Genomic DNA, 143,704 nt, shown 5'->3' with positions numbered 1-143,704 from the left:
AATGCATTTTCTAATAATAGCTTCCTTACCTCACACAACTCTCACACAGCCTTCTAATAAAAAGGCCAAAGGAAGCCAGGATGCTGCAGAAAGTAAAATAGAGCAGGGTGGTTTTTCTTGGTAGAGCTGAGCTGTGTCTCTGCCTGCTCTCGCTGACAGACAGAGCTCTGGCATGCAGAGGGTTGTTGTGGCACAGCAGGAGTATCTCTGAAGAGCTATCCATTACATGTTTTCAGAATCAGGTTGTGATATATACTGTGCACATGAATGACCCCTGACATGAACCAGTGCCAAAGAGTAGCCAACAACGTGCAAGACAAAAGTTATTAACTGAGGGCAGAGAGAGAGAGAGGATACAGCAATCACACCTATGTACACAGTCTCGATCAGGGGACTGAACAGCACTCTGCCATCATGATGCCTGGATGTTCTAATCATTATCAAATCAAGGCAGGATGATACTGCTTTTGCTGGGGACAAAGGCAGAGCCAGATGAAGGAAGGAAGGAAGGAAGGAAGGAAGGAAGGAAGGAAGGACAGTCAGTTCACGTACTAAAGCCAACTCCTCAACACCCTAATGCATGGGTAGAGAGAAGAATAAACAAGCATGGTTCAACTAGCAGGACGATCTCTCTAGCAATACAGGTGCTTCATAAGGATATGCAGGATCAGGGCAACGTGAGCCGTCATTGCTGGCCCTGGGTACTCCATCCCCCCGTCTGGATTTGGGCCTGAAAGACCAAGGAATATCGCAGTGTGTGGAGGTTAAGTTGTATGCCTGCACCATTTGTGACATGGCACATAATCATCTCTGATAATGGGGCACATCTCCTATGGCATCAGCCTCAGCGTCCCGTTTCCTCTTAAATCTGCTCTTGAATCAGCAGGTTTTGAAATAATTTAATATCCCTTTTTGTTTTGCTGGAACAGAAAGCCTGATTTATCCATTCAGCCTTTGGGATCAAACAACCCTTACTAGAGTTTTCGTTTTAGTTGACTTCAAAACATGAGGTTTTCATAGACTAATAATCAGAAAACAAGGTGAAAGGTGACAACGTAGGAAGCTGACGCATGCCGAGTCGGACCACTGGTCCATCTAACCCAGCACTGGCAGCACTGACTGGCAGCAGCTCTCCTGGGTTTGGGGCAGGGGGTTTTTCCAGCCCTGCCTGGGGGCACCAGGGATTGAACTTGGGAACGTCTGCATGCAAAACATGTGCTCTGCCATTGAACTACAGCCCCTCCCTAAGATTCCCTAAGAATAGGAAGGATATATTGATTGATTGATTGATTGATTGATTTGATTTGATTTCATAGAATCATAGAATAGTAGGGTTGGAAGGGGCCTACAAGGCCATCGAGTCCAACCCCCTGCTCAGTGCAGGAATCCAAGTCAGAGCATCCCTGACAGATGCCTGTCCAGCCTCGTCTTGAATACCTCCAGCGTGGGAGAGCCCACCACCTCCCTAGGTCACTGGTTCCATTGTCGTATTGCTCTGACAGTCAGGAAGTTTTTCCTGATGTTCAGCCGGAATCTGGCTTCCTGTCACTTGAGCCCATTATTCTGTGTCCTGCACTCCGGGATGATCAAGAAGAGATCCTGGCCTTCCTGTCTGTGACAACCTTTCAAGTACTTGAAGAGCGCTATCATATCTCCCCTCAGTCTTCTCTTCTCAAGGCCAAACATGCCCAGTTCTTTCAGTCTCTCTTCATAAGGCTTTGTTTCCAGTCCCCTGATCATCTTTCTTGGCCTCCTCTGAACCCTCTCCAGCTTCTCTGCATCCTTCTTAAACTGTGGTGCCCAGAACTGGACACAGTACTCCAGATGAGGCCTAACCAGTGCTGAGTAGAGGGGAACTAGTACTTCCCGGGATTTGGAAGCTATGCTTCTATGAATGCAGCCCAAAATAGCATTGGCCTTTTTTGCAGCCACATCACATTGTTGGCTCATATTCAGCTTGTGATCTACCACAATTCCAAGATCCTTCTCGCTTGTAGTGTTGTTGAGCCATATATCCCCCATCTTGTAACTGTGCCTTTGGTTTCTTTTTCCTAGATGCAGAACATGGCAGTTATCCCTATTAAATGTCATTCTGTGGTTTTCTGCCCAGTGCTCCAGTCTGTCAAGATCATTTTGAATTTTGTTTCTGTCTTCCAAAGTATTAGCTATCCCGCCCAATTTGGTGTCATCTGCAAATTTGATCAGCATTCCCTGCACCTCCTCCTCCAAGTCATTAATAAAAATGTTGAAGAGCAGTGGGCCCAGGACCGAGCCCTGCCGTACCCCACTCGTTACCTCTCCCCAGTTTGAGAAGATCCCATTGATAAGTACTCTTTGAGTCCGATTCTGTAGCCAACTGCAGATCCACCTGATCGTTGTTTCATCTAGCCCATTTTGAGCTAGTTTGCTCATCAGGATATCATGGGGCACTTCGTCGAAAGCTTTGCTGAAGTTGAGGTATATGATGTCTACAGCATTCCCACGGTCTACAAGGGAAGTTACTTGATCAAAAAATGAGATCAGATTTGTCTGGCAGGATTTGGTCTTGACAAATCCATGTTGGCTTCAAGTAGTCACTCCGTTGTTTTCAAGGTGCTTACAGATGGATTGCTTTATAACCTGCTCCAGAATTTTCCCAGGGATTGATGTCAGACTGACTGGTCTGTAGTTCCCAGGTTCCTCCTTTTTACCCTTTTTGAAGATAGGGACAACATTAGCCCTCCTCCAGTCATCTGGCACTTCCCCCGTCCGCCATGATTTCTCAAAGAGAATAGACAGTGGTTCTGAGAGTACTTCTGCCAGTTCCTTCATTCCTCTAGGATGCAGTTCATCTAGCCCTGGAGATCTGAACTCATTCAAAGTAATTAGGTTTTTCATTATCATATGCCTACCGATCTCAAGCTGCAATCCTGCTCCATCAGCCTGTACGTCGCCTTTGCCAGGGGGGTCATAGACCCTCTTTTGGGAGAAGACTGAGCCAAAGTAGGAATTGAACATTTCTGCCTTTTCTTTGTCATCTGTTATCATTTTGCCATCCTTATTTAATAGCTGAGCCACCATTTCTTTCCTCTGTCTTTTACTAAGCACGTAGTTGAAGAAAGCCTTTTTGTTGCTTTTAGCATCCCTTGCTAACCTCAGCTCGTTCTCAGCTTTAGCCTTCCTGACACCATCCCTGCAATTCTGTGCTACCTGCCTGTACTCTTCCTTTGTTGCTTGACCTTCCTTCCCCTTCCTATATGTGTACTTTTTTGTTTTTAAGTCATCTCTAAGGTTTTTGTGAAGCCACATTTGCTTCCTCTGTTGTCTTCCTCCTTTTTTTCTTGCTGGAATTGTTTGTAATTGTGCCCTGAGAATTTCCTTTTTTAAAAACTCCCACCCATCTTGGACTCCTTTTCTCGTTAGAGTCGCTTGCCATGGGACCTTACTGATCGTTGTTCTGAGTTTATTAAAATCAGCTTTCCTAAAATCCAGGGTATGGGTTTGGCTACACTCAGCTTTTGCTTCCCTTAAAACCAAGAACTCAAGTATAACGTGGTCACTTTCCCCCAGAGTTCCTGTAACTGCTACTTTACCCACTAAGTCATCTCTGTTGGACAGGATCAAGTCCAGGATAGCCGATCCTCTAGTTCCTTCCTCTGCTTTCTGTAGGAGGAAGTTATCAGCAACACAAGTCTGGAATTTCTTGGAGGGGCCATGTTTTGCTGAATTTGTCTTATTTGCAGATTTATTAGCTCAGATATAATTACATTGAGTGTTAATCCGCTGTATCTAGTTTCAGTTTCATGGCAGAATTGAGATCTGAGCTTTTCTGCTACATAACCTTTAGTTGGCACTGTGGTACAGTGGAATAGTGCAGATACACCAGAAAAAATTGCACTTTCTTTTGCTTTCACAGTTAAATGCCTCATTTTCCCTACTCTAAAAAACTCACCGAAAGTGCTGGTTGGACACAGAAACAAAACTGGAGGGTCATGATGTCTAAAGAACCCATAAACAACTGTGAGTAGGTAATGATGAACACACAATAAAAGCCTCGCGTAGAAAAGCCCTCTGTTACTGAAAATTGAAAATGGGTAACATATATCCTCCAGGGAACAGTAAGTACCTATTTGGGGTGGGGTTGCTTTCTCTTCAGAAAAGAGAAAGGGACTCTGCTGGCACCAGGAGTAGCAGCTCCTCCCCTGGCCTACTCAGCCCACAACAGGGAGAGTGGCCACTCTTCTCAGAAGGGTCTGAGTTCTGCCGCCCTGCGTCCCCACTGTTAAAGATGAACCCCCTGGTAGACATTGCACAGGGGAATCCCCGCCGTTATCTCCAATCTCAGGTCAGGGATAACAGTGGGGGTGCCCTCCAAGGGGTTTCCTCCAAGGGGTGGGGCTTGGAGAGCAAGCTCCACCCCTGGAGGAACCCTGGGAGGCTTTGCAGGCTGGATTGAGGTTTCCCACAGGCTGGATCTGGCCGGCAGCCCAGAGCTTCTCAACACCTGGCCTAATGGCTAGACTCTCACCCCAGGAAAATGCCCTGAGGCAGAAGGTGATTGTTGAATGAAAACCAAGTATTAAGGATACTATGAAACCTGGACTTTGTCTATCAATTTGTCTCTGGCCTGTAGATGGTGAAGTGCATTTAGCTTCAAACATACTGTGAAGCTGTATTCAATGCAAGTTTTCTTGGGTGTTGGTAGATGCAAATTACACGGTTTAAAAAGTTGACTTTTGTACAATCTTGGTATTAGCCCACCTGATCCAACACTGATATCCTGTCCTCCATAGAATGGATGGGAAGGCAGCATTGTGGTAGACTACGACCCCAACCAAAAGTGATGTTGAACACATATTTGGAAAAGAGTGCTTAATGCTGCCACTATTATTTGGAAGGAAAAGAAGCCAGTTGGGTGAGGAGAAACGACGACACAGAAAACAGCCAATATCCATCCCTCATTCTTTTGCCTGCCCCTTCAGCAAGGCTGCGCCTACCCCCTCTTGCTTGGTCGCCCTCTCTGGGCACCAGAGCCGGGAGGACTGGGCCACACAATCACTGCGCTCTTCCTTCCCTCGGCAGGAACGATTGGGCAGGTGATGGTAGCTGCCTCCCTCCGACTGCTCGCCTGCCCTCTCCCTGTGGAACGCTCTGATTGCGCATTTGACTACAATGGGAGGAACTGGGCTGAGCCGCCCCATGAGGGGGGATGAGCAAAAGGTGGCTGCTCCTTAGAGGAGTCACAGCCGCCACGTTTGCCTGCTTCGTTGCCCTGTCTCTTTGGGCGGTGTGGAGGACTGGGCGAGTTGGGCCCATGCCCCCAGCAGAGCACAGGTGAGGGAGGGAGGGGATGAAGTACTGCTCCGTAGGTGCTCAGCCCTCTCTGCTGCACTGCCCTGAGGGTGACAGCAGGCAAGCAAGCAGACAGAAGCATTGGCAGTGCTCACGCTTTCCCTTTCGGCAGCGCTGTAGGCCCAGCCCTCCCTGCTGTGATGCCGGAGAGGGTGAGAGAGGGGGAAGGAGAAACAGCCACTGCCTTCTCTGGTTTGCATACTTCCCTGCCCACCCGCAGAAATAGCCAAGCTCAGAGGAGGTTCTGTCTTGGGGGAGGGGGATTTCGGGCTGGGGAGATCCTCCCCGCTGAGCTTTTCAGCCTCTGCTGAGGGGGCAGGGAAAAGGGGGAGAGATTATTATTTGCTGCTTACTCGTGGGCTGGGAACCAAAACCAGTCCAGGAACTGGATTGGCCCTGCCCCCGGACCTCCTGCAGGCTGGGTGGGGTCTGCCCCCTGGCATCATCGAGGCCCTGGCTGAAGCACCAGCTGGAGAAGCAGCGTTGCTCCTATTCCGGAAAAGGAGGGCCAAAGTGCACTCAGCCGGCATTTCCAGGAACCAGTGGAGAGGAGACCTTGAGACTTAGCTGGCTCCTGGAAGTGCCAGCTGAGTGAGCAGCCCACATGGGGAAGGCGAAAGAGGAGCAAAGTGCACTCAGCCCGCGCTTTCAAGAGCCAGGGGTCCCAAGGCTGAGACACACCTGGCTCCTCGAAGCATCAGCTGGGTGCTGCCCCTCTCCCTTCTGAGGGGCTGGGGCTTCAGGGAGCGAGATCAGCCTCTCCCAAGGCCCTGTGGGCAGGATGGGCTGGACGTGCAGGCCAAATTGGGGCTCCCCATGCCTGGTCTACTGTGCGATTGCTTCTCCTCACCCCATTGGCTTCCCCTCCTTCAAAATAAAAGTGACACTGCTCACCACCTTTATTGAAATGCATGTTTAACGTCATAGTTAGGCCCTACTAGGGTTGCTGTGAGGGATAGCTAGACTTGTGGCCACCATATACTAATAATAATAATAATAGGGGAAATTGTGCTGCAGAGGAAGATCTGATACTCGACATTTCTGGTGTTGACTGCTGTGGATACATGAGAGCTGGGTTAGTGCTCTTTGATCTCTGCAAAAGTGCATCATTTCTAGAGCTGTGGGATGCTTTACAGGAATTAATGTATTTGTTTCAGTTACAAGGGTGGGAGTCCTCAGGAACTGCCTTCATTGACTATTGATGGGGCAATTTATCTATTTATAGCCCACCCCTTCCTGAGGACTTTGGCCAAGTAACAAAAGCAAACAAATAAACAAACAAAATAACTAAGGAAAGCAGAAGATTAAAATCACCAAGTTGAAGCTGCTTTGACATTTCCCCACTGACATAACTCTGAACCACAAATGCCAGGCCCTAAGCAGCTGAGTCTTAACTGATCCTAATTTTTTATTTTACCTTTGGTGTAAGTGTGTGGGGCACCAATCTGGATTGAGACTACTGTGCGTGGGTGAGTGGGGAGGTTAAACCTTCTCATCCTGCTGCTTTCCCCTCCTAAATTTCCCCCCCACATCATAAATTTGGGGGGCAGGGAGCAGCTGGGTATTTGTTCTCCAACAACTTGCATGCAGATTGTGCTATTAAATACTTTAAAACATTTAAAATTTATGTGTTCAAATTAAATAAGGCTTGAGTTAGAAAAAGCGGAAACTCCTGTAATTGCTGCTACCTTTCTTTTGGCGGAGGGGAATGTCACACTGCTGCCTGATCACTAAAATTCTGGATTTCTCCATTGTTTTGTTCAGAAAGTTATCATTTCTTCCCTGGGGAGAACAAAAACAAGAATCAAAGGTGAATTGAAAAGCTTCACAGCATCTGTGAGTCCAGCTATTACATATTTATGCATATTGCAGTGTGTACATCTTCTGAAAGATGCACAAATTATCTTGAATCCTAGCTAAGGGAAAACCAACAGGATCATGGCTAGCAGCTATTTAAAAAAACTGGTTTGAAGTCCTTGAGCTTTTCTACACAAGGCATTTGTTGCACACTTGTCATGCCCTACTCACAGGTCTTTATGGGGGTTTTAGATGATGCTGTGACCCTCCAGTTTCACTTCTGTTTGTAAATAGCACTTTCCACAATTTTTTTTAGAGCAGGGAAAGTGTGACATTTAATTGTGAAAGCAAAAGAAAGCATAATTTCCTCTTGTGCATTTGTGCTATTCCGGTATACCACACCACCACCTAGAGGTTATGTAGTGGAAAAGCAGGAAAGGAATTACTCCTCTTGCAGCATTTGGGATTAACAGTGTCTTGTAGAAAAGCCCCCTGAAGGAGAAGAATATGGCTAGTCAAAGATGGGATGTATGTTGTCCACTAATGACCATTGACCTCAAGCTCTGTTAGAGCTGTAAACAGAACGTAGGAGCATTAGCTCTGGACTGGTGAGACCTGTTTTGCTATGCAGATTGGGGGACATATATAGGTGAAAAGGTTAGATTTAGCTTCCTTTGATGGGTGTGTTTGGGTAGTGTGGTTTTATGCTAAGTATAATAAACGATCAGCCAAGCTGCCTGTGCGATTACAATAAAGTAGGGTTGGGCTAAAGTATTCAGCCCAGCTTTTTCAGCACATTCAAGAGGGTGGGAAGGCAAAATCCCTCCCTGAATATTTTCATCCTTTTTTTCTTATTACGTTTATATCCCACATTTTTTTCCTCTTGCAAGGAACCCAAGGAGGCTTACGTGGTTCTACTACGGCTAGAGCAGAGCCAAGCTGTCACTTCAAGTGGTGGCTTGGCTTTTTCTATTAAAGAGGGAGAAAGAAAGAGAGAGGACCACCTCATCAAAAGGAAGGACGTCTTCACACAGCGCAGAGTTAAACTACAGAATTTGCTACCACGGGATGTAGTGATGGCCACCAATTTAGATTGGACAAAAAGGGGGTTGGACAAATTCCTGGAAGAAAAAGGTATCAGTGGCTAGTAGTCCTGATGGCTATGTGCTGCCTCCAGTACCAGAGGCAGTGAGCCTATGTGCACCAGTTGATGGGGAACATGGATGGGAGGGTGCTGTTGCACTCATGTCCTGCTAGTAGGTTCCCTGTCGACAGCTTGTTGGACACTGTGTGAACAGAATGCTGGACCTTGGTCTGATCCAGCAAGGCTCTTCTTATGTTCTTAAGTAAACCCCTGAAAAGTGCACTGACTTTCACCTGCCCCCCCCCCCAAAGTATGTGACATTCTCCACACACACATACCCGCCACCTGTTCAGGGGACAAACAATCTCGTTTACATTTCTACATCATTCCTAAATCTTGGGAATCAGTTCTAACTGGTGACACTCGACTGCTCACTGCTGGGGAAATTCTAACACACAGGCTTCCTCCGAGGACATGCCTCCACTTTGTGAAGTGGCAGGGCGGCAGCTAGGTGCTCCACCCCACCTCAAGCCCTGCCTTGGCCCACCAAGGATTGTTTTTTTTAATTTGCCGCCTTGGGTTCCTTGCAAGAGGAAAAAAGGCGGGATATAAATGCAATCAATCAATCAATGGCTTTTAAATTCGTGACATGGCAGCCTCTGTTTAAATACTGCGAGCTTGGTTTAACAATTCTGGTTTAAAAAATAGTACATGGCAGCCATGCTCCATACGCCACCCCCCTGACTTGAACAACTACTGGATGGCTTTTTCAGGCTCATAATGAAGCTTATGCTTAAGTGATCCTAAACAAAAAAAATCCACTCTGTTAGCCATTATTATAGTGAGTAGGTCAGGTTTCTTAAAGGGATTGGGGGGAGGGGAATAACTTACATAGGGCTTCTCCACATGAGGCTAAAATCCTGCACCCTTACGAGGGACTTCTGATTCCGGATTCCTTGCAGGATCAAGATTGCCTCCTTTGCACATGTTTTTTTCTGGAGGTTTTCTTTCTGGGCAAGTTTGATATGTTTCATTATACTGCCACCAGATGGCCCTGTGGTCTAGCTGCAATGTAGTGAGATTCCGAACATTCATCGGAAATGTATCACGTGTTGAGAATTATGCCACTATAATGCTGCCAGAAAGCACAGGAGGGGCCCTGGAGGTTGACGACATCGTGTAAAGGACCCGCAAAAAAACATGAGTGACCAATCACGAGCGCACAATAAAAGCCTCATGTAGAAATGTCCATAGTGGATAAAAGTGGCCTGTGAAAAAAATCTTCAGTGTTTTATTTGTTTTCTTGCTGTCTTCTGTTTAAGAATGAGATGTGATCTGAAAAAAATCAGCGCACCACTAGCAGCAGAAGACTTCCTTCGTGGCATGAGTCCAATTGCTAGGGCGGAGGAGGAGGGCTGAAGCTGCCCAAGGCTTTAAAAAGCTTCAGGGTCCTTTTTTTAAAAATGTCAACATGGAATTCTTTTTTTTTTTCCTCCCTTCTTTTCTATTACTGACTGAGTTGGAGATATTTCAGAATTATGTGTGTGTGTATGCGTATTGTATGCATATGTACGTGTACATATATTCATATTGGGCATCGGGGATATGTGTATATGCATATTGTATGCATATGTACTTGTACATATATTCATATTGGGCATCGGGGATGCAAAATCATGCTTGGCATGATCTACAGTTGCTTGTTGGCAGGCGGGGGGGCGGGGCGGGGGGGGTGCTGGCAGGATATGCTGCCATCTGGCCTGGAAGCACCGGGGTGTTTTCTGTTTTTGTCCCCCCGCCATTGCTTTTTCTTTCCTTATGAGTTTTTCAGTTTAACATAAGGCTTATTAGTCAATGTATTTGTCTGGCTTGTTGTTATAAGCATCGTAAGTACAGTCCTGGATATTTTGAATATGCAATGGTGATATACAATGGTTTGTATATGGGTTGTTTTGTGGAGGTGGAATGCTTTAGAAATATTACCGAAGGAGCAGTGGGTTGCCTTCAAATTCATGTAGTATATGGATTCTATCTGTGCGAGACTTTTGTAAAGTCCTGCATATGCTGCAAATAGGATGGCAAAGATGAAATGGTGGGTGTAAATAAGGGCACAGTCTTATGCATTGGCTGGGGCATGTTGGGAGTTGTAGGCCTTTTCTCTGTCTAAACATGCATGGGATTGCTCCCTAAGTGTTTTAGATATATAATTGTTTTTGTTGAATTCTTCTTTTGGTTGTTTCTAATCTGTGTATTATTATGTCAGACATTATTACTTGGAATATTAGGGCCCTGGATGCTCCCAGCGAAATGGAGCAAGTGCTTTCCAATGTAAGAAGCCCAAAACGGATGTTGCTTTGTTACAGGAAACTCATTTTTTGGTGGAAGACAAGGACAGACTTTGGAAAGACTGGGTAGGAGAAGTCTATCCTAGTGACAAATCTAAGGAAACAAAAGGGGTAGTTATACATAAAAACGGCCAATATTGGTGTTACAAGCAATAACTGATCCAGACACTTTCTTATTTTGGTAGTTAAATATGGAAATATGGTAATCGCCACGGTGAATGTTTATGGTCCTAGTTTGGATTCACCTATTATGTTTCATGAGTGCCTTAGTCACCTGCCTACTACTATTTGATAATTGGTGGGGGTTTTAATGAGATTCTGGACCCAGTTTTGAAGAGGAGTAATCCCCCTCACAAGTTTCAGTCTGTATTCTGTTCAGTGTTGAAGGCTTATTATGTCTGAGATAGGTTTGGTTGATGCATGGCGTATTGCATCCTTCAGGGGCAGGATTATACTTCTTTTTTGTTTGTGCATCAAAATTGCTTTAGGGCGCAATCCTATCAGGATAGGTGGCCACCTCCAAACTTGGAAGCAACCGCCTAGCCAATGCAGGGCAGGAGAAGTGTGGAAGGGATCGTCCCCTCCGCGCTTCAGCCATCCTGAATTTGTGGCTAGACAGCCGATTTTGGCTGTCTAGCCATGGGAAGGCAGAGTGGGGGAAGCAGCTGCCGGACAACACATAGGATGTGTCGTGTCGGCATTTCCGCCTTCCCTGCCCTGGAACGCCCCACGGAACACCCCGTTTTCACTGCTCCGCGCTCTCTTCCAAGTGCAGAGCACGGGGCCATTCTGAGCTGCCTGTGAGGCAGCATGGGAGTGGGGGAAGGTCAGTTCTCAGAACCAACCTTGGAGCACGGGCTCCGAGGTCGGTTCTCGGAAAACCACGTATCCTATGGCTGTCTAGCTGCTGACTAGCAGCCATAGGATTGCTCCCTGAGAGTAGATTATTTTTTAGTTTCTTCTCCACTATTTCAATGTTTAACAGCATGTGATACTGATACAATTGCTATCTCGAACCGTGCTCCAGTTTATTTAGGAATTCAGTTGCCTAAGGGTGCAATCCTATGCATATTTAGACAGACAAAAGTCCTACAACTCCCAGCATGCCCCAGCTAGCCATGCTAGATGGAGCATGCTGAGAGTTGTATGACTTTTTAGCATAATTAAAATATTTAAATATGTTGAATATTTTGGCACTTGTTACATTCATGTTTAATGCTTAATGATGATAATTTTAAAACATGGCTTCTGAACTTAATATTTTGAAATTAGTGAAAGTTCAGCTATGAGGGGAAGGATTATTTCATTTCCATCTTACACACCCAAAAAAGCTTAAGGTCATTGAGGAGGAGAAACTGGATAAAACAGTAAAGTCCTTATTAAGTCAATAAGCTTGTTCCTCCCTAGACCTCTATGAAAGACTGCAACTCTGAACTGAATAGACTACATTAATCTAAAGCAGAATTTGCATTTGCTTGTCTGCATCGGAGGTATTGGGAAAGTGGAGAAAGGCCTGGTAAGATTCTACCATTTCAGTTAAAACAAAAACAAAAAAAGGGAATTATATTCCATTGATCAAAGGTAACAATAATAATATATATACAACCCCAAAATATATACATTTAAGAGTGTCAAAAATTTTATTCTGAACTGTATAGGAAGGTATGGACCCTACAAGTCAGGAATTTGAAAATTTCTTCTCGCATGTGGAGCTTCTGGATTTGCAGCAAAAGGAGCTCCTTGTGTTATAGAAATTTTGGTTGCAATATGTCTGTTATCCCATAATTTTATAAGCTAGGCTATGTCTATTCTACCTTTGTGTGAAATTGTCATGCCAGACAAAGACATAGTGCCTTATCAGAGACTCAGGAATGCCAGGAATGTATTTACGTTAGAGTACCTCTCTGCGCATGCCTAGATACTATAAAAGGCGCTGCCTGTTTTCTGTTTCCCTCTCAGCTAGACAAAAAGATTAGTACAGCGCAAGCGTAAGGCAGCCCCCAAAGGTCTTGCCTATATAAACTTTTGGATCACATCACTTGATTGTGACCTTTGTTGGAGTATTAGCCCCAAGGGTTGCCTTATTCTGCAGAATAAAATCGTGTTGGACCAGATCTCTGCCTCCTCTCGTTCTTGGTAAACAAATTGGAAAGTCTACCAGGGAAAAGAACACAATTTTTGTAACAATTCTGGCGACTTCTCCGAGACTCTCTGTGTGACCTGGGAGCTAGGCAAACGCTGGATCAACCCAAGCGGAGGGCGCCCTGGACCTTGTTTGGTTCACCTTGAGGTTTGAGGCTGCTGTTGCCTGGCAACCTGGCTAGCAAAGGACTCCTGAAGAGATGAGGCGAGTGGCGGTCTTTGGAGGGCAGGACGAAATGCTGTCTGACTCTGGGGTCGTTTAGAGGCTGAGCTACGAGGTAAGTCAGATCGCACTGTCTGGACCGTCTGGGGAGTGTAAATCTCCTAATCTTGTCCAACTGGGCCTTGCTAAGTAGCAGCAGTTGAATAAGAAAAAAAATAAAATAAAAAGGGCTGACAGGATGGGATCGAAACTTTCCATAGGAGAATATAGCCAAGACCCACTGGGATGCATGCTTAAGAATTTTAAGTTGTTTAAGTTAGATTATGGTGTCAAGATGACAAAAGACGAGCTCATAAAGTTTTGTAATGGGGAGTGGATGACATCTGGTGTTGGCTGGCCAACTGGAGGAAGCTGGAAAAAAAAACGTTGTGTCCAAGGTTATTTAAATAAAGTGATTGTTGATAACCATGGGGATCAGCTACCTTATATTGATGCTTGGCAAATGTGGATATTGAAAAATCCTGATTGGATAAGAAAATGTAAAGGTCAATATTGTAAAGTCATGATGGTATGCTCCGAGATGAAGCCCAAAGCCCCTGTTCTCCCTGACTCAAGCCCCACGGAATGAGCTTGGAGATTAAGAGATCCTGCCCAAGGCTCCCTGGCTTTCCCCTGCCCTATTCGGCCTGTTAGGTTGGGAGGAGAGGTTGCTGGGGGGAGGAGGGAGGGAAGCCCCCCCCCACAGAGAACCCATCTGTTCCATCCCCACGTCTCGCTCCTTCTATGTTGAAAAAATCTTCCACTGTATTCAAGTTTGTTAGAGGAAGCAAGAACAGCTAAAAAAGTTGTAAACTCTGAAGAGAGAGATTTGTTTGAAGTCTTAAAGACTGTGGCAAAATTAAAAGAACAAAGACAGGGCAATGTCTGGGTCTGTGTGAGCTTATCTCTGCCAGTCTACTGAGAGCAGAGCTAAGGGTTGCCTGGCCCCGCTAGAAGATGTCTGTGAGGACCTAATATAAACAGTAAAATTTGCAAAAGAATTGCCCAAGTTAAAGCATCACAGCTGGTAAGCTGCGCAGTCCTTGCTCTTATCTGTCGAAGAATCTAAAAGAGGTGTAAGGTTACACCTTCCCCTTTTGCACTAATGAAGAGACGGAGAGCCTTTGCTAAAAACATCCCATTTTTTATTGCCCAAAGCCTTCTTTGTTTGGATCCATTATTGTTTAGACTTTTGAGAGGCACTCTGCACATGGACTGGAACTTTAGACTGTTAGAGACTTGCCATGAACAGTACTGTGAGGCTTGTCATAGCCTTAAACTCCCGTTGTTGTAGACTGTGTGTTTGTTTGTGATCAGCTCAGTGCACAGTTTGATTTGTAACTTCAACATTCAGATAAAAAGCTATATTTCCAAGGCTTTGATTTCATTTACCCTAATGAAGCATACAGATGCAAATTGCTAGAGATTCACAGACTACAAAGGAAACAGCCTTCAAAAAGTTAAAAGAGAAACTACAAAAGTTAGTTTCTGTTTAGAAAAAAAGGGGGGCAGTAAATTCTCTTAAGAAGTGAGAGAGGAAAATCCCCCCCCCTTCTCCTGTGGCACTTCTAAGCCCAGCTGTGCTTCTAAAGCCTGAGAACATTCCTGCCCCACGTATTCCAGCTGTTTCTCAAAATCTGAACTGTCTGGACACTCTATATGCTCAGAGGCAAGCCTGACATTCTGTCAAAATTCATGAAGTGTGGAGTTGCCGATGTAAAAATGGTGACTTAGAACTTTTTGCATATATAAAAATGCCCTTCCCTTGATCTTGATGGGCCCTGACTATGCAGCTGGAGGAACAGTATGATTGCTAGATCTGCTCCACCATGCCCTATGATGAAAAAAAATGTTTTTCAGTCATGCTGTTAGATTTCAATGGTGTGAAGCAGAAAAGGCAGAAAAAAAAAGAAGCAAATTATATAAAGTCCAGCAGGGACTGACTGAAGACCCTAGTGCATATCTTCAGAGGTTGTTTGATGCATTCCATCCATATAGTGATATTAACCCTGACTCTCAAGAGAATTTAAGGATGGTTAACATGATGTTTATTGCTCAAGCAGCAACAGACATTAAAAAAGAAAAAAGTTGCAGAAGACTGATGGGGCAGCGGCGATGCCTCTGCCTCAGTTGATGGAGATTGCTTATAAGGTGTTTGTGAATCGTGAGAAAGTAGAGAAGAAGGAAGCAGATAAGAAGGTCAGACAGAATGCAGCTTTGATTGCAATGGCAGTCCCAGGGCAAGTCCCTGATTAGGCAGACAAAAGTTTAAAGAAAGATTTTGGGACTCGGAGAAAGCCGTGTTTGGAGAGAGATAAATGTGCTTACTATAAAGAGAGGGAACATTGGCAAAAAGACTGCCCGAAGCAAAAGGGAAAGAAGAGGGGGGCGATGGTGGCCATAAAAGGAAAGAGGACCGGCGGTGGGTGTCCTTGCTTCAATATCCAAATGACCTTCTTCTGGCCACCCAGACAGAGGACTCATGTGCTGAAGCTACTATCTCCCTCCTGCGAGAATTGAACTTGAAAGGCTGTAAAGTGTCAAGAGAAAAGGCTCAGATTTGCCAGACCCATATCACTTTCTTGGGCTACCTGATTTGGAAGGTAACCAGAGACCTGAGCACTGCTTGGTTGGACGTCATACAGAAGACCTCGAGAGGCCTAAAGACGCTCGAGAGTTGCGAGCCTTCCTTGGGCTCACCGGGTTTTGTACAATGTGGATACCTTGTAATACCTGATGGAGGGAAGGCGAAGCCCCCGTATGAAACTTTAACAAAGGAAAATATCATCCACTGAAAATGGACAAACGAAATAGAAAAGACTTTTCTTGAGCTGAAGCCAGCCTTGGTGTCACCACCTGCTCTGGCCTTACCAGATCCCAACAAACCGTACCGGCTTTATGTACATGAAAATAAAGGAGTGGCATTGGGGGTTTTAACCCAAAGGACAGGTCCTTCCTGGAGACCTGTAGGATACTACTACAAGACTCTGGATCCAACCGCAAAGGGATGGCCTGCTTGCTTGAGGGCTGTGGCAGCAACTGCGCTTTTAGTGAACGAATCCCAGAAAATTGCAATGAGAGCAGATATGGAGGTGCATACTCCTCATGGCGTACCTCAGATCCTGGGAAGCAATAAAAATAAGTTTTTGAATCCATCACGCCAGTCACGCTATGAGATCTCCTTGCTTTCAAGCCCAGGCCTCATCCTGCCACCTTGCTCCCTAAGCCAGATCTAAATTGTCATGATTGTTTAAAAAATTTGAGTCAGGTGACTCTGATCAGGCCTGACCTCACTGATTCCTTGTTACCAAAGCCAGACCTTGAGGTGTTTGTAGATGGCTCCAGCTGTGTGATAGAAAAAAGTGATACACAGGATGTGCAGTAGTTACTCTCGAAAAGGCGCATGAAAAGAGTGCCAATCCCGAAGAAAGAAGAGGCAATGCTTTGGCAGATAAGGCTGCAGAAGAAGCCGCACAAATGAGAGGTGAGGAAGTGCATTATGAAATAGCCCTAATCCCATATTTGAGTACAGACTTGGTTCCAATCTACACTCCAGCTGAGAATGAGAGAACTCTTGAACACAAGGCAAAGCAAACTAAAAATGAAAGGTGGATCGTCCCAGGAGGCAAAGTGTTCATATCCAAGCCTCTTTTGAGCTTTATAGTGAGAGACTTGCACCAGGCTACACATTTAAGAAAAATTGCAATAGAAGATCTACTTGTGAGGCACAGTGTAGCCCCAAAATTATAAAATCCAGAAAGCAGTGGCTAATTGCCCTTTGTGCCTCAAAAACAATCCAAAAATGTTTAAGCCCCCAGCTCAAATGAAAAGTCTTCCATGGGCTTACTATCCTTTTCAGAGACTTCAAATTGACTTTTCAGACTTGCCCCAGATTCATAGCTATCAGTACCTGCTAGTAATAGTAAACCAATTAACCAGATGGGTTGAGGCATACCCAACTCACACAGACAGTAGCCAAGATCTTGTTAAAAAAGTAGTCCCTAAATTCCTGTTACCTGAAGAGATTAAATCCAATCAGAGGCCCCATTTTGTTGGACAAGTAACTTAAGCAGTGGCCCAGGCATTACAAATAAACTGGAAGCTACACCCTCTTGGAAACCTCAATCTTCACATCAAGTTGAAAAGATGAATCGCACCGGCCTAAAGTCAACGCTTACTAAAAATTTGTTTAGAGACTAAGTTAAAATGGCCACAGGCCTTGCCAATCACCTTGACTCAAATACAGTGCACCCCCAGGGGAAGTATTAAATTGACACCCTTTAAAATGTTATATGGGCATGCACCTCAGATGTTACCTATGGCTGATAGCTTAAATATAAATTTCAAAGGAAGAGCTTTAGAAATCCAAGAATATGTTACTGCCTTGCAGTCTGTTTTGTCTTGTCTTCACAGGTTCGCAGCACCATACCAATCCTTGCCTTTAGATGCTCCAGTGCATAATTTCAGTCCTGGTGATTGGGTGCTGATCCGGTCCTGGAAAGATGAACCACTTACTGAGAAGTGAAAGGGTCCATTCCAGGTTCTACTCACCACTCACACGGCTATAGAAGTCGCTAGAGGAAAGAACTGGATCCATCACACCTGTATAAAAGCATCGCCTGCACCAGAGAGGGTCACACCAGAAGCTGACCCACCTAAAGGCCACCATTAGAGTAGCAAACCACTAAAAGGATGGGGCAACTTGTAATTTGTAAAAAAAAACAGTTGTCACATTCAGACCCAAACAGGGTAGGGGGTGGGCTAGCTACAGGATTGCTTACCCTGGGTTCACACCCAGGAATTATTGCACAAGAAAATAAAAAAAGCATCCTAAGCCTCCCTTGCCATTTAGAAAAGACCATCAATGCCACAGCCATAATAGTAAGGGCCATGCAATCTGAAATTGAAGATCTCAGCCATCTAGTGGCCCAATATCTGTTTGTTTTAGATTATCTCTTAGCACGCCAAGGTGGCTTCTGCGCCCTAGTGAAGCAAGGGTGTAGAGTAAAGTTCCATGATTCAAACAAAACCATAGAAGAGGAAAACGCCAAACTACAAGATATGAGTGAACAGAATTATTCAGGAGCAAGTGATTGGTTATGGTTGACTTCCTGGCTTCCTGATTTTGCATGGTTAAAACAACTTGTAATTGGCACAGTTCTGTTTGTTATGATACTATTGATGATGGTTTGGACCAGATCTCTGCCTCCTCTTGTTCTTGGTAAACAAACTGGAAAGTCTACCAGGGAACAGAACACAATTTTTGTAACACTTGCAGAGCTTCTGTGGCTGCCTCACTACTTGGAAGCCCCCAAACTCAGAGGCTTCCGAGATTCCTGTGCCCTGCTGGGCTGAAGCCAGCAGGGTGAGAGGAGCAGTGGACGTGCCACCTCGTCCTCCAATCTTTGCTGGACAGGCTTTTTAGCCCATCTAGTGAGGGCATTTTGGAGGGGAAGGGAAGGAAGTGGGAGGAGGCTCAGGATAAATCATATCCTGGCCTCTCCAGTCTCCTCCCCTCTCACTCACCAGAAGGCCCCCCTTTCACCCTCTCTGAAGTCAATTTTCCAACCTTGGAGAGGCAGCCAGCATGGTTCTCTCTGTGCTGGCTGCAACCGGGAAGGGATTGGATCTCCAACTCCCCTTTCCAAGGTTGGAGCGCTATCTCTGAGCCATCCTGTGGTCCCTGGGATGCTGGCTCAGGGACTGTAGGATTGCTCTCCCCATGCGTCATTGAGAATATGAGGAATGGGACAGCTCTGGGCCCAGACGGTTTTCCTATAGAATGGTATAAGGCGCACTTAGACTTTTTGACTCCTAAGCTTTCCTGTCTTTATCGTAGGGTGTTTGAATCGGGAATTTCACCAGACTCTTTATATGATGCTTATATATCAGTTATCCCTAAACTTGGCAAAGACCATATCGACTGTGCAAATTCTAAGCCAATTTCCTTAATCAATGTGGATCCTAAAATATTAGCGGCAATTCTGTCTAATAGACTTCAGCATGTGATATATAAATTAGTGCATCCTGATAAAGTGGGATTTATTCACCAGAGATGGGGAGCTGATAATTTAAGGTTTCCAGTAAATCTGATCGCTTTGAATTCTAAAAGAATGGACTCAGCAGCAATTGTTTCATCTGACACTGAGAAAGCATTTGATAAATTATTTTATGACTTGGAAAAAAATTTCCACAGGAATTTTAAAGATGGATTAGAATGTTTTCTCTCTCTCTCTCTCTCTCTCTCTCTCTCTCTCTCTCGTGTGTCACAAATGATGACAAATTACATTCTTTCAAGTTTTTTGGAGTCCTGTCCTCTGTCTCCTTTGATATTTGATTTGTGCTTAGAAACTTTGGCGTGTGCTCTTAGGCAGAGTAGAGTCATTTACAGTTTTCTGCATGAGCAGGTTGAGTATAAAACAGCTTCATACACCGATGATTTGCTGTTATTCATCAGTAGGTTAGAGTCTTCTATACCAAAATTAATAAGATTAATTGATACCTTTGGTACATTTTTGGTTATACTATTAATTGGTCAAAATCTGAATTAATGCCTGTAGGTAGTATCAAGACACCGAAAGTAGTTACTAAATGGCAGTTTTGTTGGTGTCCAGAAGTGATAAAGTATCTTGGTATATTGGTGCCTAAAGATATTCTGCAACTGGTTACGCTGAATATACAGTAAGTGTGTTACTAGCGGAAAGATCTCTTGACTTGGAAAGATGAGCATCACTTAATTTAACTACTTGGGGTAAGGTTAACATACTTAAGATGAATGTCTTTCCAAAGGTAATTTAGTACTATGTAATATTCCTTTATATATTCCCCAAACGTATTTTCAAAAACTTTATGCAGCATCTTGAAAGGGGTGTGTGTGTGTTTCAGACAGTTAGGCTCAGTGGCTTTTGTGCTAGCCACGGATAAAATTTGCTTCCCCCCCACCAAGAAAATCTGTCAAAGCAAAGAGCTATAATTTTTTTGTGTTTCCACATATGTGCATGGAATCTGGAGACCTGGCAGCCCCTATGGAGCTGACTGAACCTGCCAAATTTCAGAGAGTTAGGTCCAGTGGCTTTTGTGCTAGCTTTGCATAAAGTTTCCTTTTCTCAAAGATTAAAAGAAAAAGTAAAAACTGTCAAGCCACACAGGGGATTAGAGATCCTAATCAGAAGGTGTTTAAGGTGACCATCAGGAGGTCACTATCCCTAATCTCTAGTGTAGGTTTTTTTGAAGTGCTTTCACTTCCTTTCACTTTCACTTAGTACTTTCCTTTTGTATGTCCTAAATCTGCCACTATTCAGCTTCACTGGATGACCTGAGGCTCCTCATTAAGGGAAGAAAAAAGTTAAACATCTGTTTGGCTGCAATACACATTACCTGTAAAAAGTCACACTGAACTCAGCTTATTTATTGCACTGCTCCACTTTACTACCATGTATAATTTTATAAACTTCCCCCCTTTTATTTGCCTTTCTTCTAAATTAAATAGCCCAAACATTGAAGCCTTTCCTTATAGAGGAGTGATTGCACCCCACTCTCAATCACCCCACTGTGATTGGAGACTGCTGGGTTAAAAGTTCAGTACTATTGGCCACTAGATGTCACTTGCCAAGGCTCAGTCCCTCCCTCCCAACTCCTCCTCTCCCCCTCCCTAATCTTGAGAAAATTGTTACATTTCCCAGACAGGCTGTCTGGGCTTCAGAATCGTTGGAAGTAATCTGAATAGATGTGGACTGATCTGACCCACTTTGGACTGATCTGGACCCGCTTTGAATCCGGACCAATTTGGTCCAAAGCACCCTGCTTCAGTTTGGAATTCAGATCCTGATCCGAAGCAGTGCACAGCCCTACTTAATACAAGCCTGCGTCTTCCCTCTGAGTTCAGTAGCCTTGCTGTTACTAGGAGGCCTTAGGACTCGCTCCCTTGGCAGACCAATAGGGACTCTCCTGTGAATGCACCAGCCTTTTAAACTAGAGGGCAGACCGCCACCTTTTCTTCCACAGTCTGGTTATTGTTTTTTCTCTCTCCCCCTACTTTTCTTTTCTGCTCTTACATGCCCATTGTTGGGAGCATGCTTACAATGATTTTTTTAAGAGGGAGAAGGATGAGCAGAAAATGCTCCAGTGAAATACTGGTATTTCACACAGTATCTGATTTTACTGCTCTGAAATGGAACCTTTGGCTTCTGCAGAGATTTAGTAGCTTCAGTACAGCAACTGAGACAGTCAGCCTCCACAAATAACTTCTCCACAAATAACTTCTCCTAAATAGCTGTAGGACTCAAATTATTCCAAAAGGAGGGTTAGAACTATGTGGCGTCATGATTGAGGAACCGCTGGGGCTTTTAAATAGGTTCTACAGTTTTAAAAAAGTTAGAAAAAGCTCTCAGCCACCTCACCTCATAAAGTTAACTCAAGCACATGCAATCCTGTCAAACCCTCCACAGCCTCCTAAATTCCTCTGAAGTACTACCTCTCTGAAAGGAGCCACTTGGCTTAGGGAATTCTCTCTACTACCCCCCCCCCCCGCACATTTCCAATCGCCATTCTTCTTTTCTTCTTCCTTCCCCTATCCTGTTCTTTCTTTCTCTTCTTTATTCCAACCAGAGCATATCTTGGGGAATTCTTAAAGAGAATTATCTTCAGTGGGCAAGGGAAGTCCTGAACTGTATTTGACTTTATACAGACAAGAGAGTTTGTTTTTCTCCTTCTCCACACTCAAATCTTTGCGAAAAGTGAGTTCACATGGTTGCAGAGAAACAAATCTGGGGCTGTTTTGTTTGTCAGTTGCCATTATCCAGAAATAGGAAGGGCTGTAGCTCAGTGGCAGAGCCCCTGCTTGACATGCAGAAGGTCCCGGGTTCAATCTCCAGCATCTCCAGGTAGGGCTACGAAAGAATCCTGCCTGGAACCCTGAAGAGCCGCTGCTGCCAGTCACTGTCGACAATACTGGGCTAGATGGACCCAGGGTTTGAGTCAGTATAAGGCAGCTTCCTTTATTCCTGTGAAGAGAAATCTTTAATTAAAAAAAATAGGAGTTTTTGTTTTTTTAAGTGGAGGGGAGATCAATATTGCTAATGTATGCAATCCTATGTATGCCTACTGAGAAGTCCCATTATGTTTAATGAGGCTTACCCTCAGGAAAGTGTGCATAGGATTCCAGCACAAGTTACGTTTGCAGGGAGGTTTGCACCTTGATGTTCTGCATGTTTACTCAGAAATAAGTCCTGAGTTACGAGCATGGTACTACAAGCTTAATACAGTGCCTACCCAATTCCGTCTAATGAATTGGCTACCTTTCAGCTCAGTCCTATACGTGTTTTGTCATTGGTGGGGAGGGGTGGGGTGGGGGGTTGCATGAACTTTAGCTTCAATGGTGAAGGAAAGGCTCACATGCTCAGAGTTTCTCCATAACCTAGTTTTGAAAATGGACTCATTGACTGAATCCTGGTGAAGTCTTGGCACAAATGAAGTTATGGGGAGGAAGATACAATGAGAGCTTGTGCATAACAAGGAGGAGGTAAAGGAGAGTTGCACAAAACAAGACGTCTGTTTTTATGAAGAGTTGCTGGAGGATGGTAGGATGAGGAGGGATGGTTGCATGGAGGGGAATAGAATTGGTAGAGGGAGAATGTAAGTGCTTGGTGGTGAAAGAAAAACATTCTGCACATGCTCAGAGGCACTCTATACTTAAGAAAGTAAGAAGAACCGTGCTGCATCAGACCAAGGTCCATCTAGTCCAGCATTCTGTTCACACAGTGGCCAACCAGATGCCCACGGGAAACTCACAAGCAGGACATGAGTGCAATAGCACCTTCCCATGTTCCCCTGCTGATAACGTTGGTGAAATGTAAATAAATTCCAGTCATTCTAAATTTGCATGCATGTATATCCTTCAGAAACTTTGCAGGTTGCTTGCCTGGGGGACACCTCTAATGACCTGTGCATTTTCATACAAATTTACCCAAAAACTATGGGGGGGGGGGAAGGGAAGAGAGAGCAAATCACCCCCTATCCCAAATTGGAGAACTCCTCTTCCACATGAACTGCTCACCTATCTTTCTAAAACTTTCCTGGTTTCTTACTTAGGGACATCTCTAGGCTGTCTGTAATTTTCAGAACAATGGTCCACAAGGAATATAGAGAGATGTATGTCCTCTTTTGAAGACCTTAAAATGTCAAGGCTACCCTTGCACAAAACCTGCTGTGGCTATCATAGGGATGGTGGACAATTTCTCCACGAATCTCGGGGAGGCTGAATGCCAATGCATTCGGCCCCCCGAAATTGGCGGTGAAATTCTCCGCCCCCCCCGCCCCCCCCCCAGGATGGGACTTACCTCCCTCGAATGTCCCTCTCAGTGGTGGGTCCCGGCGGCGTTTTGGTGGCGTTTCGGCGGGGTCGGGGGTGGCGGCCGGTCTTCTGACCGGCTGCTGCCGCCGCCATTACAAAATAAAGTAAAAAAAAAAAAAACATGATAGGCTACGTAACGATTTACGTAGCCTATCATGGCTAGATTTCCAAAGTCAGCCGTGATAAGCTACGTAAATCATTACGTAGCCTATCATGGGTGACTTTGGGGGGGGGAAAAGCGCGTACGCAAATGGCGGCGCCCATGGGCGCCTCTATTTGCATTCCTTATTTGGTCCCGGGTAGTTTACGTAAAGATTTACGTAGACTATGGCGAAAATAAGGGCAACGCTATTTGCGTTACCCTTATTTTCGCCGTAGTCTACGTAAATCTTTACATAAACTACCCGGGACCAAATAAGGAATGCAAATGGAGGCGCCCATGGGCGCCGCCATTTGCGTACATGCTTTTTTTTTTCCCCCAAAGTCACCCGTGATAGGCTACGTAACGATTTACGTAGCCTATCACGGCTGACTTTGGAAATCTAGCCGTGATAGGCTATGTAAATCGTTACGTAGCCTATCACGGGTGTGTTTTGTTTGTTTGTTTTTCACTTTTGTATTTCACAGCCGGGGAGACAGGGCGCTTCTCCCTGGCCTGAATTTCGGCCGGGCGAGGCGGGGCGCCTCCCCCCCGGCCTGAATTTTGGCCGGGTAAGGCGGGGCACCTCCCCCCCAGCCTGAACTTCGGGGGGAGAACCGAAGCGCCTCCCCCCCACCACGAAGCAAGCTGGGGGACCAGGTAAGTGCCTTTCATACATCCCTAGACTATCATTCTGAAATGTGGCAGACATGATCTCCTCTGATGGGGCAATGAATCCTGAAATTTTTATCCAGTTCTTCCAAGGAATAAAAATGTTATTGGCAGTTCTCTTTAAAAGAAAATCAAAATATAAACCCTGCACCTATTTTTCTGACATTGGGCAGGTGTAATCCCCTTCTTGGGGGCAACTATGCCTGAAATTATCATCCAGTTTTGACAAGAGAAAAAAGTTACATTTTTTTTCTAATTTCCCATGGTAGTCAACAGGAAGCATAAAGACCCATTTTTCCAAACCTTGACTCAGGTTTGGTGCTGAGCTGAAGTGGTCTGACTACAAACTGGCCAGAGCCCAGAGCAGAAGCGAGATGTTTTCCAAAATGCTGAATTGGGGTCTGAGTTGAAGTGTGTGTGAGGGGGTCAGTGCACACTTCTTATGGATGTATGTATTGAATCTATAAGCACACCACATGCACACCACACACACACACACACATATTAGGGGTGTGCTTAGACTTGGACCATGCAAATTTGTGTTATAGGCCTGTGCCCCGGATCTTTTAAGAACCTAGCAACGCCCCTGTGGGGGTCTCCTCCCTGTTTTTCACCGAAGACGATGCAGTTGTCAATCAAAGAAGGCGGATTTAATTTTCCAGATCTTAGTTTATATCATAATTTGTTAACTCATGCCAATTATTGGAAAACAGCCTTTTCTTTACATACCCTTCCATGTGTTTTTTTTACAGTCAAATTATTTGGCACCTCTTTCTGGCTGGCGTTAGGATTTAGGTATATTAAAAAGAAAGGAATGGCTCCACTAACAATTTTAGCAGCGAGAGAGACTTGGCATGCAATGTCTTGTTAGCTACAGTTTGAGCTATATTCTCATGCTAAATTAACTTCATGGGAGAATCCAGTCTTGAAAGTAGAGAGACAGCCATTGATGTGGAGGAGTTGGGCCGATAGTGGAATTATATTTTAGATCAGTTAATAGGATCAGACAATGAGTTTTACCATTTTCAGTATTGTGGATTACATATAGTTTACCATCTAGTGCTAATTGGCAGTACTTTCAGCTACAACATTTGGTGGCATCCATATACAGGCCATCAGCGATGAGAGCTTCAGTGCTTCTCACACAGCTGGAGGAATTGTTTAAAAAGCTACACCTGCAATAACCGTTTCTAAAAGTCTTTTGAAATGTAATAAAGTAGATGTGCAAAATGTCAGAGAGAAATGCAGTAAGGAGTTTGAATGCTCTATACAGTCAAATCAATAGAAAGTTTCTCTCCCTTCCATATGCACTATTTCTGTTGATCTAAAATTGAGGTTGTTTCAACAAAGACTGATGTTTTTCATATATTGGAAACCACAGAGGCTTGTTAAGAAGAATCTGGTTAGCTCTGCCAGATGCTGGCAATGTAATGAGGACAATGCCTCATTGAGGCATGTGACGTGGGCCTGTCCTTCTTTTTGGTTGGAAGGCATTGCTGCTATACATTTTGTTCTTGAAAAATTGTGATAATAGCAATGTCCATGCACTTTTAAATTACATTTTAAATTTTGGACAGCCAAAGGGGATACTGACAGCCTTTACAGTTGCAAAGCGACTTATACTTCAAGTTTGGATGGATAAACACCCACCACTTTTCATTAAATGGAATGAAGATCTTGCTGCTGTTGCTACATTTGAACTTATCTCCTACAGCCATCAGTTTCGTATGGATGCTTATTTACATTTATGGACTGCTTATATTAATGTATATATTTGAAATGGAAGTGTGAAATCCTTCTTTTCCCCTCATTTTTCTTTAATATTAAGGGTGATGTAAAGGATTATTGTGTATGGATATGTTTTATGATATGTTCTTTCTTTTTCTATCTTCTTTTTCTCTTTTTTGTTCCCCACACACATTTTGTTATTGTTGTATTTGCAAATAATAGTTATAATAAAAAATTACGGTTCTTCTTGTTCAATCCATGTCCGCTTGAAAGAGCAAACCTCTTCTGTTAAGGGTTGTGGGTGGCTGACATCACATCCTTTCCACTAAGCAGGGCTACTTCAATAACCATAAAACTAACACTTGCTCACCTGTGCCTTCGCTGGAGGCAGCTTGCAAAAGCAGAAAATGGCTAGAATTTCTTTTTTCCTATGGCTCCTTGGTCTAATTCTTGGTGAGTATGGTACTACTACTTTAGATCTTTTCCCCCCTTAAAGTAAGTTATATTTGAAGAAATAATAATAATAATAATAATAATAATAATAATAATTTGAATGCAATTCAGGTCTCCAGTCTGTGCAGCAAGACTTTAGACTTTCTTTTCTTTGATTACTAGATTCCCCTGCTATAACACAAAATCTTTTGAAATTCCTCTAAGTTGCAATATCTGCTTGCCTTGTGGGATGAAGCAGGGAGGCTAGTGTGGAGAATCAAATTTAAAATCACACAGAGCTTGTTGTATGGTTTTTGAATTGACTATGTAACCCTAACAGAACTATCTGGCCAGAAGCTCAAACCAACCAACTAGCAAAAAAGGAGGAAATTAGTTAACAGCAATAAAAAAGAGAACCAAATACACTGAATAGATTAAAAATGAAAAGAGCAAAGAGATGTGTTTTTTGCTGCCACAGACTGGCTGCCCCTCTGGAAATTAAAAACCAAAGAAGCCTATTAGAAATAGACTTCCAACAGGAGCAGGCGTCCCATCTTAATGACAAACAGTAGCCCTCTTGCCATATGAACAGTATATTAAAGTGACGGAGAGTAGTTTTTAAGAGAATCGACTATTATGACATTGACACAAAACTTGATGGAGGAACATAATAAAATGTGCTCACAAGAGGTTTTCCAGATCAGCAAGAAGCTCTGTTTAAAAGGACTGAGAAATAATGCTCAGCCCCGATTGTGAGGATTTGTTGGCTGGCTGGTGTGTAAGCTGTTAAACAGTAGCCCCAATCTAGTGCAGAATTAGGCATGCTGAAGCCCATTCAAATCAGTGGATTTCAGCGCACTGAATTCTGTGGTGGATTGTGGCCAATATGTTTAAGATTATTGTTCCAAATAATAAATGGTATATCTGTGTAATTCAGTAGGGAGGAACTGTCATAATTAAAGATCCTTGCAATATGGCATGTGTTGGAAGTACTGTAATATGTATGTTTAATCAGTTAATGAATGTAAAGCAAGACTGTATCTCATAATACTAGAACTCGGGGTCATCCAGTTAAGCTGAATGCAGGGAGATTCAGGACAGACAAAAGAAAGTACTTCTTCACACAGCACATAACTAAACTATGGAATTCACATCTACAAGATGTGGTGATGGCCATCAGCATAGATGGCTTAAAATAGGATCAGGCAAATTCAGGGAAGCTACTAATGACCAGTGCTTACCAGTCCTGAAGGCAATATGCTACCTCCAGGGCCTGAGGATATGCCTCGGAATATCCTTTGCTGGGGAACATGAGCGAGAGGGAGCTCTTGCATTCCTGTCCTGGATCCCAGAGACATCTGGTTGACCAGTGTGGGAAATAGGAAGCTGCAGCAGATATGCCTTTGCTCTGATCTAAAATTCTTATGTTCTTAGAATTAATAACTGTTTAATAATAAACGTAGCTGAGGTTTTTATTTGTTTGATGGGCTTTTTGAAGCACTGTAAATGTGACTAGATTAGGACACCCCCCCCCCCCGTGATCCTCTGCACTTTGGAACGCAGGGCACAGCGTTGATACTATCACACAATTTCTGCCCCCCTGCTGCTGCTAGGACCCAGCTATGATGTGGTCAGGGTACAGCGGCAGCCACCTGTGCTGCAGGCACAGCAACTGTGCTTTCCCCAACCATGCTTGCTGAAGGGGCTTATGCCGCTCTCACAGAAAGAGGGTGAATTGCAGCCCCCGAAGGCACGAGCAAGCCCCATTTCGCACGTGCTAAGATTGTTGCGGACTTTTATTTTTATTTTTTTGTGACAAGTGAAAACTGGCATTTGGCCACAATGCTTGTTTCCTTTATTTGGATTTTATTCATGATATTCTTTTGTGGTCTTCATCACCTCAGCTATGTTTGAAGGAGAGGCATCATACATTAAATACATAAGGAATCATGCAAGCAATTTTTGATGTATTTTATTCTGTTTTTAACTTACAAAGTACTGTTTACGTCACAGCTGCTGGAGTGGTTTTACGCGTTCTGGCCAGAATCTTGTATCATTTATATCCCACACGTTCAACATAAATTCATGATTCCAAGTTGGCTAACAAACTAGTAAGGCACAGTAAAATACAATTAAAAAATCAGGCATACAAACTGTCAAACCAAACTAGGGCTGTTTAAGGCTGAGGCGTCCATTTCAGTGGAATGAAGGACTTCACCCTAAAACGTTAATCCGTCCGAGTATGTATCATGTTGCTCATATGCATGAGAGGGCAAGACCTTTGCCTTTGTACAACTTTACATTTCGGGATATCAGCAAAATGCCAGTCAGCAGAGAGATGCCTAAAAGTGATCAATGAGAATACGCTTCATAATCTTTGGCTGCAAGTGGGGAACAAACTAATGGGGTGTTTCGTCTCCCTTTAGGCTGTGTTGGGTCCCAAACAAACAGGGTGGCAATCAGCATAATTGGCCGGACCCCCAAAGCCTTTCAAACAAAAGTGGACCTGAAGTGTGAGAGCAGCTACGTGGATGCTGGGGTGTTCTGGGTCCTTCAGAAAACAGACCACACGACCCACTTCATCTTATATGTCTCTGCAAGGTCCAAGTTGACTCCAGAAAACATCAAAGGCTACACTGCAGAAAACATTGGGAACTATTACCAGCTAACTATTCCCAGCTTCGAGGAGGAGCATCAAGGCACCTATTACTGCATTCTCCATCGCAACCAATTCCTGTTCTTCAGCTCAGGCCTCCAAGTCCACCTGCCAAGTAAGCTCCGTCACAAGCGTGTAATGCCCGCTGCGAGTGGTGAGCCCCCTCTGCCAGACTGGTTGCTTTTCCTGCCCTTTTTCCTGATGTCTCCTCAGAGTGAAGTGGGGCGCCTCCCTTCTCTTACCTTCCTGCCCTTAGCTGTTGACTGCTCTTGGCCAGGATAGTCTTTTCCTGGAGTTTCCCTTTTCTTCTGCCCCCAGCCACTATCAACTCAGTCTCCTTTCTACACAGTACTACAGACCCAAACCATTCCAGTCTTTCAAATAAGAAAGGGGCTTGGTACGGGGGCGAGGACAGGTCTCCTTCTCTTTCTGCATCTGGTTCAAGAGCTGGTGCCCTGTGCAGGGAGTTTGAAGAGTCCCCGTCAGCTCTCTTGACCTTTCTCATCTCAGGTTTTAAAAGGTGAGGCAGGTGCTCCGACAGGTTGCTTTCCTGTTCTTCCCAGGCCACAACTGTGGAGTCCAGTGGGAAGAGGATGATTAGAGTCCATCCCTCAAGCCCTAAGCCTAGCTACGGCCCATCTTTATTTTGTTTACAGAGCCTTCTCCCACGCCTCCTGTGCCTCCCTCCGTCACACGCCAGGTTTCACCGGTAACAGCCATGAAATGTCCACCTCTCACGGCATCAGGTATGTTTCCTTAATACTCCTACAAATCTGGGACCATAACTGACCCCAAAGCGTACAAACATATGTAAAGCCATTTTTATAACCCATGCTGCTTCAAGCCCAGGTTCTGGTCTGAGAAAGTACAAGATGCAGCGGGTAGGTCAGAGTCTGGTTAATGCCCCTAGTTAAGGGGCTATCTAGGAACCCTTGTGTTCCATCCTGAAGGAAAGGTGGAAATAAATGCAATAAATAAAGAAATAGACAAATACATACAGAACGTACTGATACAATAAGGAGCACTTCTACTGTGTTGCTTCAGGTCCTCCTCCCATTGCTGTTTTTTGTTTTTAAATATGAGGCTTTAAAAAATTGGTTTAGTGACTCCCCTCCCCCCACAATTCAAGTGAATGGAAAGAAAACACTGCCTTCCAAGGTACTGGGATCATTTGAAACATGATAAACCTCTTATTTTATCACGCGGTCGCTATTTCATGAGGTCCAGCATCTTGCCCACGCCCCAGCAGGGGGTGCACTGCCCCCCCCAGCACCCTGACCCTACCACTACTGCTCTGTGCAGTTGAGCAGCAACAGGAGCAGGAGCCTCCACTTTCCTTGCCCCTCCCTCTGGGCAGTGGTGTGGATTGGGCCCAGAGGGACAGGGCAAGTAAATGGGTGGTGGGGACAGAAGCCAGGAGGAGGTGGGAATATTCAGTGACGGAAGCCCTCAAGGCATCTTACTCAAGGACACCCAAAACATGGAGCTGACACAATATTTTATGTTAGTGGCGCTTTTAAGATAAAGAGGTCTGAAATATTCAGTACTTTTAAAATTCATAGTTCCAGGAGGTTTTGAGTTCAATTAAAAAAACATATCAGTAAAATATTGGGGGTCTGCAGGACCCTGTAGCAATTAATGTAGTGGGTCATTACAGATCCCAGACACCATCGCTGCGTAGCTGTAGTGCTGTACCACTTCAGTCTAAGCCAGGCTTCCCCAACCTGGTGCCTTCCAGATATTTTGGACTTCAACTTCCATCAGCCCCAGCCAGCATGGCCAGTGAACAGGAATGCCAGAGGTTGTAGTCCAAAACACCTGGAGGGTACCAGGTTGGGGAAGGCTGATCTACACCATAGTAACATGTCATATTTTTAACATTAAATTGCAGTTATTGTTAAATACAAGTCCGGGAGAGAGGGGTTTAAACTGTGACTTAACCGGGGTCTGTTTCATTGCAGTGCCAGATTGGTAAAGTGTTTTTTTTAAAAAATATAGGAGGCTTCAAGTGAAACATAAGAGATTTGAAATATAGTGGGGTTCCAGCTAGTATGGAAGAAAGGGAGAGAGGGGTCCCATGGCCAGACAACGTATCTAAACATAGTATAATTGTCAGGGATTGGGTCTCTCACTGTTTTCTTCTCCTGTTTGTGGTTCTGTGATGGTTTCTTCAAGGTGACCTCTTTAGGAATGCTTTTGAGGCATGAATGAATTTTAACTGAATTGGTTTTACCTTTGGAAACTGTCCAATGAAGTTTGTTTTTAATAGGTGCTTGCATTTTCTATTTTTTTCCTGCTGTTTTATTGTTATAACGTTATAGCTTTAAATTTATTGTTAGCTCCTTGAGCTCTATTACGGAAAGGAAGGATATACATGTGTTAAATAAATGACCAGATTCTTGGCTATTTAGGGACATATTTGAGATGATGCTACAAATGCTGTTGAGACGAGAGCTCCCCGCTTCCAGCTTCTCTCACAATAGTAGAATTTGAGATGATCCAACCCACCCCTCCCCCCCAACTTCTTTGCAGTTTCACAACTAATAAATGGAACTTACTTCTCAGGGCCCGCCAAGAGATTTTGGTGACTGAGCCAGAAAGCAATGGTGCCCCACTCCTCAAGTCAAGGCTCATAGTACCTGGGGTTGGCCATATCATTTTGGCATCTGAGATATTTCCCCATAAGCACCTCTCCTTGGGAATAATACGAATAGTAACAAATTAAACTAACAATTTGCTGCCCATTCCTGACACCCAAACTCAGCTGCCTGAGGCCCCCGTCTCACTTTGCCTAATGCTCCCAGACACCTTCCTTGGAAGCTGCTAAGGTACCCAAACCCTCCCACTTATTTTTTAAAAAATATATTAACAAATGTTCTTGCTAGCAGGTGGGATTGTTTCAAAGCAAAGTGGGGCCCTCCAGCCACTGCCACCTTTATTTCCCATGAATGCCAACGAGGGCTCAGAGGTATTCTTAGGAAATGAAGGTGCTGGGTGGCTGTAGGCTAATGCTTTCCACTGCAGCATACCCAGCTACCAAGAAAACGTGAGAGATAAAAAGAGATACGGGGAATAAATTGGCTAGCAGAGAGGTGAGGCAGAGAAAAGAGTTTGCCTTCAGTGAAATCAGTTTCTATTGTCACGGAGAACTGTGGGTTCAAAGGGATTGTTTAGTGGGGCTCAGCCACCACCTCTGCCACTTATTCAGTCTCTGGGGCAGGTTACTTGCCCTGTGTGGCTAGCCACACCTCCTATGGTAGCCATTTTGTGGTGATGCTTAGGACAGTTTCTCTTTTTTTTAATCTATATTTAGTTTATTTCTATAAGTGAAATAAACAATGCCAACAACATTGTCAAAATCTTCCGTTTCCAACATTACAGTATTCTGGGGAAGAAAAAAAAAGGAGGAAAGCAAAAGAAGGAGAAAAAGAAAACAAATATATATCTAAGCTTCAATGAAAGCAAACCAAATATCTAAATATAAGTCTAATTGCAAATTATACCTATACAGCAGTCTTCCAGACATTGCAGGTATTATTAAATCTTCAATCCGCTGCTCCATAAATGGTGAGCCTTGTTTTTCAATGTTATAACTTCAGTCTTATAGCAAATAAATGGGAGCAAACAATCTATTTCCATTAACTATATATTACCATTCCATTGACACATATTAGTAAACATTAAAAGTTTAACCAACAAGAAATAATAATAATCATAATTCCATAATAATGATAGTAATACTAATATTAATGATAATTTAAAAAGAAGAAGAAGAAATTTAAGAGAAGGATAAAAAGTAAAAAGTAAAAACAAACCATATATTTATTTTAAAAAATATCATATCTAAAAATATATTTATATGTGTACACACACATACACACACCAATGAGAATTTATACAATATAACACACAAAGGAGAAAGAAAACAGAAATATGCAGACATTTAATCTGGCAAATTTCCTATCAGCTAAACCCCAAACAAGGCTTCAGAGGAGGAGTAGAAATGGCTAAATTCCAACTCTGGAGGCTGACAAAGCAGGCTCCCTTGTTTTAATATTAACAGCAATGAGAAATGATTCAACCGCATCAGGATTTAAAAACTTTTTCATCTGGCCTTCAAAAAGAATGCAAAATGTAGCAGGATATTTAATATGATATTGCAGGTTATTTTGCTTTGCCAAACTTCTCGCTTTGGTGAATTGCCTTCTTCTATCAGCAATTTCTTTAGTATAATCAGGAAAGAGCATAATCTTGTCATTTGCTGGTCCCTACCGCAGCTCACCTCGTTCTCTTGCCAGACACAGAAGATAATTTTTTGTAGAAACTCCTGAAAATTGAACAATAACTGTCCCAAAAGTTCCTTTAGTGCCATGTATTGAGCCAGGAACATGATATGCATGCTCAATAACCTGTAGAAAATCAGATGGCAAAACCAGTAACTCATGCAAAAGTTTATCCATAAATTCAGCCAAACATATATCAGTAGCCAAGTCTTTAATACCAAGAATACGAAGATTCGCTCTGTGTGTAAAAGCCTCCAATTGGGAAATTCGAGCAGACAAAGTATTGTGAGACGCTTGCATAGCAATTTCATTAGCAGTAACTCAATCTTTGAGTGCATTAACCTTCATTTCCATCTTTTGAAGAGAGAAATTAATTAAATCCACAGCCCCTTGGAGGGCAGTGATTGTGTCCTGGATTGTTTCAAGCTTCTCTGACTGCACCGATAGCTGAGAAGACATAGTTTTTATCAAAGCAAGCAACTCCTCTTCACCTCCGGCATTTCTAGAAACTTATGCCGGGGGAGCAATTTGGGGGGGGGGAGGTGGCGTTCCCAGACCTTTCTTTTTTCCCTTTGCTACTGCCATCCTCCACTTCCAGAAGCACAACAAGCAAGTATAATTGCAGAAACAGAAAAAAACAAACACTTAATTAGATTTAATTGCCAGTCCCCAGATATTGCTGGTAGTTTAAATTCACAAATACTTTTTGGTGCTCGCCAGTCCTGCAGTCTCCTAATTGCTTAGGAGTTTCAAACAGCATTCAGTAGATGATACTCCGGCCACTGACCCTAGATTGCAGCTCTTCTGCTGCGCCGCAAAAGCAGCTGTTCGTCCAAGATTTCAACCGGATGGTACTGTAAGATTCCCTTTTTAATTCCAGGGGAATTTTAAAAGGTTTCTCAACCTTTTCATAGCTGTTTGAGATAAGCAACCTGCGGAGCTCCGCAGGTCACTGCCAGGACAACATGGATCCAGCCAGAAGCGCTGGGTGGCCCCAAAGGGGAGGTCTTGTCCAGAGCATGGGGTTGAGCATGCCACGGCGTGCGCTGTTCGCATATCCCCCCCACTCCCCTGGGAGTGGCACCAGCATGCCCACCCCCAGGGACCCCCCTTCTGCAGGGGAGTGGCATGTGTACCCCCTTTCCCCTTGGCTTGGATCCAGCCCAATGCCAACCACAGTGAAGTTGTGACAGTGATGCTTAAGAATTGACCTTTCAACCAACTTACATTGCTATGAGGAAGGTGAAAACCCCGTGAAATGAGGCAATTGTTCCCCAGGTAAAATTCCTTCCCAGCCTAGTCAGCTGGCGGCTGACAGCAGTCCATAGCAATAGGCAACCTTACTTAGGGGTGGGTGCGTTGGGCAAGTCTGAGGTAGCAGAGTAAGGAGGAGGCCGTGGCCCCTCGAAGTAGCAGAGCAGGGGACTGGAGAGAAAACTCACACCTCCAGGTTGCTCCTGCAGCCCCGCCCCCTGCAAGCCCAGCCAGTGCCACCGATTGGGCTGTGGGAGGGGCAGCCATGAGCATCCAGTTGCCGCCTCGGACCCCCCCCATTCAGAGCCTTTCTGGCTCAGCACCCACACCGCAGCACAAACTGGGAGCCCTGGTGAGTAGGGGACCCGAGCTTGCTGCCAAGTCAAGGAGGGGTGGACTAGATGGGGAGTACCATCAAGGGTCAGGACAACACTTCAGACCTTGGGGATCACCGGGGTACATGATCTTAAGCACTTTTCCCCACCTGTCAAAGTGCTCAAGATCCCCCCACTTACCCAGGTGATCCCCAGGATTTAAAGGGTTGTCCCAATCCTTGGCGATCCCCTCCCTGAGTTGGCACCAAAGGTTTTTCATAGAAAAGTGCACCCCACTCCGGCCCCCCCCCCCATTTCAGCAACTGCCTCTAGTTTGGCAGCTGTCAGACTAGAAGCAGTCACTGTGTTTGGGAGCAAAAAACTGGGTGGCATGTCGGGCCACCCTGAAAAACAGTTGCTGTGGACTCAGACAAGTGGGGATTCTTAGCAGAGCACCATCCAGGTTCAGGGCAACCCTTTGAACCCTGGGGATGACCCCATTTCCCCACCTGTCAACTGTCAAAGGCTGTCAAACCAGCCTCTATACCGTCTAACCTTGCCTGTTACTTTGTAGGCTTAACAGCTCAAGCATGCAAGGGTCCAGGCAAGGCAAGCCTATACATTTCTGACAGTCAGAGTTGCACGCTTGAGACTGTGAATTAATTTTTTTTAAGGGAGCATTTGCACACATTCCACAGGGCTGGGAAAATGTGAAATAAAATTCCCCAGCCCCGTTTTTGTATGAAAACAGAATTTAAATGGGCTCCAACCACGGTTGGGATCATGATGGGAGTGAGGACACGGAGATCGGTTGGATGAAGGGCCAGTGGCCAAAGTGACATTTGGGCACAGCTGGAGGGGCTGTCACTGGCAAGGGAAGGGGGCACTGCAAGCAGCTTGGCCATGATCAGTTGGGAACAGCGGCAGGGGTTTCTGCCACTCTTGCTAAGCTGCTTGTTGACTGGTGCCCTTTTTACCCACACTGGGCTGGCATGCCCAGGTTCGAATGACACACCAACCCATCATGGGTAAAAACAACTTCTACAACAGCCGATGGGTAATGGGGCTTCCCCCCAAAAAAAATAACCCACCCTGCAGAAAGCTGTCTGGATTCGGACAACATGCTAACCCACCGTGGGCTGTTCCAGAAGACAACCCATGATGGGTTGGCGTGTGGTGCAATCCCAGTCAAAGTTTCTTGTGTACACAATGCTACTGCTGACTGGAATTACCCCCAGCAAACACAGATCCTAAGAGTGAGGGAAAGCGCACTATGTCCTGTAGTCTGGCATTCAAGAATGATCGTGGCCCAACTCCTGCTCCAAATGGTGCAAGCCAAGGTTAAGTCCCATGAGAACAGTGGAGCTTAGAAACAAGCTAGGGAATGAAGGAAAGGATCAAAAACTGAAAGGCTACCAATTGTAAAAAAAAAGCTTGTTATTGACTATTGTGGAGTCATTTTTAGTATGCGTCATTTCTGCAGAGACAGATCCATGTAATCTGAAGTTACCCTGTGAGCTGTACATCTTGGTTCCCTTAGCTGGTGCTTGTGTCGTTCTGCTGATAACTGTGGTGATCACCATATCGGTGTGCTGTGGTAAGAGAATTTCCTTTCAGCTCTGTCTGATGGTTGGGAGTGGGAGGTGGGGCAGGGCAGAGGGGCTAGCATAAAACTAGATATACTGTATATGGACTAATCTAAAGGCCGTGTTCACAAGGGCATCTCTTTATAATCCTCAGCTTTTTGTTCATAGTGACCAAGACCACCTGTCTATGGAACATGCCTGCTTCCTTCTCCCTTAATAACTACGCCTCTTCCATACATTGCTGTATTGACAGAAGAGTCCAGAAAACAAATCTTTCTACACACATGCACACAAAGACACTTCTGAAATTCTGGTTAATTGAAAACAGATCTCTGGTGAATTCACAAACATGTCCACAGCTTGACGAGAGAGCGGCAAGTGGGACCTGTGGCACAAGTCTGCAGTCCGGTATGCTTCTGTACAGCATTCCCAACACCCCGCTCCATTGTCTTCCCCCTTGGGTTGCCTCCCCGGCCTCCAACAGTCAGCCAGCATTCTGTGACCACTGAGCATGCTCAGTCCTCATGGGCCTATTTTAGGGATCTCCCCCCTCCTGAGGTTTTTTCCTAAATATATTTTATTTATTTGTATTTCTGCACACTTGGGGGGCCCCTCCCTCCTGTGTGTGGATGGTGCCATTTTGGCTACAAAGGAGAATTAAGATCACTGTATATGATTTTAAGTATTTTAAAGTCCTGCTAAAGATTTGGGCAAAGGAGCTTGGATGAAAGGGATTACAACACATTCATCCAAAAGCTCATTTCTAGACCTATTTTGCACAATACCAGGTTTTGGCTTTAAAGAGGCTGGATGTGAAACATGGAGAACACCATATAGTACAGTGTGCAGGCCACATGTCTGGCTACTGATAAACTAGGCAATGGATAAACTAGGCAAAAGTTGGCCAAATCAGACAGTTCTAGAGTACCAGCTGGACACGTCCATGTCAATGGTGATCTGGCTGAGAGGGCTCATTTTTTTAGCCACTGATTAATGAGCAGTTTTTCTGTGGACATTGCAATTCCTGTTAGAGATGACCACAAATGAAGAAGTGATATCCGATGGAGGGGGCTGGTACAGAAAATATGTGTGTGATCAACAGCGTGATCATATGCATGTAGACTCAGAAGTAAGTCCCTCTGTGCTCAGTGGGGCTTACTCCCAGGTAAGTGCACATAGGATTGTGGCCTAAGTGAAGGCTAAGGCATAGCTGCAGTCTTTAACAACCAACAAAAACAGAATCCCTGGAGCAGCTACATGAGGGAAAAACAAATGTCTTGGTTTTAAGAGTTACTTAAAAGAGTACTGCAAGCCTTGTAATTCAGTGGCTCAGTAGGGACCTGGTGGGATCAAGACAGATGTCTCTGCTTCTCTGAAACGTTGTTGTCTTGTTTTCTTGAATTGTTACGATAAGCCAGGGTGCGCTTCAACAGCCACCGCCAGTTTCCTGTTCAGATAAACTGGTGTGGCTCTTTCAGGGACTGTGACCAAACCTCAGCATTTGGGGCAGGGCCAGGCCTACCATTTGCTAGAGGGAGGCAGCTGGCCTTGGAGGTGGGTGCAGGGGAACGCGTGGGAGCAGAAGGGGCCTGGCTCTTCTTGCGTTCAACATCCATTTATTACATTTCTATGCCACCCAACAGCCAAAGCTCTCTGGGCAGTTTACAAAGATGAAAAACCTTAAAAATACAATATTGTACATAGTATAAAAAAAATGTACATACAAACATATAGTCAGGGAGCACACACACATATCTAAACAATTTCAACAATCGACAAAAAGAAATCCAAGACCCAAATTAAAAACCTTACCATATGCTGCCAGATGCCTGAGAGTAGGGGAAGGTACTAACCTGGCATCAAAAAGATAATGTTGGCGTCAAGCAGGCCTCGCTGGGGAGATCGTTCCATAATTGGGGAGCCACCACCAAGAAGGCCCCTCCCTTGTTGCACCTTCCAAGCCTCTCTCAGAGGAGGCACCTGGTAGAGGGCCTTAGATGACAAATGTAGTATACAGGTTGGAAGAGGCATGCTCTCAGGTATTGTGGTCCCGAGCTGTGTAAGGCTTTGTAGGTCAAAATCAGCACCGTGAATTGGGCTCGGAAACATACAGACGGCCAGTGCAAGTGGGCCAGAGTAAGTGTTATATGTTCAGACCTTCTTGTCCCTGTTACCAGTCTGGCCGCTGCATTTTTCACAAGCTGTAGCTTCTGTACCATCTTCAGAGGCAGCCCCACGTAAAGCGCATTGCAGTAATCTAACTTAGAAGTTGGATTCCTCTTGAGGTCCTGGCTAGAGTATCCTGGAAGGCTAAAATACCCGGGTGCATGATTATTGAGAGCAGGGAGGCCTATAGGTGCCACCCTGATTCCCAGTTTTCATTATTTTTTTAAAAAGCAAGTCTCTGGCCCTTGTAGAATCCAACATAGGAGGTGTTGTTACTCAGCTTCCTGGTGAGCTGGATCTTTTCAGGGAAATGCAGTGTGGAGAGCTGTGAAGGTAACTGTAGCAGCAGTGCAATTAATGACGGGTGGGGCGGCAGGGTGGGAGAGCCACCGGTTTCAGCCACAAATGGAAAGGCATTGTCCAGATCCCAGGACTGCCTACTGAGAGTAAACAGAAGAGTAGATCAGTCTTCTGTGGGGCCAATCTACCCATCTCAGTAGACTTATTGCCCAGGCCTCAGTCGCCATGTCTACCAGAATTGGTAGACCTGTTATCTGATGCCAGTTACATATGTATATACTTTGCTGCTCCAGCCCCCTGGAAAAACTTCCTGTAGATACCCATGGTTGAGATTACCTATTCTGTTTACTTCCATACTGCTTTCTGCCATCTTTAGCATCTGAAGAAGTAGGTTGAAACGTATGACATTCATGCTGTATTAACAATTATTTCATCTGAAAATGTTCTAGTAAATTCATAAAGAAAAAAAGTGATGGAGCTTGGAGAATAGAAACTAAATTTGCCCTAATTCCAAAACTTATAAAACCAGTAAGATCCAGGATATAAACAAATGTGGATACATTTTTAAGGAGATTGTAGAAAATCTCTTGCAGCCAGATTTGAAGACTTTGCCCATGAAATTTGTGTGAACAAACTTACCTGGAGGAAAGTACTCCTTCCTCAGCCTCACTCATTTGCTGCAAGTGCCCCCCCCAAAAAAATAATGGTATATACAAGATCATTATGAACTCAAATAGAGATGAAGGGGCTAATAAGAGCAAAACACTGCAACATCGCCTGTACTAATGAAGTAACTTACTCTTTTGTTTCCAAAACTTATAACTGAAGGTCTAAGAAGAAGAGGAAGAATATGCAGGTGTAAAAGGTGAGTCTTTCAGGCAGCCATCCTGTGTCCCATTAGAATGAAATCCCATGGGTAGAATGGGATTGAAGGTTACATTAGTTTTGCAATGTTGTATTTTGTTGGTCTTCAGCAGTTAATTTTAGAGCTAATGAGTGATTGATTGATTGATTGATTAATTGATTAATTGAGTGATTTGTACCCTGCCTTTCTACCAAGAAAAATGGCACTCAAGGTGGCTTACATTCACAAATTTGTTGTTGTTCAGTTGTTCAGTCGTGTCTGACTCTTTGTGACCCCATGGACCATAGCACACCAGGCCTTCCTGTCTTGCACTCTCTCCCGGAGCATGCTCAAGTCCATATTCATTGCATCAGTGATGCTATCTAGCCATCTCATCCTCTGCCGTCCCCTTCTCCTTTTGCCTTCAGTCTTTCCCAGCATCAGGGTCTTTTCCAGTGACTTTTCTCTTCGCATTAGGTAGCCAAAATATTTGAGCTTCAGCTTCAGTATCTGTCCTTCCAATGAGCACTCAGGGTTGAGTTCCTTTAGGATGGACTGATTTGACCTCCTTGCAGTCCAGGGGACTCCTAAGAGTCTTCTCTAGCACCACAGTTCGAAAGCATCAATTCTTCGGCGCTCAGCCTTCCGTATAGTCCAGCTCTCACAGCCATACATTACTACTGGGAAAACCATAGCTTTGATTAGATGGACCATTGTTGGCAAGGTGATGTCTCTGCTTCTTACTATGCTGTCTAGGTTTGCCATAGCTTTCCTCCCAAAGAACAAGCGTCTTTTAATTTCATGGCTACAGTCACCGTCTGTGGTGATCTTGGAGCCCAAGAAAATAAAATCTGTCACTGCTTCCATTTCTTCCCCTTCTATATGCCAGGAAGTGATGGGGCCAGATGCCATGATCTTCATTTTTTTTAATGTTGAGTTTCAAACCAGCTTTTGCACTCTCCTCTTTCACCCTCAACAAGAGGCTCTTTAGATCCTCTTCGCTTTCTTCCATTAGGGTGGTATCATCTGCATATCTGAGGTTGTTGATAATTCTCCCGGCAATCTTAATTCTGACCTGTGATTCATCCAACCCGGCGTTTCTCATGATGTACTCTGCATATAAGTTAAATAAGCAGGGCGACAATATGCAGCCTTGTCGTACTCCTTTCTCAATTTTGAACCAATCGGTTGTTCCATGTCTGGTTCTTAGTGTTGCTTCTTGGCCCTCGTACAGGTTTCTCAGGAGACAGGTAAGGTGGTCTGGTACTCCCATCTCTTTAAGAATTTGCCACAGTTCGTTGTGATCCACACAATCAAAGGCTTTAGCGTAGTCAATGAAGCAGAAATAGACGTTTTTCTGGAATTCTCTTGCTTTCTCCATGATGCAGCGAATGTTAGCAATTTCATCCTCTGCCTCTTCGAAACCCAGCTTGTACTTCCGGTAGTTCTCGGTTCACATAGTGCTGAAGCCTAGCTTGTAGGATTTTGAGCATCACCTTGCTGGCATGTGAAATGAGCGCAATTGTACAGTAGTTTGAACACTCTTTGGCGTTGCCCTTCTTTGGAACTGGAATGTAAACTGACCTTTTCCAGTCTTGTGGCCACTGTTGAGTGTTCCAGATTTGTTGGCATATTGAATGCAGCACTTTAACAGCATCATCTTTTAGGATTTTAAATAGCTCGGCTGGAATACTGTCATCTCCGCTAGCTTTGTTGTTACTAATGCTTCCTAAGGCCCACTTGACTTCACTCTCTAGGATGTCCGGCTCAAGTTCAGTGACCGCACTATCATGGCTATCAGGGACATTAAGATCTTTCCTGTATAGTTCTTCTGTGTATTCTTTCCACCTCTTCTTAATCTCATCTGCTTCTGTTAGGTCCCCGCTTTCTTTGTCCTTTATCATGCCCGTCTTTTGTACATTCACAAATAAAACTTGATAAAAACTATAACAGAACCAAATATATTAAAACACAATTAATTTTTTTAGACATTTTAATGACTTGGCAGATGTGTACAAGTTCTACAAGAGGAGTCAAATCTTCATGGCATCAATTTCAAGAGAACAGAAGTTCTCATGTTAACTGTAACACCTTTCATTTTGCTTTTATTTCTTAGACTTTAATTTACTGTTGCATCCTAGAAGCTTGATCCAGAAACTGTCTGCCACATATCCCCAATTCTCCCACCCAAAATCTTTGAGGTGTTTTCTTTTCACTCCCCCTCTCCCCACCAATGGAAAAAGGGGGGCTGGGCTGAAAATTTTGACCCAGCTTTAGTGTATTCACATAAGGTTTACATTACCTTTGAGACTCTTCCATGCTATTTTTGTTAAGAACTGATTGTCCTAAGCATGGAAGGCATTTGTAACACAAATTAGTATTTCGGGATTTACTTAGAAGTTTTACATCCTGTCTGTCATCTTCTAGAGAATTCAAGGCAACTAACGCCACAAAAATTAAAAACAACCAAAACCAACAGCAATAAACTAAGAACCAAACCAAAATAAAATCAAGAACTGAGGGTGGTGGGAGGGACCCTTCACAGAAGCACCCAAAGGACCTGATCAGCCATCAGCCTCCCCAAAGAGCCACATCTTTATGAGATGGTGGGGCATATGTAACAATGGGGCCAGGTGGGCTCCCCGGGGAAAGCATTCCAGGGCATTGGGGAAAGTATTCCAGGGCATTGGTGACATGACTGAAAAGGCCTTGTTCCTCATTCCCACCTGCTGCATCTCGTTCAGGTGAGAGCATGGAGCAGGACCTCTGCTGTTGATCAGAGTATACGGGAAGGAGGAAAGAGGAGAAGGCAGTCCTTTAGGTACCCAGGTCACAGGTCACTTAAGGCTTTAAAAATAAGAATCAGCACTTGAACTGGGCCCTGAAATGAATGGGCAATCAGCAGAGAGGGGACAGTACCGGAGTCATACGCTCTGTCCGTCCAGCCCCAGCCAACCATCTGACAGCAGCCTTGTGGACCAACTCAAGTTTCCCAATGCTTTTCAGCACCAGCCAAGCATAGAGCATGTTACAGTAGTCCAGTCTGGAAGAAGCTACTAAGTTACGGATGACCATGGCCAGATCTGTCTTCTCCAGAGCACAGCTGGTGTACCTGCCTGAACTGGTAAAATGTGTTCTTAGTCAGTGAACATCCAGAAGCAGTGCTGGATCACAAAGCATCCCCCAAACGTGATTTTGCATCTTATGGGGAACTTCTCCTCCATCAGTGGCAAGCTGTACACCTAGCCATAGGTTGGCTGGATCCCCAAGCAGTAGTACGTCTGGGTTTACAGTCCCACCCCCCTCCATGCCCTCGCTGCTAGACAAGGTGCCTCGCCTCCCTGGCATCCACTTTCCTACAGCATCATGACAAAATTGGGGAACTGTCTTTGAGAGAGGGGAGTTTAAAAAGTGTGTTACTAGAACGACTATATTGTAAGAGCCAGAAAAGGCATTACTTTTCTTAAGCCTAGCGCTACATATTTTAAAATGAGAATGAGTACCTAATTGAGATAAATCTTGCCATATTTATAAATGACAGGGATTGTGTCTCCTTGAATCTTTAAGTACTGGAGATGAACGGTGTTGCCTAGCCATGCCTCCTTGAAAACAGGGGGGTTTCTCCACCAGCAATTTACTTCTGCATTTGGAGGTCGTTACAGTCCAACCTACCTCACAGGGTTGTTGTTGTGAGGATAAAATGGAGAGGAGGAGGATAATGTAAGCCGCCTTGGGTTCCTTGCAAGAGGAAAAAAGGCGGGATATAAATGCAATAAAATAAATAAATAAATAAAATAAACCCAGCGGCCGCTCTGGAACTTATCAGGGAAAAAACGGATTTCCTGAGACTGCTTAAAATCAGATTCTTTTCTTCAAGTTGGGTTCTCCCTGGTATAGTTGCTGTGTGCCCAAACCCCCACATTGACCTCGGGTATGCTAGCCCTGCCCAGGGGTTTGCCTTTCACCATGACCCCAGTTTCCTCCCATTGTGTGGAATGAGGCTTGCCCTCTCAATGACCACAGAAATAACAGAGAAGCTCCCCAAATGACACGGCACATATCAAAGCCCAATTCCTTAAATGCGATTAAGCATGATCTTGAGGCTCCGATTCATTGCCTTAGGAGGTAACTACTTCACAGCTTCCTTATAGAGATCTTGTGTGTTAAAATGGGGGCTGGTCTTGGTCTCTTTCCCACAACAAACCCATTAGTGTCTCCTCGGAAGTAACTCTCATTGTGCTGAATGAGGCTTGCCTTTGAATGCCCACATCAGAACTTACAGAGATTCCCCCTCAATGGAAATGGCACATTTTAAAGTCCAGTTCCTTAAGTGTGATTAAGTGTGATCTCAAGGCTCTGAATAATTGCCTTAGGAAGAAAGTACTTCACAGCTTCCTTATAGATATCTTGCGGATTACAATGGGGGCTGGTTTCTGTCTTTGTGTTTACTGCTCTTTTCCACAACAAACCCATTACTGTATTCTCAGAAGTAACTCCCCTTGTGCTCAGTGAGGCTTGCTCCTGAAAGGTGCTTTTGGATTTTCAGGGGAAAGGAGAAAGCGGGAGGGGGGAGCCTCTCTTATAGGTTGGGCAGCCCCTGCCAGTCAAATGACATTCAATCCAACCCCTACCCCCACCGGGAAGCATGTTCTTGAAGCAATTTTTACTGCTGCAGAGAATCTGCTCATGGAACCCTGCTCACAGCAAAGCTGATTCCTCTTTAAACAATCTGATACTCCTCCATTAGCTTCTCCTTCTGTTGTTGTGGAAACATGGCCGAGGAAGAGGCTTGATCAGTGACTCTATGGAAACAAATTCTATCTTTTTACCAAACTCATTTATGAATTCATGTCAACAGTGTGGCATAAACTTAGACTTTTCCCTCTTTTCTCTTTAGGCCTATGAATGGAACCAATGGAAAATTTCCTTTACCACGCTAGAGCCTGGAGCATTACAACTGTCATTGTACCCTACCCTGGTGCAGGGAGACTCTTATGCTTGTAATAATCTTGTGCTCACGTACCAAAGACAAATGCCTTAGCCTCAACCCTCCAAATTACACACTGTGCAAAGCTCTTCTCCACCTGCTGAATGTTGTATTAATTTATTCTGCAATCGCCTGGCCTGCACTGCTGTGTTCGGAAAAAAACCATAGCAGTTTACAGCAGCAGCAACAACAACAACAACAACAGAATGTTTACTAGATAAAGCTGCAATTCAAACACATCCAGCATCAGTTGCTACCAGGATAGGCAGTTGGAGGGGAAGAGAAGTGAAGCAGTGCACTGGCATCTGGTCCATGTGCATTTATGTAAATCTGTATACTGGACTCCTTGCAGCCCCACCCACTTTCCCCACAGCCCAGCTGATCAGGCTTTTGTTTCCCCCTCCTCCAGCGACCCTAAAGTAGCCTGGATCACTAGGAGGGGTGGGGCGGTTGGTGGAACAGGCTTTAGCTCCCCACCCCACTTCCAGTGATGCCATCCTTGCGTGTGTGTGCGCATATATACGCAGCCCCCAACCCACCACCCAGCCCTGCATGCACCTCTCAGGGCTGAAAACGCTGCCCACACTTAAGAGTTTTTACCATTTGTATTATAAAGCCAGAAGTCACATATTATTTACTTAATACTTAACCATAATTATAAAGCTATAGTTAAGGCGAGTTACTTTTTCAGCATTCTGGTATTATAAAGCCTGAAAATTCTATTCATTATAAAATCAACTTAACTTTCCTATTACCTACTATGTGGCATGGAGAATCTGCCTTGCAAAAAATGGCTGAGTTATAGCAGTTTTAAAGTTTGAGCTGAAGGGCAAGCACCCCAGGTTGGCAGCTGTTCTTGTGCCCACCCAAAATGTATCTGAAATGGCTCTTTCTGGCAGTTTAGATTATGTGAAGATGCTTCGGGTTAGTAAGAGTATACCTTTAGCCTTTAGCTTTACATTTGTTATATATTTCTAAAGATATGAGATTTTAAGGTTTTAATTGCAAATTAGAGCTTTTCTGTATGGCACATTTATTGTGCGCTCGTGATTCCTTACTCATAGTTGTTTATGGGTTCTTGGGGCGATGTGATCCTCCAGTTTTGCTTCTGTTTTTTAAGAGCATTTTTCTGGGGAGTTTTAGAGCAGGGAAAATAGGGTATTATTTCTAAAAGCGAAGGCGCCAGTGTATTTGTGCTATTCTGCTATAGTACAGTGCCACCTAGAGATTATGTAGCAGAAAAGCAGGAAAGCAAAAGCTCTTTGTGTACAGCTTGGATCTCAATTCTGCAACAAAACTGAAAGAAGACACAGAGATTAACAGCCTTGGGCAGAAAAGTGATTAGTCATTTAACTTTTTATTTTCCTTTTTTATTCAATACTTTTCTATGAAAGTTTACATAGCAAAAACGATAAAATATGTGTGTGTGCGCACGTGTATATAATATATTGCCTATATATAACATTTTTAGAAGGCATACACTAAAAATTCCAAAGGAAGCTTTCGTGACATGTTCATCAGTACACAAGACTAGATACTGGATTTTCATTAAGTCTGCTACAAGAGGTCTATATGCTTTTTTATGATTGTCCACTGAAATAAAGCTGGTATGACAAGAATCAACTGTTCCTAGATTTTATATTCCATTCTGCTTTTAATAATTAACTGTTCCTGGTCTTTATTTACCATTCTGCTTTTATTGGGCTCGAATTTATTTTCCATGTTTTGCTAGCAACATTCTGGCAGCAAAGATGCATGAAAATGTTTGGGATGTAGAGGCTTAACGTCGTTGAGCAGACAGATTCCAGGTTCCACTAGTACAGACTGATGAAAAGTGTAAAAAAAATCATTAATTTTTTGCACTACTACTTTCTCAAAGCTTTGCACCTTGGTTCAGCCCCACTACATGAGGAATAAATCATGTCTGTTTGCCTGGCAATGCCCATGTGTTATAGATTTTATGAAACCTTTCAAGAGGTTATATGCCTCTGTGGCCATCTTAAAGCTATAGAAAATAAGGAACCTTCATTAAAAATAAATTTCTAGCTAACTGCAGTTATATATTTTGTTACTCTGCTCACGTGTATATGATTTCTCTCCATGTAATTCTGATTTCAATATAGTCAAATATGTTCCAGAAAGTCATTTCCCTCTTTGCATACACATCATGAATTCAAAACTTCACTTGGCCTGATTAATATTATAGTTCTGTTTTGAGTTATTAAAACTACCTTCTCTGTAACTATGGGGGGACAAAAGGTTCCCATTCATAAAATGTGAGACTTGATCATAAGACAGAAACACTGAATTATCAAACATGCTGTTCTATTTATCCAGGCCATATTTTTGTCATAACTTAAAATTCCCTAAAAGTCTCTCAATTTGAAGGGTTCAGCACACCATGGACCCATAATGTGTATGAAGGCACATTAGGCATCTACCTTCCTGAAGCTAAGCAGGTCTGGGTCTGGACAATGGTTGGAGGGAACCGAAGGTAACCATGATGGAAGAAGGTGGGATATAAATATAATGAACAAGATGATTGAAGACTTAGGTGGTTGCCAATTTCTTTCTATATCTATCCCTCACATGCAAAATTACATGCCACTGATTATATAATTATCATTACCATATTTGTTGTCTGGATTGAGACGTCCCTACAAGATCTTTGAGTACTATCTTAGATCTGACATCTTCCCCAAAGATAAGTTCATTCTGATTCTTTCAACCACAGCCTAAACCACACCAAGCAATAAGCAGCATAATACCACTTGATGTCACAGATTCTTAAACCATTTTCCCAAATGTCATAAACAATCCTGTTGCCAACCTTTGGTTTCTTCTTTGACCAGATGAGTTAACATATTTTGCCATTGCTGTAGCATTTGATCAAATAGTTGTACGGCAAATTTAAAATTAAAATAACCTCGGGATAATGTTCGTTTTTACTACATTCAACCTCCCTGATTTAGGGCACAATCCTATAGCCACTAGACAGTGTCTAGACAGCCATAGGATTTTTCAGCTTCTGGGAACTGAGCTCTGAGCCAGAGAAACCTCACTCCCCTCCCCCTCTGCCTCGTAGGCAGAGCGGTTTGTCCCCGGTTCTGCGCTCGTAACAGCAGTGTGGAGCAGGTGAAAAAGGAGCCTTCCCGAGGGTGGGGAGGGGGGAAGCCTGCGGAAGCATCATTACAATGCTTCCTATGCACCGTCCGGTCTCTCCCCCTTGCCACTCTGACACGCCCCACCCACCCTGCATTGAATAGTCAACCGCCTCCAAGTTTGGAGGCAGCCGACTATCCCCACAGGATTGCGTCCTTAGATATCTTACTAGGCTGCAACCCAATCCTGCGCACTTTTACTTGGCCATACTTACTAAAGCCTTTGATTGGCACTTAGCGTCGCACTTGGAGTCGCGTAGGATCTGAAGACCCACCCACCTGCCTCTCCAGAGACACCAGCAGCCACAGTACCAGCAGCAAATAGCAGCAGCGGAGGGCAGCAGCTTTAAAGACAAGGGGAAAGGGGCAAACGTGGACTATCTGCTCCTTCTTAGCTGCTGTTCTCTTTTATCTCTTTTATCTTTTATATTTTTGAAACTGTTGTGCATTTTATATCCTAACATTTTAATATGTGCCTGGGAGGACTATTGGGCAACTCAAGGGGTCAGGGAGGTGCCACCATAACTGTGGTCATGGGCAGGGGGAGGTATGGCGTTGGGGGATTAACAGGCCAGCTGAGGAGAAGAGGGGCTAGACACCTTACAGCTGTCCCCTCTTCTGGTTCTTCCCCCAACCTGATGGTTCCTGGCAGCCTTACCAGTCTGCCCTCGGGTCTGGTGGTGCTGCTGCTGAATGCCAGGTCGGCCCAAAATAAAATCTCCCTCATCCATGATTTGATTGTGGATGAGGGGGCTGACCTGGCATGTATTACTGAGACCTGGGTGGGGGAACTGGGAGGGGTCACTCTCTCCCAGCTGTGCCCTCCTGGGTACTCGGTGCAGCACCAACACCGACTTGAGGGACGGGGAGGGGGGGTTGCCGTGGTCTATAGGAATTCAATCTCCCTCTCCAGGCTTCCTGCTCATTTGAGTGCAGATCTTGAGTGTTTGTACCTTGTGTTGGGTACCCGGGACAGATTAGGGATTCTGTTGGTGTACCGCCCACCCCACTGCCCATCAGACTCCCTGCCTGAGCTGACGGAGGTGGTCTCGGACTTGGTGTTGAGGACCCCCAGGATGATGGTCTTGGGGGATCTCAACTTCCATGCCGAGGCTGCTGTATCCGGGGCAGCTCAGGACTTCATGACCGCCGTGACAACCATGGGGCTGTCCCAACATGTCATCGGCCCAACGCATATAAAAGGACACATGCTTGATCTGGTTTTCTCGACTGGGCAGGAGGATGGTGATCTGAAAGTGGAGGAATTAACATCTGTCCCTTTGTCATGGTCAGATCACTTCCTGCTGAGGTTTAGACTCCTGGCGGCCTTTCCCCTCTGCAAGGGTGGGGGACCTATTAAAATGGTCCACCCCCGGAGATTAATGGATTCCGATGGATTCCAGAGGGCTCTGGGGGATTTTCCTGCTGGTATGGCTGGTGCTCCTGTCGAAGCCCAGGTCGCTCTGTGGAATGCAGAGATGACTCGGGCGGTTGACACGATCGCGCCCAAGCGCCCTCTCCCTCTGAGCAGAGCCCGGCCAGCTCCTTGGCATACACCTGAGCTGAGGGCAATGAAGCAAGAGGGGAGACGGCTAGAACGCAGGTGGAGGAAAACTTGTGCTGAGTCTGACCGAACACTATCGAGCCTACTCTGTGGCGGTGAGGGTGGCAAAGAGGCAGTTCTTTTCTACCAGCATTGCATCTTCTCAGTGTCGTCCAGCGGAGCTTTTCCGAGTGGTTCGCGGCCTGTTACATTCTGGGCCAGGGAGAGAGACGGTGGAACCCTCGGTAGCACGCTGTGACAAGTTTGCATGGCACTTTGAGGATAAAGTCGCTCAGATTCATCATGAATTGGACACCACCATTAATGCAGTTCCATTGGTAGAGGCGTTCAGAGCACCGTCTGGTCCAGTTTTATTGGATGAGTTTCAGTTACTGAGGCCTAAGGATGCGGACAAGGTGCTTGGCCAAGTCCGATCGACCACTTGTGTGCTTGACCCTTGCCCTTCATGGCTTATTAAATCAAACAAGGAGGGGTTGTCCGGCTGGGTCCAGGAGGTTCTAAATTCCTCCTTGAGAGAGGGAGTGGTGCCTGCTGCTTTAAAAGAGGCAGTAATTAGACCACTCCTGAAAAAGCCTAACCTGGACCCAGAGGATGTTAACAATTATAGGCCAGTGGCCAAAACCCCATTCCTGGGCAAGGTGCTTGAGCGGGTGGTTGTAGGACAGCTCCAGGCACTCTTGAATGAAACGGATTATCTAGATCCATTTCAATCGGGCTTCAGGCCTGGTTTTGGAACGGAAACTGCCTTGGTCGCCCTGTGGGATGACCTCTGCCAGGAGAGGGACAGGGGGAGTGCAACCCTGTTGATTCTCCTGGACCTCTCAGCGGCTTTCGATACCATCGACCATGGTATCCTTCTGGATAGGTTGTCTGGGTTAGGAGTTGGAGGCACTGCACTACAGTGGTTCCACTCCTACTTGGATGGCAGATTCCAGAAGGTGGTGCTGGGGGATTATTGCTCTGTGCCATGGCAATTATGCCATGGGGTTCCACAGGGCTCTATTTTATCCCCCATGCTGTTTAACATCTACATGAAACCGCTGGGGGAGGTTATCCGGAGGTGTGGGCTGAGGTGCCATCAATATGCGGATGACACCCAGCTCTACCTCTCTTTCTCATCAAAACCAGGTGAGGCAGTGGCTGGTCTGAATCAGTGCCTGGGCACGGTAATGGACTGGATGAGGGCTAATAAACTGAAACTCAATCCAGACAAGACGGAGGTACTGTTAGTGGGTGGTTCGTCTGCCCGGCTAGGTGATATTCAACCTGTTCTGGAGGGGGTTGCACTCCCCCTAAAGGATCAGGTTTGTAGTTTGGGGGTGCTCTTGGATCCAGAACTGTCACTTGAGGCACAGGTGAACTCAGTGGCACGGAGCACTTTTTATCAGCTTAGGCTGGTATACCAACTACGCCCTTATCTGGACAGAGATAGCCTAGCTACAGTTATCCATGCTCTGATAACTTCTCGTCTGGATTACTGCAATGCGTTATACGTGGGGCTGCCTTTGAAAACGGTCCGGAAACTTCAGCTGGTCCAAAATAGGGCAGCAAGATTGTTAACAGGGACTGGACTGCGAGCTCATATTACGCCAGTACTTTTCCAGCTGCACTGGCTGCCAGTCCATTTCCAGGCCCGATTCAAAGTGCTGGTGTTAACATTCAAAGCCCTTAATGGCTTGGGGCCAGGTTACCTGAAGGATCGCCTCCTCCCATATGTGCCTGTCCGGACCTTAAGATCATCCTCAGCGGCCCTTCTCCGTGAGCCCCTGCCAAAGGAAGTGAGGCGGGTGGCTACTAGGAGGAGGGCTTTTTCTGCTGTGGCACCCCAGCTCTGGAATGAGCTCCCTAGTGAGGTTCGCCTGGCGCCTACATTGTATTCCTTTCGGCGCCAGGTGATGACCTTTTTATTTTCCCAGGCATTTTAGCATTTTAGCTTTCTAAATTTTTATCTTTGCTGTTTTAAATCTGTATTTTAAACTCTTGCACTGCTGCTAGGTTTTATTGTGGTTGTATTGTTATATTGTGGTTTTAATGTTCTATATATTTTAAATTGTTTTATTGTGTGTTGTTTGGTTTTAATTTTTGTGAACCGCCCAGAGAGCTTCGGCTATTGGGAGGTATAGAAATGAAATATAGATAGATAGATAGATAGATAGATAGATAGATAGAGTGGATCACAACAAACTGTGGCAAATTCTGAAAGTGATGGGAGTACCAGACCACCTTACCTGTCTCCTGAGAAACCTGTACGAGGGTCAAGAAGCAACAGTAAGAACCAGACATGGAACAACCGAGTGGTTCAAAATTGGGAAAGGAGTACGACAAGGCTTCATATTGTCACCCTGCTTATTTAACTTATATGCAGAGTACATCATGAGAAACGCCGGGTTGGATGAATCAGAGGTCGGAATTAAGGTTGCTGGGAGAATTATCAACAACCTCCGATATGCAGACGATACCACCCTAATGGCAGAAAGCGAAGAGGATCTAAAGAGCCTCTTGTTGAGGGTGAAAGAGGAGAGTGCAAAAGCTGGTTTGAAACTCAACATTAAAACAACGAAGATCATGGCATCTGGCCCTATCACTTCCTGGCATATAGAAGGGGAAGAAATGGAAGCAGTGACAGATTTTACTTTCTTGGGCTCCAAGATCACCGCAGACGGTGACTGTAGCCATGAAATTAAAAGACGCTTGCTCCTTGGGAGGAAAGCTATGGCCAACCTAGACAGCATAGTAAGAAGCAGAGACATCACCTTTCCGACAAAGGTCCGTCTAATCAAAGCTATGGTTTTCCCAGTAGTAATGTATGGCTGTGAGAGCTGGACTATACGGAAGGCTGAGCGCCGAAGAATTGATGCTTTCGAACTGTGGTGCTAGAGAAGACTCTTAGGAGTCCCCTGGACTGCAAGCAGGTCAAATCAGTCCATCCTAAAGGAAATCAACCCTGAGTGCTCATTGGAAGGACAGATACTGAAGCTGAAGCTCAAATATTTTGGCCACCTAATGTGAAGAGAAAACTCTTTGGAAAAGACCCTGATGCTGGGAAAGACTGAAGGCAAAAGGAGAAGGGGACGGCAGAGGATGAGATGGCTAGATAGCATCACCAATGCAATGAATATGGACTTGAGCACGCTCCGGGAGAGTGTGCAGGACAGGAAGGCCTGGCGTGCTATGGTCCATGGGGTCACGAAGAGTCAGACACGATTGAACGACTGAACAACAACAACAACTTACTTCTGAGTAAATATGTATAGAATTGTGCTGTGAAGAGGGGACCACAAATTTAAATCTTCCTGAACCCTTTTAAATAAAGAACTAAAATTGTAATATTGTATTTTATTCTTTTAGCTTTTGTAATCTGCCCTCAGAACATCAGTTATTGAGTGGATTAAAATAGAATAACTAAATGAATAAATAAATGAATAAACAAAATATAGATTGCCACTGTTACCATGTATCACAATGGCCTTTCCTGCCACTATATTTGTTGAAGCCAATTTTCTAAAGCAAAGTCTTCTTAAGAAAAGAAAAAAACCCATAAATGGCTAATGCCTGATTGTTTGCCAGTTGCGAGCTGCTTAATTAGCATAATTACCCTTGCTGAGCACGGGTTGTCATGACTTCCAAACCCAGAAAGGATGGGTGGCTGGGATGGTTTACAACCCACCTTCAAACCCCCATGGGGTTTCAGTGTGGTTTGTAAACCACTCCAGCCACCCACCCTTACCGGATTCAGATGCTAATTAGGCAGCTCATGACCAGCATGTGCGGGGAGGCGAAATAAGCCACTGTGGCTTATTTTCCCTCCGTGATCATGCGAACCTGCCCTCTGTCTAAACACACATAGGATTGTGTCCTTATCTATTTAAGTTATATATAACTCATACATATGCATTAGCACATAGCATATCAATACCTATTATTTATACACCTGTTATGTTTCACTTTAGCTGGATTGCAACAGATAGTGGCTCCAAGAAGATGGCAAACAATTATGACAAAATTCTCTGACTTAAAACAAACTTTTCAGAATTATTGCCATTAATTAAAAGCAAATCTTTAGAAAAATAATAAATTATGTCTATTCATTTAACAGAAAGCGTCACCAAGCAAAATGGCAGCATTGCCTATGAGTTCAGGAGCTCTGTCGTTAACCTCCAGTCAGGCATCAGAAAGCACTGGGCAGCGTCAAGTAAGGTTTGACAGCCCTTCCCCACCCCCACTTTCTATAGGCTTCTGTTTCACACACAGAGAGCACAAACAAACAAAAAACCTGAGTTGTTTTCAGACCAACTTTAGTTTCCACTCTAAATGACCCCCTTAACAACTGGAAGACACACACCACTCCTTCTGTTGCCCCACCTGAAGTGCTTACATGACTTGCTCACTCCGAACTGCGATCCTAGCTCAAATAAAAGCAGTGCAGGTTGATATAAAAATAGAGTCCAATCTTCCTCCTTTTGTTGCTCATTTGGACACAAACCCTATTCAGGTGTTTTATCAGGTGTTAACATGGATAAGAGGGATGGGGCCATGCATGTCTGCTGGACAGCCCTGTTAGTCCCTGACCTCCCCATTTTGAGGAGGGAGGTCTGCAGGCGGCTTGAGCATGAGTAGAATCCTTTTTGCAGCTGGGAACTCTGCGGGTTCCCCGTTGCATGGAGATGTCACCTTGTGTTCAAGGAAGTAAAAGCCCCCCGCAGACTTCTCCATTCAACATGGGGAGCCCGGGGATGTTGGGGTGGGGCAGCCCAAGGGGCTTTTAAACAGACTGCTCCTTGCATTTTCTCCTTAACAGATTTTCTATGGTAAGAAAAGGACAACAGATATGGTGGGAAAACATGGGAGGGTTGTGAGTGGAAGGCAGCGATGTCTGGATCCCCATAAAATTCTGTGAATGAGACAGGGCGATGGCACAACAGAAGCCTTGTCTGGAAACACCTCCAGCCCCTCTTCATGCATGATCATAGAATCATAGAACAGTAGGGTTGGAAGGGACCTACAAGGCCATCGAGTCCAACCCCCTGCTCAATGCGGGAATCCAAGTCAGAACATCCCTGACACATGGCTGTCCAGCCTCATCTTGAATGTCTGCAGTGTGGGAGAGCCCACCACCTCCCTAGGTCATTGGTTCCATTGTCATACTGCTCTGACAGTCAGGAAGTTTTTCCTGAGGGTCAGCCGGATCATGCACTACTATTGCGACTGCACAAGAAGACAATCTTACCAGATGGATATTTACAGTTTCATATTCATTTTGAATGCAATCGAAAGGAAAAGAAGACCTGGGACACCTAATTATTGTTTTTTTAAAATCTTGAAACATAAAAGGGAATATATGCATGCTATAACACTGGATGACTGCCATGAGTGAAGTGAGGCTGTCCTCACACCTGGCATTTTATCCTACTACAAGCTGATCCTTTTGATTCCGGATCCTTTCTGGAATGTAGACTAGCTCTGTATATAGGCATTTCTTGTAGCGCTTCCCTCCGCTCTATACCTTTTCATGGCTGCACAGAAAAATCAGGATTGAAGGCTGATGACTGGTTCCTGTAACATGATTGATGGCTCTGCCCATCCCTCCACTCCTCCCAGCAGGAGGGAAGTTGGAAGCCCCTCCAGTGACTTTAAAGGTGGAGGGAATCAAAGGAGTGCCTTCCCCCCCGCCCGGCATGTGTGCAAGGGAGAGGAGGGGGGGCAGCCTTGTTTTCATCTCTTAGCTTGTGCTGTTCTGTTTCCTCACAGCCCCCAGGAAAGCTATGACTTACTTCTGAGTAGACATAAGATAGTGCTGTATGCCTGTAACCCTCAGCACACTTACTTGGAAGTAAGCCCCACTGAACTTAACGGGGTGCTCTGAATCAACAGAGGACGTTGATTCTGAGCTTGGTGGGGTGGGGGATCAGATCTGTCTCCTTTTGTCGCCGAGAGGTGTTTTACCCTCTTCGCCCTCCTGTCAAGGAATACGCTCAAGCATTTATATGGTAGGCGCACAGAGAGCACAGCCCACAGCCAACCAGGCACAGTGGTTGCTTCCGCTATGGGAGAATTTCATAGGGAGGTCATGACGCTCCTCTTCTGTGGGCTGGAAAAAATACTGCATTTTTTGCATTTTGGGAAAACACAGGATAGGCTGGGGGAAATGGTAGGAGACACCGTGGAGGGTAATGGTGTCATCTAAAGAACCCGCAAACTTCTGTGGGAAAGCCATCTCAATAGCAGGATAAAAGCTCCGTGTGAAGAAATCCCTAAGTGTGTCTGAATGTCAAAGGGTTGGGGAACCCTACCAAGTGGAGAAAGCAGACCAAATAAAAAAGACTGATTTGTCATTTCTACAAGAATCTAGGCCTCACTTGGCCCTAATAGAACAAAAGGTTGCCAACTCAACAGTTACAGAGTGGGTGTGGGGGGTCAGTGGGAATCCAAAATCTCTTCATAATCAGAGGCATTGAGTTGTAAGAGACCCCTGGAAAGTAATTTACACTGACTTGAAACACAACAATAAGAATGCTAGATTACAACAGCAACAACAACACGCTCTTGTTTGTTTGTTGTAGGTTATTTATATCCTGCCCTCCAACAGAATTCCCTAGGGCAGCTAACATAATCAAGCACAACGTTTAAATTGCATATATATAAAATACCAAAATGGAAAATCCAGGAATACAAACACAAAAGTGTGAGCGACCTAAAATGCCATGGAAGATTAAAAATTAACAATAAAACTTATAAACAATAACATTAAAAGGCCTGAGAGGGAAAAATATTCTCCTGGTGCTGAAGGACATCAAAGAAGTTGCCAAGAAAGGCTCTCTAGGAAGGACAGACCCAGTTCTGAGCACCAGCACTAAAAAGGCCCCCTTCCCTATAGTATGGGCCACACCTCTCTTGAAACATGGAGGAAGGCCCATGATGAAAGTCTCCAAGTCCAGGCAAGCGTATGTGGAGAGAGGCGATCCTTAAGGTAACGTGATTCCGCTCAGTGAAGGGCTTGAAGAGTCAAAACTAACACTTTGAATTGGGTCTGGAAACAGACCAGGAACCAGTGCAGTTGGCAAAGCATTAGAGTTATATGTTCATAGCATCTAGTCCCAGTTAGTCATCTTGCAGATGTATTCAGAACTAACTCAAATTTCAGACAGTTTTCAAAGGTAGCCCAATCTGGAGGTTCCCTGAGCATGGCTAACTGAAGCCAGGCAATCTCTTGCCAAGAGAGGGTTACAGCTGGCATGCCAACTGAAGCCAGGCAATCTCTTGCCAAGAGAGGGTTACAGCTGGCATGCCAACTGAAGCCAGGCAATCTCTTGCCAAGAGAGGGTTACAGCTGGCATGCCAACTGACGTTGGTAAAAGGCACTCCCACAGGCTTCCTGGGCCTCTAGTGACCCAGGTGTATCCAAGAGCAACCCCAAATGGTGAACCTGTTCCTTCAAGAGCAGTGCAGTCCTATCCATGACAGGAGAAACACCAATTGTTTGGACAGATGAACTGCCCACAACCAGTGTCTGACTTATGGGCTTCAGTTATTTATTTATTTTTAAATTTCTCAGGCTCTTCAAAATCCAAAGGAATAGACATCATTCTCTCTTTTAAGTTGTAACGTTATCCGTGAGCTCCACCCGCTGTCCAAACGTGGTACCGCTAGCTTTTCTAGATGTAGTTCTTTCAAAGTGAGCCAAGTCTAGGGGGTGATCTCAGTCTCATACATGATCTTATGCTGGAAAGAAGCGGTAATTAAAAGGCAAGCTGAACTTTATTATTAAGTGGAGCTGCTGTCTTTAAGAAATGTGACCTGATAGATTCGTAGTGTCAGTGCAATCCAGGTGTTCAGGATTAGACCTTTTACTCCAGTAGGCACAAAAACTAGTCTAGGAATATGTCATCCTGGGATTGAAAAACCAGTCCCAGATGGCAGTCAGTGAAATTATAGGAGTCAAAAGTGTTATAGACCATATGCCAATATAGAGTTCACTCCAAATAATTGAGTCCCAATTCTCCTCTTCCTTATGGAGATTAAACCATATGCTTCTTGTAAAACAAATAATGGCAAAAAGAGTGTAAGAAGAAATAGATGTGTATTTCAAGGAAATTCTTTTCCAGCCTACAGTAGACGCAATGGGATGCAATGAAGGCTATCTTGAGGGGGGCTGCTGCTTATCAATGGGGGAAGTGCAAACAAACAGACAAAAAACATAATGAAGCAACCAGAGCAAAACCCTTTGTGGAAAGTGATATCTTGCAAAAGAATGACAAAGTTACATGGAGTACATTATTTATTTATGCATCTTATTTATTAAATGTATATCACTCCACAACAAAACAAATGACCACCCATAGTCAATCCAGTTTATAAACAAAGAGGTATAAAACACTAACTTCAGTCACAAATAAGAGTATGCTACAATACCACTTATAAACTGAGCCAGAACCAGTCAGGAACTGATCAAACCTCAGTGGGGGAAACCGAGATTAACAACCAGCACCTGTATTCAACAGACGATCAAGCCACAGTAATAAACATCATGGCTTGTTTCATCTCATCCTTCGCATTGGTTTCCAGTTTCAGCTGATCAATAAACACTGCCTCCTTAATCTTTCTCTTTTGGAGGCTTCATTCAATTGCTAAATGTATACCTTCCCTTTCCACTAAAATTAGTGCTCGAGTTAGCTAAGAAAATAACAAAGTTATAGTTACAATATTAAATCGCATCACAAGTATAAACACAAGCATAAAAAGGAAAAAAACAGTACCCACCAGAATAAAATCTACTTCAGCAGCACATCAGCTTAGATGACCATTAGGAAAAGCCTGACTGAATAAAAATGAATTTTACCTGCCAGCACAAGGGCTTTTTATTCAGGCCTGGATTCTAGCCTGGATTCTCTTGGCAGGGGGTTCCAGAGCCTGAGAGCAGCTACTGGGAAGGTTCTCTTCCACATTCCATCAAATGTGCCTCTGATGGTGGTGGGACTGAGTGAAGGGATCCTAAGACCCAGGCAGGCTCATATACAGAACCCTGCTGGGAAAAAGAACAGAGTTAGAAGTACAAGAAGTTAGAAAGATTCATAACCATATAGCATAGTAAGAGCCAGATTTTGATTATTTAGCAGTAAGAATTCCAAACAGCTAAGGAGGAAGGAAATGTGATAGAAAGCAAATCCAACAGGATAATGTACTTCTTCATAAAACTCAAGAAATTGGTATATCTTTAATTAGGGCTTCGTGGCCCCAATTGCGGGTGAGCCATGAACCCGGAGAGGGGGTCGTTTCTCTGACATGTTTAGGGAGAGCAAAAGTCTAGGGTGCTGCTCACCCCCTTTTTTCTCTTTCTCTGTCTTATTCCATCCAGTGCCAGGGATGGTTCCAAGAGAGGTGCTCTTTTTTCCAGCAGTCTGCATGCTACCATTTTCTTGATTTCAGAATGCCCCAGATACAGCTTTTTCCAGGGAAGTGTGGGGTGGGGGTAGTGGGGGTTCAATGGTTACCACTCCCACTAGTAGCAACCATCTTTTTTTGTGGTAGCAGCCATTTTCCCAGCAACACCCAGAAACAACACTGCATTTTTGTGAAAATGCACCATTAGACACTGGAAAGAGGATTATTTCATACACTACAACATATTGTAGAATTTTCTTGCTATGGAAATGATTTGACTCGGACCCCCAAAACTGTGCAAGTAGTTCCATGTGTCCAAGAAAGCTTTAGATTTTTATTCTTGGCTATTTAGGGCCATTTAGGGTTAAATGCTTCTACCATCCCCAGCACTGTTCCACTCAAAACTAGAGTTCCCCCCTCCAGCTGTTTTACAGTTAAAAATGCATCAGAAAAGCCAGTCATAGATCTCTCATGTCACATGTGATTTACTCCTCAAGAAAAGGGGAAATTTGTCTTCAAATGTCAGTTCAACGGACACCCACAAAAAGGAAACCCTTAGCAGTTTGCCGACTATGTTAACTATTGGAAAGGATTCTGCTCTTCCTATTGGAATGTACATAGGGTGTGGGGAGGGAAAATATCCATGATCATCATCATCAGCAACAACATCAACAACAGCCCAGAAAGCTTCAGCTATTGGGCAGTATAGAAATGTAATAAACAAATAAGATAAAATAAAAAAATGATAATAATGTTCCTATACTACCCAATGTCCAAAGCTCTCTGGGTGGTTTACAAAAGATTTATCAGAGTCTAAATGAAGTATATAGAAGGGCATATGTTATCACATGCACACAACAGCTCTCAGTGGCTAAGTCACAGGAAGGCAGAGCTATTTTGCCATTTATTATCCTGTTTTTTAAAGAAATCTGTTCATATGTGATTCAAAGATCTGTCCTAGAAGACAACCTTATAACTAATTTGCCTACCTGATGAGGTACGTATTTTTTCAGTGGTTAAAACAGATGGGCTTTAGGGACACCACAGAGCTCCCAAATCACCTTGGCCTATGTCATTACATGGTTTGAAGCCACTGCCAATTCGAACAGAAATTATATTTTACTTGCCAGGTAAAATATAAAACCTGACCTAATTTTAGTGGGGCATCCCCCACTCAAGCACCTTCAAATTACCTTCAGCTAATGTATATGGCTGAAACCATTGCTAATTTCGAAGGAAATGTGTCTCAGCCTCTAACATTTGACAATTTTAGAGGTGTTTCCCCCATTGAAGTACATTTGTCTCATAAAAGGCCCTTTTGCTCCCCTCATAAAGGTACATGAATGTAACCTCTGCCATTTTGTGTGGGAATGTTTTATATCTTAAATATAAGGAATGCCATGATTTTAGTGGACTTTATCCAGATCAAAACCCCTCCAAAAGCCACTTCAGTTTAGATTCATGGATGAAACTGATGCTACATAAAATATACCATCTGACATGATTTTAGGAGCCTCTCCCTCAGTCACACACACCTTTAACATAAAAGGCCTTTTAAGTGATGATGAAATCTACTAATAGGCTTTGGGGAGACTCCTAATACAATATTAAACGTCTATCATAAGTGGCCCTTCCTCTTAAATGATTTTTGTTTTCATACAAAATTTGTGAAGACAATGAAATCAAGCAAACAGATTTAGCAAACATTTTTACTCATTACAGTGACAGTGTAACATCATACATCATCTGGAAGTATAGGTAGCCCAGTAAAGTTCTACCTGTTGGCCATCCCCATGCATTTATACAAGTCTGCATCACATTTGTCTCATAAGCAGAGCGCTACCAAAATGGAGTCTCATGCTGAGCACAGGAATTTTATTTGCTATGTAGTGTCCAGCAAAGCACACAGCTCGCATGAACATGTTACATCAAACATGTTCATACGTACATTTTCATCATAACTCCCAAATTCAGCCATCGCTACACTGTTATCCTGACCATTCATTGTCAGCTCTAATGGATGTTCCAAGGCAATGATGGGTGTTGCTTCCTCTCAAAGTGATGGGGAAATATTTTCTAAATCGGACACATGTGTAAAGGCTGTTATGCTTGGGAATATGGGGACAAAATACCTACAGAAATAAATGTGGCTAGAAGTAGGGCTGTAATTTAAATACTAGGGCTTGGATCCAGGATCTGCCTCCTGCGAGAGGAAGGGCTCTGGGAAAGGTCCCTCCGCTCAATTTTTGGTGACCCCCCTCCCAAAACACACATCATAGCTTCACCCCATTCAGCAGGATCTCCTGACTCTGTGTAGCATCTTCAAGGAGGTGGAGGGGCTGGCATGGAAAGGAGAGGTACACTACTGACAGAGCAGCTGATCTAGCATAAATCTGGATCCAACTCTTGAAATATAATTTCCAAGTAGAACAAATTAGCTTACAAAATTAAAAAGTGTGGTAACTTACTTTGCAAAAAAGATAATGCAGGAGTATTTTTCTCCATACTCTGTTTTTCTGTTGGAGTGGAATCCGTCTGCTTTGGTGTATTCTTTATTAATAATATTTATATTCCACTTAATATAAAATCTCTAAGCAGTTGGTTAAACAATAAACCATTAAAACTTAATTTAAACACACATTCCAATACAGTGAAATTACAGCTCTCACAAAGCAGTTGGGTTTGTCATTGTGAAAAGGCATTTCTGTTTTTCTTACACTTACTAGATGTGATTATAGTACCCTATTTTCAAGAAAACCAAAAGTGAAGCTACTAATGCAAAGCCTTCTTCTCACTGGGTATAACAGAACAGGCAGAAAAGGGATTATGTCCGAGGATAGGGAACTTTGTTTTTCATGAATGATCACAAATGTCCACAAATTCTTGAAAGTGTACAATCACATGGCAGCAGTCTCATGGATCAATGGCAGCTCACATCCTGCATGCCATTCCATCATACAACTGGTGGCTAGGAACTAGTTTATCCCTCGCTGGTTGAGGGAGAGCAAACCCTTTCATCCCTTGGGATCCACTAAAATCATGTCAGTCCTTATATTTTGGTGTGAAGATGTTAGTCCTTATAGTCGCAGATATGTATTAGCAAACCAGCATGGGCTCTTGGGCCAAAAGGATGAAATAGGACTCACTGGCTGTAAACCCAAGCACTTAACTTAAGCACACCCAAGTCCCAGTGAAATCAAAGGACCATACACATGCAATTGTGTTTAGGTCTGCAGATATTCCTGCATTATAATGTTCACCTTGGTTAGAGATGCAAGTTACACCAATGTTTTTCAAAGTTTTCTTACATCATTTTGAGTATAAATATGGATTTGGTATGCTGAAGCTCACAAATAAGCATTTCCCTTTCTTGTTAAAAACGAGACCAGAAACGTCCATGGAAAATGTTCTCACTTCTTTATCGTTAGTTTTACCAGTTTTCTTCAGAAGTGCGGTATGGATATAACTTATTTTGCAAAGAAAGATAATTCAGGAGTATTTTTCTATATCCTCTGGTTTTCTGTTTGAGTAGAATGTCTGCCTTGGTGTATTCTTAATTAATTTATTAATACTTATATGCCACTTAATATAATAAAACCTCTAAGCAGTTGGTTAATGCTATTGACCATTTAATAGAGCCCAAGGCCAAAAGCACATAAAATCTTTATCAACCTTCTTCTGTGCAGTGCATTGTGCTAGTGCATTTAACTCATGTTTTAGTATCCAACCATACAAAGGTTAGTTCTTTGTTGTGGTTTTTAAGTTACACAATAAAGGGGATCTATTATTTCACGTATTATAATGGGTGGGCAACATGTGGTCCTCGCCGCTTCCTGGTATGGTGAAGTTTGTAGCAGCAGCAAAAACATTGCTGAAATAAGCTGCAAACTGCTAACACAGCCTAAAGCGGCCAAATCTTACTTGTTTTGAGTAAAACTCCATAGGAGTTTTACCTGGTGCCCTGTGGTTTTGCCTACCAAACTGCAGCCTGTCTGTATGGGTTGGGGGAAATAATGACCCCCAGAGCCCCCATAATTGCCCACTCCTGTATTAAAACATACCCATTGGCTTGTATGCCCTATTACAGGACAATGCAATTAATGCACACAAGAAATTTGCCATCATGTGCGTCAAATTTAGAAGCACATGTTCACTTCAGATATTAACTATGATACCCATATATAATCTATACTACTATCTATTGTATATAGCTTTCCCCACAGAATTCAGAGCATTGTAAATTGGCAAGAACATTCAAAATACTAGCGATCCCTCGTGCCTCCCCTTGTGGACTGTGATTCTTAGGGTTTGCTGGGAAAAGAGACTGACAGTCAAAGCTAGTTAAGTCTCTAGTCTAGATATACTAATTGAAGAAGAAATTGATATTCAGTGTGAGGGTACTAATGGTGACAAAGTCACAAAGACAATGCTCTTGTTTGAAGATATATTTCTAACAAAATGGAGACCTACTGCTGTGATGAATAAACAGACTACCAGATTTCTTAGATTACTAGAACATGTTTTTTCCCCCAACAATGAACATTATCAATAGTTTATTTGGTTCTGATAACTTTATAAATAATGTAACTATCATGTCTAGTAAACTGTACAGCAACATGACATTGATCTTGAATACAAAGCTTAGATTATGACTAAAAAAGCTGGAGAGCAAGTATTCATCAACAAAAGCTTCTTTCCAATCCAGAGCTCCACTTTATTGAATACTCTCAGCTACACAAAGAGCTCTCAGTCATGAAATCAACTGAACCAGATTCCCAATTCCAGGAGTCCTTATTCAATTGCTATCTTTCTAAATTAGAAATGATTTTGAACTCTTTTATATATTTATGTAGTTTATATATAAGCACATTCAATTGGAATTCTGTTTAAAAGCTGGAAAAATGTTTAACAGAAAAAACAAACCTCAGAATATCACAGCTTTGGGATGGGAAAAAAACAATAATAACAGAAATACAGGTATGTCTATAACCACTATTCAGTTTATCAAACTTTTTTTTCTCAAGTTCTCCCTTAATTATTTACACGCTAAGGAAATAAAAACTTTCCCCACACATTCTTTATGGTGACACTTATCAGGGTGATAAAAGCAGGACAAATATTAGACCTATATTGTGATTGGTTGGTGTCTGCTTTAAAAAGTAAAGTCACCATACAATTAAGTATAAAAACCTGCATTGAATGACAACTGCTGGTGTAGTATCTTGATCAGATATGGAGACCAAGGTTAGAGTAAAAGCCCTATAACAGATATTACTTCTGCAGCTTTTCCAATCAGTATGTCTGCACTAAATGTTGGCAAAAATTTCTGGAGCATTAGGCTTATACAAAACATAGGAGTCCTCCTCGGTCTGTACAGCATAAAATGGAACATTTGCCTGCTTCAGTCTTCCAAAACACACGAATAAACTACACAGTGAATTGTGTCCTCAGAAGAATATCTGTTTGGCATCTCCAGGACTCTGTTCCATGGGACAGTAGGGACATTTTAATCTGAAAACAAAGAAAAAGTTAGTTTGTTGTTGGCCTTAAAATGGAGTCCTCCAAACATGTTGAAATACCAACAATTTGGTACTTCTCACTTCAACAGCACCTAGTTTTTTAGTCAAGCTCATTTGATAGAGTGCAAACATCTCCAGTTAAAAGGTATCTTAAGTAAATCTCTCTCCAAGGTTGGAAACCCCCGTGCTTGACCTGGAACTGGACCTGAAGATAAACATAGGGTTGCTGCAGAAAATGGCAAACAAACGTAATCCAGACAAGATTCTATAATCTTCTATAAACTTCCTGACTGTTAGAGCAATAGGACAATGGAACCAATTACCTAGGGAGATGGTGGGCTCTCCCACACTGGAGGCGTTCAAGACGAGGCTGGACAGCCATCTGTCAGGGATGCTCTGACTTGGATTCCTGCATTGAGCAGGGGGTTGGACTCGATGGCCTTGTAGGCCCCTTCCAACCCTACTATTCTATGATTCTATGAAGACAGAGGTGCTTGGCAGTACCCCTAAATCCTGCTTTGTTCCTGGATGTCCTGGAAGGGGCAGCGGGCAGGAACATGTTTGCTCAGTGGAGGCTGGTATGCCAGTTATGTCACTTCCTAGTGACACCTGCCTTAAGCTTAGACTACTACAATGTGCTCTACATGGGGCTGCATTTGAAGAGTGTTCAGAAACATCAGCTGGTCTGAACTGATCAGAGCCAGCTATCAGAATCACATTATGTGGGAGAGGAGGGGGAACTCTACAAAGGGCTGCCCACAAAACCTTGATACCCTGTGATCATTGTCACATTTAGCTTACATATTTATTCAAGGCAACTTAAAATCATAGATAAGTAAAAACTTGATTAAAACAACAAAACAAATATATTAAAAGCACAATTAAAAACACAAGAATAACAGAATAAAAACAGCACCCAACCTAACAGACCCAGTGACATGCCAAAGGCCCACTTGAATAAAACTGTGTTTTCCTGCCAGCAGAAAGAGAGTCAACCTAGACTCCCTCGGCACAGAGTTCCACAGGCTGGGAGCAGTCACTGAGAAGGCCCCCTCTTGCGTCATTACCAAATGCACCTGTACTGAAAGCAGGGCCTCTCCCAAAGATCTTAAAGCCCAGGCAGGCTTGTATGGGAGAAGGTGGTCTCCCAGGCCGCCTGGTCCCAAGCCATAGAGGGCCTTATTGGCTTAATGGTGCTCTGAAGCCTGTCCAGGGCCAGATCAGACATCTCTGGGAACAGGCACAGTTGGTGCACTGGCCTTAGTTCTACCCTAATATGCTCGAGATTTACTGCCAGTCAGCGTAGATAGTGCGGGCTTAATGGACCAATGGTATGACTCCATATAAAGCAGCTTTCCAGTTCTTTAAGAGAGATATACAGAGAAATCTCAACTCTTGATGGAACAAAATGACCCAGTATTTCTCTTGCCCCAGCACCTGGATGATGGGCTGGAGGAAGGGCTGGAGTCTAAACAAGAAGTGAGCCCCTCTCTTTGCTTGCTCTTGCCTCTGCTCTGGTCGGTCTTGGGGTAGAAAAAAATGCAGCCTCCCTCACCACTCTAAATATCCAGCAAACGGCCTCTGGATGAAGGGCATCTCCCTGGAAACCAAAGTGGGAGGGAAGAGGGCCCATTCACCACCACCTTACAACCTGAGGGTTTGCTGCAGGCAGACTTGGAATCATAGAACAGTAGGGTTGGAAGGGGCCTACAAGACCACCGAGTCCAACCCCCTGCTCAATGCAGGAATCCAAGTCAGAGCATCCCCGACAGATGGCTGTCCAGCCTCGTCTTGAAGGCCTCCACTGTGGGAGAGCCCACCACCTCCCTAGGTCATTGGTTCCATCACTGTATTGCTCTAACAGTCAGGAAGTTTTTCCTGATATTCAGCCGGAATCTGGCTTCCTGTCACTTGAGCCCATTATTCCGTGTCATGCATTCTGGGATGTTCGAGAAGAGATCCTGGCCTTCCTGTCTGTGACAACTTTTCAAGTACTTGAAGAGCGCTATCATGTCTCCCCTCAGTCTTCTCTTCTCAAGGCTAAACATGCCCAGTTCTCTCAGTCTCTCTTCATAGAGCTTTGTTTCCAGTCCCCTGATCATCTTTGCTGCCCTCCCCTGAACCCTCTCCAGCTTGTCTGCATCCTCCTTAAACTGTGGTGCCCAAAACTGGACACAGTACTAACCAGTGCTGAGTAAAGGGGATCTAGTACTTCCCGGGATTTGGAAGCTATGCTTCTATTAATGCAGCCAAAGATAGCATTTGCCTTTTTTGCAGCCACATCACATTGTTGGCTCATATTCAGCTTGTGATCGACAACAATTCCAAGATCCTTCTCACTTGTAGCACTGTTGAGCCAAGTATCCCCCATCTTGTAACTGTGCCTTTGGTTTCTTTTTCCTAGGTGCAGAACTTGGCATTTATCCCTATTAAATGTCATTCTGTTGTTTTCAGCCCAGCACTCCAGCCTATCAAGATCACTTTGAATGTTGTTTCTGTCTTCCAGGGTATTAGCTATCCCATCCAATTTCGTGTCATCCGCAAATGTGATCAGCATTCCCTGCACCTCCTCCTCCAAGTCATTAATAAAAATGCTGAAGAGCACTGGGCCCAGGACTGAGCCCTGCGGTACCCCACTCGTTGCCTCTCCCCAGTCTGAGAAGATCCCATTGATAAGCACTCTTTGAGTCCGATTCTGTAGCCAACCGTGGATCCACCTGATAGTTATTTCATCTAGCCCACTTTGAGCTAGTTTGCTCATCAGGAGATCATGGGGCACTTTGTTGATAGCTTTGCGCAAGTTGAGGTATTGTCTACAGTATTCCCACAGTCCACAAGGGAGGTTCCCTGATCAAAAAATGAGATCAGATTAGCCTGGCAGGATTTGTTCTTGACAAATCCATGTTGGCTTTGAGTAAGCACCGTATTGTTTTCAAGGTGCTTATATATTGATTGTTTTATAATCTGCTCCAGAATTTTCCCAGGGATTGATGTTAGACTGACTGGTCTGTAGTTCCCAGGTTCCTCCTTTTTACCCTTTTTGAAGATAGGGACAACAATAGCCCTCCTCCAGTCATCTGGCACTTCCCCCGTCCTCCATGATTTCTCAAAGAGAATAGACAGCGGTTCTGAGAGTTCTTCTGCCAGCTCCTTTATTCCTCTAGGATGCAGTTCATCTGGCCCTGGAGATTTGTACTCATTCAAAGTAATTAGGTGTTCCTTGACCATATGCCTGTCGATCTCAAGCTGCAATCCTGCTCCTTCAGCCTGTATTTCGCCTTTGCCAGGGGGGTCATACAACCTCTTTTGGGAGGATACCGAGCCAAAGTAGGAATTGAGCGCTTCTGCCTTTTCTTTGTAACTGTTATCATTTTGCCATCCTTATTTAATAGCTGAACCACCATTGCTTTCCTCTTGTCTTTTACTATGCACGTATCTGAAGAAAGCCTTTTTGTTGTTTTTAGCATCCCTCGCTAACCTCAGCTCGTTCTCAGCTTTAGCCTTCCTGACACCATCCCTGCAATTCTGTGCTACCTGCCTGTACTCTTCCTCAGTTGCTTGGCCTTCCTTCCAATTCCTATGTGTGTCCTTTTTTGTTTTCAGGTCATCCCTAAGCTTTTTGTGAAGCCACATTGGCTTCTTCTGTTGTCTTCCACCTTTTCTTCTTGTTGGAATTGTTTGTAATTGTGCCTTGAGAATTTCCTTTTTCAAAAGCTCCCACCCATCTTGGACTCCTTTTCTCGCTAGAGTCGCTTGCCATGGGACCTTACTGATCATTGTTCTGAGTTTATTAAAATCAGTTTTCCTAAAATCCAGGTTACGTGTTTGGATACACTTGGCTTTTGCTTCTTTTAGAAACAAGAACTCAAGTATAACATGGTTATTTTCCCACAGAGTTCCCGTAACTGCTACTAAGTCATCTCTGTTGGTTAGGATCAAGTCAAGGATAGCCGATCCTCTAGTTCCTTCCTCTGCTTTCTGTAGGAGGAAGTTATCTGATACACAAGTCAGGAATTTCCTTGTGGGCCATGTTTTGCAGAATTTGTCTCCCAACAAACATCAGGGAAATTGAAGTCCCCCATTACTACTACATCATGCTTCCTTGAAACATTGGCAATTTGCTTTTCAAGTTTCATCCTCGTCTTCACCTTGATTAGGTGATCAGTAGTAGACTCCAACCACCTTTTATTTTTTGCTCCATTTATTTTAACCCAGATGCTCTCGATGGGGCTACGAAGCTCATCCTGTATTTCTGTGCAGAGATATGTATTTTTCACATACAGTGCAACCCCACCTCCCTTTCTGTTCCTCCTGTTCTTTTTGAACAAGTTATATCCTTCAATGGTTGTATTCCAGTCACGAGAGTCATCCCACCAAGTCTCAGTTATACCTATCAAGTCGTAATTCCCCTCCTGTATTAAGAGTTCAAGTTTGTTCTGCTTGTTTCCCATACTCTGGGCATTAGTATATAGACATCGAAGACCATGTGCTTCATGGTCTGGCTTTCTTCCTACATGTTTGTGAAGACTATTATTGGGTGCTATTAGAGCTGTTCTCTCCGTTGTGGTGCATGAGCCTTCGTCCATTGTTACCCCCAACTTTACATCTCCCTTCCCCGTATTATTCAGTTTAAAGCCCTCCTGATGAAGTTTTTCATGCTGTGGCCAAACACATTCTTCCCAGCCTTTGTGAGGTGCAACCTATCCCTTGCCAACAGCCCATCTTCCAGGAAGTATAGCCCATGGTCCCAGAATCCAAATCTCTCTCGTCGGCACCACCTTCATAGCCAGTCATTCACCCGGAGTATTTTTCATTCCCTTTCTATCCCTCTTCTAACTACTGGAAGGATGGATGAGAAAACTATCTGGGCCCCGAAGTTCTTGAGTTTCCTTCCCAAAGCTTCAAAGTCTGACAGGATTTCTTCGTAGCTCCGCTTGGCGGTATCATTTGTTCCCAAATGGATGAGAAGAAAAGGATACCTGTCAGTGGGCTTTGTGAGTGCAGGCAACCCTTCAGTCACATCTCTTATCTGTCCTCCCAGGAGACAGCGTATCTGGTGAGTCCATGGGTCTTCGCGACATACTTGGGTTTTGATCCCATGCAGCAAGGAGTCTCCCACTACTACTACTCTTCTCTTCTTCTTGTTGTAGGCCTTGGTTTCATCACCTCTGCTTGACTGACCTTCAGCCTCTTGCTCGCTCTCATGCAGGTTCCCCTGTAATTCTTCCTCTGCAGGCTGTCCTCCAGTCACATCCTGAAGTACCTGAAAACGCTTCCATAATTCCAATGCTTCCACTAGTGTAGAGTGGCTTCTAGTTCTTCTGCTCCTAGCTGTCACCCTTTTCCAAGGAGTATCCTCTACTGCATTTTTCCTCACCTCAGCATTTTCCTCTTCTGCCTCAGGTTTCTGTTGCTCTTCTAGCTTCTGTTCTTCACTTTGCTGCTGCAGTTCCACCGTTCTGTCCAAGAACTCTTTGTCTTCTCTTATTCCCTGGAGGGTCGACACTCGACGCTCCCGTCCTCATACTTTTTCTTCCAGCAGTGTGATCAACTTGCACTTGTTGCACATGTAGGCCATGTTGATCTCAGGCAAGAAAACAAACATTGCACACAGACTGCAGGTCACCACCACTGGAGAGTCTTTTCCTTCAATAGTCTCTATTCCCTTTATGTTTCTAGCTTTCTGATGGTACTGGGATAGCCTGTGCTTTGTCCTCTATTCACTGGAGGTTAAAACAGAGTCCTACTAGTATGGAAGTGTGTGTTACAAGAAAAGAAATTGAAAACAAAATTTGTTAGGGACCTCCCCCTTGACCTCCCCTGCCAAACTCCTGCTTGATCTCCCTGCTCGCTTGCTCTGATCACTCGCTCTCTGGGAGCTTGCTTGCTTGTATAGCCCCTAGACCAGCTGAAGCAGTTTCCTCTGCTCTGCTCAGCTAGGAGGCGGGAAACACTTGCTTTGTTTGGGAGCAGATGCCTGCCCCACACCAAAAATATACCTGGGAGAGGGGGTGGTTCTGAACTGTTGAAGGAACCTTCTCTAGGCACCATGCTGCCTCCCTGCTCCCTCTTTCCCAGGCAAAGGGCTAGTTGAAGCTTTGGGAGTGATGGCTTGGGGCCCTTTGCTGCCTTGGGGGAAGGTGGAGGTGAAGAGGAATGTTAAGTGGATGGCTGGGACTCCAGAACTCCACAACAAGCAACCCTCAGTGGTGTGGCTGGGTCCCAGTCAATTCTCTTTCCCTGCTATTGGGAGTACAGAGAATCATGAGAGAAAAGACAGGCAGAAGAGCAAAAAAGGAAAAAATGCTGACAATGCCAGAACTCAAAATGAATCTGGGAGTGGTCGCCTCCTTGGATTTACAGAAGGAAGGCCATGTTTGCTGGCCCTGCCTTTGACCAGACAATAGGTCTGGTCCCTTTGCTGCCTGCTGTCCTGCCCTCTGACCAACAATGTATGTTTGTATTCCTTTTTGCAGCTTCTGGATCTCAACTAAATTATTGAAGTGTTTCTACTGAGCAACGCGCAGAATATTGCAAGCACTGCTTGTCCTATAATGGAATTACTATTCAGCACTGGTGATTTTCGGCCCAATACATGCTTTTGTCATTACCCTCAAACATGTGAGGAAACTGGTCTCACTACAAGTTCATGAACGGTATGCATGTTTAAGATTGTCTTAATTTTCTCCATGGGGCTTAAGCTGCTTTTCACTTTAATCCACTTGACTAAACTATCACAAGGAAGGTAATATATAGAAAGCCCAAGCCTCAGTGATGCAATAATTAATTGGGACTTTTAAATCCCATACTATGAAAAGGCATTTGTTTAAAACAGCCTTCCTTCCCCATCCTGGTGCCCTCTAGATGTGTCAGATTGCAACTATGATCATGCTGGCTGGGGATAGTGACACTTGTAGCCATTATCTGGAGGACACCAGGCTGGGGAAGGCGGATTTAAAATATAGATCTATATAGAACTCTCAGCTGGGTTTCCACAAAACTAAGCATCATTGTGATCTTCTGAAATACTGCTGAAATTCAGTTGCCAGAGATTCATTTACCTTGCTTTAGTAGTAATATTTGTCATATACCACACATTTTCCAAATTAAATTAACTAAATAAGTAGGGGTTTTACTTACTTGCTGCCATTAAACATTTTATTTAGGGCATCTCTTGATATAATATGACCACAAACCAACTTCATCGGTGGGTTATTATCTGTTGTTTGCTGACGAAGGATGGGGCAGGCGAATATTGAATGATACCAGCACTTTTTGCCAAGGTCCACTTCAATCTGCACAAAAGCAAAACATCATCACCACCTATTTTAGATCAACAACGTCCACTAGATACCTATGGGAATCTTGGGTTGGATCCAGACTAAAATGTAACAGAGCTTTTGGTGATGGATGCCTGCCGGCAATACTACACACCTCTCCTTGCTACTTGTGATGCCATCTACCTGGGAATGCAGAGCAAGGGATATGTGGGTGAATGCTGGAAGAAGGCACTGTTTGTATTCAGACACAATTATATGCCATGGTGATGGAGGCGCCTGTCTTCTCATTCATGTGCAATGTGCTTGTGTGTGGTGCCTGATTGCTCCCACTGGAAGTGGAAACAGCTAAACAAACCACAAACCCTCCGTCCGTGGTTTGTTTATCATGGTGTCTGAATTAGGGGATGTCTCTCCTCAAACAAGCCAGAGCTATAAACCAACAACAAGCCACGGCTTGTCTGGGGAGGGGCAAACCTGATTGGACATCATGACAAACCACCCACAGATGGAGGTGCTGTGGCTTATCTTGCTGCTCCCACTTGCAGGAGGAGTGAAGCAGGAGTGGTCTGGCAGTGTGCACCAGCATGCTGCTAGATCCCAGTAAGCCAGAATGTTCCAGAACCTTGGGTTACCGTGACATGCGAACGAGGCCACTGACTGTATGGACAGGCTAATCTGGGCAGAGGAGGGCTTCAACACCCATGTGCCATCATTAAGGGCACCACATGAAAATTTATGCTAACACTTCAAAAGAACTAAAGCTAGGATGGAGTCCCAAAAGGAACAGAAACCATCAAATCCAACTCCAAATGGTCACTTTTTGACTCAGCACTTGCATAACAGGGATTCACGGCTGCACAGAAAAATTTAATCTGAACTTTCCAATGGTTGCCTCTGTGTTATTCTAATAAAGGAAGTTTTTGTATACAGTAACTATCCCCAACAGCCCAATTCATATATATCAGACCACTGTTTGCATTACCCAAAGTTTGGAACTCACATCATGGTCTGAACTGCCGAACAGTGTTCTATTACAAGGAAAAGTCAATTCTGCTGCTAGAACCTAAATGGAAACAACTTGGGGCTCTTCCAGATGGAGGGCTCCCAGCACCACCAATCACTGGACTTCCAAGGTAAAGTACAAGCAGAGTTTCAGTGTACTGCCCACACTGTTGGGGGAAATTGCTGCTACATGACGAAACCTTCTGTCCACACCAGTAAGCAGAGATATAGGTAAAGCTCATTCCTCTTTGCTGCTCCATCCCACCATATTCTTCATGCCAAGTTGTTTTTGTTTGTTTGTGTCTTCTCCAGAATTGGGAGAATGCAAAATTCTGAAAGTCCAAAGGATCATTGTTGCACTTTCACTCCCAATTAATTGCATGTTGCCCCGATTAGAATCCAGGAGTGGAGGGTTAAGCTTTCTCCCAAGACCAGTTTTTCCCCTGACATTCCACCCTTGCACGGGGAGAGGGCAGTTTAAAGAAAAAAGCATCCATTCCATCCTTTATTTTTTAACCTTGGGGGGAGGGCACAATTTCTGGGGGGAAACTGGTGGTGGTGGAGAAAGGCTCAACCCTCTCCCCCCAGAATGCCATGGACCCAAGCTGGGGCAGCATGCACTTACACAGAAGTAAAAGCACAGCAGTGAACCCTTGGACTTTCACAATTACACAATCCTGGAGAAAAACAAACAAACCCTCCGTACATTATATTACTAGTTGCCACACACAGACACCACTCTTTATTTTGTTGCTAAAACAAGAGCTCATTGTGTTGGGGGCGGGGGGAGAAAGAAAGAGCAGCAGCAGGGAGAGGTGCAATCGGCTTCCTGGGTGAAGGAGAATGCGGCTGTCTGGTCAGCCTGAAGCTATGAAAACACGCCCCCAGCAACATCACCTTACGTGTCACACAGCCACACCTCAAGCTACTGAAATCAGGCAGACACACCACTGCAGTTTTGTGGATTATGAGGCACCAGAAAATAATTAACTGATTTTCCCTGGTGTGAGAAAGTATCAGGAGAAGCAGGGGTGGGGGTGGGAACACAGGACAACTGCAGGAGACTTAGCATCGTCACGTGGGTTGTCCAAAAAATCCAGCTAACAAGGCAAGCCGATAACCCCTTAAAACCCACATGTGGAGACCCCTTAGAAAAACTTCTAATCACGAGGAATACTTTTGATTGTTTATTAATCTGCAAGCAACTCCTAAGAGCTTCAAATATTGCTTATCTGTATATTAATGTCACCGCACCGTGTAATGAAAACAAACGGTTACTCTGAAGTCTGTTTTATGGTCAAAAGAGCCAAGGCCCTTACATATCTTAGACATTCAAAGTGGGGAATAACTTGGACAACGTCACCATTCAAAATCAGACGACAAAGAGTTAAATGAACATTATCTTACGCAGAGATGGTGTCCCTTAAATACACTCCCCTCGCATTCGTCAGAAGAGTTGTTCAACAAAGTTACAGCGTCTCTGGCTGAAAAGCACCCTACTGCAGTATACTGGATAATTCAATCCATTCTTCATAGTGATATCACTACAAAGGAAATACTTAGCTTGCTTTAGTACATGGGAAATTGTTACAATAATTGCCTGTACGGACACATAAAGCTACTCACCGGTAATTCATCTTTCTGATTCCAAACACCAGTGCACTGTCTCTGTTCAATCACTGCTTTTATATTAATTAGAGCTGGCAATGCCACACAACCTGCTGAAAAGCTAGGGAATAGAGCAATATATTAAAATCAAATACTGCCATAAAGATTAATCTTTTTAGACTTCTATTTCAGTAGTAAGTATAGGGAAAAAATAGACTTTCCCTTTTCTTGTTGTAATTCTGCTCGGTCAGCAATGCCAAGTAATGCAGAACTACAAAGGCTGGTAGAATATTTGTTGTTATTTGTAAAATATCCAGGTATCGTGGAACTAAGATGCCACCATGCATTCTTCTTGGGGGCTTAATGTCTTTTGTATATGGTGTCATCTACAGCAGAGTGAGGGTCCCAAGTGAAGGTAAAACCCTGTCTACTTTTGCAAATTTACTGCACCCTACAGAAAGAAAATGCACAACTGGCCTACATCTACAAATTACAGTACAATTTCATTTTTTGTTACTACTTGCCAAAGTGAAGACACAACTAAAAGCAAAATTGCATGATATAATTTAGGATAGTAAAATGCATCCCACAGCACCCGAAGACACTGCAGATATATGGACAGCAACCCTCTCAGGGATGGGGAGAGAAGTTTTCACAAGATATTTAACAATGGTATCGGCTCTCCAACTACTTGGGCTTCGCAAAAACTCACACATCTCGGCAAAGAGTACTGGTGAAGCAGCCTTGCCAAGGCAGATCAACAGACTGCCAGCAGTCATCTCAAACCACCAACAGATCTTTGAAGCAGCCCAGAGAAATTACAAAAGGCAGCTAAAGGGAAGCACTGGTTAGAACTGATCAGAAAGGACATTACAACTTGTGTCACAATTTCCTTTTGTTTAGCCCAACAACCAACTCTCAGGATCCAATATAGTTTATAATTTCAAAATGATGGAATCAATTAGACCCCAATACTGTTCCGTTGATGAAGTTAATACTATTTGATGTGGTTAATACTATGGGGTTTTACTGACCCCGGTGGGGTTTTTTTTTTGCTGTTTTTTTCCTGAACAGACATAGGGAAATACTCAAAGGGTTGATTTTTGTCTTTGTTGCTGGTGCCACACTCAGTGACCCCCCCCCCCGGTATTTTTATTTTTATGATTTGGGGGTATATTTGATTCCAATACTGGATTCGTAAAGTACACTTTTTGTTCAGACTAAAGTTATGAACATGAGAAGACCCCTGCTGGATCACACCAAAGGCACATCTAGTCCAGCATCCTGTTTCCAACAGTGGCCAACCAGTGGTCCCTTGGAAGCCCTCTGCACGGAGGACCTGAAGGCAATAGCCCTCTGCAGTTGTTGCCTTCCAGCAACTGGTGCTCAGTGACATACTGTCTCACGTCCAACTAGAACAGATGGATAGCCCTATCCTCCATGAATTTGTCTACCCCCTTTTAAAGCCACCTTAGTTGGTGGCCCCACTGTATCTTGTAGTGGCAAATTATATAAATAAATTATGCATCATGCCAAGAATAAAAATGTGCAAAGCCTATGTTAATAAAGCTTATTCTTAAGAACTGTACCACCAGCACTCTCAAACAATTCAAGTGCTTTTGCATTATCAAATGCCTTGGATGTATATTTACAGTTGAAGCATACAAAGAAGTGAGGTAGATGGGATTCAGAGCTTCTGGCAGGAACCCCATCAGGATCTTTCCGGAAATGATATTAGATCTACATTTTTGTGCAAAGTAGGGCCTGTGAGCTAGTGGGGGGAGGGAGAAAATGAGGGGAAACACCATGGCTAGCTCAAGAAGGGATGCTGGCTGGGGATGCTGGGAATTGTCCATGGAGGGCACCCATGATGGGGAAGGCTGCAGGATATGACCCCTGTATCCTTAATAATGTATGTTTCAAGGAAAAAGAACTGTGACTGTCAGTATTGCTTAATTTATTTAATTTATTTTTATACCTTGCCCTTCAGTCAAATTATTGGGGCAGCTGAATTACTATAGCCAGGATCCAAAGAACCGCCTTATGTAGCATTTTTCTCCCAAATGCTTCACCTGTACCATATCAGCAATCCTATAATAATCCCATAAGGTACGTCAGTAATTATCCTGTTCCCGCACTTAAGATAGAAGGCTGAAAAAAATATTCACTAACCTAAGGCCACCTAGCAAATTTATGATGGGTAGAGCAATCCCAAGGCAGGGGGGTGGGGGTGGGGAGAGAAAGAGAGTGACATGGTGGCTTGTCTGCCACTTTCAAAGCCTGGCCAGCTCAAGAGCTGAATCCAGGGGCCTCTGGGGAAACAGAGGGGCTGTGGAGTCAGAAAACCCAAAGCTGCCCCCAGAAGACTCAGTTTGGGGGCTTACCACTGGTCTACATCCACAATATGTGGGCATACTGAAGGCTGTGGGGGTGGATGCCCCATCCTGCCCCCCACTGGCAGAGAGGTACCTTTGCCCTGTCCTAACACCCTCTCAGATGGCCATCCAACAGGGTTAGGATTGTCCTGTAAATCTGATTTAAGATCAGGGATGTACATGTTTATTCCATATTAAGGAGAGAGGAAGCAGCATAGAGGAAGTCTCTACAGGAAATCAAGTCTTTGCATCCAATGTTATAGTTTGCAAAAAAATGTCTACTAAACTCAAAATGAATCACTGTCAAAGCAAATCATTTCCAGGTACAACATTACGTTAAAGAATATTTACAGTGTTCTCCCCTTAGAAGGGCAAATCAGTAGTCCTAAAATGCCGCTGACTAGGGGAGGCTTAGGCAGCCAAACCTTACAAACCATCTAACATGACAGTAGCCATACCTAACGCTAAGAGGTGATTCAACTGAGAGTCCCAGCAGAGCACAAGCATCCCTCGTGAAGATGTCACAGATGTCTGCCCACTGGTTTGCATCCAATAAATGGACATACGGAGAATTTTCAATCCCCTGCCTCAGGTATACTAGGCTTCCCATTAAAACTTGAATATCTGTGAAAGACAACAGATCTGTAGCACATATTTCATTCTATATATGGAAAATAAATTAAAGCTTTGATTTTTTTAATGAAAGGACAACCTGAATATAAAGTCAGTAAGAACTGGCAATTCCAGTAAGAAAGTCACATTATTTACAAATATTACCCCTTGTACTTATACAGCAATTTGTTCAAAGTACTGCTTAAACTGCAGTGGTCTCCAACCTTTTTGGGACCAGGGACCGGTCCATGAAAGACAATTATTCCACGGACCGGGTGGGGGATGGGGCCGGGCCGCAGTAGGGGTGTAAGTAGCTCCCTTACCTTGGGAGCAACCCTATGTCCTCTAGACAGCGTCTGGGGGACACAGGATTTTCTGGCTTCCTGGCTCCAAGCCTGAAGACAGGGTTCTGAGTTCAGAGTCAAGAAACCACTCTGCCCACGCCCTCCCCCTCGTAGCCGGCGTGGAGAGAATCACACTGGCTGCTTCTTTGCACTTAGTAAACAGAGCACAGAGACAGGGGAAAGTGGGTGTTCCTGGGAACAGAGAGGAGGAGGAGGCCAGGGCAGCTAGCGGGCTGATGTTTTCCCCTTCCCTCCCCCAAGCCTCTGCTAGACGGGCAAAATCACCCATCAAAGAGAAACATGCACAAGCCTACGAGTTCAGGGGCTTACCAGTACCCAGGTCGCAACCCACAGGATGGTGCCCCAACTGAGATAAATGGGACTTTGAAATGCTCAACTTGTCTGGCTGTATTATCCCCTTAATTTATACAAATTTTCAAGATTCTTTTCATATTTTTAAGCATAAACAAAAAAAGGCCACAGGAAAATGAACCCCTGGATCAGGAGCCAAAGAACCACTTAACTAGTTCTGTGCACCCAAGGGTCCATTGCACTTGTGTTTTTTGAACAGCACCAGTTCACCAAACTGCATGGCAGAACACTTCCAAAACAGAAGGGAGGTCCCAAAAACAAATGCATGGTATGGCATGGGAGAGGATCTGCTGTTAAAAATAAGGGGGGACCAAAATCCCACTGGTTAGGCCCTTAGCATGCCTAAAATAGCATTTCTGATCCAGGTCCTTGAAACTACCTGTGGGGGGGGGGGGACTATAAAGAAAAAGACTTATAAGTTGTCAAGGGAGGGGGTTTTTTGTCTCTGATTTGTGCCTTTTAAAGAGATACTCAAGTGCCCCTATATTTGTAAAAAAAATGAGTGCATGAATGAAATAAAACTCTGAACTGGGTAATAAAACTGTATGGGGCAGGGAAATGTATGAGTTGGATTCAGTACAAATCACCACTTTTAACCTACAAATACAAACCTGGACTCTTGTGTGTAACATGTTTAATGTTGCTTACCTTTCTGGTGGTTAAGAGCAAACGGTTGAAAGTTTTTAGCATACTGCAATGCTTCTCTCTGGTTTGCAGTTCCACCCATTAATAAACTAATAAAATATAATCTGTGTAGCTTAAATTCTAAAGAGCTATTCTGCGCCATAAGCATTTCTCTGTTTGATACAGCCCACCTAAGAAACAATGGGAAAAAGAAGAAAGCAAAATCAGGTTCACCTTAACGGGGAGACTGGCTTATCAATTCAAGCTATGTCTGAGGTTGTTTTCACGTAAGCTCATAAAATTTGTCACATTTGCTGTAAGGCCTTCCACATACTATCAATAGATCCACTTTGGAGGTAGAATAACACTGCTGTTTCTAAATACAGCCAGCTCCTACTCCATTTCGTAACTAAAACAAACCAATCTTCACTATTCTCTCGTCTCTGTCAGCAGGTGTTCAAAGCAAGGTAACAAACGTTAATTTTGAAGTTTGCAGTTTAAATATCTACAGAATATTTCTTAGAAATTGTTGCCTACCAAGTCCTGGGAGGAACTAACACTGATAGTTCCACATGGACCTATGGTCAAACTGGAGTTCATCCGGAGAAGAGCCTTCAGTGTGGTGGCTCCCTTCCTATGGAACTCCCTGCCTCTGGAGATCAGGCAGGTACCAACACTGTGTGATTTTCAGCACCTCCTGAAAAAAGCCCTATTCCACGAAGCCTTCCTTGGTTGACAAGCCTCAGTTTTATTGGCACTCTGTTTTTTAAAAGAATAATTTTAATATCATGTTTCTTCTTTTTATCTTTTGTTCATTTTATCTCTTGTTGTTCATCGCTCCGGAATCTTTTAGATGTAATGTCATAACTAAATACATTAATAAATAGCCGCTGACTTTCATCACGCGTAGCCAAATCAGAGTTCCAGAGAAACACCTCTGGCTTGAGAACAGCCACTAACAACATTCCTGTGGCAAGTAAGAGTTGTGTCTAAGCAACCAGGCAGTTTTCTAAAAACTGGGAAAAGCTCATTTCCCCCACTTGGCTATATATGTGCCAAAATGACTTGCATGAGGACAGAAGGGATTAGTATAACATTTTCTGGGCTAGTAGCTTTTGTAGACTTACTTGCAAGGCTGTTATAGAAAAAAAAAATCCACACCAATTTTGTTAAGTAATGGATAATTATGGTTACATATAACCTGCAATTAGCCAATCTAAATATTCCATTCAGTTTATGCTATTCAATGAGTATTAGTGCTGTTCATCCCACATTCAGGAAGCCATTTCCTGTGCTCTGTTTATTTGGAGCAGTGGTTAAATGCCAGGGTGCCTTTGGACTAATGTTACTTCTAAGTATTATGTTCAAGATTTAGTGCAAGTTGTACCAATGTCAGTGGAACTTATTTCTATATATATGGACCACATCCTAGACATCAGTTCCAAAGTAACTCCAAAAAATGAAGAAAGGTGCTGATCAATAATGGAAAAGATAATTACAGTTAACATTTGCTTGCAAACAACTATTCCTACTCTTTTGCTTAACATTCAAGACTCAAGAGAACATTTTTTATTGCCTATGTTTCCACTTTATTACTTAAACATAAATTAACAGAATGTAAAAAAAATATCATTCCAGAATAATAGCCACACATGATTGGATTTGGGCAGTCTACTACCTTCAGCTATGTATATCCAGGCATTTCATTCACCTGGAAAATTTAGAGAATTGTAAACAGAAAACTCTAGGAACTGATAAATAACCAAGGTAATAAAAACTACTCTCTTCAAGGAGAAACGAAATCACACACAAATGAAAAAGCAGCTCACAATTTAGGCTGAAAATTGGTAAAACAGTGAAACCTGATGGAGGCAGGAAGTGTAAGGATGAATCCACATACCCAGTGCCCAAATGCAGATCTCTACAGCAATTTTTACCTCAAAACTCAATTCCTGAAACAGGGGAAAGGTGTATGTCCAAAGATTATTAGAACTGCCGTTCCAGCAGGTTCCTTAATGTGATGAGACTAGGCAGCCTAATCGCTAAATAGTTTCATTTACCAGACCATAAAAATTTTAAAAACAGCTATTTAATTAGAGTGAAAACCTGAAGTCAGTCTCCTCGTATTTTATCATTTTCCTAGTAGCTTGGTAATCATGTTTTAGAACAACGTTTGATACAAACAGATGTTCACGTCAAGCTGCATTTTGCTTAAAGGCAAACAGACTTAATGTAATCAAACTATCAAGCTACTTAAACTTAAGGAATACTAGCAGTTTGCAGATCAGTCCACAATACAATTGAACATATATAATTGTTATACCCAAATTTTCTAGGTAAGTAAATAAAATATTTTCTACAACATCAAAATACAGCAACACACACACAACGCCCCTCCTCCACTGAACAACACACAATTAAAACTTCTAGATGCGATTGCCTAAAATGAGTTCAAATGAGTTCAGATTCTTGAATATTCATAACGGTACATGCCAAAAGCAACTAAGATGAAAAAAATAATTCACTTCTGAGTTCAAAACTGAAAAGTGCAGAGAACCTCCAGTCCCCATTAATGTCAAGCCCTGTGGGATGGTTGGGCACTTGGGCCAGTTCAAGGTGACAGGAGCAGGGGGTCATAACACTGCCAGGGCAAACATTAGATCTGTGGGAAGAAGAGAAAATCCAAGATCTGAGCAAAAACAGCAGTGTGGAACCTTACCTGCTGGATGCCCTCAAGATGTGTTGGACTACAACTTCCATCATCCCCATTTGGGAGGGCTTTCATGACCATTGGCCATGTTTGCAGGGAATGATGGGGGCTGCAACCCAACACATGTGGGGGGCACCAGGCTGGAGGAGGTTCCTTTAGGGTTATCTATGCCACCACTCCAAACAACTGGGTTACATTCTGCTGCACAATAAGCAGGCTTGTACCCGGGAAAGGAAAGACAACTGCCTCCTTAGAGAGTGCCAGTTAGAGTGCTGCAGTTTCCCCACTGTTAACTTTCAAAGCAGCAGGCTCAAGAAAACGCAGAAACATTTTAAATAGAACAACCCCCGCCCCAAAAAAAAACCTCAGCAAAGAGAATGTCACACACGTAACATGAAACACCTACTAAATGTATTTTTTCTTAGGGGTGGTGGTGGAGATGGGACACTTAACCATCTCCAAAAACCCAGGATCTCAAAACTAAATGACTGACCACTATGCATCTCCTCTTTTGACAGCTCTGACTCTGATTTCTCTCTTGAATATAAACCAGTAAGGGGGGGGGGGAGAAGACTGGCACTGTAGATAAAGCTAATGAAGACAACTCACAGCTAAAACCCAGTTACCCATTCTCTGTTATTTATACTGCCACTCCAAACAATTGGGGGTTGGGACATACAAAACCAATACAGCCCCAAGATTTTGGAGAGGGCCAATCATCAAGAAGCAATGGGAAGAACATCCTTTTAGGAAAAAGGAGAGATGTCTCTCAAATGTCCACAGAATTCATCTAAAATAGATCTCAGCGCTCTGTGGCCAAAAGCAGCTTCTGCTGAAGGAAGAGTATCTATCCTCCACTGTCTTAGAAAGGAAGACAAGGAAATGCAGGGAGCTACCTTGACAACATCCTTCTTGGATGCCCTGGACTGTTATGCTCAGGAGACTATATCCTCTCGTGTCTGCCCTCACTTGAGCTGGGGGGAGTAGTCCCCAAATTCTTGTAACACTCTAGAAAACAAGCATTTACCTGCTTACAAATTCAAACCGTAGTCACTTCCTGCACAAGTTAATCCTAACATAGTTAAGAACAGAACAATCTACTCCAATCCTGCATAGGCCTCCTAGTTAACGGCCAGAATTTTTAAACTAATAATACAGTATTCCATTCTTTGGAGTGGCAGTGGCACAGTAGATAACCTAGAGAAGGAGGTCTTTGAGGGCATACAATAATTTGGGAAGAAGGGCTGAACCAGTACAAGAGTGGTTTTAGAAATGTAACCTAAGAAAAGATGGGATGGCCTTCACTATGGCACTTTAATATGTAAGGGGAGGCCTCATTAAAATGTTAGGAACTGGGCTGTGACTCTGAGATAGTATGAGATATAAGTAACATTCACTTTATTAACATGTCTTTATTGAAAGAAAAGCACATATTGTTTTAATATCTACAGCTATACGGCTTAAATGTACATTGTTACACCCCAATTCTCAGTGTAGACAGCAATTCTGAGGCAAAGCCTGGGGTCTGTAATGTCTGCCTCACTGGAGGCTGTCACTTCCTCTGGAACATGAATTGTCTTGCTACTGGACAACTCCTCCCGCTGCTTAGCCCATTTGAGCCTTGGGTTCTCAGCCCAGCTGGAACAGGTACCAAATTCAATTAATCTTTATTCACCTGTCAACCCCAACATAAGAGAATTTCCTAAGGATTAATACTGGATTCTTTAGATTTTTATCTGAAGATTCCCAAAACAGATGAGCAACTCACTCTAATGCAGGCCTCAAAACTCTAACTTTAAGTGCTTCCAGTATTCGGTTGAGCTCCACAAAGGGTTGTTTTTGACTTTGGTCTATAGAAAGTCCAGACTCCTGAAAAACAAAGTCACATCCATTAGTCATTTTAATATTTATTTTAGCAAAAGAATTAACTTTTCACATCAGTATCCTATTAGAACATTAAGTGAAGGATTTATTTTGCTTCTCAGGAATGAGGAATTCTAGCTGCCATTACCTGACAAAGCTCCTCAGCTACATCTAGCATTCCTTGCCGGAAAAAGTGTTCTACCATCACCTCATTCAGAGTTCGTTGGCTATCAGCCTGCCAGCACCCATCTATTCCCACACTGCTGATGTCAGAGTCAAAATTCTGTAAAGTAAAAACTGACAGTTAATTCTGGAAGAAACAAGCTCTTCTATTTTTATTTTTTATTAGTTATGCAAAGTATCAGTATCTCCACTCTCAAGTCCTTTTTCCAATTACTGAACTACCTTCTATTACCTTATTCTATACAAAATATGCCTTTCAGGTCCTTCGTTATCTCCTTTTCACAACAAACTGACACCATTTTTCTTGTTTCTTTCTTTTCTGTTAGGTAACCAATTATATTAACAGGATGAGTTTGAGAAGTGAAGGAGTCTGAGAAGTGTAACTTCAGTGTAAGGAATTTAAGAAAGAGTTAAGAAGTTACAGACAGGAGAGGAAATATTTTGCTACTAGCTTGGGTATTTAGAGTTCGTCAGTCAAAATATTTGGTTCTTGGACATATGTTTGAACACCTATGCAATATTTTATCAGCCACTCCAGCTTATAGTAGCTTGGTTGTTTAAAAGATTTTTATGCTGTCCATCACATAAGTTATCAGGCTGCATAAAACAAAATCATATCAAAATCAGTATAAAACATAAAATCATACCTAATTAGACAGAGCAGAGCAACAGTGTAAAATTCAGCATAAAGGTTCAGCAAATCAGGTAAACGCACAGTACAGTAAATTAATACCAATTAAAAGCCCGGGCAAACAAAAAAATGTCTGCCTGGCCCCAGAATGACATCAAAGTCGGCACAAAAGCAAGCCTCCCTGGGGAGGGCACTCCATAAACAAGGTGCCACGACTGAAAAGGCCATCAGCTGACTTCAGGTGGTGGGGGAAGTCAAAAGAGATCCGCAGATGATGAAACAGCATTCGGGCAGGTTTGTGTGGTAGAGGTGGTCCTTTACGTACCTAAGTCCCAAGCTGTTTAGTTGCTGTATTTTGTACTAACTGAAGTTTCTGAGAAGTCTTCAGAGGCAGCCCCACATACCACACAAGTAGTTGTTGATTAATGGGTAATACGCTGAGGAGAAAATCTGTTAAAATGAGCCAATAAGAGGCCACTCTGCTTTGCCTCTCAGGGCCAAATACACAATCAAATTGAGGTGACAGTTATCACTCATTCACTTCTATTAAGTTTACATTATAAAGAGAGTTCTGATCAAGACTGGTTGTGGGAAATGGTCACGCATGAGCGAACTACCATGTGACAGTTGCACTTATAACAAGGGCTGCAATGTTTAATCAATTTATTGGTTACATCAATTAAAAACCCTTTTGATTGACTAAAAAGTTGACCATGATTAACTAGGCAGTAGATTTTAATAGATATTGTATTACTTTAAGTACAAACACTTACAATGAATGCAGGAGCTGACTTGGGCATTAAGGTGTTATAGTGCCTGTTGGGTTCCAACTGACTTGTGGGATCAGCTGACAGTATTCAGGCTGCTACTGAAGCCTACAGAGTGCAATTGACCCATGAAACCTGATTTGCTTGGTTTGCTGAGAGACCAGAATGCTGGAGGTGCAGAAGATAGATTGGTTGCTAGAGGCCTGGATACAAGAGTCCCCACCTCCCTGGCAGCCCCTTACACTGGGCTCAAGTACCCTTCAAAATGCAGGATTTCTGTGGCAACTGATAGTATTTGGTGCATATTCTCAAACCGGTTGGAAATAGCCACGAAATCTTTCCAGTGATCCTGCAGCCAGTATTCCATATTCTATGAGCACATGGGGTCCGCCAAATTCTTCAATATCTTTTTCCAAAACCTCAAATAAGACCATTCTGATGTGAAACTCTCCAAGTAGGATGAAGAGATTACAAATTGCGGGGCTTCTTCTGCTTGTATCATTAACAGTTTTGCAATTGCAAGCTCCTATTACACACATCTAATCACACTCTTGTCAGTTTGGGCACATTCAGACATCATGCTGAGAATGGTGTGGTAGTTACTGGACAGATTTGTTCTCCAGGAGATGGAAGGTAAATGTCTATGTTCTTTGACTGGTAAGCAGAATTATTATTCTTTAGTGGAAGAGATTATCCAGGGTGCAAAACTGAAACCTCACCTTTACCTAACCGTGCTGTTCAAGTGGGCTACAGTTCCATATAAAGCCCCCCCCCGAGTCTTAATCTATATGACATGGTCTATGGGGGTTTGCAGAAGATGCATCATGTACATCTCTCCCATCTGCTTCTGTGACTTAGCTAAGCAAACCAAGAGGCAAGAGTTCTAGTTCTGCTTTTACATCTGACATCATTGTTGCTGACCATGCAGCCAAAAGGTGCACTTTGCTTTGTGGTGATTATTTGAATGTTTCCCCATTACATAGGCTTGAATGGCAATATCCAGTGTCCTTTATTAGTACACTTTCCTACTGCGCACAGGCAGGTCCTGCGGCTGGTCTCTGTGAACTGCCTCTTGTGATTCCTGCTCTTCCTGGTGCACGCATCACTCTCCTTTGGAGAAAGCTTGTTTTGCTCCTGTAGGCAGCCATACAACCATGCTGTTGGGAGTGTTATGAGTACTGTCCATGTGGGACCACTGTTCCCCCAGCAAGCCTTTGATCCTTCTCCTGGGGAACCCATGGGTTTTCCACACATGCTTTCTCCCAAATCAACTGGATGCTATGATGGGAATGTCTGTCGTTCACCCACTGCGCAGCCCAGCATCCAAAGGGTGATTGTTTGCAGGCTGTCTGTATTTGTGCTACAAGTGGACTCATAACTTTGTCTGGAGGGAACTCTGAAACGTGCAGCTATTGGTGACAGTTGCTGGGCTCCTGCTTACTGCACCACAGTCAGATGGACTGGGGAGGGTTAGGACTTATGAGCTGGGCATTATATATGTGCTGGGTACAGTTACATCATAGCGTTATTCCACTATTGCTGTGTGCTCATACACAGATAATGTGGGGTGTCACTGCCATGCAATGACATGATTGTTGGATGGTGGAGTTGCCATGGATGCTGGGGGAGTGTCAGTTGGTGTTGCTACATTATCTCCGGTAGAAAGTGGTATTATTTTGCTGCTCACTTTGCTGCTTGAAGTGCAGAGGATCTTGCCTACATTGTGCAAATGTAACCAAAGGAGCATCTGCCGGCTCAGCAGGACCATAAGATTGCTCTGCTAGACACGGGCACCAGGATCATGCATTTCGACACATTGCATGCAAGTCCAAGAAACAACAAGGCACAAACCTTGTACAAAGATACGGAATAATGGATTGTTTTTACATACAAGAATTTCCTCGTTGATAATCCTACTTTGACTCATGGGGGCTGCCAAGACAGTCCCCAGGGACACTGCCTGTCTGACACAGGAAAGGTTCTTACCTTCTCTCCTCCTATCCCCAATTTGACCCTCCAGATCTATCAGCTGCTCTGCCAAGCGCTGGCTGAAGGTGAGGTGGCAGCAATGTCCACAGTGTACACCTTGCTTGCGTTGCCCTGTTGCCATAAAAACTCCTCCCAGAGGTTGATCCTGCCTGACCGTGGGAAAATCCTTTCCCATTGGCTCCCTACAATTAAAGGCAGAAACCCTGTCTCTGCCTTCTAAGAGCTTACTGGTTTGTCAAACTCCATCCAAAACTTCCTCTATGGTAAGTGTGAAAGGTTCGAGATAGGAACTGTTTCATTTATCCTCCCTTCCCATAAAAACATGATGGCAGCTCATACAATAAGACAGAAATAAAATACAAAATTACAATCACAATAATTGAATAAAGTGGCAGGGAACAAAGATCAAATAAAAACTGGGAGATTAAGCATTCGACAGATTAAAATTTTAGCTAGTTGAAAGACTGTGTCAAAAGGCTGGCAGTAAAAGAATATTGAGAAGCATTTGAAGATGTTCAGTATTTCACAGAACAAGGACTAAATGAAAACAAATAAAAGTGATGTGGCAAAATAATTACATAAGACCAAATGTCTTGATTAAGCTGCTGAAATTAAGCAGGCCTCCTAATATAAAAACACTGAAGATATACTGGTTGCTGGTAAAGAGACAGTAGGCACGGGATGGTAATCTCTTATAGTTAGTAAAGTACTGTATCCATAATCTATCATATTAGCATCTTATATTCTAAACATTCCATTCTATTTTGCACGTGCAAACACTATACCATCATAAAATGTAGCCTGAAAAGCTTACACAACAAGGGCACAAACTACAGGGAAGTCTTCTATGTACGCCCCACTGAAATTAATGGGGAGCTGTGCATGACAATACCCTCTCACCTGCGCCCCTGGTTTCCACTGAATAGTATTTTACTCACACTGATTGACATTAAGAGTTGGATCCAGACTTAACCAAACTTACAGTAAACCCATAATGGACTTTAGTCATGACTAACTTAAATCCCATTGCTTTCAACATGTCTACTCTAAGTATGACTAAGTCTGAATCCAGCCAAGACTTAAGTCAACGAAGTACGACGTTAGTCTGGACTAAAAACCCCAGGTACTTTGATACAGTAAGATTAATGGTATAAATACCTTGTCAATAGCTTTCCCAACACGGGAAACACTACTGTGGATGTCCTTATGATCTGAGGCCAATTTTTGAACAGTGTCCTTTATTCGTTTACAACACTGGGTCATAACAAGCGATATTGTCCCCGATAGATCTCCATCTTGATCTAGACAGAAGAGAGGAAAATAGGGAACTAATTGCATTATGAAGAAATAATGCAAATTCTCAATATACAAACTTCTGAAATGAAAAGACCGCCCTCTGCAAACAGATGTACAATGGGAAATGGATTACAAGGTGTAATGGAAAGATATTTCTGTAGGATTGGCTAGCATTTGTAACATGCATGCAAAGTTATATTATGGGGGATAAACCCAAGTCAGAATTTAAATACCTTTAAACCAGTACTGTGAGGAGAAGGTGTGGAAACCAGAGGCTGGTGTTTTAAAAGCCCATTTCTGTGGTTTACTTCTGTGCTCTGATTCTGTGGCTTACTTCTGAATAGCATGCATAGAACTGAACTGTGCTTCATATGCCTGAAAGCTGTTGCACCTGGGATTATTCCATTTGCAGGTAGTTTCTCCTCCTTTTTTTTTAAATCAGTGTGTTCAATGCCCCAAAGCCCCATTCTGGGCCCACCTGCTCCACCAGCAGCACAGTATGGCAGCATCCCCCACACCTACAGTCAAGTAATAGCTTATCCTTGGGGATGACTAAGAGAAACATGCTGGCCTAATCCATAGCATCAGCCTTCCCTTGGCATGCCTGGTAGTGAGAACCAACTACAAATGCGCAAGAGAGACTCATGGGAGGGAAGGGATGACATCTCAGTCCCTTCTGCATGGGGTTGTTTCTAGACTGAGAAACCACACTGGGTTGTATCTAGAGTAAGAATGCAATCCTATCCCCACTCCACCCCGCTGATGGCTGGAGGGGGCCAGGATGTGCACTGGCACATTGGAGAGGGTTAGGATGTCAGTAGCTGGTGGGAAGCCCCAAAATGCGGCATTCGATGGATGAGGAGGAACTGTGTTGGATCTGCTAGATCCAAAGCTGCTCCACTCCCCCAGACAGACATGATTCAAGCTTGACCTAGGCTCATCAGCTACGCCAGCATAGCTAATTTCCCCCCACTGCATTCAAGTGTGTGTGTGTGTGGGGGGGGGGGGGGGAGATTGTGAATGAGATCTGTCAGGCTGAAAAGCTCAGTGAAGTCACACATCCCCCTGCCCCCAACACATGCACCCTTCTGTCCTGGCTGGTGCCCCTGCCCAGGTCTACTTATGATTGTCAGTAACTTAGTTGAACTTCATTCCCATTGAAATCAATGACACTTAAGTAAGCCATGTCTAACTTGTCTTATAGATTTCGGTGGAACGCAAGTTCAACTAACTCAGCATGGTTCCAACCTAATATATATAATTTGATTAGCACATACAATTGTACTGTTTGATAGATCTATGAAAAGTACAACTACCTTATTTTAGTCAAACAGTAACTACAAATGCCCTCAGGGTTAAGAGATAGAGAAGGAAGATGCTGCACTCAAAAGTGCTCAAAAATATCTTAATGTTTACTAGTTGAGGAAACAGGAAAGAATAGCTGAAAATAGAAACATTGAATAGCGTAATGAAATGTTTTTATTACCTGAACTTTGAAATTGTCTCCGCTCTATGTTAAGAAATACAACACTTACAACACCTGTTTACCAGAGGTGACAGTGTACACACCACAAGCAATGATCCATCCTTTAAACTACTTCCAAGTCAAGGGGGGTGGGGGAGACCCTAGTGTTTGCCTTCAGCATAACAAAACATTACGAACTATCAATAAGCCTTGAAGTTGCGGAACTTCAAAACAGCATTAAACTCTTCAATAGGCATCATACGAACTGCCGATAAACCTGTTGTTTCACTCTCACATAACCCACGCTTGCCGGGTTCACACAACACGATAACCCCAGAGTGGGAGTTGCATATGCAACCTGGCGCCTGTGGGCACCGTGGCTTGTTGTGGATTAAATAACCCATGATGAGCTGCAACATGTTGCCAAACCGGGTCACTGAAATCAGGTGCTGTCCCTGCCTGCAGTGGTCACCAAAGTGCATCTCTGCCTGTATCTCTTGCATTACACGAGCGGTCTTTGTCTCTCATACTGGCAACAAGAATTAAAGGCTGTGCTAGACTGCAGTTTCCCCCAGCATATATTTAATTTTTGTTTCTTTTAATATTTGTTCTGGAACTTATCTTCCAATAATACAAATAGATCCCTTTCTTAATTGTAAGTGTACCATTCAATCATGAAGTAACTGTCCAGCATGAACTGGTTTATCTAAAATTATTGCTGTTTGAAGATAAAATGTCCGTAAATGTTATGGTGCCCTTTTTTTTTTTTTTAATAGAACTTGCTCATAAAGTGATTATTGCACCAACTGTGATAGCCCAGAATACACAGGTAGGGCACAAGTAATTTACCAAGACTTTACACAACCCTCTTCACTACTAAAGAGGCGGTACAGATGGAAGTCCTCTCTCTTCCCCAAGAGGGACCTCAGGCAGGAAGTAAGTATCTCAGTATAAGCACAGGAATAGAAAAGTCAGAGGCAACTGACCAGATGGAATGATAATTCCAAGATTGAAGAGAACCTGTGGCCATGCCCCTGTCACTACATTGGGAGACTGCGGCAGTAGAGGGTCTTGCAGGGTGGCTCTGACTGCATACCAGAGATCTTGCTTGCAGGCTAATATCTCTGCTTTATTTTTTGGACATGAAGGTGTTTGTCCGCAAACAATGAAACGAAGAGAGAAACAAAAACGTGATGTGCCTATAGAGCTACTAATACATCCTAGTGAGATTGGTGGCTGATGTTGTTTTCTTAGCTTAATCTGGAGATACTCTAGGGCATCCTGCAGCCCTCCTGATGTTGTTGGACTCCAACTCCCATCATCCCTGATCACTGGCCCTGCTGGCAAGGCTGACGGGAGTTGGTGTCCAAGGTAGCCTACCCTGCTCTAGGGGTACACTTTCATACTGGCCAGGGATGGGATGGGATGGGAGAAGGGAAGATGGAGTATGAAGAAGCAGTTCTAAAGAGGTAAAGTCCATGTCAGAAAGGCCCTCGGTTAGAAGGTCTTGGAGAAGGGACTTGTCCTATCCTTCCGGCTTCCAGAAGAGAAGTTATGCCAGGCAGAGCAGTCCACCAACTTATAGTACACCTTAGGACAAGGCAAGCACAGATTGTGTTTCTTCCTCCTCCCCAAAAAGGGATGCATTCATTTCTTGGACACCACCATCTGTTTGAACATGTTTAAACAATACGTTTCTGGCCAATAATAATTTAAGCTAATAACAAAAGTAGAAAAGAAAAGCAAATATGGAAGACAAAAAGGAGCTAAGCAAGTCAAAGCACTGCAGAAGCTAAAGGAACCAAGTGCTGACACTCTGGGTAGAATCCAATGCCGCCCGTCAGCAGGTGGCCCAGGCATGCTGGCAGCGGCATGTGCACGGCCCCTACCACTGGTGGCCACAATTTAGCACTTCCAGGGAAAAGTGCAATGATGAGCAGAAATGCTCGTTTCTGGAGGGGTGCAACCTGCTCCTTCCGGAAATGAGCATTTCTGCTTGTTTTGGCACGTCCCCCTGGAAGTGCTACGTTGCGGCCGCCAGTGGCAGGGGCTGCACGCACAGGGCTGGGCACCCACGCACCGTTGCTGGCATGTCTGGGCTGCCCGCACACGGGCAGCATTGGATTCTACCCCCAGATCAGAATTTGAAAAGAATGGGGAAAGAGAAGCACTACCCCAGCAGACCTTGTCTCCATGTATCCATTGTGTCCCGCTCCTCATGCACTATTTCAGAAGTTTCATGCTGCTGCAAGCCATTCCTGTTGTGCCCCCCCAATCTCTCACACTCACACCACTACCACCTACATTTGTGATTTATAGTCTAATCAAGAAGCAGAGGTATCTGCATCTAAATTTACTGGCGTATTGGATAAATAACTCCCTATGACCTCTCATTCCAGCTACAAAATTCTACATGCCTCATGGGGACTGAGCCTCAGTCTGGATATTTAAAATCCCCCAAGCAACCACTCACCCATTTGCTTTGCGTGAATTAGCACCTCCGTATGGGGGCTTTTGACATAGTCTCCAGCTTTCAAGCAGTATTAAAAATAGTATGGGCTGTGTCAATAGCCCCTATGTGGAGGTGCTCGTTCATAAGACTGGTGCCAACATGCAATTCCTGCCAGCCTATAAGCACAGCAGCAGCCCTGAACACTTCCTCAGTGCCCATATGGGAGTTCTGTGTATATTGTGCTCTCTAAACATCATCTGAAATGGTCATATTATGAAAACTGAATGTGCCTTTAGTTCCAAATTGTTTAGGCTCCTCTTGTCAGTCATTAATAACCACCTTTAAAAGCCACATGAAAAGCAAATCCCAATCGAAACACATTTACTTGGGACTAAGTGCCAATAAAATCAATACTTCCAAATAAGATGCTTAATCCTTAAGTGCCTCACTGAAATTCTGGACAGAATTATATATGTGATCTCAGCCATATCAATAGAATCCGTGCATGTGTCTGCATCAACTGTATGTCAGACTGTGGTTATAGGAAAGTTAGCAAACCTGTTATTGTGGGCTCCATTTGCTGACACTCTGGGTTGTTCTTTCAGGAGCGACCAATGACTAATCCCATTATTACACAGTGTGAAAGAGCAAACATATTTCCTGATGTAGAAATAAATTAATGCTTCCTTCTTTTATTCATGAGCCTGCAATTAAGTAGAGGCCAAGGATGACTACATAGATTCATCATTGCCCCAACTCGAGATGTCAAAAGAAACTATTGTTTTCTGCAACTCAAACTAAAGTCCTTTTCCTTTTTTAAAAAAAATAAGGCTCTGCCTTCATCTTCAAACTAAAGTTCATGGTGAAAATCAAGTTAGCTTAATATGCAGCTTTTTGCACTTAGTCAACAAAGTAAAAACCCTGCATGTGTGGATCATAGCTCCTCCTCCACATAAAAGAAAACCATGTTAATAGTTGCTTAAGTAAAGTTCTTAGGAAGCCATCTTCTAAAATACAGCAGTAGTAGCTTTGTCCACATCATCTCTTGAAATTTGACCAACTTTGGCCAAAGACAAGCCAAAAAAAGAAAGCCTGTCTCACTGCCCATTTTAAATTCACCCTAATCATGACTGTGTGGAATACAGGTCAGTAACCAGAAGCTCCTGGGCCACAACCAGCCCCCAAGAGATATTAGCTGACCCTCCAATTGGTAGCCTAAAGGCAAAGGCATCTGAAGAAAGGGCCACAGGTGAAAACAAGACTTGTTAAGGGCTAACAAGCAACTCTAGGAACTAGGGGTTGAGATGCTGTCCCACCACCCCTTACTCACTTCTCAAAGAGTCCCTCCAGGAAAGCTACTTGAGATCTGGAGTGTAGAATTTATCAGAAGATACTAAGACTTGTGAATCATATCCTGGCAAATTAATATTACAAGATTTGCCATGTCTATTTCTTAGCATTTCTTTCTTCTGTTTGCAGTGGGGGAGCAGGGAGGGAATATAGCCTTCTCTTGCTACTAAATATGACAGACAAAAGTTCCTGACCTTTCCATAGTGTCAGCAGGAAGGCGGGGGGGGGGGGAGCATACTACAGCTCCCTCAACACCCTCTGTAACAGACCATGGCCCTCTGAAGGAGGCATAGTTCAGTAAGGAATCCTAAGGGAAGCTAGAGCTACGCTGAACAATATGCCACTCTGAGAGCACCACGAGAAAGAGGTGGTGGTTGTTTTTTAAAAAGAAGAAAGAGTGAAAGATGCTGTGTCTCCATTTGCAGAAAAGAACATCAGGGAATGAACCTGGTCACACCAGATGGGAGAGAAGTGACTTCCCAAGGTATTCTGAATCTCTTAGTATTTACAACATGTCCCATGCCTAGAAGCAAATTCAGGGCAAGGGGAGGCACTCCCAAGGGCTAAGAAGATGAGGGCAAAAGAGCACATACAAAGATACTGCAAGGCGGAAACGAAGGCAGGCACAGAGTGGTACTTATATGCAGGATTGCCATCATTTCCAAGGAGCTTTTAAGAGCAGCCTGAGACAGAGGGTTTTTAGCAGATGAAGCTTTCCTTGAGATAACAGGTCTTTTCGCCCACGGCCTACAAGATGTTTCAAAGCGTATATCTAACAAACGAACCCCAAAGGCAACAAGCAGGTGACTGAAAACTCACGTATGCTACAGGCACATTGGTAACAGAGCCGGGAGCACAGACGCCGTAGTAAACCCGGGCATGCTGCCCCGCGATGTGGGAAACAGCCCATCCCGGTGGGGAAAGCTTCACCTGCTGAATGCCTGCCTGTCGGGCTCCGGCTAACGGCACAGGGGCAGGCCTAGTGAAAGAAGACCGGGTAGCAGCCCTCTTTACGGGGGACAAGCGGGGGCACATACTCTCGCTCTGGAGGATCTCGCGGCGCAGTCCCGCCACGTACTGGATCAGCTCCTCTAGGCTCCGCTCGCATAGCTGCCCGTAGCCCGAAAACTTCTGCAGCACCTTCTCCAGCTCGCGCTCCACCGTCACGCATTGGTCCATCGTGTCTTCCCCCGGCGTCTGCCCGCCGACCGACCGACGAGACCCTACGGAGAGACCAGATAACGCTCGGCGGAGGACCCGTGCGAAGGGGACGGAAGGAGGGAAGGTTGGCTGGTTGTTGTTTTTGCAGGCAGCGCGAAGGACACGCGGGGTCCTTTTTGGCGGAAGGTTGGAGCTGCGTCACAGGCAGTGCTGGAAACAGCTTAGAGGTTTTCAAGGGGCGGATGGGTTGTATGCATAGAAATAGGAAACAAGTAGAGTAACTCACGTCACTGCCAGGGTATAAAACTTGCTGGTTCCTTTAAGCCCTATTTTTTTCTTTCCTCCCCAATGAGGAAGTGACGACTGCTCATGGAAATAAACTGAGAAATTCCGAATTTTAGTATAACTGTGGTTGGGTATCAGCATGCCTCCCCGCAAACGCACACTCTTACACACAGAGAGATACAGTAATTCATGCTCTTTTTAACTTAGGTCTTACTTGGTGCTGTTTTTGTGAGTTTTAAAACGCCTAAAGATAGTTTTCTCAACTGTTCTCTATGGACACCTGTCAGTTTTGAACTGAGATCAGAAAAGGTGACATAAGGAACTCGGAAGTAGAGACGCCTGTGTCAGTTTAAAGACTGAAAGAGAGCAATGCTATGCACGTTTAGGCAGAAAAAAAAAGTCCTACAATTCCCAGCATTCCCCAGCCAGTATTGCTGGCTGGGAGATGCTGGGAATTGTAGGACTTTTTTTTCTGCCTAAACGTGCATAGGATTGTGCCCTAAGTCTATTGTTTTACGTATTATAAGTACCGAGGTGCATTTGAGTCAGGCAACACCTTTGACATCTAAGATTGATCTCTCCCAAGAAACCTCCTTAGTTGGGGCTTCTGAGTAAACGGTTGCTCAGTTCTCACTAAATACAGTTTGAATCGAGGTATTTGATAGGCGCGGGGAAGGTGGCTTGTCCAGAGTAGCGAGTTTGTTTATTATGAGTAAACAGAGCGGAAAAGCGGAAGCGACTCCTTGGGGGTCTTCCTACCATGGCATCAACTTCCGTCGCGTGTTAGGTGACGACAGACCATACCGTGGGGTTGTTTTTGTTTGTTTATCTATTTGGACGCTGGGTGTTAACGCTACTGGGCTACGTCACGAGTCTTACGTACTAGAGTCGCGGCCCTAAATTGTCCCGAGTTGTGATTTCCTGCTTCGTTGTTGTTGGGATTTTAATTTTTCTTTACACAGCCTAAACCTATGAAGTATGCATCCCTTTTGAAGATCTTTTTATCCCCCTCCTTGTTATACTTTTCCCCAATTTAACCAATGCTAAATCTCTCTTTTATCATAATATTGTTATCCCCTTTTGGTGGGACACACTTTGCGAATAGTGTCATGGTGCTTTTTACAGAATAAGCAAAAGAGAGCAGGCCCCACACCAAAAATTTACAATTTACATCTGACCAGTGCAAGATACAGTGGCTGAACTCAGAAGCAGGAATAACGAAGGTTGAAAGGATGCAAATTGCATTTCTAACCAAGAAAGAGAAGGAGGAATCTTGCACCTCAGTCTGAATCATTACTGCTTCTGAAATAGGTTTTGCAAGTGTTGCAGTAAACCAATTCAAAACAATGTGGAGTAACAGTAGAAAATCAAAGGCCAGCCAGCTTAAACACTCCTAACAATCCAGTCTGTGTTCACATCTTCCTCACCATCTGAACCCCATTATCAGATACTACTACATGCCTGCCAAAACAGCTTTGTCACATCCCAAATAGCCTTGTTATCTAAATCCCCACTTCATGACAGCACCCTTTTTGTGCTCCCTGCTTTGTTTGGGCTGACCAACTGAATATTCCATGCTGTGAGGGGGTTGATCCTGTCACTTTTAAGAGCACTGCATGGAAACATAAATTTAAATTATACCTTTCTATTATTCCTGCTAGAACTCATTCGCCTGTTACTTCCCATTCTCCCAATCAGAGATGGGAAGATGTTAGGTAACATGTTTGTGATTTAAGTTCAGTTGTTTGGTAAGCACAATTGCGTTCAACAGAAACTTCAATCACTGCTTGAAATTTGCATCTCTTGTACTAGCACCTTTCTGAGGGAAAAGCCCATAACTGTTGCTGTCTTTTTTGGAAATACCCTGCAAAAGGATTATGTTACTTGTTAAATCCTGTTGAGTCAAGAGTTAACAGCAACTATGTTCCTAGCTAATCCAGTTGAACTTTCATTGCCCAGAATCCAACCCAAGATCATGGGACTTTGTTAGAGAAGTACTCTTAGAGTGCAATCCTATGCATATTTTAAAAAAAGTCCTACAATTCCCAGCATGCCTCAGCCAGCAGGGCTGGAGGGAAGCTGGGAATTGTAGGACTTTTTTTTCTGTCTAAAGACGCATAGGATCGTGCCCTTACAGAAGTACCCTGGTAGCAAACTACTGCGTTTCTGAACCTAAGGCCTATTCTTGCAAACTGTTGGTGGCCCTTCATGGTTTTAAGTCCATGATCCTTTCGCATACCATGACATCCCAGTATACCGTGAAATTGTAGCATTTTAGATATTGATAATTTCAGATGTCACGGTAGCAAATGTATGCATCTGTAAATATTAATAATAGTAATAATACTTAGCATGTCTATAGTGTGTTAGTGTTCAAAAGACTTCGCAATGACTGTAAGGTAGGCTAGTATTGTTACCCCCATGTATATGGTGAAGCTGGGGCCTGAGAGAACAGTGATTTGCCTAAGCAACCCAGTAAGCTCACGGTACAGCAGAAATCTGGAGTTCTTACTTGGTTCACAGGGAAGTTTATTAGCCACTATAGTGCACTACAAAGTTGCGTGTGTGGAATATGATGCGGTTGTTGCGTGCTTTGTACATAGGTTCCTAGGAGAGTGGCGGGAACACACACCAGGCGTTGCTGTCCGCATGCCTTCTCCGCAAACATTACTTTAGCGTTCTCCTCAGGCGAATGCCTCAGATCGCTCCTCCTGGGCTCGCTCTCCTTGCCCGTTTCCTCATGAGAGCGAGTTACAGCTCCAGCCCTACGCACATTTACTAAGAAGCAGATGTCCCCGTCGAACTCCGCGGGGTTTCCTTCCGAGGAAGCCAGGCGTCGGGGTCGAGGCTGCAAAGCGGCGAGCGAATGCGGGGCCGGCTGCTCCCGCGCCCCGCTTCGCCTGGGGTTAGCGCCTGTTAGGGGAAGGGCGGGCGCAGAGGCGGCCCGTCTCCTCACCGTCGCCGGCGGCGGCAAAGCCGACCAGGCAGCTTTCGGGTCTGCGACGACCGCGCCGCCGTGATTCCTTCTCCACGGGCGGGCCGGCGCGCTGGGAAGGTAAGCAAGGGCCTTCTGCGAAGCGGCGCCCGCGTTCCCACGACGGAGGAAGGAGGGCGGGCCGGCCAGCCGGGGCTCCTCCGCTGCCAGGTCCCCGGGTCAGCCCCTCCCCTCGCTGCCGTCCACGGTTGTGGACGTCATTTGTTATGTCTCCTCCGGTTCGGGCTCTGCTCCGCCGCGGGAAGGCGACGGCGGCGGCGCCCGTAGAAGCCCGGCCACATCACCTTCGGTGGGCCCCGCGGGAGTAGGGCCGCCGCCAGCCCGGGAGCGGGTAAAAAGCGAGGCGCCTCAGCGTGCCAAGTCCGGCCGACTCCCCCCCCCCCCCCCGCAAGTGCCTCCGGTCCCAGTTACAGCACCACCGCCTCGCGCTTCCCTTTTGTGCGCGCGCCCCCAGCCCGCCCTGACATAATCTCCTGGTTGGGCTTCTAAGCACAAACGTCCCCCCCCTTCCCTCCCAGCAGGGCCACGTCAACCTCCCCCCCCGCCCCGAACCGGAGTTCTCCCACTTGGTGCGCACCCCTTATCTGCCCCAGCCCCTCGGCTTTGGAGGCCGCGCCTCAGCCGCCTCTCCAGTATCGGTTTCTTCTAATGTGCCCCCCGCCCCCAGTTTTGTTTCTGCCACATCATCAGCTGGTCTGAACCGAGGGGTGCTTCCTTGGGCCCCAAGGCAGCATTCCCTGCCGTGTGTCCTCTTCACCGGGGCTGTTATCCTGCCCCCCCTCGTGCCTGAGAGAATTCTCTGTAAGCGAGAGAAACGAAGGAGAGAGACCCTGACCGTAGCAACAAAACCAGGTGTTGTTGCCATGAATGGCCAGCTCCCTTTATCGGGACATTTCTCTCCATCTCTTTTGTAGGATTGACTGACTCTCTCCAGAGAGTCAGAAACACACAGAGGAAAGATGTGGCTGAAGCTGTTTTTCTTGCTGCTTTATTTTTTGGTCCTGTTTATCCTGGCCAGGTTTTTTGAGGCCATTGTGTGGTATGAAACTGGCTTCTTTGCCACTCAGTTGGTGGACCCTGTGGCACTGAGTATCAAAAAGCTGAAGACTATTTTGGAGTGCCGGGGACTTGGTTATTCAGGGCTTCTGGAAAAGAAGGATGTCCGGGAGCTGGTTGAGAAATCAGGTAAGAAAAATATCCATGTACAAGTGTTGTACTATTCAGCATTGCTGCATCTCCCCTTCCCCATAGTTTTTTCCCTTTGTTAAGTATCTACAGTGGTGCCATCAGGGCAGGACTTTGGGGCAGAAGTCGAGGCTTCCACTGGCAAAATGAGCAGGAGAGCCCCCAAATGCAGCAAGATTGGTTTACCACAGTTTGAAGTAAGTGAAGTAATATTACCCTCTAAAGAGCTCCCCACCCTGTAAGACCATTAAATCCAGAGTCTAAAGTTGCCTAATTGTACTAGTGAGTATCTACAATCATTTTATTATGTGAATAAAGTTCTCAGTATTGAGAGTGACCTCAAGCTTGAAATGCTTGAAATGTTTATGGAGAATTGCTGAAATGTGGCCACCTTGGGTGCAGGGAAGCAGCAGGCTGGCAAGGAACGCATACTGCACAGCAGCACAGAGGAAAGAGAGAAATGTTGTCAATGTCAGTTATCAGGAAACATGACCTATGATCTGAAATGCATCAATAAGAATCATAAATTGAAATGTGACATGTGCTGCTTGGTGTGCACTGACAACTACTGTGACAAATCTTTACTACCTACGTTGTCAGAAAGTGTAACTAGCCTGCCTTTTTGTTAGGGTAAGTAGCAAGATTATTAGAATACTAATAGGCTGATTCTATGCATGTCTGCTTACCTGAGTGCACAAAAGATTGCAGCTTTACAGTGCGATCCTAAGCAAGTTTACTCAGAAGTAAGTCCCATTGAGCTCAATGAGGCTTATATTCCATAAGTGTGCTTATGATTGTAGCTTTGATACAGCACACTGTTCAGAAGACAAAGACTTGAAAGATGTTCTCTTAATTAAATGAATGTGATACTTCCATCATGACACAAGCCCTTGTAATGTATTTTAAGGAAGTAAAAATCATTTTAGATTGCTTGCAGGAGAGAGTTTGCCTGAATGTTAGCTTTTGTTTGCAGAGTAAGGTGTGTTGGAGGACTAGCTGTTTCAAAACAAACAGATTTTTTTTAAAAAACTCCTTCTAAACATACTTCTGGTCTGGCTATTTAGGTTTGTCATGCACCTATATTTTTTATTTATTTTATTTATTATTGCATTTATATCCCGCCTTTTTTCCTCTTGCAAGGAACCCAAGGCGGCTTACATTATCCTCCTCCTCTCCATTGTATCCTCACAACAACAACCCTGTGAGGTAGGTTGGGCTGAGAGTCTGTGACTGGCCCAAAGTCACCCAGTGAGCTTCCATGGCCGAGTGGGGACTAGAACCCGGATCTCCCAGTCTGTCACTCTCACCAGTACACTACACTGGCTCTCTACACTATACATGTAATAAAGAATACTAGTATGCTTTGGTTGCATAAATACTTTTATCCACCAGCCGTAATAAGTACAGTCAATGAAATCTAGGCAGGATGGAGTAATTGCTTTGTGTCCGTGGATGCACAACTTGATGTTAACCAGTGTGCATGTATATATAGATCCTCTGCCTTTGCAGATTAGCATCCCAGAGGAACTTCATCTCTGATCTGTAGATAGCACTGGCCCTCCCCACTCTTCCTCCAGAGCAGGAAGGTTTGGTAGGGCCTCCAAAGGCACTCTGTATTGTATACCATCCCTTCCCCCTCTCCAATTTGAGTTGTGTAAATAGCAACTGTGGGTCTCAGCTTCTGCCTGCCTACTGGAGTTTAGTCCTTGGCTTAGGAACACAGGAAGCTGCCTTATACTATATCAGACCATTGGTCCATCTAGCTCAGTATTGTCTACACTACCTGGTAGTGGCTCTTTAGTGTTTCAAACAAGGGTCTTTCCAAACCCTCCTTACAGGTTTGGAAACCAGCAGTTGAATCTTGGACCTTTTGTATGCAAAGCATGTGCTGTACCACAGAGCTACGGCTTCTGGGGTATGCCTTGTCCTTTAGTCCTAATTTCACATATACACCTTGCTTTATTGTAGACTCATACCCTTCTCATACTCACAAATATGCTGGTCTACACATCTGTAGCCAGTTCTCTATCTAAACAGATGTACCATATCACCATACATGTCTGATAGAAGTTAATCATGATGATGTAATTGTGTATGTGAGATACATTTATTTATTATGTTTCTACCTTGCTTTTTAGTCAAGGTTGATTCCCAGTTCAGACACACACAATCCGGTTGTGGGAGGATCCATTCAGTGGTCAGTCTATCTGACCCAGAAATGGGTCTTAGATGGCAGTGGATTTGGAAGCTAAAATAGTGGCAAGGCTGCATATACAAAAGATAATTCCAGTGATTGTCTAGGTGTATGCAGGAAAAATTAAGAAACAGGCAGGTGAAGTTGGCATATTTGAAGATAGCAGGTAATAACATATGAATGTATTTATATCCCACCTTTCTGTTTTACAAAAACTCAAGGCAGCTCCCAAAATACAGACAAAAAGAGCAGCAAAAGAGACGTTGGGCTTCTTCACATGGAGCTTTTATCCTGCTATTGAGATTGGTTACTCACAGAAGTTTGCAGGTCCTTTAGATGGTTGTTAACCTCCAGAGTATCTCCTGCACTAAATGACCTTTATTCCATTTTTTAAAAGATCAATGAGCTATCAAATTACAGAGCTTGAGTTCCACTTGAGTTCCCTCTGTGAGAAGAGCAAAACCCACAATTAGAGGAGCTAGGCCACAGCACCATCTAACGGCTGTGTACGACTCGGATAAGGGGCAATTGGGGGGGGAAGCACTTGTAAAGGGAGTCTGTCATGATCCTGCATTTAAAACGGAAGCAGAAAGCCCCTTTTTAAATGCGGGATTTTAGGCTGGTATAGAGATGCTCTTTGAAGTGATGCAGCACACAGAAAAGAAACAGCAGAAAAAGGTCTCTCCACAGTGCTCTGAGGCAAGGAGTGAAGAAGCTAAATGGGCTTCTTGAGGAAGAGAATTCCAGAGCCTAGGTGCAGTGGGAAAAAGGCCCCATTCCATGTACTAACCAGCCTTGACTCTGATGATGTGAAGATACAGTGCAGGGCCCACTGAAGACCTGAGAGAATGGGTAGGTTCATAAGGAAAGGAGCAGTACTAAAGATATCCTGGTTCTAGTATTTCTGTCCACATCCAGTTCCTGAAGAGAGAAAGCTGAGGGTCATCAGCATATTGAAGGCACTGTATTCAGAATCTCTGGATAATCTGCTTTAGTGATTTCACATAGACGTTTGGTAGCATGCAAGGTGAGATGCAGGTCTGTGGAACCTCACAAGGTAAAGCAGCAGTCTGCCAACATCACATTCTGGAACCTATCTCCAAGGACAGGGCTGGAAATGGCAGCAGCCCCGGATTACAAACCTAGAACAGGCTGAAATCACCTACCAACAGTACCTCCATCTTGTCTAGAGTGAGCTTCAATGTATTGGCCCACATCCAGTCTGTTATAGATGATAGGCATCAGTTTAGGATGTCCAGTGCTTCATCCGAGTCTGGTGAAGAGGAGTAGTGGAGGTTTGGGGTCTGCATTTATCCTAAATTCCCTCTCCCAGATCTTCTTATTCTTGCCCACTGCAAAGCACCAAAATGAGAGTATGATGCGCGTATATATATGCAAACTGTTATTAAGCAAAACTGACTATAAGAAACCCACTGGCCCATTGAGAAGGCTGTCATTCCAAATTCTCTCACTATTTATGGATTGCACAGGTGCCAACAATCGTATATAGAGAGAGAGAGCGCGAGAGAGATTCAATTACACCACATTCCAGTGTTTAATTCAGTTCACATACATTACCTCAGCAATTATTACTAACAGCCCCATGAGGTAGGCTAGTATTATCCCCATATTAGGGGGAGGGGTGGCACTAAGGCTGAGAGAATGGTGATCTAAGGCCATCCAGTGAGTTTGTAGTAGCACAGCTACTGTGCTATACCAGCTCTCAAGCTTTGGGATATCTTCTGAAATGTAGTGTAGAAAATAAAGCATGGTAACAAACATATTGCTGTATCTGGCATTCCTAAGAAATATTGAGTCTTTCACAGACAGAAGAATATTTATAGAAGAGTGATTTTAACCACATGCCTGTAAAACTTTGGATTGTTTTATTCATGTAAAGTTCTAATTATATGAAAACAAATGTCTTATCAAACCCGTTAAAATACACCTTTTGGGGTGGATGTTTTAACTAATTATCTTTTCATTTACCTTTATTTCCATTATGGAACTAAAAGGTGTGTTAAATCAAAGTGAAAAAATACTAACCATCTCATTCACTGTTGAGTTTTCCATACCAACAAGATATCTATAGAGATTTTTGTGTACTTTTTGCTTAGCTCTTTAAAAAGTAACTTGCATTCTCTGCCAATACCCTGTCTGCTTTTGTGCCAGTGTTATTTTGACTAATGTGACCTTTAGAGTTTAGTGTAATTGGTGTTTCTTTGTCTCTTTATGCAGGAGACCTCATGGAGGGTGAACTTTATTCTGCTCTCAAGGAAGAGGAAGCCTCTGAATCTGTTTCTAGCACAAACTTCAGTGGTGAAATGCACTTTTATGAGCTGGTAGAAGATACAAAGGATGGCATCTGGCTAGTACAGGTATTAAATATGTTTTTTTTTTTAAGTAGAAATGGCCTCTGAGTCAGTTTGTATTTCAAACAGTGTGCTTGGTCAAAGAGGCAGTGTGTGAAATGCTTCAAGCACTTGGCTACGACACCTCAAAATCCTACATGAACATGATACGTAATTACATTGCACAACTAAAGCTGCAGCCCTAAACACATTTATTAGGAAGTCTATCTCTTTGGTACAGTGAGACTTGCTTCTAAGTAGACATACTTTTGATTGGGCTGCAAGTGTCATGGCTTCAGTCTGGAAAAGTGCAGTCTGTACTCCTCATCCAGTATCAATGAGATACCATTTTGTGGTTTCCACTAAGCTATTACATAGGGAGACTAACATCCTGATCCTGTTCACATGTACTTGGTGGTACATCCCACTGAATTCAGTGAGTTTCACTCTTGAGTAAATGTGTATAAGATTGCAGCCTTACTATGCAATCACACTAGCAATTCATTTAAGGTTCCCGTGGCCTTAAGTGTGGCCCCCATTGCCACCCTTGCACTGCTATTTAAAGGTGTTGTGGCAAAAAAATGGGCAATTTGTTGCCAAAATTTGATGGCAAACCCCCAATGACGCTCAGAAGTGCCAAATTTAGCTTGTTTTCAAGTTAAATGCAGTCCTTTTTAGTCTCTCAACATTTTGGTGGCAAACCACCAAATTTTTTTGATGCTGCAGGCAGAGCAGCAGCAGATGTGCGGCTCCCAGGGGGGTCCAGGGGCTGAAAATTGGCCCCCAGATCTCCATTAGTTGTGTTTTCTACCACAGTTCACTTGTGCTGTTTGCACCTTACTGTGTATCCTGTCTCAATTACACCTTTTTTCTGGAGAATTTTTCACAATCTGTTTCCTCTTTGAAGAGGTACGATGGGCGGTTTAGTACATTTTGGCTAGTGCAATTCCTGCTGCTGTGAGCATCTGCTCCTCCCTCGTTAATGGAGATGGCTGCTGTGCATGAGTGATCTTGTTGACCTCCAAGCTTGCTAGTGTGGGAGTGAAGGGGAAAGGGAGACGTGTGTTGCGGAATCCTTTCCCACCATCCTTGTTAATGGGTATTAGCATATGGCATTAGGTGCTGATTCCCACTTACCCTTTATTAGGGTGGCAGATAGATTGCACAAAAGCAGCAGTACCCAAAAGCATCCAGACAGCATATTTCACTCAGACACTTTGCAAAGATGTTTTTGCATATACCTTAAAAGAGTTAAAAAAAAAAATAAAAGAACTTAAGGCATGAACACTGAAGCACAGCTGAAGATCACACGGCAGTATTGAACAAAGACTTGATGCAAATGTTTACTAAAATAAAGTGCACACACGAGATGAAATGAGGTGAACTTGGATAGGAATAATGCAAACACACTTTCAGAGTCTGATGCACATCCAGTCACCTGCCTTCCATACCATATCAGCCTTTCACCTACACAGGATCTTCACCCTTCTCTACTTTAGATGGAGTCTATAAAAGAAGCAGCACAGCCACCATAGTCTGCCCCCTCCCCCCAAAACAATGTTGCTGCAGGATTCTGCTGCATCCTGTCATTCCTTCTATTAATGGAATGGCTTCTGGCTCTTATGCCTTTTCCTTCTTTGCGATGTAAGGATGTTATAGCAACAGGAGATGCAGATGCACCGTAAATACTCAAAATGGGATAGGAGGAAGGCATGCCTTTTCCAGGTTTTACTTCTCCTTGGCTTTGATGAAAATGAAATAAAAGGAGGCCCATTCAAAATATGGAGGAGGCCAGGATTTCCCTTTTTCTGCCGTGCTCTCCTTCAGTAATTTACATGCTGGTGAGGTACTATTTTGTAAAGGTTTGTTTCAGTTTTTTAATGTACTTTGCTTTGAAATGGTTTTGATTTACTCTGTTCTTGTGGGGATTTTTGTTCATTGTTTTACAAGCCAAATTTTCCTGCTGTGTTCCCTTCTGTGCCTCATTACTGTGAGAAAGATCTTCTCAGAAGCAGGCTGCTAGCAAAGTGTTGCCAAATGTAAAATAGTAAACGAACAGAATTTGGTATACTTTCCCTGATGTGTGAAGGTTTTTTGCTATTAAAATGCCTTTAGGATCTGCTTTTTCAAACTATCTCTAAAGTTGCTCTAGCATTGTATTATAACCCTTCTTTAGGAATGGTCATATAGCATAAATTTCTTTACCTATATCAATCTCTTAATTATATATAGTAAATATAAACTTAGATTACATGATCTAGTTACATTGAATGTCAGTGGTAATTCTCAGTTATAGATGTACCAGGAAGTACTATATAAAAGGAAGCGTTTTCTAACTTAGCTTGCAAATGCAGCACAATTAGTTGCTTGCTTTCTGACTAAGGCGTATATATGTCTCAACAACCTCATCACTAATGCTAGGTGCACAAAATCACAGCCTTTTGCTATGCGATAATTAATCTTGAGTAACCAATCCAATAGGAGCTAGATGTATGTAGAAGCAAGCTTCTATACATGTGTCCCTAGCTGGATGAGGAACCACAAACAGCAGCCACACATTTGGTTCTTTTCTCTGAGGAGAGATGTCACCATACCTATCAGCTGTTCAGGAAGGGAATGGGTGGATTTGGTCCACCTATCCCCAACAACTGATCAAATTACTGCTTTTTAAAGCTAGTTTTGCACATCGGCTGCTGCTGATTAGGGCCTCTTTGTAGATGAAGAGACCTGTATGTCTACCCTTCTTAAACTCACATTGGCCAGCAGTGATTGCCTCAGTCTTGCCCAAGATAACGTGTTTAAAATAAAATCGCAGACAGGAGCCGTTTTCACATGGCCAAACAATGCTGAAAAAATGGAAAGGTGAGGGGACGCCAAGGTCGCACTAGAGACTGTGTACTTAACCTCCACATTCTCATTAGCTATTCTGAACTTGTGCCCCTCCCCTGCACTCAGTATTCCTTGTTTGGTCACATGACAAGGCTTGTTTTTCTATAGATGGTACCTAGAGTGATGTATACAGATAATCAAATGTTAAAACATTAAAATTAATATAAAAGCGATTTAAACACTGCATAACAAATAATCAGAGCCAAAAACCAGATTGTCTGTTGTCCTCTTAACAGCCATGTGTGTTTTTTCCTATTCTGGAGGGATATGTTTGTGGCTTCCTTGAATGTTGCAGTTTCTGGATATCTTGTTGGTTTCTTTTTATTCTAGTTAATATTTTTCATTTCTGTTTGGGCATCTTCAGGTAGCAAAAGTGATAATTCATCCAGGAAAACACTTTGCAAAGTGGGAACATTTCACTCTGCATCAAATGGGAGATCTAAAATGTAGGCTTAAAATCATTAGTCAACCAGTTAGCGTTTAGTCATGTGAAACATTCCTAAAATAATCAGAGTATATGGAAACTACAGGGCACAGTGAGTCATGTATGATCAATCATGCATTTAAAATGGCCTGTCAGGCAAAGCAAACTCCTGCCTCTCCTCCTCTCCACTCATGCTTTTATCAATCCTCATTCCAAAGTGGCTCATCATCCTTACAGACATTAATGTTATACTAAAGAGCAGTTGCAGCACAAGCTGCGGTTTAGGGTTATATCCACAAGCTGCAGCAAGCCTTGGGCTCTCACACTCCTCCCTCATCCCTGGCGCACACACCAGAGGAGGGGATCAGCAGTGGCCACTTCTGGTTTTAAACCAGGAGTGGGAATCTTTTTTCCACTGAGGACCACCGAGATAATGTTTTGGGGACCACATTCCGGCAGCATGCTGGGCCAGGGCCACCTGACACCCCCTTTCCTTGTCTCTTTTTTTCTTAAGAATCTCTGGAGAGTGTGTGGAGTGCTGCTGATGTTGAGAGAGAGATTTTATCTTAAGATCATCACCACCCTTCTCTCTCTCTCTCTCTCTGCGTGCACATGCGCGCACACACACACACACACACACAACCGCCCCACCTTCTTTCTTATATATACATATATCATTCTCTCTCTCACACACACACACTCATACACGGACACTTATCCATCCCCATTCCTTATTCAAGCTGCCAGATCTGTTCTTCCACCAGCAGCTTACTTGGCTTCTGTACTGGACAGGAAGGAAGCAAAACCTCTTTTTCTCCATCCAGCATGGAAGCCAAGCAGTTCTCCTGAACAAGGACAGCACAATCTCTCCCTGCTCTGGCAGTTTGCTTGGGCTCCAGCAGAAAGGCCAGGGGGCAGTGCTGGGCAAGAGAGGCTGCAGGCTGGACAGGAACCTGCCACAGCCGGGAGGTTGCCAGGGTTCAGAATCCCAAAGTTCTCATGTGCCGCCCAGGTTTCTATTGGGCACAGAGACCTAATCGTGCAGCTATGTGAACCCTGGCCACAGTCCTTAGTTCCACAGTAATTGCAGTTCAAGGAAAGTGTGCGCACGCTCTCTCTCTCACACACGTGTACACACACACACACACACACACATTTTAAACTTATAACTTTCAAAATTATACTCTGATAGCATTGGTAATAAATATTATTACAGTGAAAATAAATTGGTTTGATTTTTTGCAAATGTGATCTTAATCATATGCAACTTAGTAACTTTTTAGTTGAAAAGTGGGATAGAAGTACAAAAATAAATATAAGTATCTTCTTGGGTTTTATGGTGAAGCAAGGCCAAAAAAGGCCATAATACCAATATATAAATATCAACTGCAATGTGTGCCAAGTCTTTAAATATGTAGGTGCTCAAACAAGTTTTAAAAACTTGATTTTGAACAACAGGTCATAGCAAATGATAGGAGCCCTCTAATGGGAAAAGTCCATTGGGAGAAAATGGTGAAGAAAGTATCAAGGTTTGGCATACGTACAGGCACTTTTAACTGCTCCAATGATCCCAGGTATGTTCTTTAAGATGGTATAGAGAGTTTTAAATAAGCTTTATAGCATGGTACCAGCTGTAATTTTAACCATTTTGTGAAATTCATGTTGAAAGGCATTATAGAAATATTGTAAATAAAGAAATAATCACTATCATGAAAGATCACTGCACATTTCTGCCTTCACTGAGACCTGTTTTGCACATTAGCCAGAAATGGCAGTAAATAATACATGAACAGCTCACATGTTCTCTTTCCATGCTTCTAGGCCTCATGGGAATGGGGGAGTTATAGATATGTCTGAATTCATGTACTGTACTTCCATTGGAACAGAGCAGCCCTTATTATAAGTTCATAGGCCACTGCAATGAACTCTGATTTTATTAGACATGACAGGTTCAGGCCCATCTTTCAAATAAGGATCTGGCCCAATATATAGTGTGTGGGGGTTGATTGATTGATTGCATTTATACCCCGCCTTTTTTTCCTCTTGCAAGGAACCCAAGGCGGCTTACATTATCCTCCTCCTCTCCATTTTATCCTCACAACAACAACCCTGTGAGGTGGGTTGAGCTGAGAGTCTGTGACTGGCCCAAAGTCACCCAGTGAGCTTCCATGGCCGAGTGGGGACTAGAACCCGGATCTCCCAGCTCCTAGTCCAACACTCTTGCCACTACACCACACTGGCTCTCATTGCAGATCTTCAGAGCAAAAGAGGTACAGGAAGGGGTGCTGAGCCATTCTCCTGCCCACAGCTTATTGCCACACAGTCTTACCCCTAACATTACACTTCCCTGAGATGGGCTGTGATACTAGAAGTAGCCCAGCTGGAAGAAAAGTTATTGGAGGAAGGGGCTGTGGAGAGCCAAGCAAAAGGCCATGCACACACCTGTTTTTCTCTTAAAATTTGGCCTAACTCCTATGTTTTAAAGAGCTAAGTCTGTTGTTGTCATGTCTAATTTCAGGCAGGTTCTTATTTAAGTTAAGGATTGTGCTGAAATTTGTAATTACCTGCTTTGGAATATGAATTTCTCCAGTTTTTAAGCTTCCTCTGCATTTCTCTAAGAAACTCATCTCTGGCTCAGGATGTTAATGGAGCTACTGAGCATGTGCAAGTCAGCAACGTGTGACAGATTTGTCCTTGCCTAGGGATATTATGATATGGGATTTCTGTATTTAGCTTGATCATGGATCAGCAGGTAACATATCCCATGCTATATTCCAGGGACAAAGTGTCAAAGTGACCTTTCTGAGCTGGGAGCAAAATGGAGCAGAGAAGTCAAGGAGGACTAGTGCCATTGTCCTCTCAAGGACATATGTTGCATCTTGCGAGAACCGATGTTCTGAAGTCTCTGTATTTTGCCTGTCATATTTAAATGATTTCTCTTTGTGCTGCTTATGTGATTTTTTTTTTTTTTACAAAGAACGCAAATGACAGAACTTTGAGCAGCACATTTTAATCCTGAATTATTATTTTTCCCAAAAATTCCCAGCTATAATTTGCACTTTGCAGTAATTTCCTTCATCTCCTGTTACTACTGCTAAGGACATTTTCTTAAGTTCCCCAAAAAGACAACATCTTCTCTTTCGCAGGCTTACTATTTTAAATTTGAAGAGTTTCTTAGTTCTATCTACTGCTTACAATATTTCATGTCATTTGCATCATAAGCAAGGCATGTGGACAATAGCCAAGTAAGCAGTTATCCTTTTTCCAACTTTCTTATCTGATGCACATTTTCCTGACTTTAGGTGGGAAAACTTGCTTTTCCTGTGTTTAGCTGGGATAATAGTACTAGCTTGCTTCTCTTATGTCAGCAAGCTTACAGGTCAGTGAAATGTTCAGTAAAAAGTCACAGCATGTTAACCTGAATGCTTTTGTTAGAATCGAGCTGATTCACACTTAATAGAGGAATATATCTTAATATTCCGTTTGCTTCTTTATGAAATCGTAGCATAGGAGAGTTACGGTTTATGAGGAAAATGTGGAAGACTAATAACTGTTTATTTTGGATAAATATCTGCAAGGTAGCCTATTATCCAAGGTGGTGCAGGAGTCTTACAAGATTGAAAGGCTTTTGAGGCAAATATTTGTCACAAAGATGCCCTGGGATGTGGTGTTTTTCAGGGCACCCGAGTACTCTGTAGGGATATTGGTGCCTTGGAAAACATGTCCCTGGGATACTATTATTTCAGGGTTCCAGTCACCAGGAAGAGGGGCCAGATAGGTCTCCCAGTCACTGCTGCTGCTGGGTAATTGTGGAATGCTCTTGGGGGCAGCAGCGTAGGGTTCACAGACTGGCAGGGCAGGGGGAGAAATTCCTGCTGTTGTGCTCCTGATGATATCAGTGGGAGCATGGTGGTATTTCCACATTTTGGAATGGACCTGGGGGGAAAAGGGGAGGTGATTTTACAATACGTTGGAAAATGGCTCGTATTATTCAAGCCTATTCTGAAGAAATCTGAATGGAGTTCACCTATTGCTAATTTCAGTAGGGCTTAAGATACAATTTTAAACAATTCGTACTTGAGAGTAAATGCTACTTCAGCATTGCTCATAGTCCACGCTTCCCACATTCTGCCACCTCCTCTACTCCGTTGTTCCACTTTCTCTGAAGCATTGTCCACTCTTGTCTTTTCTGTAGTCTCTGCCTGTTCCTCAGGGCTTCTTCACACGGGGCTTTTATCCTGCGATCCAGATTGCTTACTCACAGAAGTTTGCAGGTCCTTTACATGACGTCGTCACCTTCCAGGGCCTGTCTCATGCTTTTTGACCATTTCCACTACTTTGTTTGCAAATAAATAATAAACGGGGATAATGAGCTATAAAATAATTGGTGGTTTGAATCAATTTGAATCTAAGTATGTAATGACGGAGTTGTACTATAACAGCAACACCATCTAGTGGCTGTATAATGAAACATATAGAACTTGTAGATAAAGGCAATCCCTGGAAAAAAAGAGGAAGTGTGTGTGAAGGAGCTGATCTTAATCCCGCAAAGGATCTAAAAGCAGAAGCCCTGGTGAACTATATACTGCTTTCATCCCCAGCCCTGGATCACTCCATCAGTTTGATAACTCTTCACAGACTAGTAGGGCAGTGGGAGAACTGAATACCTCTGAAGGGGGTCAAAATAGTTGGCAGATTTTGTCCTGTATACATTCCTCCTCTTCTTCCACCTACCTGGCCAAATGACATGACCACACCTCTCTGATCCACATCAGAAATCCCTAGTGCTGCTGTCCTTTGTTTTGTTGCCCTCCACTGCCCCCCAGCTGCATTCTTAAGTGCTAAAATTGAGCCTTTCTTCCTCTGTCTCTTGCTCTCCCCCCTCCCCACTTCTTTCCAGCTCTTCCTCTTTCTACACCTCCCTCAATTCTTTTCTCCACCCCAGCTTGCATGATAAATTGGCTACCATGTTCTTGTCTAATCCCTCCAGTGTCCCCATCATCCTATCTTGTCCTGAATCCCCTGCCATTATCTTCACTGTTCACATTATCAACCTACCTTTCTCTCTCCTCATTCTGCACTGCATTTAAACGTGCCACTTTTCCTCTGTTCTCAAGGAACCACCTCTTAACCTATCTTCCCTCCCAATTACCTCCCCAGTTCCCTTCTATACTTCATCCCCAAATACCTGGAGCATGCTGCTTATTCCCACTGTCTCAACTTTGCTTCAAGTCTGTTCTTTACTCCTTAAGTACTCCATTAACTGCTCTCTCCAAAACCATGAACAATCTCCACACTGAGATACCCAAAGGTCTCTACTCAGTCCTCCTCCTTCTTGATCTCTATTACCTTGAATACAGTTGATCACTCACTCTTGCTTGATTCCCTTTTGCTCTGGGTCGCTGATTCTATCCTTAGTTGGTTCTCTCCTTTTTTGCTGCCACACCACTGGATTTTGATGGCAAACACAGCTTGTTTCTAACAGTTAAAAGAAACATCAGGAAAATCACCTATTTTTGTCTGCTGCACCACCAAATTTCAGCAGCAAATTTGGCAGTGGGGGCTGCAAAAACCCAGGGAGGGGGGCTCCTGCGATTGATGTGTTGCATGTTGCCCATCTCTGATCTATATATTGATGACATCCAGCTCTACCTTTTTATCCCAGAGATTTTTTCTTCCATCCAATCCTGCATCTCCAGGTGCCTCTCTGATTAGATGCTTTGTTGTTGCCTGAAGCTCAATGTGAGCAAGACCAAACTTTTCCTTTTTATACATCCATTGTTTCCTTACAACTGACATTGCCACCCTGTTGAACAGGCATGTAGCCTTGGATTTCTCTTTGAGTCCTTTTTCTTTGTCCCCATTTTCAATCCATTGCCTAATAATGTTACTTCTCCCTTTACAACATTACAAAAAATGGTCCATCCCCTCTGCCACTTTGGTAGAAGCTCTCTTCTGCATTTTAGTCATCTAGAATGTGGACTAGTGCCTAGTTTCGCTCTCCCTGGTAGAATAGACAGAATGTTCCACAGTTGTTTCCCTCAGGATTTGCTTATTCTGAAGTAGGGCTGAGCCTGAAAGGAATCTTCTTTTCAGTTCTAGGGCTTCACTTGTGAACGTGTGACATAGTAAAAAAAGAATTTTGCGTCTTAAGAATATAACGTTTTAGAGATTAGCCATTTGCTAAACTGCTGTGGCACCAGGGATGTTAGGAGTGGTTTGTTAGAGCTGGAGAGTGCCAGAAGTACTTACAGGACCAACAGTCCTAACAATAACTCCTTCCTATTCTGTATGTGCAGATTCCATTCTCTCACCAAAGCTGTTAGGGGATTGTGAGGAGCACAACGGAATTTTTCAGAGGGGTGCATTCCAAATCCTATTGAAATTATTAGTAGTTTACTTAGAACTGTAAGGTTATAACCAACATTTCAATATATATTAGAAAAATTGGACTTGTAGGTGATCTCTAAAACTGAGGGAGGATTGTATTTTAGGGGCAGGCTGATGCTTCCCTGATAACAGTAGGGAGCATGACAGGATTTTGGCTACTTCTGCAGATACTGCAGACAAAATGGTTCTAACTTTATGTTCAGAAGGGTAAACAGTTGCATATATAAACTTCTGTGGATTCTGGAATACTTAAGTTCAGTGAGACAAATGATAACTGAAGACTATTTATTTTAAAACACTGATTTAACTTAATGTTTTATTTGTAGATACTGCAGGAGAAGAGGTTGGGTAAGGTCCACATTAATTATGTCAGTTCCACAAACTAGTACATCCAAAGGGAAAGTGATGCTCAAAGAATATGGTGGACGAAAAATTGAGACGGAGCTTATTTTCAAATGGATAACAGCCCATGCAGCTTCTCGGATCAAAACAATCTTCAAGTCAGAACACTTGAAAGAAGAATGGAATAAAAGTTATCAGTATAGAGTGAAAATATACCTGTTTGCTAAATTAGACCAGCCTCCTGCTTTTTTCTCTGCACTAAGTGTAAAGTTTACTGGCAGAGTTGAGTTTATTTTTGTGAATGTAGAAAACTGGGACAACAAGAGTCACATAGCAGAGATGGGCATATATAAGATGCCATCCTACATACTTAGAACTCCTGAAGGAACTTACAGGTATGGGAAAAACACTGGTGAATTTATTTCCCTACGTGCCATGGACTCCTTCTTGCGTTCCTTACAACCTGAAGTTAACGATTTATTCGTTTTAAGTCTAGTCTTAGTTAACTTAATGGCTTGGATGGACCTATTTATCACTCAAGGTGCTACTATAAAGCGCTTTGTTGTTCTTATAAGCACTTTAGGGACATACAATTCTCTCTTAATTATTTCTTGGCTACCAGTCTTGGGTTTTTTGCAATTACCTTATTTAGACAGTTTCTATGAATATAGTTTAAAATTGTTCCGATATTCTAATACAACCACCCTGGCTTCGTGGGTAAGAGCTGACTGGATGTTCTACTCTTCACACCCTGCCTTGTTTCTCAGCACATATCTGGGTCACGGCTTATTAATAGATTATTTTGAGAAAAAAAGACGGCACAATAACAACAGTGAAGAAGTAAATGCCAATAACCTAGAGTGGCTATCAAGTCTTTGGGACTGGTATACTAGCTATCTATTCCACCCAATTACTTCATTTCAGCACTTTCCCTTTGAGTCTGATTGGGATGAAGACCCAGATCTGTTTCTGGAGCGCTTAGCTTTCCCTGATTTGTGGCTTCACCCTCTGATACCAACTGATTACATAAAAAACTTACCTATGTGGCGATTTAAATGTCTTGGTGAGCATTCTGAAGAGGAAATGATGGAAATCTCTCAAAGTGAAAGTGACTCAGATAGTGAAAGCAAAGATCACCCAAGCAGTGGCAAAGAGGTATCTGAAGATGAGCAGAGCACCCATCAGAATCCATGTGAAGGAGAACGTTGGTGCAATGCCGAGACCTGTTCATGTGCCAAAGCCAGGTCATATGGATCGTACAGTGCTACGGAAGACATGGAGCCTGATTGGTTAGCTTGGCCTGCTGGAATGTTGCACTGTACAGAATGTGTTGTGTGTCTAGAGAATTTCAAAAATGGATGCCTCTTAATGGGCTTACCATGTGGCCATGTCTTTCACCAGAATTGCATTGTGATGTGGCTAGTTGGGGGGCGACATTGCTGCCCAGTTTGTAGGTGGGCCTCTTACAAGAAAAAGAAGCCATATACATATCATCAGCTTTTGTCAAACAGTCCGTCGTAGTTGTGTGCAAATAATGTCCTTTGTAATCTTCCTACATATTTACTGCTTGCCATTTAAATGTTAGTCACAAACAGACCGTGTGGTTTGAAGTTTTAGTTTAAATGTTAGTGCAGTGAAGTAAAATAAACATGATGCTAACGTTGATGACAGAATCATTTGGTTGCCTTGTACATTGAAATAATGAATACATATTGTACAATTACATCTTTCTTTCCTTTACAATATTTGGAAGTTTAAAAGTTAACATTTGTTTTTGGTTTGCTTTTTTGCAAGCACAAAAATCAAACATTTGTCAACGAAAGTACATTTCAGCAAATGTTTAACAGGATAGGATATGGGGGGAAATGGAAATTTTAACAAAAATAATTGTTTTATTTAAATGTTTCTTCTTTTAGAGTTTGTTTAGCACACCTTTGTTGAATAATGTATGGTCTGTGAGAATACATTTAAAAACAAATCCATGAAAATAAATTATTTTAAAAGAAACTGAACCATTTGTCATGCTAATCATTCTAATATTTTTGTGCCTGTGCTTCTCTCTTGTCTCCCTTTCAAAAAAAATTCTATTTAATACATTTATGTCCTATCCTTGCTCCAAGAAATTTGGAACATCTTAAGATTTCTCAGGAAAAATCAGCCCATGTACTAGCCTCTTTCCCTTATGTCACTCTTAAAATGCTGTGTTATATTGATGGTGCTTTATTAATATGAAATAAATATGAAGCTTCATCAACCACTTTATTTCAATTTAAACATTTCTATCCTGACTAATTAGTCAGCTGGGCTCTTAGAGTGACTTACAAAGACCATCAATACAATAAACAGCTTTTAAAAGGACAATTTTTAAAAACAATATCTAAAAACATTCAGATAACCACATCAAACAGAGCAAAAGGCAATCAGATCTGAAGTGCTCCATGTTAAAGGCCCTCAAAAATGAAAAGACCTTCAGTAACATTCTGAAAATGGGAATACGCTTTTAAATAGGAGTTGCATGCCTGAGCAACAATTTTTAATCTGTTTAATACTTGCAACTAGTGTCAAAATTGGCATATGGTTCATCAGCTAATGATGGGACCTATCTTGGAAGAGTTACTGCAGTTGATAGAAAATATAGCCGCTACATAACTGACTGGGATAGAGGGAATACATCTCACCAATATATATCAAGAGTATATCTCTTGAATTTCTTGCTAAAATCTTCCCCATATGTCATGACTGCATGGCTGCCAAGTACCCCTTGTATTCCAAAGATAGTTTACAAGATTTGGTGTCCTCTGGGCTTTGGAAGAGTAAGGGGGGAATCCTATACATGTTTAGACAAAAAAAGGCATACTACTCCCGGCATGTTGGAAATTGAAGGCCTTTTTTCTGTCTAAACATGCATAGGATTGTACCTGGGGGGGAGAGATCCTATGGCTGCTAGTCAGTGGCTAGACAGCCATAGGATATCTGGTTTTCTGGGTACCAACCTTGACGCCTGCATGCCGAGGTCAGTTCCCAGAGAACCAACCTCCCCCCCTTTTGCACTGCCTCGCGCTCCAAAGAGGAGTATGGAGAGGCCAAAACAGGGCATTTCGGGGCGGGGAAGGTGGAAATGCTGGTACAACACATCTTATGTGTCATCCGGCAGCTTCCTCCCCTGCTCCGCCTTCCTGCACCTAGACAGCCGAAATTGGCTGTCTAGCCGCAAATGCAGGGCAGGAGAATCATGGAGGGAAAGATCCCCACAGTGTTTCTCCTGCCCTGCATTGGATAGGCGGTCACCTCCAAATTTGGAGGCAGCTGCCTATCCCCATAAGATTGTGCCCTAAATCTCTTTATTTTTTTCCTAGAACTGGACTGAAGGAAGGGGTTCTATCCTGGAGGGCTTAGAACCAACACCCCCCATAGTTACACAGCCTCTAGAGTAAGGTGTGTTAGGAGAGGTTCAGCCTGCCTAGTGGCAGTGCCTATCAAGATTCTTTTCTGGGAACCCCTACAAAAGGGTTCCACCAGAACAGAAAAACTTCCCCCTACTGGGGGCCAATTTAAATGTCATCCAGAAAATTGCTTAAGTTCTGAAATCTTTTCTCCTTATTAGCAAACTGTCCATTTAATAACACATAATTATTCTGTGTTAAACGAATAGGATCTTGCTTTCTTATTTGTATTTTTGATTTTTTTTCTTCCAATGTAAATATTTTGTTTTTAAGGCAGCTTACACAAAATTTGAAAGTCCATATGAAGAATAAACTTAATAAAACCAAATAAACAGAAAACAGCAATAAAACAACGAAAAGGCAGCAAAATACTCTAACTTCATCTATGATAATAAAAGAGGATGTGTCTGTCTGTCCAGTGCCATAGGTCCAAGACACTGAAACCTGGAGACCTGAAATGCGGCATGCGTACTAAGACGACCCTGGGGGTATGCACCACAGGGTTATTTTGTTTTAAAAACATATTAATTTTAATGTGGCTGAAACCTGCAATAAAATTTCCAGTCACTACGGGCAGCCTTCCCTGACCAATTCATAGCTTTGCAGTTAATACAGTTTGAAGCCAGGGGGAGATTAGTAGGCTGAGGTACAGAGTTATATATACCTGCCTATTTCCCACTGCAGTTGGGCAGCCCCGCTCAGGGAAATAGAGTGGATAGCCCCTCCCTTGAATCTCCAATCAGTTTACATAAACACACAAACATTACAGTATAAAAACCAATATAAAAACAGTATAAAACAATACATACCTTTAAAATTTTACAACAAAAGCAGTAAAAGCCCGAGTGAACAGATCCATTTTCAAGAGGCGTTAGAAGTTTGCCAGTTTCTGCCTCTTCAACCACATATGGCAGTATTCCAGGAAGGTGGGTGCCGCTACCAAGAAGGCCCGCTTGCGTGCTGTTACCTGATGGCGCACTGCATGTTGTGGAGTGACCAACAAGACCTCCTTGGAAGTTCTCGGGGGTAGATTGGGTGTATATAGGGGAAGGCGGTCAGCTAAATCTCCTGGCTGCGAGTTGTCTAGAAGTTTGAACGTGAGCAGCAAAACCTTGAACATGGCTCAGCAGCTAATAGGCAGCCAGTGCCGTTCTTTTTACACAGGTGTGTGTATAGCTAGGTACTCCACCGCGCATCCTAGCTGCTGCACTCTGCGCTAGCTGCAGCTTCCGGAGCAAGGGCAGCCCCGCACAGGACACAACCCCCTTCTGAAATCGTGAAGTTACCCGAGCAGGAATCGCTACGGCTAGGAATGGGCGTAGTGGGCGCACCAGCTGAAGTTGGCGATGGGCGCTCCAGGCCACTGGCCTCTAGCCACGCTGCTGCCTCACCACGGCCACGCTGAAATGCTGGATTTCGCCACAGTTTGCTATCATCCGCGATCATTTCTGCCCTTGAGGAACAAAACGGAACAAACACCATGAAAGGGGACGAGGAAACCAGACGATTCTCGCCTTCCCAGCCTGGTGTCCCCCAGGTGAGTTGGACCACAGCTGCTGGCTGGGGATGTTGGCGCCTGTAGTCCAACACAGCTGGCGGGCGTGAGGCGGGCCAGCCTGCATTAGGCCGCCGCTCCGACGGACTGCTATTTCGGCACCACACGTAGACCGCCGCTCCGCTCTTCCCGCGCTCTATGGTATTGCGTCACTTCCTGGTTTCCTGGGAGAAGGAGGCCGGAGTGGCCGCGAAGCCGGAAGAGGAGCGCGTCGGTGCTGTGGGTCGGAAATGGGCTTGTTCGGGAAGACGCAAGAGAAGCCGCCCAAGGAGCTGGTAATGCCCGCTCAGAGCGAGGCTGAACCGTGCGGAGGGGTCTCGAGGAGCAGCCTGGAGGGCGCGGGGCGGAAGTCGGAGCCGGGGGAGGGCCGGGCCGGGCCGGGCGGGGCGTTGCTTCTGCTCGACGGCCGAGGAGCCCGCCCGCCGCCCGCTTTGTGGCAGACAGAGCGGCGCCTTCGGGGTGGTTTCCTGTGTGGCCCTCGAAGCGGTCCGGCGGGGGGCGTCGTGCCTGCACGTTCCCCGCGCGGATCTTGCGCCCCCTCGGCGCCGGAGCACTTGCTGGAGCGGTTGTCTGCGCCGCTTCCTGAAGAGGAGGATCGGCCCCTCCCCCCACAGTGGCTCCTTCCCTGGTCAGACGTAGAAAGCTGTGATCCAGCTCACCAAACCGCTTGTCTGCCTGTACAGGCAGCTGCCTCGCCAAGTGTTTGCTTGCACAGCTTGCCATGCGATAAATTGTTGCCGTATTCACTTGGCGCTAGACATGGGTGCCTGAGCTCAGCTTCTACGTGGACTCAGAAATTACCATTTCAGCCAACATCTGCACTTGTTGTGAAGCAAACTGCCCTTACCACTTGGCAAGATAGTGCAGATGTCTAAGCTACCCTCCCTGAGTGAGTAAGAGAGCTCACGCCAGAGCATTTTGGTTATTTGTATGAGCTTTAAATCAGAACTGTTCATAGGTGCATTACTGAATGGCAGTTCAGAGTGTGAACTAACTCCATGTTGCGCTTGGGGTGACATGAGATGATGTGTAAGTTCTGCCTGCGATGTTGGATCTGTGATGGTTTATTGTGCCAGTCATTGTTGGATGTTGCAGGTATCACGTGACAAACGTGCATGCAATAACAATAGTGCCTCTTACAATTTACATAGTGCATGTTAAGTGTTCCAAGTACTTCACTTCTCAGAAGTCTTTACAATACACCTATAATGTAGGTCAGTATTGTGTGACCTGACAATCCTCCACTTCCACTCTGGGGAATGGGAACAATTGTGAGGGCTAATACAGTACTTTGCAAATTAAAAGTGTTTATACACATGATGAACTGTCCAGCTGTGGCACATTAGCCAACATGCCACAGTGTGGTGTAGTGGTTAGAATGTTGGACTAGGACTGCAGAGGCCCAGGTTCACTTTACCACTCGACCACGAAGCTGATGGAAGCATGATCTCAAGCAAGACACTATCTCTCAGCCTAACCTACCCAACAGAGTTTTGAGGATAAAATGGCTCAGAAGCCATCTCACTTTCTTGGGTTTTTTTAATGGGGCAAGTAGCTCAACTTATTTCCAAGCCAAATCCTATGCAAGACAAGGGGTGGAGTTTTCCCATTACTAATTGCAAGGATCATTGTGTGGGGATTGAGGGGGGGGATCCCATGAATGAGGCACTTGCTTCCCAGCAGCAAAACTCAAAAGTGAGGCCTTAATCATTAATCTATGAAAATCACTGCCACAAGATGTGATGGCTACCAACTCAGATGGCTTTAAAAGTAATTAGACACATTTGTGGAGGAAACATCTATCAAGAACTACTAGTTGTGATGGCTATATGCATCTTCTTGGTATGCCTCAGAGACAGTATGCCTCTCGGTACCAGTGGGAGCAACAGTGGAAGAGGACTATTGTTTGTGGGCTTTTCAAAGGCTACTGTGAGAAACAGGATGCTGGACTAGATGAGAACATAAGAAGACCCCTGCTGAATCAGACCAAGGGTCCATCTAGTCCAGCATTCTGTTCACACAGCCAACCAGCTGTCGACCAGGAACCCATAAGCAGGACATGAGCGCAACAGCACCCTCCCACCCATGTTCCCCAGCAGCTGGTGTACATAGGCTCACTGTCTCTGACACATAGCCAGAGGTAGCACATAGCCATCAGGACTAGTAGCCATTGATAGCTTTTGCCTCCAGGAATTTGTCCAACCCCCTTTTAAAGCCATCCAAATAGGTGGACATCACTACATCCTATGGTAGCGAATTCCCTAGTTTAACTATGTGCTGTGTGAAAAAAATACTCCCTTTTATCTGTCCCGAATCTCCCACCAATCCGCTTCATAGGATGACTCCGGGTTCTAGTATTTTGAGAGAGGGAGAAAAATGTCTCCCTGTCCACATTCTCCACACTGTGCATAGTTTTGTACACACCTCTCACGTCTCCCCTTACCTTCCTTTTTTCCAAGCTAAACAATCCCAGCTGCTGTAACCGTCTCTCATAGGGGAGATGCTCCAGCCCCTTGATCATTTTAGTTGCCCCTTTCTGCACTTTTTCCAGCTCCACAATATCCCTTTTTAGCTGTGGTGACCAGAACTGGACACACTATTCTAAGTGTGGATGCACCATAGATTTGTATAGGGGCAGTATGATACTGACATTTTATTCTCAGTTTCTTTTCTAATTATGCCTAACATGGAGTTTGCCTTTTTTACTGCGGCCGTACACTGGGTTGTCATTTTCATCAAGCTGTCCACCACAATCCCAAGATCTATTTCCTGGTCGGTCACCACTAGCTCAGATCCCATTAGGTTAAACCTGAAGTTGGGATTTTTTGCCCCAACGTGCAACACTGTACACTTGCTTACAATGAACCGCATTTGCCATTTAGATGCCCATTCTCCCAGTTTGGAGAGACCTTTTTGGAGCTCTTCACAATCCCTGTTTGTTTTAACCACCCTAAATAATTTGGTGTCATCTGCAAACTTGGCCACTTCAGTGCTCACTCCTAATTCCTGATCATTTATGAACAGGTTGAAAAGTATTCATCCTAATACAGATCCCTGTGGGACCCCACTGTTTACTTCCCCCCAGTGGAAGAATTTACTATTTATTCCTACTCTCTGCTTTCTGTTCTTTCACCAGTTACTGATCCATAAGAGGGCCTGTCCTCTTATTCCATTACTGCTAAGTTTGCTCAGGAGTCTTTGGTGAAGGACTTTGTCAAAAGCCTTTTGGAAGTCCAAGTAAACAATGTCTACCAGATCACCCCTGTCCACATGCTTATTTTGGATCTTTTGTATGATCCAGCAGGGTTCTTCTTATGTTCTTAATCTGGGAAACCATGATTTACACATTCTCCAGTAGGTATTTGGACCACTCAAGTGCCAAGTAAGGCTATGCTGAATCTGCCAAACATGCTGCTAAAAGAAGTAGGGCATTTGCAGGTTGAGGCTTAACAATCTTACTCCTACAATATGAATGATCTGGCTTCATAATAGAATGATATCATTGTAAAGCTGGATGGATTGCATCTTTCTCAATTAACTCCCCTGATCTTAGTATCTTTTGGAAGTAATATAATACTTTTTATATTGGCTTTTAGAAACCGAGGATAGCATGTGTGTTTTGTATTTATAAGGGTTTTAAGTTTATGATGTTATCTGTTCTGTTGAATAGAGAGGGCTAGAAATCAAACAAGATAAATATCTCTGGTTATTGTCTAATATTTCTATTAGATCCTGAATGTATTGATAATTCCAAGTTTCTTCAAGGAACATTTCACATTTATCTGCGCTTGGCTTGCTTAACACAGAATTGTTCATTTGACTTTAGTAGAAGTGCTCTCTTTTCTTAAATGATTTTTCTGTGACATATGTGTCAGTTCATTTGACTGACTAATAATTTAAGGCCCTAATCCAGCCACTCCTTATGTGCAGCTGCAGGCTGCATGTTTGCAGCTTTATATGAAGACCTCTATGTATGTTCAGCACAGTCAGTTATACTGGATGTCCAGGATTCAATCTCTCCTACCCAAACAGTGCTGATCATTAGTTTGGTGTTGTACGTGTAGCCTTTGCCCAACTAGCTTGACCACAGCTAGTTTGGTGCTTGACCTCTGGGCAGGACATGGGTTTTAATTCCATACCACACCCTTTGTGTGTCTGGGGCCTCAGAGACAGAAGTGGATGCGTAGAGTCTTGTTGGAGTAGGTTGTAATTCTTGCCTAGGCCAGCAGTCTGACGGTCTGGTAGGTCTTGCCTGGTGGAAGGCAGCCTTCCCCAAACTGGGTCCCGCTAGACATTTTGTCCTACCGCTCCCACTATCTGTGACAGTTGGTCATGTTGGCTGGGGCTGATGGAAGTTGTAGACAGAACATCTGGAGGTAGCCAGGTTGGGAGGGCTGCTTTCTTGGAACCTGAAACATCAGTCTAAACTGGGTCACTAAATGGTATCTCAGGTGTTCACCTTTTCTTACGCCCTGACTCATACATTCAGACTCGGTTCTGATATTTGCATCTTCTTTTTCAGGTCAATGAGTGGTCACTGAAGATACGAAAAGAAATGCGGGTGATTGATAGACAGATCAGAGGTCTGTATTCTCCCAAGCTTTCTCTGAACTTCTCTTTCAGATACTCAAAATAAACCACAATTAGATTTTAATTAAACACTTTATGTGTGATTAAAGCATGTATAGCCTCATACCCAGATACCACTCTGGTATAACCTAGTACAGGCTTCTCCAACTTGGTGCCCTCTAGATGTTTTGGACTTCAGCTCCCGTCAGCCCCAGAGAGCATGGCCAGTGGTCAGACAAAAACATACAGAAGAGTTGGAGTCCAAAACACCTGAAGGGTGCCGGGTTGGGAAAGGCTGATCTAGTGGCTATCTTGCAGGTTACTTGTGTGCTGTGGGTGCTGCTTCCACACTGCCAGGTTCCACAGCAATTTGGTAACATTTAAATTTGGGGACTGTGGTGGACATGATTACTTCTCACCTCAGCAGTGTTTTTCTCACATGGTTCCCTAATTCCAAGACAGTCTGGGACCCAACTGTGCAAGAGCAGCATCCAAACTGTGCAGGTGAGTTATCAGCCAGCCCTGGTTCTACCCTGTAGTGGCCTCTGCAAGGCATCGAGTAGATAGCAGTGACCGCTTAAAATTAAGTTCATCTGAAAGAGTTCAAAATACATGTTGACATATTGTGTTTGTTCTTTCCATGGAGAATATGGGGGAGTTTTCATATCAGGAAAAACAACAATCAAAGCGGTGTCAGTGTGGAAGAAAGCAAAATATCAAACTCATATTAAAGTCCATGGGGGATATGCCATAAGGTTTGGCTGTCATGGAGCTAGGCAATATGCCTATGGTTTGGTATGATAAAGTTGGGTTGTTCCTTTGATGTCAGATGGATCCTAGCTGGTTTCTTGGTGGTTATGTTACATTTCCTTGGAGCTGGAAGTGAGTGGGGAATAAGTTTCTTGTGAAAGTTTAGTACAAGAACCCACTGCTGGAAACACTTTGGGCACCATCCGCTAGAAAGTTCTCCTGTGTGAGCCTTGTTGAAATGAAAGGAGGCTGAGAGAGAAGGACTGGCCCAAGACCACACAGTGAACTTCATGGCTGAGCAGGAATATGAACCCAGTTCTCCCTGATTTAAGCCGTGTGCACTGCCTGCTTCACTTCACTAGCAGCCCCCAAATGGAGGGAAGGGGTCACACAAATGCGGGCGTCTATAAACCCATTTGCATCATCACACATGGCAGCCGCCCCTCCCATCTCTGCACATACTGTTTCTCTCTCCCAGCAGACACACACACCTTTTCCTGCTGTCTGATGGAAACAAACCACACCTCCTTTCCTCCATGGACAAATTGGTGAAGGAAAGGAGGCGTGGTTTCCCTCTCTTGCTCTGGGGCAAAGGTACAAGCAACACGGTGTTTTCTCTCCATTTGTGCATGCACATTCTGTTGTTTGTCCTCATCCTCTGTGTGATTTGTGTGCCAAGACACGTGGAGTTCTATATGTACTGCTGTCATCGTCCCTCTCCTGCTGACATTGCTGTGCTGGCCTGAGCCAACTCTGGATGAACTGTTGTACCTGCAGAGGGAAGGTTTCAGTCAACTGGCAGATTTACAGGAGGTAAACAGGTGCTGAGAAGAGTGCTTCCAGAGTGGGTAGATAGGTTGCTTCAGGGCTTGCTGTCCCTCTCACTTCCCACTCACCGTTGCCTTCTATCCCCTCAGTCCAGTCATGATATTGAAAAGAGGTACTATCTGAACATCTCTGGGTTACTACATGAGAAACTAGGCTCTCTGCAGCAAAATACTTCATTTCTGTTTAGCTAGCTCTCAAGACTCTGCATGGTGCCATACTTATGAGAGCCTTTATGTCTTAGTTTCAGTCACCTGGGAATAAGTCTTATGGCACTCTAGAGATTAACAAATTTATTTATTCCGGCATAAGCTTTCATGAACTTGTCCACTTCATCAGATGTAACTGTCCATAAAGTGGACAGTGTCCATGAAACGTACGACAGAATAAATAAATTTGTTAGTCTTTAAGTTGCCACAAAACTCTGTTGTTTTTGCTACAACAGACTAACACGGCTGGAGATTGGGAATAAGTGTCATTGAACTCTGTAGGACTGAGTGACTTATACATCGGATCATGCCGCTCACTTAACTAAAATCAATAAGGGGGGAAGCTGGGAGGGAAGAGACTGTGTTGGAGAATCTCATAATAGATTTATGGGTTGATGATGAAGTCAATTTGGAGCATACGGCATCCATTTTACAACAGCTGCATTGATTATCAATTTGTTTCTGGTCATAATTCAAGTCCAGATAAGTACGTTTAAAGCCCAAAACAACTTGGGGCCAGGATACCTAAGAGACCATCTGCTCTCATACCAGCCTGCCCACTCCCTAAGGTCTACTGGGGATAGTCCTCTTTGTAGCCCAGCAGCAGAGCCCTGAGGCACTATCTGTTGGGGCTTGGGAAAGGGCCTTCTCTGTGCCTACATTTTCGAACTCCCCACCTCAGGAGGTCCATTTAGCCCCTGCTCCCCTTGTTCTTTACTGACTGGCCAAGGCTTTTCAGTTGCAGCAGACTTTTGACCTGCTTTATTGAGGATTGTTTAGTGGCTGTCCTGTTTTTCAGATTTGTTTCATCTGTTGCCTCTGTCTCTGTTTTACTGCTGTTCATTTTTGCTGTTTACTGTTTGACTGGTAACTTCTGTTGGACTTTTATAATTCTTTAAACCAGAGGTGGGGGACCTGTGGCCCATCTACCCAGCCAGCATGGCCAGTGGTCAGGGATTATGAGAGTTATAGTCCAACAACTTCTGGAGGCCACAGGTTCCCCATTCCTGCTTTAAGCTGTTGTAAGCTGCCGTGAGTGATGCAGATCCAGCAGAAGAGCAGGATATATGTATTTTACATACATACATTTACCCCAGGGGAAATGTTGAATTCGCCAAACTATGGGCTGGATCCAGATTTATGCTGGATCAAATGTACTGCTGGAAGTGGACTTCCCCACCCCCTCCTTCCCGTGGCAGCCCTGCCAGACCCCTGAAAATGCTACATAGAGGGTCAGGAGACTGCTGAATGGGGTAAGCTGTGGTGTGTGGAGGAAGAGGGGGGATCCCCCAAAATTGGGCAGGGGGAACTTCCTTTCACAGAAGGCAAATCCTGAATCCAGCTCTACGTTGAAGTTACAGACTTCTGAAATTATTTTTAATACCAAACATGTACAGAGTACTGTTTAATCTCTACTAAGTAATTGCAGCAGCCAGCTCCCGCTTGATTTTGCCATCACCCCTCTTTTATGTTCTTCCCTAAAATTACCATTGGCAGGAATGTTTGTTAGCCGCTGATGCTGAGTATATTACGTTAGGATTGGAACTCACAGGTGATTGGCTGCCAAAGCCGGAGACAAATCATGCTGAGTTTTGGAGACAAAACGTGAAGGGACAAGACCTTGCCCCTTGTGGGAGGGCAGAGGCCTGGCAACCAAGACCAGCCCAAATGTGTAGACTACTGCACAAATGGTTCTTCCACATCAGTGTAGCAGCTCTGTGCATTCCTGAGGTGCTTGGGTAGAGTCTAGCCACAGGCATGAATGTGACCTAAATGTACATTAGCTGTCCCTAAGTAGCCACAGAGCCAAAGTTCAGCAGAGAGCTCTGAAATTCTGGAAGGTGGGGCTCTGCTGAAGAAATGGGTGCCTGATTCTTCCTTCAGTCTTGCAAACTCAGCTTCAGCTGCCTTCTCATTCTGGCTCCTGCCTCAGTTAGATGCTTAGAAAGACCAAAGACAAGGGAGTGGAAAGAGTGCACATGAGAGAAAGGATGCTCAGTGGTCATGCCACAGGTCTTGCGGCTGGACTGTAGGTGTTTTGCTGGCAACAGGTGAATCAGAGTAGACTCCCTCTCCTACTTCCCTGTGTAGTATGATGCCTCAAGGAAAATGGCTGCTCATAAAGACACAGCTGTTCATATTTATCTTAAAAACCCTGAACTGAAACCGTTGCTATTGACTCCTGTTTGCATTCTCTCCCAAACCCAGATATTCAGCGAGAACAGGAAAAAGTAAAAAGATCAATCAAAGATGCTGCCAAAAAGGGCCAAAAAGATGTGTGTGTCATCCTGGCAAAGGAGATGATCCGTTCACGGAAGGCTGTGAGCAAACTGTATGCCTCCAAAGCCCACATGAATTCAGCGCTGATGGGCATGAAGAATCAGCTGGGTAAGGATAGGGTTTAGCAACACGCCTTTCATGCTGGGACCTAACAGAATTATTAATGAATTTTCTCCTCCCACCCCCTGTAAATAATGCTTCCACAAGGGAGGGTACTAGCTGCATGGGAAACACCCAGGCAATAGCCCTGCCCACATTGTTGTAGATGTGGTATATCTTGATTTCTGCAAAGCAGTTGACAAGGTTTCCCATGATATACTTGTTGAGAAGATGGTAAAATATGTGTTGGAAAATACTACAATTAGCTGGTTATGCAGCCATACCCAGCGAGTGCTAATTAATGGCTTGGCATCCTCCTGGAGGGAGATCTTGAGAGGAGTGCTGCAGGCCTCTGTCCTAGGCCCTGTGCTGTTCAACTTTTTAAAAAATGACTTAGATGAGGGTGCAGAGGGTTTGCTTATCAAATTTGCAGATGACACAAAGCTAAGAGAGAAAGCCAACACCATAGAAGACAGGGTCAAGATTCAAAAGGATCTAGACAGGCTGGAACACTGGTCCAAAACTAACAAAATGAGATTCAGCAGAGATAAATGTAAAGGTTTGTATTTAGGTACAAAAAATGAAAGACACAAGTAAAGGATGAGGGGGACGTGGCTTGAGTGCAGGACATGTGAAAAGGATCTAGGTGTCTTAGTGGATATGCTGAATACGAGCCAGCCGTGTGATGCGGCGGTTAAGAAAGCGAATGCAGTCTTGGGCTGCATTAACAGAAGTATAATGTCTAGGTCACAGAAGTATAGTGCCTAGTGCCCACCTGCCCAATACCTCACTCCGAGCTGGCTGCTCTCCTCCTAAAGCATTTGCCACAGTGGGAGAGAGGATGGCGGGACTCTCCAGAGCGCCTGCCCACCCTGGTTCCTTGTGAGATGGTGGCAGGGACCTTGCAGTGAGAGTGTGAGATCCCGTGTCCCTCCCAATTCACTGCTTGTAGGCTGGCCCTACATCTAGATGACCGCTGGGGAGGAAACTGGAGAGCAAGGGAGCCATGCAAAGATGATAGAGCCTGCTCCAGTGGGGCTACACGCGCACACAACCATCTACAGCCAGCTGCCCAATGGGAAGGAACCAGAAAGAGAAGCAGGCAGGCAAAGAAGTCCTCAGATCAACTGCCATATGAAATGGATCCTGATGAGTTGTTATGTTTTGATATTGTCATCTTGTTATTTAATTATTGCATTTTTACTTTAAGCCGCCTTGCAGTGATTTCTATACTTCAAAGTGGGATGTAAATCATTATAATAAATACTGTTGGAAACAGGGTTGTAGACTAAATAACACTTGGCGTTCATGTTCTTTACTTACCCTTTTCCTGTTGGCTTTATAAGCTTACAAAGCAAGGAACAAGATTAATGTTTTATAATCCTGATTATCTTGAACTGAATAGGAAACTTGAACTGGTGGCAAGGAACACCCTCACTGCTAAAGATTATGTTCTACTGGTCTGAGCTTGATCTAAAAGCCTTCTATGCCTTCTCTTGGCAGCTGTCCTGAGGGTAGCTGGCTCATTACAAAAGAGCACAGAAGTCATGAAAGCCATGCAGAACTTAGTTAAAATCCCTGAAATTCAGGCTACCATGAGGGAACTGTCTAAAGAAATGATGAAGGTGAGATTAACAAACTCTTCTGGGAGGCGGGGGCGGGGATAATCTGGATGTGTAAATTGTAGCAGATCTTGGGTAAACTCCAACATTCATCCTACTTAAAGTAGACCCATTGGAATGAATGGGACTTAAATTAGTCATGACTAACTTAAGTCCAATTCATTTCAATGGGTCTATTCTAAGTAGGACATAGTTTACCCTTTGTATGTGAGCGATGGTACCTTCTCCAGATCATCAGTCCCCCATTGCTTTGCTGCTCTCTTGACTCCATCTGCCCATCCTTTTGCCAGATGAGGCCACTTTAACATCAATTGAAAGCAAACTGGTTGTCATACTTTCCCATCTCGCAAGTTTGCAAAATTAGCTTAATGCATTTGCTTATTGGAGCAGTCTGAGCTATGGGGCTTTATTTCTAGGACTGCAGATGTATTATGTTGTTTGTATACATGAATAACATGATCTTCTACATATCCTTTAGGCGGGTATCATAGAAGAAATTTTGGAGGACACTTTTGAAAGTATGGAGGACCAAGAGGAGATGGAAGAGGAAGCAGAGATGGAAATAGACAAAATTTTGTTCGAAATTACAGCTGGTAAGTTGAAGTGTACATTTGTGTGTATATATAGGTACACCTCTGCTTGTGTGATATACTACTTTTTAATTAACGGCTAACTGCATCTTCTTTCTTTACAGTGCTAATTCTCCTGTTAATTTAAAAGTGCAGGTTTAAATCTCACAGGTGTTGCTGAGCAAATGAGACACTAGATTCTTATGCAGTTCATATCACATTATTCTCAGTTTTTTATGCTTGTTTGCTCCACATTTTTATTTGCACCCTTTTATTTCTCATGTGGAGGGAGGGGGGATTCTGGTGATACTGGACAATGTGAGCTTGAGAGGGGAGGGACCTAGGCACTGGTATCCAAAGAATGTTGGCTATCTGTGGGATTCCCTGTGGAGGGAGTTCCAGAACACTGGACTTCACACAGGAAAAGCCCACCTCAGGTGACAGACACCTCTCAGGACCTGAGAGAGTGTCATGGACATGGAGAGTGTTGCTCCGTAACTTAGGTTGAAGGTTTATTGGTGAAAACCAGGACCTTGAATTGCACCCAGAAGCTAATTAGGTTAATATTGGGCACTCAGCCTTTTAGCAGAATAAAGAAAGGGGAGAGTGAAGTTCTCACTAAAACTGGTTGTTGCAACAGCCATTTGAATCTTAGGTGATGATTTGCACCAGGCTCAGGCGGATTTTTATACATACACCTTTGGCAAGCCCTGGCTAAGGTTCCCCAGGTGGTTTTCCTTGCATAAACAGGCAAGGGGCCAGAGTCTATTCTGGGTGTGGGTATATCCCACAGTGCACCTCCTGTAGTGGAGGGCAGTACTCCCGGTCCATAAAAATAGGGTGCCCTGTGTGGAACAGGATGAAATGGCCCATAAGAACAAGATGAGGCTGATCTCCTCCGTCGAATTTTGACATTATAATCAAACTACTGAATTAAAAGCTTGCACAATACAGGGTGGTCTCTAGGTTAATTCTTGTATGTTTCACAGCTTCTTTTCAATTGCTATTCTGCTTCCTTTTGCTTTGCTTCTTTGCAGGAGCCTTGGGTAAAGCACCCAGCAAAGTGACAGATGCCCTTCCAGAACATGAGCCTGAAGGGGCTACAGCAGTAGCTGTTGATGAAGATGAAGAAGAAGATATTGAGGCTATGCAGTCACGGTTAGCTACTCTTCGTAGCTAACCATAGAACAGCTGTACAGTTTGATTCATTTTGCCATAGGCTGCTCTGACATGCCTTTTACAATGTAAAATGTCATGCAAAAGTGTTTCCTGTATATATTCCTATATATATTTTTTGTGGGTTTGCCTTCAGATACATTATTTTTAACTTTTTTCTGTCAACCTATGTGAGCTCCAAGCAGCTCTGGTGGAATGGAGGGGAGATGGTGTATGTATTCCCAAACAAATCTTTGAAAGTCAATACTTTATGGACGATCTTCCCAAAACTGCTTCTGTGGGTTGAACCTGCTACACTAGCATAATGTACATTTCTGAAACACTAACTGGATTTTAATAAACAGCATTTACCACTTTCCTGTAGTCCCTAGTGAGTTATTTCTTCCAAGTATCTGGATTGAACACACATACCAGTTATCCAAAAAGATATCCCTCCATCACAAGGTATAGTTCGGATTAGAGATGTGAAGACGTAGAAAAATTGGGGGGGCAAACCTGATTTTTCCCTATTTTTTCCAAGGACTTTTTCCCCCCCAAAAATTAAAACATTGGACAGCTTTGGATTATGGGTTTTTTTTAAGAATGATGAATAAAATGTTTCAGACAAGTTGTTGGTATATTGATACCCAGCCTTTACTCACCCACAAATGACTTCCAAAAACTATGTAATAGGAAGACTTTTATAGAAAGACTAGAGATGTAAAAGTTCTGAAATTTATGAAGCCATGGGGCAGAAGGGAGGATGTCTTTTTAATCCTTTCTGTAAGATTCCTTAGTTATTTCTTCTATTCCTTATTAAAATTATTGATCTAGAGAGCGATCCTATGGTCCCTGGGAGAGTGTCCATGGGATTGCTTGGGAAAATTCTCTAGCACTCCAACCTCAGAAGGGTTAGTTGGAGATCCGACCTCTCTCCCCTGTCCCCTTGCAGCTGGTGCAGAAAGAACCACACTGGTTACCCTCTGAGGTTGGAAAAGCAATCGAGGAGGAGGAGGAAAGGGGGCGTTCCAGTGGACAGGGAGGGGAGGGGACTGGAGAGGCCAGGATATGAGATATCCTGAGCCTTCTTCCCTCCCCCTCCAAATCGTCCTCACTACACAGGCTCTTCAGCCCTTCCAGAAAATCACCAAAGACAGGACGGGGAGGCAAAGATCAGCTGCGCTGAACCTCTGCCACTCCTCCCGCCCTGCTGGCTTCAGCCTGGCAAGGTATAAGAAATTTGGAAGCCTCCCAGTTTGGAGGCTTCTGAGTAGAAAGGGCACAATCGATGGGATTCTGCCCTTAATGCATCTCTTACTGATAAACTTTAAGGGATGCTCCAAGTCATGCCCAGTTTTCCAACATATCGCCATAGCATAATGTGGAAGAAAATATGCATTCCTGAAGATTTTGTTCTATAGATTCCTGTGTGTCTGGGCTTCTGCTGGTTGGATGCTGTAGCAGTCAAGAATGTAGTTCTAAAAACCCACATGTGAAAGAAACACTATAGGCTATCCCACCATTGCCACCAGATGTGACAGAACATCATGTGGGTTATCCCACCTATGTTGCTTTGTTTAATTAACTTTGAGGCTTGGGTTAATGGACTTCACTGCCACAGTTTTTAATAAGGTTTAAATTGTACCCCACAGCTAGGGAATGCTGCCTCAGCTATAAAACCACCGCCCCCAAAATAAACCCTTTCTACCTAAAAGAAACGCAGTTGCCTCGTTCCTATAGAATAGGCATGGAATTGACATCACTTGTGAAAACCTTTCAAAATGAACCAAAAATAAGATGTTTATTATAATGACAATTATTTAAAGGAATAAAATGTCACTTCAAATAACAGGTTGAGATTGCTTAAAGGTTCTTAAATTAAATATGGTTGCTTACCATTGTTGTTCAGTCGTTAAGTCGTGTCCGACTCCGTGACGGCATGGACCATAGCACGCCAGGCCTTCCTGTCCTGCGCTCTCTCCCGGAGCATGCTCAAGTTCATATTCATTGCATCGGTGATGCTATCTAGCCATCTCATCCTCTGCCGTCCCCTTCTCCTTTGCCTTCAATCTTTCCCAGCGTCAGGCTTTTCCAGTGAGTTTTCTCTTCGCATTAGGTGGCCAAAATATTTCAGTTTCAGTATCTGTCCTTTCAATAAGCAGTCAGGGTTGATTTCCTTTAGGATTGACTGATTTGACCTCCTTGCAGTCCAGGGGACTCGTAAGAGTCTTCTCCAGCACCACAGTTCGAAAGCATCAATTCTTCGGCGCTCAACCTTCCTTATAGTCCAGCTCTCACAGCCATACATTACTACTGGGAAAACCATAGCTTTGATTATACAGACCTTTGTCAGCAAGGTGCTGTCTCTGCTTCTTACTATGCTGTCTAGGTTTGCCATAGCTTTCTTCCCAAGGAGCAAGCATCTTTTAATTTCATGGCTACAGTCACCGTCTGCGGTGATCTTGGAGCCCAAGAAAATAAAATCTGTCACTGCTTCCATTTCTTCCCCTTCTGTATGCCAGGAAGTGATGGGGCCATATGCCATGATCTTAGTTTTTTTAATGTTGAGTTTCAAACCAGCTTTTGCACTCTCCTCTTTCACCCTCAACAAGAGGCTCTTTAGATCTTCGCTTTCTGCCATTAGGGTGGTATCGTCTGCGTATCTGAGGTTGTTGATAACTCTCCCGGCATTCTTAATTCTGACCTGTGATTCATCCAACCGGCTCAAGTTCAGTGACCGCACTATCATGGCTATCAGGGACATTCAGATCTTTCCTGTATAGTTCTTCTGTGTATTCTTTCCACCTCTTCTTCATCTCATCTGCTTCTCTTAGGTCCCTGCCTTCTTTGTCCTTTATCATGCCCGTCTTTGCACAAAACGTTCCCTTGAGATCTCCGATTTTCTTGAAGAGATCTCTAGTCATTCCCATTCTACTGTTTCCCTCGATTTCTTTGCATTGTTCATTTAAGAAGGCCTTCTTTTCTCTCCTTGCTATTCTCTGGATCTCTGCATTAAGTTGGATATATCTTCCCCTTTCTCCCTTGCTTTTCACTTCTTTCCTCAGCGACTTGTAAAGCCTCCTCAGAAAGCCACTTGCTTTCTTGCATTTCTTTTTGTTTGGGATGGATTGAATTGCTGCCTCCTGAACAATGTTACGGACCTCCGTCCATAGTTCCTCAGGCACTCTATCAGGTCTAATCCCTTAAATCTATCCCTCACCTCCACTGTATATTCATAAGGGATATGATTTAGGTCATACCTGAATGGTTTAGTGGTTTTCCCTACGTTCTTCCATTTAAGCCGAAATTTTGCAAGAAGCAGCTCATGATCTGAGCCACAGTCAGCTCCAGGTCTTGTTTTTACTGACTGTATAGAGCTTCTTCATCTTTGGCTGCAAAGTACGTAATCAATCTGATTTCAATATTGACCATCTGGTGATGTCCATGTGTAGAGTTGCCTCTTGTGCTGTTGGAAAAGCGTGTTTGCTATGATCAGCATGTTCTCTTGGCAAAATTCTATTAGCCTTTGTCCTGCTTCATTTTGTACACCAAGGCCATGCTGGCCTGTTTTCCCGGTGATTTCTTGACTTCCTACTTTGGCATTCCAATCCCCTATGATGAAAAGGACATCTTTTTTTGGTGTTAGTTCTAGAAGGTGTTGTAGGTCTTCACAGAACCGATCAACCTCAGCTTCTTCAGCATCAGTGGTTGGGGCATAGACTTGAATTACTGTGATGTTGAATGGTTTGCCTTGGATTCGTACTGAGATCATTCTATCATTTTTGAGATTGTACCCCAGTACTGCTTTTCCCACCCTTTTGTTGACTATGAGTGCTACTCCATTTCTTCTAAGGGATTCTTGCCCACAGTAGGAGATATAATGGTCACCTGAATTAAATTCACCCATGCTTGTCCATTTTAGTTCACTGATTCCCAAGATGTTGATGTTCAATCTCGCCATCTCATGTTTGACCAACTCCAGCTTACCTTGATTCATTGATCTGACATTCCAGGTTCCTAAACAATATTGTACTTTACAGCATCGGACTTTCTTTTCACCACCAGACACATCCACAGCTGAGTGTCCTTTTGGCTTTGGCCCAGCCGCTTCACTCTTTCTGGCACTACATGGAAATACCCTCTGCTCTTCCCCAGTAGTATATTGGACACCTTCCGACCTGAGGGACTCATCTTCTGGCGTCATATCTTTTAGCCTTCTGATACGTTCCATGAGGTTTTCTTGGCAAGAATACTGGAGTGGGTTGCCATTTCCTTCTCCAGTGGACCACATTTTGTCAGAACTCTCTGCCATGACCTGTCCGTCTTGGGTGGCCCTGCAAGGCATAGCTTATGGCTTCACTGAGTTACGCAAGCCCCTTCGCCACAACAAGGCAGTGATCCATGAATGGGTGCTTACCATTCCTAATAGGTAAAAGAGTTTTTCCTGAATAAATAAAATCTTAATAGCTTTTCCTTCAGGCCAGGTTTCCTTGAACTCCACCCCACAAACAGAACAGGTTTAGGAAGTTCCCTAAACTTCCTTACAAAGAGTATCAGGTGCTGTATACCACTTTTCCTCTATTTCCAGTTCTTCCTGCTTCTTCTGGTTTCTAGGATGATTCAAATGTTTCAAGGACTACTTGCTGAAGTTCCCTCTAGTCAGACAGAAGATAGGAACCTAAAAATGTATTCTGTAAAACTTAGCTCATAAAATTACCATGCTTGGTATAGTAAATTTAAACATACAGTTTATTTATACAATAATTACAAATTTACTACCTGAGTTTACTTTTAAATGTTTAATTTTAATGATAATTGTATGAGGGGGAAGGTGTGCTATAAGGAGCCTGCCCCTTTAACCTTTCTGGAGCTCAGAGGCCAGATTGTAGAGAATGTACAGGCCCTGGCAGAAAACCTCTGAGTCTTCCACACACACACACGCACACACACACACACCTAAGGACAGTGGATGTGGGCAAGAAACTCAGGGGTAGAAGAAAGGGATCCCTAATCTGCTAAATCCCACTAACAAAGAACAAGATGAAAGCTTTTATTGAACAGCATCAGAGATGGGCAAACCATGCGTTGTGTGTGTGTGTGTGCGCGCATGCGCGCACTAACCTTCCTGTTCCAGCAGGGCCTCTGGGCCTCTGAAAGTTGTGTCACTGATAACAGAGGAAGCAATGTAGCTTGCTTGTCATGACTCTATCCCCGTGCTAGTTACAGCTTCATCTGTTACTCAACTGTCCATCCAGCAACCTGTGAAGGTCCAGGAGCCTACTAGAAGAAGACGACTGGTCCAGTTCTGGGCACTGCACTTTAAGGAGGATGCAGACAACCTGGAGAGGGTTCAGCGGAGGGCAACAAAGATGATCAGGGGACTGGAAACAAAGCCCTGTGAAGAGAGACTGAAAGAACTGGGCATGTTTAGCCTTGAGAAGAGAAGACTGAGGGGAGATATGATAGCACTCTTCAAGTACTTGAAAGGTTGTCACAGAGAAGAAGGCCAGGATCTCTTCTTGATCATCCCAGAGTGCAGGACATGGAATAATGGGCTCAACTGACAGGAAGCCAGATTCCGGCTGAACATCAGGAAAAACTTCCTGACCGTTAGAGCAATATGACAATGGAACCAATGACCTAGGGAGGTGGTGGGCTCTCCCACACTGCAGGCATTCAAGATGAGGCTGGACAGCCATCTGTCAGGGATGCTCTGACTTGGATTCCTGCATTGAACAGGGGGTTGGACTCGAAGGTCTTGTAGGCCCCTTCCAATCCTACTATTCTATGATTCAATGACTGTGTCATGGAAATTGTGATAGCGAATTCCATAGTTTAAATATGCGCTGTGTGAAGAAGGACTTCCTTTCATCTCTCCTGTATCTCCCACCAATCAGCTTCATAGGATGACCCCAGGTTCTAGTATTTTGAGAGAGGAAGAAAAATGACTCCCTATCCATATTCTCCACACCATGCATAATTTTGTAGGCCTCTCTCGAGTTTCCCCTTACCCTTCTTTTTTCCCAAGCTAAACAATCCCAGCTGTTGTAACCTTCTCTCACAGGGGAGATGCTCCAGCCCCTTGATCATTTTAGTTGCCCTTTTCTGCACTTTTTCCAGCTCTACAATATCCCTTTTTAGCTGTGGTGACCAGAACTGTACTCAGTATTCCAAGTGTGGCCACACCATTGATTTGTATAGCGGCAGTATGATATTGGCAGTTTTATTTTCAGTTCCTTGTCTAATTATCCCTAACATGGAGTTTGCCTTTTTACAGCAGCCGCACACTGGGCTGACATCTTCATTGAGCTGTCCACCAAGATCTATTTCCTGGTCGGTCACCACTAGCTCAGATCCCATTAGGTTAAACCTGAAGTTGGGATTTTTTGCCCCAACGTGCAACACTTTACACTTGCTTACAATGAACCGCATTTGCCATTTAGATGCCCATTCTCCCAGTTTGGAGAGATCCTTTTGGAGCTCTTCACAATCCCTGTTTGTTTTAACCACCCTGAATAATTTGGTGCCATCCACAAACTTGGCCACTTCAGTGCTCACTCCTAATTCCAGATCATTTATGAACAGGTTGAAAAGCATTGGTCCCAATACAGATCCCTGTGGGACCCCACTATTTACTTCCCTCCAGTGGGAGAATTTACCATTTATTCCTACTCTCTGCTTTCTGTTCTTTCACCAGTTACTGATCCATAAGAGGAGTGGTCCTCTTACTCCATGACTGCTAAGTTTGCTCAGGAGTCTTTGGTGAAGGACTTTGTCAAAAGCCTTTTGGAAGTCCAAGTAAACAATGTCTACCGGATCACTCCTGTCTACATGTCTACTGACACTCTCAAAGAACTCGCAAAGGTTAGTGAGACAGGACTTACCTTTGCAGAAGCTGTGTTGATTCTTTTTCAGCAGGGCTTGTCCTTCTATATGCTTACTTATTTTATCTTTAATAATGCCTTCAACCAATTTTAGGGACCGCTACGCTATTTGCATTCCCCTTATTTTCGCCGTCTTAGTCTACGTAAATGTTTACGTAGACTAAGACGTGCCAAAATAAGGAACACAAATGGCGGCACCCATGGGCACTGCCATTTGCGTACGTGCTTTTTTTGTTTTTTGTTTAATCAGCCGTGATAGGCTATGTAAACATTTACGTAGCCTATCACGGTGTTTTTTTAAAATCTAGCCGTGATAGGCTACATAAATCTTTACGTAGCTTATCACATTTTTTGGGGATTTTTGTTTTTTTACCTGGAAATGGCAGCGGCGGCAGCCAGTCGGAAGACTGGCCGCTGCCGCCACCACACTGCCACCGCACCGCTGCAGCCGCCGCCGCCAGAGCCGCCGCCGCCAGGAAGATCCGCCTAAGGTAAGTCCTGTCCCAGGGGGGGCGGGGGGCCGTTCCGCCACCGATTTCAGGGGGCCGAATGCGCTGGCATTCGGCCTCCCCGAGATCCGTGGTGGAACTTTCGTACATCCCTAATTGTCATCCAGTGGTCTTGAGGTTACTAGTGCCTGTACCACTGTGGCCAAGCTATCCCTGTCCAGGAGAGGCTATAGCTGGGGAACCAGCTGAAACTGGTAAAAGGTACTCCGAGCCGCCATGGCCATTTGGGCCTCCAGCGACAGTGATGGATCTAGGAGTACCCCCAGACTACAAATCTGATCTTTCAGATGAATGCAACCACATCCAGAACAAGCAATGAGCCTGTCTCCCGGCCCTGGGAACCACTCACCCACAGGGTTTCTGTCTTGACAAGGTTCAGTTTATTGGCCCTCATCCAGCCCATTATTGCATCTAGGCACTGGTCCAGTACTTGCACAGCCTATCCTGATTCAGATGTCACAGGGAGATAGCGCTGTGTATCATCAGCATACTGATGGCACTTGGTTCCAAATCCCCTAAGTACCATTCCCAGTGGCTTCATATAGCTGTTAAACAACATTGGGAACAGGATGGTACCCTGCGGAACCCCGTAGCTCAATTGCCAAGGGGCTGAGGAATGGTCACCCAATGTCACACTCTGAAATCGACACTGCAGGTAAGACCGGAACCACTGTAACACAGTGCCTCCAATGCCCATCCCATGGAGTCGTTCCAGGAGGATACCATGGTCAATGTTATCAAAAGCTGATGAGAGATCGGGCAGAATTAGCAGGGGTTGCACTCCCCTGTCCCTCTCTTGATAAAGGTCATCCATCAGGACGACCAAGGCTGATTCAGTCCCACAACCAGGTCGAAACCCAGACTGGAATGGGTCTAGATAATCAGTATCCTCCAAGAGCCCTTGCAGTTGTTCTGCCACGACCCTCTCCAGTACCTTCCCTAAGAAAGGGGTATTTGCAACTGGATGGTAGTTGTCCAAAACCATTGGGTCCAGAGTGGGCTTCTTCAGGACTGGTCACACTACTGCCTCCTTAAGGACAGCAGGGACCACCCCTTCCCATAGAGAAGCATTCACCACACCCTGGACATACCCCGTCATACCCCTTCAGTTAGCTTTTATTAGCCAGGAGGAACAGGGATCAGGAGGGCACATGGTCATTGCTGCAAAGGCATTGCTGCAAGCACCTGGACCATATCATCAGGCTGCCACAACAGGAACTGATCCCATAAGATCGGGCAGATTGTGGTGTGAGACACCTCACCTCAGTGAGACGCTGCGCTAACAACACCATCAAGTTCGCTACAGAGATGAGCGATGTTGTCCTCAAGGTGCAATGCAAAAGGGTCACAGCGGATCCTTGAGGGGACCAGGGCCCCATTTGCTAGGGAGAGTGTTAACAGCCCCTGGACCACCCAAAAGAGTTCCACTGGACGGCTACTTGAGGACGCAACGGAGGCACAAAGCAAGCCTTCTTTGCTGCCCGAACCGCCACACAACAGGCACAAGTATGTGCTCCACAGCGTGCTTGGTCATCTTCGCTTTGAGACTTGCACCATTTGTGCTCTAGCCAATGTCCAGCCTGTTTCATTGGCCACAGTTCCCCAGTATACCAGGGAACCTAGTATACTGTTGAACCATGACCACTCAATTCAGACTCTAGATAGATGTTGGTAATTTAATTTCTTTACAATAATACATATATACAGCTCCCTAGCAGCTGAGGCTCCTAAGTTGGGCCTGCACAAGGTTTTCTCCTAGTCAAAGGAATGAGCAGAAGGTGGGAGGTGGAACTGTATCTACGGGGGCTGCGCACAGCCAATTTAGGGCCAACCTGCATGTTAGCTTCCTCGCCCTTTTAAACAGTGAGCTTAAGCTGGGCCACTTTTATTTTCAAGGAAAAAGCAGCTGTGTGGGGCCTCGTTCTAGACAGGGCCCCCACATCTGTTTCCCCACCCAAAATTGCCCCCTACCTTCTATTTACCCCTGGCGGTGCTATTGGCGATAAACAGGACCTCTGGGGGCAAACAGGAGGAAACCAATTTGGGCACTTATTTTATTTATTTATTTATTTATGCATTTATACCCCGCCTTTTTTCCTCTTGCAAGGAACCCAAGGCAGCTTACATTATTCTCCTCCTCTCCATTTTATCCTCACAACAACAACCTTGTGAGGTAGGTTGGGCTGAGAGTCTGTGACTGGCCCAAAGTCACCCAGTGAGCTTCCATGGCCGAGTGGGGACTAGAACCTGGGTCTCCCAGCTCCTAGTCCAATACTCTTGCCACTACACAACACTGGCTCTCAAACTTTTCCTATTCAGTAGCACGCTCTAGATTTGGGGGCCTGCAGCCTTTCCTTCAAAATAAAAGTGGCTAGCTTAAGCCTGCTTTTTCAAACAAACGAATAACGCAACGTGGTTTGACACTTATTGTGCCTGAATACAACACTCACAGGGCATGCTCACACTGAGTCTCCTTTGTACCATACATAGCTATTACCGAGGAAGGACAGTTCTGCCAAAATACAGTTGTCGATATTGGGGGTGGAGGGGTGGAGAGAGAAATGTGCAGCAGTCATACTTTGAGGCATGGTATACACACACCTTTCATTCAGCCTTAATACAGAAATAGAAAAAGAATAGAACTAGCTTACTATATTCACCCGTGAAGGCGGTCTTCCCTCAAAGACCCTCTCAAAGAAGGAGATCATAGGGATCTTGATCGAATGCGGAACTTTGCATCTAGGGCATGGCTTGGTTTGATACTGTTGTTTTGCCAGCTCCTGTGCCCATTGTCATAAATGGAAACTCTGATGTTTCTTACTATATGGTTACAGTAGGGTGGTCTAGACTCCTCAGGGACCCCTCCTCAACTTAGGGTAACACCCTCCTGCTTTTGTTGCTAACATCTTAACATCAACATGTTCTACAGAAATTTCCCAACTTGTTCTCTGTCGTTTTATCCTGTGATTTATACTTGTCTGTGACATGAACCTAATAGACAAAGGTGTTTTTTTTCCCCCTCATCATGTTATCTTTTCCCCAGGTCAAGCTGAACTAATAAACTGCCTAGCATTAATAGGTCAAGAGCAAACATTGGTTCAGAAAGCAGCCTTTTTAGCTAGGCCTCTTTACTATGTTTAATATGACTGTTGCCTTAATTAACCTTTTTCACACTGCATTTTAAATTCCTTACAATAAGTTAATTAACATCTGTAGCGTGTGTGTGTTTTTAAGCCCACCATAATCTTGATTCAAGGCATAGGAGTAGAACTGAACTTCTTGATAGGCGTTAACTCAGCAGTTTCATGCTGGATTCTAGCATTCCAGTTTCTTTGTTGAACTTAAAATGCAAAGCTGGAGAGAAAAAAGCATGCTCCACCAAATGGTGGAAGCAGGTAGTGCAAAGAAAACCAAGCCCAGCGCGCCAAGCCAGGAAGCAGCTTATTCGCATGTTGGATAAAGTTGTTCATATGTTTTACTGCAACTTTTGAACTGAGCTAATAAACAAAAGGGGTGTTTGGGACACTTGAGGTTTTTTTTTCCTTGTCAGCCACTTTCAGTATGGGTGTTGGCTAGGTGCTGTCTCACCCCGAACTCAAGTCGCCCTTGAAATACCTCTCTGCTGCCACCTAGTAGTTGGAGTCTGTTATTGCAATGCACCTCAGTTGCTGCTACCGCCCCTTGCAGGTGCAAGATACTGCAGTGCTCTCAGACCCTGCGCCTAAAGGATCAGTACTCATTGGCCGTATCCTTGGACTAAGTGTCAGTAAGGCCAAAGGACTCAGACTTCCATTGGCAGATCTAGGCCTTGGGAGAAAGTGGGATGTATTGGACTAAAAGGTTTTTTGGTTTATGTGGCTGATCTCTTGCTGATTGACTGTTGACCTGAATAAATACCCTAACTTGTACATATCATGTGTTGGGGGAAGTTTGCTACCCAGACATCCAAACTGGAGTCCCCGGTTTCCTGAGTGGGGGCTTGATCCAGAACTAAAAATAAGGGAAGAATAACCGCTAGCACTCACCCCAGCCCTGGGTGTGGACCCAGGGGTTACAAAAGTCAGCTACAGTCTGTCACCCCTGGGATGGGTGACTGGAATGTTCTCCTACTGGTTTCTGAATTTCGCCCATTCTGATGTCAGATGTGTGTTAAATCCTTTTCTTCTTTTGCATAGAGACTCACCTATTTTTCCTATGTAGAATGCAAAAGGGCATTGATGGCAGTTGATAACTTATATTGACTTGATGAGTGGGTGAATGAACCCTTGATGCTGTGACTTGTGGCTGACATTATTAGATCCTGTTGGCTGAGTAGGTATGTGGACAGAGTTGGCACCTGGGTTTGTTGCAGGGTCTGGTCCCTGTGTTTGTTATATAGCTGATAGTTGTCAGTGAACAGCTCTTAGGTTAGGAGCCCTGCTGGACCAAACCAATGGCCTCTCTAGTCCAGCATTCTGCTTCCCACACAGATAACCAGATGCCTATGCGAGGCCCACAAGCAGCACATGAGGGCAATAATCCCCTGTTGTTCCCCAGCAACTGGTATTCAGAAAAACAAGATTTGGAACCTGAGTTTGAGTAAGGTCTAATGATCTCAGCACCACTTATGTCCCTGATCCTTCCCTGTCCTCTCCTTCAAGTCTACAGAGACCGAAATGAGGCTTTTGTAGAATGTGCAACCACAAACAAAATATACAGTTCAAAGAAAAATTTGCAGTTCCAAAAGAACATTGCTGTAGTTCAGCATTCAAGCCATGCAAAAATTGTATTGTTTGCTGATGGCTGATAACAATGTAAAAAGTACAGTGAGTCTTCCAGGCTCCTCTGGAACCTAAAACCTGATCAAGCATACCCATTTATCCTCCCACTGCTAAAGACACTCCCCACACACTCCACTGCTACTCTCTAGAGCTCCCTTCCCCAATCTGGTGCCCTTCAGGTGTTTTGGACTTCAACTCCCATCAGCCCCAGCCAGCATGGCCAATGGTCTGGAATGCTGGGGCTGCAGTCCAAAACCTCTGGAGGACTCCGTATTGGGGAAGACAGCTCTAGAGACTGTTCACCAATATTTCCAAGATGAAGGAAATCATTCTAGGATGAGTCATGTGAAGTTGTCAATGCTAGGATAAGGGCAGTGATGCCATACATATAATGCATTACATACAATGGTATGTAATTTACTATTTGGGGGCAAGGTAACCCATAAGGCAGTGCCTATTCAACTCCAAGCACTCTTGGATGAAACTGGTTACCTGGACCCATTTCAAACTGGCTTCAGAGCGGGATACAGAGTTGAGACTGCCATGGTCACCCTAGTGGATGATCTTCACTTGGGAATCAATAGGGAGAGTGTATCCCTGTTGGTTCTTTTGGACCTCTCAGTGGCATTCTATACCATCAACCATGGTATCCTTCTGGATCGCCTGAGGGGGCTGGGGGCACTGCTCTGCAGTGGTTCCAGTCCTTCCTCTCAAGACAGTTCCAGATGGTGTCGCTCAGGGATAGTTGTTCCATGGGACTCCCCTCCCCTACATTTGCTGAAAGACTCGTACGGCTGTGCTGGGAATCTGCTTGCTCTTTCACTCTCAGATACATGCAAAACTCTGGTCTTCAGAGAGTTGTGATATACCAGGAGTATCTTTGCAGAGCTATTAATTACATTGTTCCAGGATCAGGTTATGAATGAACCACATGAACCAGTGACATAAATGGGTACCAAAGTGAGGTAAAATCAAAAGCATTCAAGGCAAACGTCATGAAGTAAAGGCAGAGAAAGGATGTGCATGTTTGTTTACGCATTGTTAGCATCAGAATAAGTCTAATAAGAACAAATTTTACAATCAGAGACTTTACCTACTTAT

General features: G+C 44.0%; 4 protein-coding genes across 13 annotated transcripts; 3 read left to right on the top strand and 1 right to left on the bottom strand.

The window, feature by feature from the left end:
- The first annotated feature begins 26,171 nt into the window (after positions 1–26,171).
- On the top strand, positions 26,172–46,232 carry CD8A (CD8 subunit alpha). Its single transcript, XM_084857450.1, has 6 exons — positions 26,172–26,244; positions 28,650–28,994; positions 29,536–29,625; positions 36,214–36,327; positions 39,611–39,647; positions 44,524–46,232. The coding sequence occupies exons 1-6, from the start codon at positions 26,199–26,201 to the stop codon at positions 44,564–44,566; spliced, it is 675 nt and encodes a 224-aa protein (XP_084713576.1). The 5' UTR covers positions 26,172–26,198; the 3' UTR covers positions 44,567–46,232.
- Positions 46,233–60,411: 14,179 nt separating this feature from the next.
- RMND5A (required for meiotic nuclear division 5 homolog A) lies at positions 60,412–94,472 on the bottom strand. Of its 4 annotated transcripts, none has more exons than XM_084857446.1 (9): positions 94,196–94,472; positions 87,754–87,896; positions 83,174–83,308; positions 82,931–83,031; positions 78,477–78,643; positions 76,959–77,124; positions 74,144–74,246; positions 71,376–71,530; positions 60,412–64,227 (listed from the first exon to the last, which is right to left on the bottom strand). In XM_084857446.1, exons 1-9 carry the CDS (start codon positions 94,335–94,337, stop codon positions 64,164–64,166), a joined length of 1,176 nt encoding a protein of 391 aa, XP_084713572.1. In that variant the 5' UTR covers positions 94,338–94,472; the 3' UTR covers positions 60,412–64,163. The 4 variants fall into 4 exon arrangements, with proteins under 4 accessions (XP_084713572.1, XP_084713575.1, XP_084713574.1 ...); XM_084857449.1 differs by having other exon boundaries at positions 94,237–94,472; XM_084857448.1 differs by having other exon boundaries at positions 94,299–94,472.
- A 2,868-nt stretch (positions 94,473–97,340) lies between these two features.
- On the top strand, positions 97,341–115,385 carry RNF103 (ring finger protein 103). Of its 6 annotated transcripts, none has more exons than XM_084857443.1 (6): positions 97,436–97,659; positions 98,514–98,784; positions 103,217–103,356; positions 108,101–108,216; positions 109,945–110,021; positions 113,359–115,384. In XM_084857443.1, exons 2-6 carry the CDS (start codon positions 98,559–98,561, stop codon positions 113,382–113,384), a joined length of 585 nt encoding a protein of 194 aa, XP_084713569.1. In that variant the 5' UTR covers positions 97,436–97,659; positions 98,514–98,558; the 3' UTR covers positions 113,385–115,384. The 6 variants fall into 6 exon arrangements, with proteins under 6 accessions (XP_084713565.1, XP_084713569.1, XP_084713568.1 ...); XM_084857442.1 differs by lacking the exon at positions 97,436–97,659 and adding an exon at positions 97,777–97,888; XM_084857441.1 differs by lacking the exon at positions 97,436–97,659 and adding an exon at positions 97,777–97,930.
- A 3,153-nt stretch (positions 115,386–118,538) lies between these two features.
- Positions 118,539–130,827, top strand: CHMP3 (charged multivesicular body protein 3). Of its 2 annotated transcripts, none has more exons than XM_084857444.1 (6): positions 118,539–118,647; positions 122,895–122,955; positions 126,934–127,113; positions 128,608–128,729; positions 129,205–129,319; positions 130,333–130,827. In XM_084857444.1, the coding sequence occupies exons 1-6, from the start codon at positions 118,603–118,605 to the stop codon at positions 130,473–130,475; spliced, it is 666 nt and encodes a 221-aa protein (XP_084713570.1). In that variant the 5' UTR covers positions 118,539–118,602; the 3' UTR covers positions 130,476–130,827. The 2 variants fall into 2 exon arrangements, with proteins under 2 accessions (XP_084713570.1, XP_084713571.1); XM_084857445.1 differs by having other exon boundaries at positions 118,539–119,261.
- The last annotated feature ends 12,877 nt before the right edge of the window (positions 130,828–143,704 follow it).

This window comes from Heloderma suspectum, chromosome 5 (assembly GCF_057233095.1).
Source record: "Heloderma suspectum isolate Gila_16-S chromosome 5, 16-S_ref, whole genome shotgun sequence".
Classification (NCBI taxonomy): Eukaryota; Metazoa; Chordata; class Lepidosauria; order Squamata; family Helodermatidae; genus Heloderma; species Heloderma suspectum.
This window is presented reverse-complemented; position numbering and strand designations above follow the sequence as displayed.

Coding starts and splice junctions, on each gene's coding strand:
- RNF103 (XM_084857439.1), top strand. CDS start 98,559: ATGTGGCTGAAGCTGTTTTTCTTGCTGCTTTATTTTTTGGTCCTGTTT. Junction 98,785..103,216: donor GGAGCTGGTTGAGAAATCAG/GTAAGAAAAATA, acceptor CTCTTTATGCAG/GAGACCTCATGGAGGGTGAA. Junction 103,357..108,100: donor ATGGCATCTGGCTAGTACAG/GTATTAAATATG, acceptor TTTGAACAACAG/GTCATAGCAAATGATAGGAG.
- RMND5A (XM_084857446.1), bottom strand. CDS start 94,337: ATGGACCAATGCGTGACGGTGGAGCGCGAGCTGGAGAAGGTGCTGCAG. Junction 74,247..76,958: donor GAATCACCTCTTAGCGTTAG/GTATGGCTACTG, acceptor TCTATTCCCTAG/CTTTTCAGCAGGTTGTGTGG. Junction 71,531..74,143: donor ATCAGAAAGATGAATTACCG/GTGAGTAGCTTT, acceptor GCTTTTGTGCAG/ATTGAAGTGGACCTTGGCAA.
- CD8A (XM_084857450.1), top strand. CDS start 26,199: ATGGCTAGAATTTCTTTTTTCCTATGGCTCCTTGGTCTAATTCTTG. Junction 28,995..29,535: donor CCTCCAAGTCCACCTGCCAA/GTAAGCTCCGTC, acceptor TTTTGTTTACAG/AGCCTTCTCCCACGCCTCCT. Junction 36,328..39,610: donor CACCATATCGGTGTGCTGTG/GTAAGAGAATTT, acceptor TTATAACTGAAG/GTCTAAGAAGAAGAGGAAGA.
- CHMP3 (XM_084857444.1), top strand. CDS start 118,603: ATGGGCTTGTTCGGGAAGACGCAAGAGAAGCCGCCCAAGGAGCTG. Junction 118,648..122,894: donor AGAAGCCGCCCAAGGAGCTG/GTAATGCCCGCT, acceptor CTTCTTTTTCAG/GTCAATGAGTGGTCACTGAA. Junction 122,956..126,933: donor GATTGATAGACAGATCAGAG/GTCTGTATTCTC, acceptor TCCCAAACCCAG/ATATTCAGCGAGAACAGGAA.